The sequence below is a fragment of the Poecile atricapillus genome, chromosome 7 (assembly GCF_030490865.1).
Source record: "Poecile atricapillus isolate bPoeAtr1 chromosome 7, bPoeAtr1.hap1, whole genome shotgun sequence".
In the NCBI taxonomy this organism is placed as follows: Eukaryota; Metazoa; Chordata; class Aves; order Passeriformes; family Paridae; genus Poecile; species Poecile atricapillus.
The window spans coordinates 3359354-3502726 of NC_081255.1; the positions used below are offsets into that span (position 1 = coordinate 3359354).

The 143373-nt window shown below is 43.9% G+C and overlaps 3 protein-coding genes across 4 annotated transcripts; 2 read left to right on the forward strand and 1 right to left on the reverse strand.

Moving 5' to 3' along the window:
• Positions 1-461: 461 nt before the first annotated feature.
• RGL1 (ral guanine nucleotide dissociation stimulator like 1) lies at positions 462-55496 on the forward strand. Of its 2 annotated transcripts, XM_058843375.1 has the most exons (18): positions 462-739; positions 1722-1832; positions 20567-20775; positions 27621-27698; positions 37478-37662; positions 40798-40922; positions 41500-41715; positions 44275-44378; positions 45441-45525; positions 47358-47447; positions 48582-48668; positions 48900-48932; positions 49635-49756; positions 50075-50164; positions 51391-51574; positions 52237-52602; positions 53670-53784; positions 54276-55496. In XM_058843375.1, exons 1-18 carry the CDS (start codon positions 713-715, stop codon positions 54371-54373), a joined length of 2325 nt encoding a protein of 774 aa, XP_058699358.1. In that variant the 5' UTR covers positions 462-712; the 3' UTR covers positions 54374-55496. The 2 variants fall into 2 exon arrangements, with proteins under 2 accessions (XP_058699358.1, XP_058699359.1); XM_058843376.1 differs by lacking the exon at positions 41500-41715.
• An 8642-nt stretch (positions 55497-64138) lies between these two features.
• On the reverse strand, positions 64139-110182 carry COLGALT2 (collagen beta(1-O)galactosyltransferase 2). Its single transcript, XM_058843377.1, has 12 exons — positions 109884-110182; positions 81179-81289; positions 79639-79756; positions 78282-78416; positions 75473-75677; positions 71118-71237; positions 70577-70653; positions 69075-69181; positions 67773-67905; positions 66821-66948; positions 66124-66330; positions 64139-65738 (listed from the first exon to the last, which is right to left on the reverse strand). The coding sequence occupies exons 1-12, from the start codon at positions 110120-110122 to the stop codon at positions 65462-65464; spliced, it is 1857 nt and encodes a 618-aa protein (XP_058699360.1). The 5' UTR covers positions 110123-110182; the 3' UTR covers positions 64139-65461.
• Positions 110183-116063: 5881 nt separating this feature from the next.
• TSEN15 (tRNA splicing endonuclease subunit 15) lies at positions 116064-128235 on the forward strand. The gene is made up of 4 exons (XM_058843378.1): positions 116064-116270; positions 116925-117006; positions 118317-118452; positions 127775-128235. The coding sequence occupies exons 1-4, from the start codon at positions 116106-116108 to the stop codon at positions 127977-127979; spliced, it is 588 nt and encodes a 195-aa protein (XP_058699361.1). The 5' UTR covers positions 116064-116105; the 3' UTR covers positions 127980-128235.
• Positions 128236-143373: the final 15138 nt, after the last annotated feature.

The window sequence follows — 143373 nt, forward strand, 5'->3', positions numbered from 1 at the left end:
TCCTCAGCACTTTCGTTGCCTTGCACGGCAATTTGTGCACTTGAATCATCCCTATTTTCAGTCCCAAAAAGCAGCTAACTAAAAACAGCTCAGGAGGCAACAAAGTTAGTGGGGTTTTTAGGGTGTCTTGTGGTCGTCGTGTCAGCACGCAGGTGCCTATCGCTAAAGCATCCACAGGTGCGTGGCTCATGGGTGCTGCTTTGTGAGCGATACAGAGTAAAAGTGAGGACAGTGTCGGCGATTGCCGGGCTTCAATTTCCTTACTTTGCAACTGACAGAAGTAAGTTCTTTAAGTTAAGCATAGAGTAAAACTCACTGCAGCCCGAACGCCGGACCCTACTCCCCTCGGCCCTGCCCGGGCACCGATAGAGGAGAGAGGAGCAGGAGGGGAAGGAGGGGAAGAGAGAGATGAGGAGGAGGCGCTTCTGTGGGAGGCGGGCAGGAGGCGTCCGCTGCATGCGGAGCCGAGCGGGGGCTGCCGGGGCAGCACTTCCAGGCAGGGTGCTCTGAGCTGGGCTGCGGCCATAAACAGGAAATCCTGCGCGGGCCTGGCCGGGCCGAGGCGGCGCCAGGCACGGCCGCCTCCCCCGTCCATCCGTCCGTCCGTCCGTCCTGCCCCTACTCCTTCCCTCCCGCCCGAGCCAGGAGCCGCTCGGCCCGGCCCGGCCCGCGGCGCGGCGTGTCCGGCCAGGCGCCCGGCAAGACACCGAGGATGAAACTGCTGTGGAGAGCGAAAATGGTAACCGCCTGTCCCATCCCCTGCCCTGCCGCCGGTCCCTCTGCCAGCGATGCTCAGTGCCAGGGATGCTGTGCCCGGTGCCGGACGAGGCCGTGCCAAGCGATGCCATGCCGAGCGATGCCGTGCCCAGGCCCGGCGGTGCCGTATTCGGTGCCAGTGGTGCCGTGCCCGGTCCCGGCGGTGCTGTGCCCGGTCCCGGCGGTGCTGTCCCCAGTGCCAGGGGTGTTGTGTCCCACCGATGCCGTGATCAGAGGTGCCGTGCCTGCTGCCAGGATTTGCTGTGCCCAGCGATGCCGTACCCGGTTCCGAGCAGAGCCGCTACATCCCGCGTTTGCTGGAAGTTCGAAAGACATTTCACTCTGCTTCATTATCCTTGGCTTCTTATTTACGACTTTTAACCACTCTTCCCTTCCCCCCCCCCGCCCCGGTTCTAAAGCTGCTTCAGTTTTTTTCTTGTTCTTGAAATAATAGGTTTTTGGGAGAGCAAATCACGAGCGTTTCAGATCCCTTCTTCTCAAGAGAATTAAAATGTCGCTGTGTTTTAAGTGTTCTGTAGCTTCAAAGATTCAAGGCTGTCTGCCGAAGTAATTCAGCAGTTTTAAAAGTGCGAATCCTTCCCTAAATGAAAAGCCGAAGAGATTAATTGCTGTAGAAACGGGGGGAGGAAAGAGACGACTGTTAATCAAAACCAAACTATTTCCTTAGAAGACTTTATGCAACTTTTTAAAATATGTGCTAGTCTGGGAAAAACAGTTATATGGAAAGTCAGGGTACCTCGATACCACAGGAATCTTGCCAAGAATATCTCCAGTGCTCCCACAACCTAAGGGTATCCTGGATTGCTTTGAATGTTGTGTTTACTTTGTGCTGCCCCTCTCCTCTGCTCTGCTTGGAGCAGCAGAGCACCTGGGATAGATTGTGGTCAGCAGAAGGGGGAAAACGTTCTTTTTCATCTTATTTTTCTTTCTCTTTTTCCTGGCAGACCACATTTCAGGATGGGGGTGAAGAGGTAGAAGATGGAGCTGTCTACAATGTCACCCTTAAAAAAGTGCAGATTCAGCAGGCTGCCAACAAAGGAGCAAGGTGGCTGGGGGTAAGTGAAGCTAGCACAGGGGCATTGGGGGCAGGCTGCTCATGGACTTCGGAGCAGTCTCCAGGGAGCTGAATTCCACAGGAATTGTTACAATATTAACTTTTAGCACTGGCTGCTCTCATTATTTAAAAACAAAAAAGAACAAATGCTGAACTAGTCTGCCTGAGTCATCTGAAATTACACTCTCCTTCTGTTGACTTTTCTTGACCTGTAAAAACAATTTGACCAGCTGTGGCCATGTATCAGGTGATTCTTGGTGCAGAAATAAGGATCCTAGCTTATGGCCTGAGAAGCTGAACATTTAACAGTTATTTCAGACTGGACTATGGCTCGTGTCTGCTGTTAGGAACCTATCTCAGGTCTCCAAACAAATAGTTATGTTATTTTGACTGGTGAAGGTCCCTCAAACTCAGCAGAACTTCCTCTGAACTTAAAGGAATATTGGTTTGGGTCTTATTTCCATATTGCTTTCTTAGCGTTTCTGCAAGAATTACAGCTTTGTACTGTTTTTCAAAGCATGAAGGCTTTAATTGTAAGTAAAATGAGCTTAAATGCACACAGTTAATTTGACATGCTGCTGAGTGCCTTCACCTTTTTCAGGCCAAGTCCCCAGCTGATAAAAAATAACCTCACTTCATTGGAATCAGTGCAGCTATGGCAGTTGGGACCAGGTCTGCAGGAGATGTATATAACTTTCATAGTATTTTGTTATGTTTATTTTTTTTCTTTGGGATCAAAGGCAGTAATATAAGAAGTTGGCTTGATGTAGTATCCATGTTGGTATTTTAAAGACTTTTAAAACTGCATTGAGATTTATATCCATTTTCTTGTGAAGCTCCTGTGACATGAAGCAATACAGCAGAGCTGAAACCAGAGTCAAGAAAAATAAGCAAATTCTATCCTGTATACAGAACGTGCTTAGGGTCTCCCCTTCCCATGTTTCCAAGAAGTATACAGAGTACTAATCAGAACAGATAATTTCAAATCTGGTTCCCTGAGTGGCAGATTTCCCATTTCTCCTTCCTGTTTTTACCAGGAAAAATACTACCAAGTATATTTGAACTCCTGCAACTTTCCTGGTTCGTTTTGTGTAAGAAGTGAAGATCATTTTAAGTGTGTCTGTGTCCCATAAACACAGTTCAGAAAAGTAGAATTTTTTTTCCTGCTTGGGCTGTGTTGCTCCTTGTAACAGAAGGAGTTTGCCAGACCTTGGTCTTGTTCTCGAAGGAGGGGAGCACGTATGTTCCTGCAGTCATCCTCACAGCTGATGCTGCCCATCCCAGTAGGAGGACTAGGGACTGCAAAGTCAGGGCAGTGACTGTGGATGTTGTTGGTTTTTTCAGGTTAGAATGTTTGTGGGGAAGGAGACAATGTGTGAGAAATCCACACCTGTTCTGGGCATAAATCTGTGACTTCAGCTTCCAGTCTGGTCTCTTTCATGAGCAAAAACCCCAAATCTTATGTATATTATTTAAAAATATTTTGGAACCTGTGAGCTGTTTGTTTCCCCTGAGCTCTTCAGAACAAAGTATTTTAAGCTCTTCTTGATGTCTTGTTTTATTAATGGCTTTTTTTGTAGTCCTGAAATCAATAAATAGCCTCTAACCCAGAGGACTATTTATGTAGAGCCATCCCTGCCCCCAGCAGTTCGGCTTTAAAAAGCCAAATTGTCTTTTTTAGAACTATCATCAGGTGACTTTTTTTAATCTGGAGTTTATAAGGGCTTATGGTTTTTTTTTTCCTGTGCTTTGAAACTCATTAGCACTAAATTAACAAGGTGTTGGCTTTAGCAATATCGGTCTTAATTTTTTTGATGGTGCTCTAAGGCTTAGGTTGAAGACTCAAGGTCAACAACCTATTTGTACATCAGCAAGTATTGAGCCTACACAGTGACTCTCTTATCAATCATATGCATGCCTGCATTTACTTTTTAAAAAACTTTTTCTCAGTGTCAGTTTGTGGCCTGTGAAATTCAACTTAGCAATATGACCCCTTCTGAGGCACCAAGTTTCTCCTGGTTTGTTGTGGCAGGTCAAGTCTAATTAACCTTCCCTAAAATTCTCCATCCTAGGAACCCATCCAGGGTCACTGAATGGTTGGCCATGTAATGAGAGAATGGATTGTTTAAAGGCCAATCATAAGATTCCAGCTAAAGCACCTTAGACACTTGCCTACTGAAATACAAAAATGTCTTTCTTGTGTTTCAAACTTCTATAACTAGCAAAAATACAAGAGAAACAGACTGTGATTTAAGCAGGCATCAGCAGTTCTGAAACTTTCAGAAGTATGAGGCTTTTGGATAATCACTGAATTTCTTGGCTTTAAATTTAATATTAGACATCAAAGGATGATAATAATAGCCGCTGCTTTTGTCACTACATACTTAGTCACTAAATATTTAGTGAAGCTTAAGACTTTAAGCACTAGAGTATTAGGGAATATTAAAAGCTCTAGTGGGAGCTCAGTATTGTGAGAGATACTGCACAAAACCACTGTTTTGACTTAAAAGAACGTGCAGATGTGATATTTAAAGAGGATTGTCTGTACATATGTTTTAGCTGATGATTGGTATCAAAGCTTCAAAAGTAAAATGTACCTTCAAGAAATATTGTGAGAGAATCCCTCCCAAACATATCCTGGATTCAACCAGAGAAAGCATGAATTCATGTTTTTGAAAACAGAGTGGGTTTTGGTGTTTCCACAATAGGTTTTGAGAAGTTTCCAGGATCCTGGAGAGAGAGGAACAAGCTAGAAAAGCCGTGGAAGCTGAGATACATGGGCTGACGTCCTTCTGAGAGAAAAGAAGTAGAGATTTGTACATATGGATGGCACACACTCAGAAGAGGGGATGAGGAGGATTTGGGGTGGACAATCATCATCAGTTTGGCATTATGTCAGGCTAGAAAAAAAGGCAGGTTGGTAACTGGAAGGGAAGGTTTGGGAGCACAGTGAGGAATTTGAATGATGTGTTTAGAAAGAGAATGTTGTGTTTTAAAACTTTATTTTCAGAAAGAGCCTGAAAAATGAGATTCAGCTTCCCTCTGAGGATGTGAATGCAGCCCATAGAGAGGCTGGATGTCAAAGAGGATGGTGCTATTGTCTGTGAAGAAAAGGCACCAAATCATAAGAGATAAATTTGGGGAGGGCGTGTTTTGATCTTGGACTGACAGTCAGGTACCCGTGAAATGAAATCAGACGAGTTGAGTCATACTGTAGCCAGAAGTAGGTAAGAACAGCCAAAGAGGGGATGTAAAAGTAGATCAGCTGCTAAATACCTGAATTTCTGTGGCCAGGAGCAATATGCTGATAGTGTGAATGGTGTGGGGAGGTGAACTCCAGCCGGTGATCTATGGGAAATAGTAAACAGTTGAAGGGAAGAGAAAAAGCAGCAGGTAGAGAAGTATGTGGAGAGATGGGGGGAACTGGGGAAGGGGGAAGAGTGATGCAGGAAGAATAGATGCATGGTTGTGGTGTGGGCAGGTGGACAAGATTACTAAAATAGAAGCAAACTAGGTTTTGAAATGCTGTGGAATAACTATTGTTGAGCCCCCTGTTAAGCAGCTGGAGTGTTTTATCTCCCCATTACAGGAGTTAGGGACATAGGCCACTGCTGTCCAGGCCTGGGAGAGGAGGGAATGGTGAGGAATGAGCTGGTCAGACAGGAGGGGCTTCTGAATGCTTGCAAATGTCTTTCCTATCAGTCCTTTATCTAGGAAGGAGTGAGGAAGAGGGAAGAGACCTACAATGTGTGAGTATTTGGTGGGACAGGTCACAGGAAATGCAGCCAGGAGCTGGAGTTCCCCAAGCCTCAGTGCTGATTCTCCACACCTGAAATGATTGCTGAGCTTTTGGGGTACCATCAAGTTTCTTGCTTTACTGATGGATGACACGGACTCCTCTTCCTTTGAATCTTAAATATCCAGACAGCAGATAAATAGTCTGCTCACTTATGGCCAGGCTACCTGGTTTCATTAGGCATGGATTAAACATCTAGAGGAGATTTTAGAAACTTGGTTTTTACTTTTTGCTTTCTCTTTTTAGCTAGAGCTGAACTTTGGGCTCTGGGGTTTGTTCAGGCAGAGATGGATGCAAAATATAGCTTTTCTTAAAGTGTCTTTAATATTACAATGTTGGGTGTATAGTAGAACATCTTCTTCCAAAATTGTCAATGAACTGCTCTTAGAAGGGTGCTTTTCAGTACCTTAAAATGTTAAAAGAGGGAAAAACTGAAAAGCAGCCGATATATTACTTAATATTTGTGTGTTTTCTTAGCACTGTTATTACTTGGCAATTACCTTTTCTGGAAATTCGTGTTGTTTTAAAAATAAATTTTTAATTTTATACAATTTTATTTATTTTTATATTTTTATTTAGTGTGAGTGATTGCCTTGCACTGAAAACTGCAAGTTTGGCTTCTAAACACTTCCACAGTCACATGCATTGGCAGGAAGCTTGAGTTGGAGAGTTCAGACAGAAGAACATTGCAAAAACTTGTGGCTAACTAATCTGTATCCCAGTTGGGACCTGGGATGCAGCCATCTCTCTGACTCAATCAATATGTCAAAAAAGAAGCTTTAGACTGGATTTCTTTCTTTCTAGCACAGACCTCCTAACTATGGGTTAAGTGGTGCCTGGAATCATCAACATTTAGGAAGAAGCAATACCTCACATTTTCTCTGAGCCTGCTCCTGCCCTCCTACATGCCCTTCTGAGCCTTCTGTGATCTCTTTTTCATCTTACCCTTAGATCACAGATGTTCTGGTCTAGTGTAGTTTCCTGTGGAAGCAGCAGGCAGTGGCTTGGCTGACCACAGTACAATTGCGCAGCAAGCAGCTTGCTGTTCTGTCTCTTGATTTAGAGCATGTGTTGGTCACTTGGCTAAAGCAGATTCTTTAATCAGGTTCCCTCAGCCTGTCCTGACTGCCCAGATCAAGGCCAGGGTGTAGTTCTGGCTGTATATTTGGCAGAAGCAGAAAAACAGCTCCCAAGGAGCTGACAGGCTTCCTACAGAAACTGAGCTGTGCTACTGTCCGCTCCAAAGTCTCTGAGGAGCTATCTTGGAGAAGGAAGAAGGATGAGGTGTGCTCACTTTGGTTTTGCTTGGGGAAAGATGCCTGTTGCATGCTGGAGACCCACAAAGTAACGTATTCAGAGGGAACTGAATGATTTTATCTATAGACATGTACACAGTTATCCAAAAGAAAGCTTTGGCATCTCATTCAGCTTGTTTTTTGGGTTTGGAGTAGGCTCCTCCTGTCCTTCCTTCAGTTGTGAGTGTAATAGTACCATGGTACTATTTGTAGCCCTTATTAATGACTTCTTATGGAATATTTTTCTCCTTGCTTCCTGGTTTAGGCTCCAGGGATATCCTAAGTAGCAGTCTTGGATACAGTCATCAGCTGGTTAATAGAGGCTGTGTGTGCAACAGACACTCAAAAATGAAAACTAAGCCTATTACGAGTTTTAAAAAGGAAGCTTGAAAGATTACTATCCATTACTTTCCCAGTTCCAAATCCAAAACGCATAATTAGAAGGGTGACTGGCTTTGTAGCACAGTGTTATGCTCTCAGTTGAAAGTAAAACCTCCAATTCCAAGCTGCCAAAGCATGACAGGGTGGCAGTGCTTTAATCCTGTGGTGTTAGGAAGACTGAGTAAGGGCTGAAATACCGTGGCACAGCCTTGAGGAACTAGGGAGAGACAGGGGCAGCCTCCCTTCCTGGGGCTGTGCAGCGGCACCTCTTGCTAATGGTTCTTTTATCAAGTGGAATAACACATTAAGGGAGCCTCTTGAGTAAAGCTGCTGGAGACTGTTCAGTTGCTTCACTGGTTGTGTGTATCTGCATTTTGGACATCTCCCAGCCAGCCCGCTCATGGACAAAACTTGCCCTTGGCATTTTACCTGTGTCATGCAGGATTAGAATGACATCCTGTGCTGTAATTGCTTTCATCTGGGAGTTCCTCTGACAGCCAGGATGACTGTTTTTTTAAAACTGTGCTACTTGGATGCTACAGGTTCTCTCTGAGTTCCAGTGCCTTAACTGTCTTGCTGCTGACATCACTGATGTTATCTTGCTTGCTTTTTAAAGGAGCAGTAAGTGAAAGGAATAGCCCCCAGATTTTGCTTGCTCTGCAATGGAACTGGCACTTTCTTTCTGAATGCTAGATCTAGGTCACTTGTTGGGTTAAGGAAGAGTTGGCAAGGAATACAGCTATGCGTCATCGGAAAGCCTGTGAGATGCAGCACATGAGCCTCACTGAAATGTTGTGCAGAGAACAGCCCTGGAGAAACGATTAGTTTCACTGTTTGGGTTTTAAGGAACAGGCTGAAGCATTTCAAGTATGTTAGTCACACCTGGATTTAAATTTAACCTTTGTAAAGCTAATAAAAATTTGTGTGTAAATGCATGCTTTGAACTTGCACCTTTTACTACTGCTGTTTTTTAAATATATAATTTCCTTTAGCCAGCATGGTAAGGGTGCATCTGTGTGAAGAACCCAGCACAAAGTGGTCAGACAATGGCTTAGCCCATTGGAGAAAACTGGGTTATTTTGTGTAATAGGGGTAAATAAATGATAACTCGATCGGCTCTTGCTTGTCTTTGTGTAGTCACTGTGTAGTGTCTTGTAGAGCAGGGACAAAAGGTGTGTTAATACCACATTAAGATAGTATCAGGGGTTGTAAAAGATGATTCCTAAAGGGAATTGGAGCCTCACTCCTGAAGGGTTGAGCAACTCACCAGCAGTTGTCTCTGGAAATGTCACGGTTTGCTCCTGCAGTCTCCAAAAAGTACTTCTGCACTTGATTCACCCCAAAAAGTGCTATGTTAAGCATACAAGCTTAAGCCATGTTACAAGCTTAGCTATGTCAAGCCATACGAGCTCTTCAGAAGTGACTTACAATTCTTCCTGGGTGGTACAGTAGCATGTAGGGCTCAACTATAATGTCTGTGTTAAGTTTTTAGACCTTATGGAATAAGAATTTTATTGATGAATGAGGATGTGTGTTTAGTTTTAATTTTTTTAAATTATGCTTTAAAATTTAAATAAAGTTTTAAAGCCTTAGTGAGGAATTACATGTTTTGCACATGGAAATCCATTTACTGTTCCTGGAAATCCTTTTACTTTGGACCAAACTGATCTCATGCTAATGCCTGAACACTGTAGCTCAGTTTAGCACAATGCCACTAATAGGTGGCGATTTAGGGACTGCAGGGAAAGCAGAAACATATTCAAGTGAAGTGATAATGGTCTTGCATTCTTACAGCACCTTTCACCCAAATAACTTTCAAAACATGGCTGCAGATTTTCTCCAGACTGACTGTGTTGGATGTTGTAATGTAACACAGCACAAAAATAGGATTTGGGTAGGGATTAAAATTCAGCTTCAGTGGTGTGGCCTGGGTTTGGGAGATTCCCCTTTCACTGGGGAGGTGGGAAAGAGATGGGGAAAAAGTGTTTCTGGGACAGTGTGACTTCAAAAAGACGGGTTTTGAGGCTGCTGAAGGGTTTGAACCATTAGAAAAGTCGGGGGAGATGAATTAGGTGTCAGAGCTGCCTGGTAATATTTATTTTGTGGCTTCATAGTGTTATCACATGGATAGCTTCTTCACATGTGATACATGCAGCAGGGAGCAGCTGCTTAGCAAGGCACAGCAGCACATGGAAACAATTTAGGACCAGAAGTGAATTAATTAAAACCAGCTGGGGAGAAGACCTGGACTTCTGAGTCCAGAGTTCTGTGGAGGCATTTTCTCCCCGTGGAATAGCAGTTGTGAAAGGAAGCTCAAATACCAAGTTACAGCAGGGAAGGCGGGAGTGAAGTAACTCCTCGCTTATTCCCCTGTCTCAAAGTAGGAGAGCCAGAAAGGGGATCCACAGGTGGAAAGGGATTTGGAGATACCAAAAAGATGAGAACTGTTATATTTGTGTCTTGGTGCAACTGGGGTTGACATGCAAGTTTAACAAAAAATCCTCACAGGACTGAGGCTCCATTTTGGCAATGAACAGGATATTGGAAAAGCCTTCTAAACAGTGAGTGGAGAAGGGACATGTTGTCTCCAGGAGAGAACAAGGGGGGAAAGAAATTAGTGATTTTACATTGCATGTAATTAACCTGAAGGGACTTGCTGCTAGCAGAAGTAATTGAGTCCAATTAAATCCAGGCTTCAGAAAGGATTGAACATTTATATAAATAATAAGAACAAATGCATGAGATTCAAATCACAATACATTAATTTTTGTGATTTGGGGATAAAACAAATATGTCCTGCAGCTGAGAAGAGTCTTCTCATTTAGACTGGGTGTTACTTCTTCACCTTCCTCTATAGCACCTGGCCATTGTTAGAGGAGGGAAAACCTCTAGTTTAGTTTAAAATGGTAATTATTATGTGTGGCTGTTTGTAAAGTTCTGGTTTCAATTTGTTTGCAGCAGATGTTTAATGAGGGAGAGTAAGATAGAACACAGGTACTTATCAAAAGAATCATGAGAACTTTAATGCCCAGGAGGTGTCAGGGCCATATTGCCACATGGTACAGGAGTTTGGTGTGGGCTGGTTTTCCAGCAGCCCTGCAACCTCCTCCTGGTTAAGGAGTGCTCTGGGTGCTCAGAGCTTGCTTTTTTTAATGTGTGTAAAGCAAAAGTTTGCATCTGTGCAGTTTTAGACTCTGCAAAAGTAGGATTTGTGTGGATTGCCCTTTGCTTTACCCCATTCAGCTTTGCAGTAGCTGCTTTAAAAATGAGGCAACTTGAGCAGAACAGGGTACTCTGCATGTGGGCTCCTCAGACATTTTTTTGTCTGCTTTTTGTTGTCGCTTCCAAGCATTGCACTGAAATATGTAATGTTCTACGTACTGCAACCCTTCAGGTCTTTTCTCAGATTTGTGTGCCACTGTGGGATCTCTGAGGGTAGGACTTTGAGTAGACTTTTTTCTGACCTCTCCCATTAATCTCTGTTTAGTTGCATAGGCCATCTGTTGCACATCAGAGTGTAGCTCCCTTTCAGCAGCTTCGGCAATGAAAATGAGATTGGGCAGCTCCACCTCAGGTGTTTGTCCCACTTTGCATGGTGACATTCACTAACCTTTTGCTCTGTTGGGTTGCAGACTGATGGAGTTTTGACTTTTTCCTCTGTGCCACCTCCATGGCTATGACAGCAGTCACTGCCATGTGCTGCCTCTTGGACCAAAATGGCACTAAGGAGGTATAGGCATTTCAAGTGCTTTCGTGGAGTAATCCTGTTATTATAGTGTATTTAATCTATTTTTCTCTTATATTCTTCCCACCTTTTTTGGACTGAAGGCAGTTTAAAGGATTATTTTCTTTCCCCTTCCCACCCCCTCACCTGCTTTGTACTGCTTTTCTCCCTACTCAACCTTTCTTCCAGTCAGTAGCTGTTTCTTCCTTTTTGGGGAGTCCATGGGCTCTTTGTGCAAGTAAAACAACATGTTTTATTACCAAGTGGCATTTTCCTTTGAAAGATCTCAGAATGATTGAACAATATGGAATGATTGAATGCTTTGAGATAGCCCTTGGGCTTCAAACTGGAGACTTGTGGTAGATCTTATTAGACTGCCAGATCCCAGTGGCTCCTTGTTAGTATCTGTAAATCCTCAAGCAGAAACAGACCATCACATTAGAGCTAGCTGGGGTTTTCCTCCCTCCTAAATATGGTTTATGCCCTACAAAAGCTTGCATGTGTTGCGACGTGCCTCGGGGGAGGCAAAGAGTTGTATTGTCCCACCCCAAACTCCTTGTGAAGGGCGGCCCAGGGGTTCTGATTGGGTTTGAGTCCCTGGGGGTTTCTCCCTTGCTGTGTTTCTAGTGGTCCCTGACCCTGAACTCCACCCTAGTTCTGTCCCTCAAAAACCCCTGCTCGGCCTCTGTTTGGGGATCTCTGTTCTGGATCTGAGTTTGTTCCCATGCAGAATAAATGGTTTCATGAATGGGAGCCCGTCTCGTTGGTGTTCCATGCTGGTCCCCAGAACCCTGCGGCTTCTCTGGATGAGATCCTGGGGTTGCGGACTGCAACATGCATGTATTGAGTAAATTGAGTTTCTCTTTTGACTCGAATTGAGTGCAGAATGTCCTTCAGTTGTTTAGAAGATTCCTGTGGATAGAACTTGTCTAAGTTTCGTAACATTTCAGAGATGTGTTGATGTTGGGATGCTGTTATCTTCAGTGCAAAAGAGATTAATTAACTAAATGCTCCTGAGGTGCATTTGAAACCTGGGTTAAATATTCCATGCAAATACAGCAAGAAAACTATTATGAAGATATACCTCTGCTTTTGTTTGCTTGGTTTGTAGTAATCTCTGGCTGTACCTCTGACGTGTTTTGTTTCTTAGAGTAGAAGCCTTTAGGGCAGGACTGGTGTCTTTGGTTTGGAGATGGCAGCCATTGTGCTGCTGTTGGAAATGCCCCATGAGTAACAACAATGTGTTTCTCTTGGAAGGCAGATCTTAGGCCTTTGCATTCCTCCGATGGAGTGCTTCAGATTGATTCTGACTGTGCTCCAGAGTCCTGGCTCTCTGAAGGAGAGAGAATGTGAATGAACAGTCTTTACATTTCACATTCACTTCCACACTTAGTTAAAGCATGAGGTTTGCATTCTTCCTGCAAAAACAGGCATTTTGTTCAGGAAAACGTCAGGTGGTCAGGGAGAACAGGACAGAGAAGAGCAAGGGTATGCTGTTAAGTCCTGGTGGGTAATTAAACAACCCCCTCAAAAAAGAAAAATCAAACCAATGTGGACAACTTCTGGTTTGTCTGTCATTTTTTTCCTTTTTTCTCCCCTTACTTGTAAGCTATACTTACTTTCCATACTGTCTCAATATTTCCACTTAATTATGTGTTTTGATTTATGTCCATTGCTTAAGGATTTCAGTTCAAGTGCAACCAAAACCAAAACACAAAATAGCTGCAAAGGGTTCAGGGCCAGCTTGTACTGTTTGTGCTGGGACAGAAGAGGAGGTTTCATGACTGGTGCTATGGTTAGGAGAATGCAGTGATTTGTGTAGGTGTATGGTAGTTTAGTTGTCACACACTTCTGTTGGTCCGGTGAAATGCAGAATTTCTCATAAAGAAAATACCTGTACAACTGGGACAAGGATGTTGCCATTGCTTGCACATGTAGCCCAACACAGTCACAGCCAGAGGGCTCTATAGGGGGGTGTGTGTATACAGCAGAACATTAGGAGATACCATACTCCATCCCTTGTGATGTCTAGATAATAATAAATAGATAATAAATGCAGTTTGACCTGGACTAATGATTGAGTTAATATTTCTGGACTCTTTGAGCAGCATGTAAATAAATATTCAAGCTGGTAACACTTAATATTATGAAACGTTAGCTTTCTATTACTGCTTTTTCTACTCAGACCCCACCCTGCATAGGCTTCTCAGTTTCAAAACAAAGGGTACTAGAAAGCACAGCTATGGAAATGAAGTTTATAACGCAGTTTAGGTATGTTTTCATGCTGTGGTCATAAAAGTGTTTTTTGACTACTAGCCTATTTCTTTTTAAAAGCTTAGAAAAACGTGGCATTAGAGATTGCTCACAGTAATTATTATGAGGCATGTAACAGCAGTTCTTGGGTATTTGTTGTTGCACAAAAATATGTTGTTCTGAGTTCAGTTTACTTTAAAATATCAATCAGTCTTCTGCTAAGTATTTTCTCCTCTGTCAGAAGGTATTTCATCTCTCCTCACCAACATGTTTAATTTTCAGCTATTAATACTATTAGTAATTTATCATTCTTGCCTTGTTGTTTACACTGGATACAGTGGCAGTTTACACTGATTTCTTGACCCGGTATAGATTTAATTTCTCTGTATTGTTTGAGCAAGCTTTACAGTGTGAAAAGAGACCCAACAATACAAGTGGGATGAATAAAAGCATTTTGGGTTATGTAATATGCATTTGTAGTACTGTTATGCAACAGAATTATTACTTGTGGCATCCTTAAATCCATTTTGAACTTAGCCCTGTTGCCTGCTGCCTCATACAGGACCTTCATTGTTTCTACTGACTGCGCAGAAAATGATGATGAGCTCCACAATTAATTTAAATTACGTTTCTCGAAGGAGATAAAAAATAGTGTGACTTGTCACAGGACAAGTATTCTGTTGGTAGTCAAAAATCATACCATATGAAATCTGTCTGATTGTGTTAGTGATAATATCAATCATCCCCCTCTTTTTGCTATGCTTGGTATTTATTCAAAAATGACAGCGTATTTTAGCATTTTTCATGAAAGAAACATGGCAAAGGGCTTTGCTGACCACTGTTTCACAGACATTTTAATAATAGCTTTCCTCTGGCATTTCTTAGGGGGGCCATAGAGTTGATATTTTTAACATCAAAGCAGCTTTGAAATATCGAATATAAATACAGAATTTGCTGTGCTATGAGATTGAACCTCTCAGTACTTGTCAGATGGCAGTTGCGTGGTACCTATTCCTGTAATCTGGAAATTAATCAGAATCACAAAAATCTGTTTCAGACTGAAGTGAAATGTTTGAGCTGTCTGCTACCTTTTATGCTTGTTTTCTCTGCTCAGCACCTCTTCTCCCTCATGGTTCCCTGTAATGGTTCCAGGGTGCTTTGACATCTCCAGATTTCTAGGGCAGACTGGAAACTGAGAGAGTATGGGGAAGAAGGAGGAGGAGATAAGATAAAGGCTGTGAGCAGAAGCAGCAATTACTGTTTCTGGGGCACAGGGGAGCTGCCCCAGATGCCTTTACCTCCTTAGGGACCCTCTGTAATCCATACCTGGAAAAGCTATTAGTAATTTTCACAGTTAATCACTGCTTGCTTTATGCAAGTCCCCAGAGACTTTGTAGAGCTCTTCTCTCAGGGAGACAGTGTAACACTTCCTTTGGCTCCAGAAGTCAAAATACTTAGAAAGTGAGCTGATTGTACTGCCAAAACGGGCAGTAAAACCCATTTCCTTGCCTTCATCCTGGTGTTCTGCTTGCTTAGCTGTTTATTATTTTGAATATTTATTTACTGCTTGGTTTGAAGATTAGACATTTTGGTGTTTCTGGGCACTGAAGAGAGGAAGATACTGTTTTACAAATAATTTTCTTCTAATACAGAAGGGCTTTGGGAAGATGCTAAGTACAGAACACATTTGTTTACTGGATTATAGGAGTGTTTGTAGTAGATGTTGTTTGATGACAGATACTCCTCCAACAATGTAAGCTGCACATGACTTACTGGTTTCTTTTTCTTGCTTTTCAGTTTCAAATTAGGAACTTGCTACCTTCAGTGTCCAGTCAAAACCACCACAAGGAATATTTCATAATACAAGTTATGAAAATAAAACATCCTTGGCATGCCTAAGAGGGAACAGGGTTGTGGTGAACTGCAGATCTGTGGAACATGACAAACAAAAAAGAAAAATCAGTAATCTGGTGATTTAGGTTCAGTTAACTCAATGACGACACCAAATCAGCAAAGAGAAGAGGGTGAGAGGCCTTCTATTGGTTTTGTTAAAAGTCTTCCTAGCAAGAGCAGAGGTGAGAGGCAGGACAAGAGGGAACTTTTTGTAGGTAGAAAGCAACGAGAAGGTAAGTGCATAAATCATACAAGGTAGAGATGGAGATATGGAGCCGTTCAGGTGATTTTTTTTTTCTTTAAAAATCTTCTATGCTGCACAGTGAACCTCTTGGATGACTTGATTTTCAGTGAATAATATGGCTATGTTCCTTCGCTGCATAGATGCTTCTGAGTGGGTAAATTCATAGCAAGAATTTCTATGTTCCCATGGGTGGATAAGCTCCAACATTTGTAAGAGCTGCACAATGGCATTTTAACCTAGACCTCTTTGAAGATTCAGTTTAGCAATGTACTTGCTAGAATTCCTTTGGGTGCATGCAGGGAGAGGTGATTTGTGAATTAGACTTATTTGCTTTTACTTTGATTCATGTAGAGCTGGTCCTACAAAATTCACCAATATCCAGATGAGTCTAAATTTGCATCACTTCAGAAGGTGTGAGATTGCATACCTCAGCACCATGGAATGAAAAGGTCCTAACTGAGCAGCAGCATTTGTGTAAGAGGCTTTTTTCCTTTTTTCTTTTTCCCTCTAAATCTGCCCCACAGCTTTGGTGACTTTGCCAGCGCTTCAGACAGATACTAACCAGGCTGTGAGCTCTGAAGAGAAAACAAGAATGCCTTTTGTGTCATGGTCATGGAATTAATTGGTCCTGGAAACTCTGGGTCGCTGCCAAGAATGGGTATTTATGTGGCAAGAAAGGAAAGGAAAAGGGCGGAGCTTTGGGAATCCAGGAATACCTCTCCTTTTCGGAGTTCAGGAAAGAGTTCATAAACTTATTTTGGCTTCTGAGTTTAGTGTACTCAGTATGCAGAATTTTGTTTTTTGGTGGCTTTTTTTTTGGTTGGTTGGTTTGTGTTTGTTTGTGTTTTTGTTTGGTTTTGTTGTTTGTTTTTTTAAAAGTATCCAAAATGAGGAAGTGAGAGTTAGTGTTGAGAGTTTTGTGGAGAGCTCTGGCATAATTTCATTTGATTTCCAAGTGCACTGTAGGATAAAAGCATCTGCCTTTGTCTACAGGACATCCACCAGTGTCCACCCAAGCCGTGCACTGCCGGTCACGCTTTCCTAGGCTGGAAATTCTGTTCCAAATTCAGTTTTCCCCCATGCAGACTGTTTTCTGTGCTTGTAGCTGGGTACAGAGTGCAGCGGTGGGATTTGCAGGGCTCTAACTCTGGCGGGCCCACAGAACTGAGGGCAGGAGGAAGTGGGAATGGGAACAGCCTGGCCCAAAACGCTTGAAATACTTGTGACTGTTTGATAAGATTAGCCCAGGCACTGCTGTGTGGCATTGTTTGGGCAAAATCGCCACTTCTCAGAGGATTATTTTGCTCAGCGGTCATGTGGTGGAGTTGGGAGTCAGTGCAGATGAATGTCAGCTACTGTGGGTCTGGCTGTCCTGCACCCACAGCACAATCCTCTTTCTATCCACTCAGTTATAAACTCCATCAGGGTCTTTGTTGGAAGGAAACACTTAGTCAAAAAAGTTGTTAATGTCTTTGCAGAATACTTGCCTAAGACAACTAAACAACTTCTGTCTTGCTGTTTTCTTTAATGATGTGTATCTGCATGTTAAATGAGGGATATTTTAGGTTTTTCCTCTCTTAGACTGACATTATGGATGCTTATATTTCTGGAGCTTTTCAAGTTTAATCATTTAATGATTTGATTTTTTTTCCTTTTTTTTTCCCCCCAAGCATGAGTGTTGATATTAAAGATATGTGTTGGAGAACCTGTGTGTAAGGAAGCAGTGTGAAAAAAATAAGGTTAAAATCACAAAGAGCATCTAATTCGTACTTTCAGAAGGTTAAAGCAGACTCATATTTAGACAAACAGACAATCTTGATTAGAGTGCTTTATTTTGAGTTAATGTACAAGTTACTGCACTTCAGGCACATGTATTCCTGCATAGGGTGCCTGTCCAGTAAGTTAATAAAAACAGAGTGGAAAACTCTCCATCTTGAAGACAAGGAAGTAAGTCTCAAGGAAAGTGAAAAGCACTTAAAATTCTGTCAAAATTGGTAAAAATGCATTTAAAGTGTTAGTTAGATGCTCCTGAAAATAAATGTAGAATTTCTGAATAAAACAAATCTTTAGTGGAGTGGTAATGTTTCAAATGACTGACCCTGAAGAATATTTCCTATCTCCTTTTCTTATTGTTCATCCCAGTTGTTTTAGTATTTTTTCCAGTCTGCATAATAAAAACCAATTTGATTGATTCTTACTTCCAGAATCTCAACAGATAATGTTTGCATTAGGAAAAGCCTGCAGAGCAGTGGTTTTTTTTTTGGATGAAAACAGTTGTTTCCAGTGTTATTTCTAAGACAATGACTACAGTCTTGTATGTCTGATTGAGTACCAGCCCGGTTCTGAACTGATCTGAGTTTTTTTATCTTGAGACTCTAGTCCCTCTTGCTAGGCTGTAGCATTTATTTAGGTGATGGTGGTGTTTATAGTTAATTCACATTTCCACTGGAGCTTAACAGGTAGTGTTTGGAAGAAGCTTTTCAGCCGGGATGTGTTTTGGTCTGCATGGAGTTCTCCTGTTTCAGCAAGATAATATTTTGTGCTGTAGAGCTGTAAGAGGATCACCTTAAAGACAGTGGGCCCCTCTGAAGGTACAGCATTGCCCAGGGTTAGTAAACCTGTTAGAATTACACATCAGTACACACACAACCTCAGAAAATGAGGATTTGCAAAGATATACCTCCATTTAATCTTTCTACATTTGCTTTAGAAAGATGTTGTCTGTCTTGTAGGAAGCTACTTGCTCATTAGTTACACTTGCAGATTATCAAGGTTATAATCTGTTGCCTGAAAAATCAAAGTGAGATTTTAAAAGATAAAAATCAGACTATAAAATGCTATATCTTTATTTTAGAGGACCAGGAAAAAGTTATGGAAGCCCTGAAATGTTGAGGTCTCTAGACCACTGGACACAGTGCTGAAGGAGACAAGGAGGAGCTGGAGAGCTTTTTTCGTTCTTTGGATGCACAAAACAGTGCAAAACAGGTGTAATTTATTGATACCATTAACAGTGCATGGTCACCATGCCCCCATGTCAAAAATTGCAAAGAGCTTTAGGAGTGTGTTTTCATGGCAGTGAGTAGTGTTCCTCTGAGCAGAGAGCTCTAAAGGAGACATGAAAGCTCCTTAGCCTTTGGGTTGTGTCAGTGAAGAGATGCCCTCTTGATTAAATCCAGACTGAGCAGTTTCCTGTTAGCATGAAACTCAGCCCACAAGGTCTTATTCTCAAAGCCTGTTACTGAGCTTGTCTGCCAAGTCCCTTTTCCTTTTAAACTTACAGGCAGAATTGCTAAAATAATACAAATACAAGCAGTCCCAGAACTCTCACAATGATTTCTAACAGTTTGATATTTTGTTGACAAAGTTTTAGATTTTTCAGAAACTGTGTTTTGTTTTGCTTTGGTGGGATTTTTTTGTTTTGTTTTGTTTCTTTTTAACATTTTCCCAACGTGAGGTCTTGGGGAAGTTGTAGTGTTGCAATTAATGGAAAATTTTGTGCGTGTATCAGTCTGGGAAGCAGATTCTGCCCTTGTTTTGAATATACTCACAAGAGTGAATGAGAGGGTTTTATGGGCCCTGAGTAAATATGCCCATAAACCATTAAACTGTGAGTGGGGCAATCTGCTGGATCAAAAATTAAGAGTTAAATACAGTGGTGCAAATTTCTTCCCTGTCTGAAAGTGGTTTTATTGTGTAACTAATTATTTTCAAAAGTTATCATAATTGTAAGATAAAGAGTTAGCAAGAAAATAGGTTGGTTTTTTTTTAATGCAACCAAGTTTTGCTTAAGGAAAATTTGAATGTAAGAGAGTTACATAGTGGTGACAACATATCCTGTTGATAACGTTTCAGTAATGACAGTGTCAAACATAATTCTAGATACAGTTTTAGTACATTTTTATAATATGTTTCCAGATGCACCTTTAAGTCAGATATATTGCAAGTTACACACCTTTCTTTTAAAAAGCCATAAGATCCATGGAACAAAATGTAGCAAAATATTTCCATGTCTAGTCTGTTCTGTTGTTTTTTTTTTTTTAATACAAACAGTAATATTTTATTTTAATGTTGCAGCAAGGGTTTGTTGGATCTCTTTAATCTGTGAAATAAGATAGCAGAGCTTTGTAAATAATATTAGAGCTTTAGAATGATGTTAAAGTTATCTATATTGTTTAAAACTGAAAAGGATGTCTATTAGAAACAATTCTAAAGCAGTGGAGGGTAATGATGTAAATAGGAAGTGGGTGGGGTATTTCTTCTTAATTATCCTATTAATAGATTTTTTTTTTCCTTTGTGTTTCATCAGTGTCCTGAGCCAGGGTTGGTGGTGCTATCTTTGTGCCCTTAGTATCAAGGTGTTTGAGTAAATATTGGATGATTTTTATTTATAATCCCATTTTTCCCCACATACTTTACAAAACAGGATTTAAACCAGTCACAAAAATACTTTTCTGAACTGTCCTCTAAATAATGGCATAATTTAAGGAAGTGTTCTTTCAGACTTGAAGCAGGCTGTAAGCATTTAAAACAAATGCTGTTTAAAAAACATACCCACACACAATCCCAAACTGTAGATTTATGGACAGATATTGCGCCAAGTGGAAACTCTAAGAGAAAATTGGAGCGTTAGAAGGCCTTGTTTGTGAGATGAGTTTGACACCCTCCTTATAAAAGTATCTTGAAATACTTTTGCACCAAGTGTGTTCTGGCCTTGGGTGCTGTGTGACACCCCAAGCTTACTATTTTCAGCAAGGGAATCACAAGTGCCAGTGCTTAAATTATGGTCAGTTTTCATGTTTATTCAGAAGTTAAATGAAACACTGAATTACCACTTTTGTTCCCTTCAGTAATATTACTCTTTGAGGGATAATGGATTGCCTTTTAGGTAATAATATATGGTGGAATCATGACTTAACTTGATAGTGGTCACACTGTAAAATGTTTTTTTGAGCATGTCAGAGAAATGCTTTAAAATAAAGTTACTTGAAAACTCCGTTACTTGATACAGAATTTGGTGCTTGTAGAGCACCAAAAATTGACAAAATCATTTAGTAACTGGTGATGGCCATCTCCTGGCCAAAGATAGGACATTATCTGTGTCAGGGATCTGTCTCCTGCCTGATTTTTGTACTCTTCTTTCCTTTTGTAGGGTGAAGGAGACCAGTTACCCCCAGAGCACACTGTCAGACAGTATGAAACATCCAAGATCAGGGCTATAAAAGCTGGAACTTTGGAGAAACTGGTGGAGAACCTTCTTACAGCTTTTGGAGATGCGGATTTTTCCTACATCAGCATCTTCCTTGCAACATACAGGGCATTTGCATCTCCCAGGGCAGTGCTGGAACTTCTTCTGGACAGGTAAGAGCCACTGCTATGCAGTGGAAATGGACCCATCATTTACACAACAGGGGAGAGTTGTCAGGAATTTCTTCCCTTGCTTTTAGTGGGTGTAGATTTAATAAACTGTTGTTAAGATTATGCAAAATTTAGAATTTCAGCATAAACATCCAGTCTATAAATACAGTGATGCTCCAAACACTCCTCAAAGGATACGTAAGGAAAGTGTGCCATGTCTGGCTGCTAAAGAACCCAACTGGGCCAGCACAGCAAAATTAAGTTTCCTCAGAAAAACTCAACAGAATGCATGGGCTGCAAAGTCATACCTAGAATAGATTCTAAAATTTTGTTGGATACCAATATTTTCAGACCTAGCTCTTCTGTTTGGGGGCTGCTGATTCAGAACAGGGATTCTACAAACACAAGAAAGAATTTGCTCTCCTGTTCTATTACAGCACATGAATGTGCAGCTATAAATTTTTACAGACAGCCCAAGAACTGCTGAAAGTTCTAAGAATAGCTTTTAGGGTCAGACTGTTAAATCATGGCTGCTGTGTCTGCATAAATGCTTGGAACACACAGCATTAGTTTCTCACCCTAAATTCTAACTGACACACGGCTGGGTCAGGTGTGGTCTTATTTTGGGCGTGTCATATTTGCTGCACTTTCAAAATCTGTGATTCATAAAAATGGTTGCTCTGGCATTAGGTAATTAGGACAGAAAAGTGGCATAAGAACTCTTAGGGTTTCATTTTGGCTCTCCCACTAGGTAGATAAGGAACAAGGCATGGATAAATTATCTGTGCTTCTCTTTTCTATCTGAAAAGGATAATCCTGGCTGCTCTGCAGGAATGCTGTCTGGCTCATTTAGTAAAGATGATATTAATAGTAACAACCTGACAGTCAGGTAAGCAGTCAGCTGAGAAAAGAGCAGCCATCCTGGAGAGTAGAATTGGTTACAGTTACACTGACTGTTCTCTCATTCCATCCCAATTCTAGTTCAGAATGTGAGAAATTATAAAAATTGCCAGTGGATACATACAAGAACATAAAAACATTGAGGCTCTGAGGAAGTTGACCCTGCCTTCCTCCTCTCACACTGATTTAAAGAAGTGAAAATGTCTGGAGAGGACAGGAAATCCCAGGAGAACTGTCTCCGTAGAACAGAATTCTCTTTTCTAAGCCCAGTTTTTTTCTTGTTGGCTTGTGTATCTCTCTGAGCAAGCTACAATAACCCCTTCAGAGGAATGGGCTGCCTGATCTTGTCAGCATTGTCCCCAGCCTTTTATAATACATGACAGGATCCACAGAAAATCCTAGGAGGTTACCACTTCCTTCCTTTCTGCTGTGGTTTTAAAACATTAGCTACAAAATCACTAGAAAATGTACTCATTTCTTGCTGTGAGATATAGATTAGAAGAAGGGCAGAACAGGCTTAAAACTTAGAAGGAATAAAGAAAATTTATTAACAAAACTACAAGAATAAGAAACCAGAGTAAAACCTCTAGAAACCCTTTTTCCTCACCACACAACCATTCTCTTGTTTAATTGACAACATAGAGACAAAAAAACCTGGTGGTTGAAACAGTCCCAAGTTTGCTATAGTCTTTTCATCAGTAGTCTTTGTAGAGAAAAATAAGTCCTCGTTTGTAAATCTATGGAGTTTTTCACAAGAAAACCATTTTCTCATGGTTTTCTATTTCTCTGATGCCAGCCACCTGGAAAACTCTGCCATCAGTTCTTTCTTCTCATTTCACACCACTCTGAGGTGTGTGTGTTCATGGGCCATTAGGTCAAGGGGTGTCATTTTAAGGATGAGTTATTCAAAGGCAAAAGTTCTCTTCATCTGTCTCAGTGAGCCTCTCTGGAAACAGAAGTTTTCTCTTTGTCTCTTAAGGGCCACAAATCTTCAACAACTCTCACTTCTCTGTTTCTGTTCCAGGATCTCATGAGATCACAACTACTTCACCATTCACTCAGCTTTATCAATGAATTACCTTTGCTCAGATCCACACTTTGAAATACTCCATTCTCCCCAAAATACTCTTTCATTAATTAAAGGAGTTTTTTTTCAGAACATTATTGTCCATCTCCATAGCTTTAACAAAAGAATATTTCAGCTTATTAAGGCACCTCCTTATTTCTCTGAAATATATTATACTGTCTGTTCTCAGAAATGGCCAGTTATTGGCCAGGAGAAAAACTCCCATCAGCCTCCAGCAGCTTTAACTTCCTTAGGTGTTTCTCTTTGTTTCTTAAATGCCAATCCATCATGCCTTCTCTTCTCACAAATCATAGGAGTGTAGTGCTTAAGAATCCATGGATGTTTCTCATGGCTTTTTGTACATAATGGATAATCTTGAATTTTATGGCTTGGGAAAAAATACAGATTAAATTCAAGTTATAAAAGTTAGATTGATTTACATGTAGCTGAGGAATATGGATTTGTGAAGAAAAGCAGATGTTATAAGGAAAAAAAATAGAAAAAATAAAAAAGATCAATAGTAATTGATTTTACTAGCTTGGGTTTCATCTCTAGATTAGTTGAGAAGAAGTGCCCCAGAGCCTGCATTTTTGCAACTTTGTTTTAGTGATACTTGTTAATAATCAGAGTATAGAGACTAAAGTGGGTATCAGTGCATAATTTGTATTTTGTTTTGTGTGCCAGTGAAGTAATAATGAAAAATAACTTTCCATCTCTTAGAAAAAAATCTCTTTAAAAAAAACCTCTTAAAAAAGGAAAAGTGGCACAGTTTTGCATTTGTTGTCACTTTCAGTTTCATCTGAAGAGCTTGAGCCCTGTCTTATTCTTGGGGATAGAGCAGGGTTGTCGAGTAAGGGAACAATTAGAAGTTCTGAGCTCTTGTTGTTTGGTCCAAGGGAGAACAGTGATATGACCAGATCAAAAAAGGCCCTTCCAGCTTTTTATAGGTGAGCAGCTCCTTGGGAGAGAGGAGGAGGAGGAAACAGCATCCACATCATTTGCAGGATATTTTGTTTTGTAGGTATATACTCACTGTAAATCTTCCTCCACAATTTATTTCTGGAAGCTGGATCACCCTCAAGCCCGGTGCATTCAATTTGTGCTGGATTTGCTGTGGATACAGTGCTGCAGAATTGTCTGATGAATGTGTTGGACTTAGACAAACCCAACTTACACAAAAAGTCCTGGGACTCTTGGGAAAATGTGCATATCCTGTACCCTAAATGTGTGGGGAAACCTCTTGGTCCTTTGATGCAGTCTGCAGAGTATCCTGTCTAAGCAGTGCAGTGCTGACTGAGTTTGGGGCAGAAAGCATTTATGGTGTCCAAAAGAGGCGCTCTTCCCTGAGTCAGGGGAGCAAATAAAAAAGCTGATGCTGTGCTTATCTGGTTGTTTCATTTTTTTATTTTCTTTCCTTCAGGACTTCACATTACCCTTTTGCTTTTGATAAAATTTGAGACGGAAGCCTTATGATTTTTTTCAGCCAGATTCAGCCTATAAAGGTTTTCTTCTAAGATAGTTTAGAAGTCACTAGACAAAATCTTGAGCATGGGCTGGTATGTTGAGAAGGGAGTAGGACTACTTGTGTTTCCACATTTATTTATTTAGGAGTAATTGAACATCCACATCCCTTTAGCATTTATCGGAGTTTGGCATCTAAGTGCAGCAGACAGTTTTGGTAATTTGCCAAGCTTTTAACACTGTACCTTCTGATATTTTCTAGCTGTTTAGTACAAGTGGGCAGGGAGAGTTAAAAGAAAAAGATCCTGCTGGCATTTTTGATGTGGAAGCCTTCCATGGAAGTTCCTGGAGGGAAGAAGAGCGGCTTCTCCTGGCCCTGGATATGCGGATACAGTGTGGTGTCTTTGGTATTCGCAGGGGGGTATTCCAAAGAGTGATGGAAGCCAGAGTTAGTTAGCTATCCAGATGAGGTTAGAAGGAGGCCAAATTCCTCTATTCCATGATGTATTTTGCCCTGATAACCATGTTCCTCAGAAGTAGAGCTGTGCTGTGCTTGGCACAGGCAGAGAAAGTAGCAACCAGTACCTGTCTGAAGCAGTTTACAGAGGAGGGAATTGAAATTGTTTGGTGGGAGAGTTGGAGCTGGGTAATGACAGCAAAGAACAAGTTAAATTTATTTTTATTTTCCCAGTCATTCCTTTTGCAGGAGGATGGTTTCCTGGAGGGCATGTGGAGAGGACAGGGGAGGCAGAGGGGGAGGCTCAAAGGAATGGGTCCTGCAGTAGCAGAGCCACTTGAGACAGCAGCTTTGTAGTATTTGACTCACTTCTGTTCCTGTAGCATCTATTATTTTGTCTTTTTTTCCTTTATATCAGGTGGCGTGTCTATTCAGCTAAAGAAGTGATTTCAATTCCATGACTCCATGTGTGTAGGATTCAAACCATCTTATTTTTCCTGAGGATCTGGCCTTCCAAATTGCTTGTTTCAATGCTTACAAGCTTATTTAGGACTTTGGGGCTGTTGCAGAGACCACCTTTCCTTATTGTTTCTGAGTTATTCAGAGTATTTTCCTCCCTCTCTCTTAACAGAGAGGCAGGGATGCATTTTCCACTCTATTTTCCAGTATTTAAACATTCATTATTACCCACTACATTCTAGTCTCACTTGCTTAGTCTGTTTGAGTGTAGTCTGTAACTTCCCGAATGCAAGGCTGAAAAGTTCTGCAGGCTACAGGATCCTTTTGTTTCTCTTGTCTCTTTTTGTATGCAAAGCATTCCTACAAGGCTGGGCAGTGAAAGGCTCTTTGTCTGGGAGCTGGTGAGAGGAGAGTGCTGGAAGGCTGCAGAAAGGCTGTTCTTTAAATCAGTTGTGTTGTTAACTCCTCCTAACCCGAATTTAATGATCTGTTGTTCATGGAAAGATGAAAGATAGGCAGAGATTTATATCTGGCAACATAAGGAAGCATTGTATCCTTCTCCAGTTTTGCACAGAAAACTGCCTGCTCTTTATTGCTGTCTTACAGATTTCTCCTGTGAAACCCAGCTTGTGTCTCTAGTGGGATTAAAACACAAGTGCCTAATGTTCTGCAAAGACATATTTAATATTCCATGCAATAGTAGGACAATGATATTGGGACATATCTCAATAAGTTTTCCTCAAAAAATTAACTGCAAGTTTTGAAAACTGAATATAAAAATTTAATTTTTCTTTAAAAAAAATCTCTAGCAGGGGGAAAGTGCATTTTGTCTACTGGCTAAGATGTGTTTTAGGCATCTTACAGAGTAGGTGGCAGTGGAGAGTGAAATCCTATCCCCTTAACAACAGATCTGTGATTCTTATATACGAAGATGATATGGGGATAGAAAAACTCTACAACTCACAGAGTAGTTATAAGAGTAGGTATGATATATATATAGGTATGATATATATATATATATAGGTATGATAGGTATAGCGCTGAGGTGCATGGGGGATATCTCCTCTGAAAAGCATGCACACTTTTGAGATTTGGCTTTCTCTTTTTATCCTTTACAAACTAGGGTTGCACAATATGCCTAATACATATTCATTTCCTAACTCAGCCTGTCCTCACTTCATATTGCAATTAGCTCCACGCCCCTTTGCGCAGTGATCGTCAGGGGGGAGGTCTTTGGGATGAGGTCAGCGATTTCCTCCTTAGCTGAACTTTTCACCTTGTCTTCTTGTGCATGCTCTTTTTAGTCCTTTGACCACCTTTTGGACTTTGATACCATTCCTTCCGGCTTAGGGGTCCAAAGAATCCCCTTATCCTGTGGTGCCTTTGTCTTTGCATCCTGTTTGTGTATTCTAGCTCTTTATCTTATCTTGCTGTCTCAGTCTTTTCTTGCTCTTGTGGGAGCAGTATAGGTTTTTGTCAGCTCCCCCCCTTCTTCTGCTCTTTTCTTTATGCTTAATTCCTAATTCTTAATTTCTCTGTTTCAAAGCCTTAGACCAGTACTTAAAAGGAGCATAAAACTACCACCACTTCCATCCATTGAAATATTTTTGGATCAGTTTGTGACAGTTCTGACATGAACATTTGGAACAAAAACTGTTCTCTCTGTCTGATGTTACCAGGTTGTTGTAGCACAAGCACTTAAGGATGCACTTGTTTTAACTCTTCAGATTAATTGAGATGTATAAACCTAAATGGATGGAATCAGCTTGTATTCTTATTCTTAAACCTGCCTGTAGGGAGCCATGGAATTCTTCATGGATAATTACGGAGCTGTACATCTAAAACAATGGGCACTCCTGCTGGAAATGAAGTGAATGATCTTGCCTGCAAAGCACAGGGTTGTGCCTTGTAGGTAAGAGATTTCTGTTTGGCACTGTTGGAGTTGTGCCCAGGGTTCCCTGTTTCCCAGTGGTGTTTTCACAGCATTGTGGGCTTTTCTCATGTCAGGAGTTTGGGCACAAAGTTAGCACTTGTCACCTAGGAAACCTTGAAATAACACTTGGAGCTGTTAGGAATGGCAGGTGCTAGAGACACAGAAACTGTATTGGGAAGGTGGTTTTGTTACAGTCCTCTTGCACACTGGAATATTGCCCTAGGAAAAGATGGAGTGAAAATAGGCAGAAGGGTCTTGGAGCTGTGTGCAAAGACGTTTTGGTTGATTCCTCCTGTGTGCAGGCTGATTCATATAAATTAACAAATTAGGTTGGGAGATACTGGCTGTTTCTTTAGGATATTTTCCCTCCTAAATGAAATAATCTTCAAGGTCCTTTATTCTGCCCACCTGTTAAGATTCCTTGTAGTTTGAGCTGGAAGCACTTTGTAGTTGTTTATGGTACTTGTATACAAATTATGCTGTCTTGGTTTAGGGCAAATTTGGGAGAGAACTATTTGGGAATTTGCTTTTATTCACTAGAGTTTTTTTCTAAAATCCACCTCCTTTTTCAGGTTTGGAAACCTGGAGACCTCAAGCCATGGAGAAGTGGCAAACCTGAATTCCTTGGACTCTGAGATGGTACTCAGGGCGTAAGTTTGGATTTCACTGTGGAGCAAGCCCAGGCAGGATTTGGTCTTGGAGGAGGATGTGAGCAGCAGAGCTGTTGTTTCCCTTGAAAATTCACAGCACTGTTTGCATGCTTAAACAAGCATGTGGAAAGGCCAAATGTCCATTATCTTGTAGCATACCCAATAATACAATCTAGTCATCTTTTGCAGGGAAATTATTTTGGAATTAAACATGAAATGAACACATCTGGGCCAGCATTTTGCTAATTAAACAAACAAGGAGTGTTTGTTTCCTCTGCCTTACCTGTGGCAGTAAGTGGTTATTGCTTATGAGTGATTTTATTGTCATTACAGCAATGCCTGCAGAGGAAAGCTGAGGGCGACTCAGGCAACATGTGTGCATGGATCTTTTCCATTATTGCCCTGTGATTTACAGTGCTTTTACAGTGAAATTTAAATTCTGAGGTCATCTTCATTTGCAAAAGAAATATCAAAGCTGTTCTGAACTGCAGTTTAAATGAGAAAAAAGGTGGTTTGGCTATCCTCTTGGGGTTTTATCTTTAGACATTGGGTGTAAAATGTGCCTTAGGTCATCAGCATTCATACTTTGACATCTGTGGTTTACATGCACTGTGGCATGTGTAGTTATATTTGATTGCAGAATGAAGATGCTTGATTCTTGTCAACATTATTGGTTTTCTGTTCCTCTTGCCCCATGGGACTTGATGTAGTAGCTCAACCCTCAGTCTTTCCTGGCTGGTAAAATATTTTTGTCCCATTTTGCTATGAGAACTCCTCAAAGAACAGCTGGTAATTAAAACTTGGTTACAGGCACCAGGGAGGTAACATTATGTCATGGGTAGAAGCAATAACAGACAGACAGTCGTTCCCACACTTCCATCCAGATTGAGCTCTAGGGTCTCTTCCAACTTTGGGCAAACCATTTGATGTCCCCTGATTTCAGTCATAAAATATGAGCTAAAGTTGTATCCTTCATGCAAAATAGCTGAAAGATTTGTACCGGGTATGAGGAATTAGTTTCACCAGTATAAACCATGGTGGGGTTAATCCCCCAGCTGACTTTTTGTGGTCCCAGAGGACTTTGATGATGAGATGGAGAGAAAAACGGTGAAAGTAATCGAGATGTTACCCATGTCACTTGGGCTTTGGGCAAAATGCATCAATTTTTTGTTACACCTGCAGGTGAGTGCAAGCAAATAACATTTAGTAGGAGAGTGTTTGTTTTGGTTTGTTTCTTTCTTTGTTTGTTTTTAGTGGAATTATTTTCCTCCTGACATACATATAGTTTACCAGCCTTGTCAGTTGCTTCCTGCTGCATCAATGTTTTTTTCCCTCTTGGCACATAACACCTTTGCACAGCTAGGGACAGACACATGGATGGAGCCTGTGGTCCTATTCCTGTGGTAGCTCAACTTCTGATGAATTTTCTGACAGAGTTTTCATTAATGTAGTTCAGAACAGCTGATTTTGATCCTTTGGCTTTCGTAAGATATCTTTTATGTGTGAATTTGATATCTTTACTCAAATCTGTGTCTATAAGAAGTTCAACAATGAAGTTGTCAACAAAGTTGTTTGTCAGGTATGTTTAAACAGATCCCATATAAATATGAATTCATGTTCCTTCTCTGAAAATTTCCATTGCTTTCAGTTGCTCTGGCTGCTTGTCTCTTAGATACGATTAATGGTATCGGGAAAGTGTTTGGCTTTGTAGTCGTGTTGTGAAACATGTACTTCTGGTAGTTCAGGTTTTCTCTTGTTTGGGATAATTCCAGTATGATTGCATTTGCCCTCTTTTCTCATAGAACAGAAACATGAGATAATTGTGCTCTTGGTTTTATATGACTTGGAGAAATAGGAGGAAGCAGCAGTAGAGTCTTGTTATTTCTTGCCATTCTTCCTCTGTATTTCTCAGAGGAAAAACATCTCATGGGGAAGCCTGTGGTCTGTGGCCAGAGATCTTTTGCATTTATCAGACTCCTGTTGTGACAGCTTAGAGGATTTAAAAAGCCAGTTGGGCCATTAGAATTGGGACGCAATTTAAAGCATTTCCACTGGTTTGACACAAAAATGCTGCAGAAGTTAAGAACAACTGCAGGAGAGTTTGACTTGTTAAGTACCTCATGGAGCCTGAAAGAAGGAGGAGTAAAAATTGAGGGTATGTGTGGAAGGAACATTTTCCTGTGTGGTGCTCTGTAAGCCCACAGGTTATTACTGCATTCTACATTGAAATTCTCTGTTCTTTTTGCACTTGTAGTACAGAGTTATGATGTATTTTGAGGAGAATGCCTGATGTTAATGATCTGTTCTTTTTTAAATTATGTGAATATCCCACACAGTGTTTATGTACCTGCTTCAGTGTTCAGAACCTGCAAATCCTAACCTAGGGCTTGAGTACATTTGTGGCACAGCCTTGTTAGAGGGGCTTGTGGGAGCTTTAAGCCTGCCCTTCTGTTCCCAGATCCCGCAGTGATTCCAGACCGCTGCTCTGATGTGTAGTTGTTACTGACCCAAGATCACTTCAGCTGTGTTCAGAAACGTGCCCTCCTATGACCCCTTCTGTCAAGGGGATTTTCTCTTCACTTGAACATCATTCCTATCATTTTTTGGGCTGCTGGAGTGGTCAAAAAATTGTATTTTTCAGCAGGGATCTGACTTAATTACATATAATATGTGGTTTAAACAAAGTTACCATGCTTTTCAAAATACTTTGGATCTTAGAGTGGTGAGTAAACTCATCAAAACCATCAAACATTTTGTAAGCTTCTAACAACCTGCCTTTTTTGTTCCCTATCAGGACCCACCTTAGCTTTTCATGGTCAGTAACTTGCTTTTCACACTTCTCACTACTTTCAGTCAGTCAGACATTTCATGATCACAAGTAACAGAAGAATAAAGTCCAGAAACAGTCATATATTCCAGCTAAACATCTGAGTTAGGTGGACTTCAGCTTGTGTTTCCAGGAATGTGATACTGTGTTTCTTAATTGTCTGATAAGAGAGTTGAAAGGAATAGCTTATTTGACCCTCTATCTCTTAAAAGTAATTTTTTTGTTCTTCCTGTTAACATATCAACAAGATTGCCTTATGCTGTGTCTCATGCTGCATGTTTTTGTGTCAAGGGGTGGCAGACTTCCCTTCTCATTGTAGGTTGTTGTTGTCTTTGGAGTCTTCTGTCTTCTCTGCATGGTTTTTAGTTTAGGACTGACTTCTGTTCACATTCAAAAAAATGTGAAACACACCAAGGTGTGTGACAATTCAGAATAAAACCATATATATATATTAAATACAAACAAATTATCAGCATGATTAATTGTGTTAAGATTTAAAGAGGCTCATAAAATTTCTGCTATAATTCAGTTATGTTCTTGCCTTTTAAATGAGGTTGTATAGTTCAAATGTGTTGTTTGGTACATGTCACCTGACGAAAAGCAAATGAGGAAAGAAAGCAAAAAGCCGTTCTTTATCTTACCCACGTCTAATGTGAATGCATGTTGTACCTTATCAGGCAGAATCGTGGAAAACCTGAATGGGATAGTAACCTCCTTGAGATCCTCAGCAGCTTTACGTATTCTGGAAAGGGGCTCAGCAAGCCAAGCACTTGATGCAGTGTGGGGCCTTCAGTCCTCCCCAAATGGCAAAATGTACTGCCCAGGAGATAGAAATAATGCTTTTGGTGATAGGACCTATCACCTGATTTCTCTTTGGAGCAGACCAGTTCCTCAGTTAACTCTGTTAGGAGGTTGGGTTTTCTATGCAGGATGATCTGTGGAGCAACTCGTGCTGTTTTCCTTCTCTAGTGAAGGACAGTGTTAATTTTGATTTCTGGGATTTTGATTAGTGGGCAATCAGTCCATTTCTGGCAGATAGCTGCTCCCAAAGCACAGGCTCCATGAATTTGAAGAGGTGATGTGTTAAAAGAGCAGACACTGCTTTCCCCAAAGGTTGACGTTGAAGACCAGGCAAAAGACTGGAACTGAGAAAGGAACATAAAGCTTTCACAATACAAAATACTGTAGCGGCTTATACCTTCTGGGATTCAGTGGCTACACAGGATCCTGAGATGTCTGTGGGTATTGTGAGTGTCCCAAGCCAGGCCATGGCACTTGAATCCCTTGCTAAGCCTGTGACACCTGGGGAACTGAGTTAGTACATCAGCGAGAGGTACTGAGCTGGCTGCCACCAGTTTTAAAGATTTGTGTTAGTGCAGTACCCAGAAGTGATTCATTCCCGTCCAGACACACAAAAAGCTGTCCAGGCTGGCAGTCCAAGCTTTGCCTGTGATGTTTGCATTTGGTTTAAAAAGTTTAATGTTAACTGAATCTAGTTCCTTGGAGACCTTACTCAAAAATACAGGAATACAAACCTGGGGTTACATGCAGGAAAGGTTTTTCAAAAGGCACACAATATTGCCATGTTGGTCTGTGGACTTGAACCATAATTGTTTGTTTGTTTGCTTTCCATAGGTCTATCATTAGTACTGCCATGGCTTCTGAATCCTCGAGTAACAGCAAAAAGTCCTTTCAAGCCTCCTCTTGGATTACAAGGCTGTGGTTTCCTTCTGTTGCTGGCTTTGGTTTGCTGGTTTGGCGTCCATTGGTGGTGCTTTCCCTTAGATGGATGACAGGCCACAGAAATGAATTAAAATACTTGGGGATTTTTCGCTAGTCTTGAATGTCAGCTCATAGATGCATCGGCTTTATTATCAAAATGTGGAATTTATTTGTTATTAAAACTTGGAATGTAGCAGAATTGAAAAATGCAGACAAAGCAACTTTAAGCTAATCTGAAACCTTGTTTCATTCCCCAGCATTTGGGGGAAATAGTTCAAATAGAGAAAATTAAGGAATTACTCAGTGACCACGTGGCATGTCTTGCATGTCTTGCACCTCCCCTCTTCTGTATTAAAACAGCAAATACCAAAACCTTCAATGTAGTACCACAGCATTTGGAGTTTTTTCATAGTGACAAGCAAACATTCTCCCATGGCTTTTTATGCGTTCAGATCTTCCTGACCAAAACCTTGTCTTTTGGTTCCTTCTGAACCAAACAATCCCACTGGAAAGCAATGTGCACAGTTACAGCACTGCAGAAGTAAAACTGGGCCTGAAAGATTGTACTCAAGGACAATAGACACCAAAGGAATGTAAGACAAATGGAAGTAAATTGTCTGGCAGCTTCTGATGCCTGGGAAATCCATGGTGGGGAGCAGTTAAGATGTATTTGGGAGAGCAACAAGCATTCATTCCAGTAAAGAAAGTTAAGCTCAAATAACATCAGAAACTAGTGTGGTTACATGAGAGGCGAACACAGGGCAGTGGAAAAGTGAGAGAGTTATGAAAACAACCAGAAGCAAGCAGAAAATCAAATAATTAAAAAATAATTATTGACATCTCAATTAAAACAAGGTAGCAGAGCTCTTCCCTTAGTGGCTTTATGTGTGTCCCAGCAAAAGTCTCCCATATGTTATTTAACAAGTTTTTTCCAAATCAGAAAGAGCTGATCATTTGCTGGAAGTCATCATTAGGATGGTATTTATAAACAAACTGGGTATGAGAAGCCACCCTTGGAGCAGTCTCTTCTTGTGGTTTACTTACATTTTACCTCTGATTTAACAAGCAAACCTAAGAAAATACAGGTGGCTTAATTTAGTCTGTGCAAGCAAGCCTGAGAGTTACTGCCTGGACATTGGAGGAAAGGGAATAAGCCATCTATAATGAGTATTTTCTTGATGGACTTAAGAATGCATTTGGCAAATTATAAGTAGTTTTGTGCACATTCTTACAGAATTTTAAAGAAATTAATCGTTTAACCTCTTTTTGAAGTTGAGGTTACCCTTAATTATCCCTAAGTGTTGAGATTCCCTTCTCATTCTTTAGAAATAATTGTTTTGGGATGAAAACACTGCTTTTGCCTTTTTGGTTGGAAATTGTGGTTTAACAAGTGTAAGTGCCGAGTCCTGCATTTTGGTTACAATAACTCCCTGCAATGCTACAGGCTGGGGATGGTGTGGCTGGACAGTGCCCAGGAGGAAAGGGATCTGGGAGTTCTGGTCAACAGCAGCTGAACATGAGCCAGCAGTGTGCCCTCGTGGCCAAGAGAGCCAAAGGCATCCTGGCCTGTATCAGGAATAGTGTGGCCAGCAGGAGCAGGGAGGTCATTCTTCCCCTGTACTCAGCACTGGTGAGGCCACACCTGGAGTTCTGTGTCCAGTTCTGGGCCCTCAGTTTGGGAAGGACCTTGAGACGCTTGAGAGCCTCCAGAGGAGGCAACGAGGCTGGTGAGGGGCTGGGGACACAAACCCTGTGAGGAATGACTGAGGGAGCTGGGGTTGTTTAGCCTGGGGAAAAAAAAAAAAAGGACACCCTTTGTCAAGGGAGACCTTACAACTTCCTGAGAGGTGGTTGTAGTCAGGAGGGGGTCAGTCTCTTCTCCCAGGCAATCACTGACAGAACAAAAGGACACTGACTTAAGCTATGCCAGGGGATGTTCAGGTTAGATATTAGGAAAAAATTCCTTACTGAAGGAGTGATTTGGCATTGGAATTGTCTGCCCAGAGAGGTAGTGGAGTCACTGTCCCTGGTGGTGTTTAAAAAAAGACTGGACATGGCACTCAGTGCCATGGTTTAGTTGCTGAGGGGGTGTTAGGTCATAGGTTGGACTTAATGATTTCAAAGGTTGTTTCCAACCTAGTTAATTCGGTGATTCTGTGAAATTCTGTCATTAATTGCTATTGGATCCTGTCAGGACTGTTAGAGTTATCTTCCCCGTAGAGACAAGGCCAGGCAGAATTCCAGTGTGGTGGGAGGGTCTCATTTGCCACCTTCACTGTGCCCTGCTGAGCTGGCAGAGCTGTAGGACTTGGAGCTGCCACAGCCCTGTCACCTTCTGTGCAGCTTATGGGCAGAGGAGGGTGGGTGAGTTCTTGGTCCCACTTTGTGAACAACAGGCTCAGATACACTTCTCCACCTACCTGGATAGGTTTTGGAGACTGAAACCTTCGGAGATGGGATCTAAGCAGAGCTGGTGTAGAAATCAGAAGGCTTTCTGATAGGTGTGAAACTAGAAAGCATTGCTTAGCAGAGCCTGGATTCTGTGGCCAGCAGCACAGGAGTTAAGCATTGAGGGTTTTTTGTATAGGCAGGAAAGGAAGAATTTATACCTCATAATCAGCCCATGAAAAATGTAGTGTTTCTTGCCTGTCTGAGCTCTGGGAAGGCCCTTGTTCCTGTCTGAGTCTGTTGAGTACAGAGTTTCTTTGCAAGGGCAGCAAATATAAAGCTACTGCAAGATATGGGCAAGTGTCCAGCCCATTTCTGGAAAGCTGCATTATTCCTTGCTCCAGTAGAAAGGCTGGGCAGCAGGAGATCACAGTGTACCTCTTCTCTCTTTCCTATTTGCCCTCTTGACTGAAATGATTTTGCTGGCAAATTCAGTGTCTGTAACTGTGAACTCTTCACCCTGCTCTGGGAGACTGTATCTGTCTTAAGCTCTGTTTATTGTTCAGCTTAAGAAAGTGGCCACCAACCAAGCCTCTGGAAACTGAGTTTAGTGTAGAGAGTGTGTGAATAATATTAGTACAAGAACTTGCCCCATGGAGAGGCTCTTCCTTCCAAATAATGGCTGAATTGGTAAATAGTTGTAGGAATAGAACACCTAGCCTGGTTTTTGGTGTTGGGACCAGGGGGGATGATGGTTTGCAACGTGGGTGGGGAGAAGGAACAAGGAGCAGGAGGAAATACACTGTTTGGGCATGGAGTGAGGCACAGTGTTCCCTGCCTGTGGTGGGAGTGAGAGGAAAACACTGGGCATACCACAGTGGTGTTTGTGACTGTTGGTGCTGATGTGACAGAATTCTGGGCGTGTGTGTGGGGCTAGAGAGGGCAAATGAAACTGGGAGGGTGGTAGGAGAGTCTGGGAGCATCTACCTGTTGTGGTCTTTCCTGACCTTGGCATATGGAGCTAGTCTGGCACTGTTGGTTGTGCTAAAGCTTGCAATGAAACCTGAAAGACAGAACATATTTGCATGTTAATTTTTGATATAATAAATGATATTTTTTATAAATATATTTTATATTTTTATATAAATGTATTTTGATATAAAATACATTTAGTTCCTCTGAAATTGCAATTCCAGCATTTCTCCTGTCAGCAAGCCTAACCAAAGAATATTACCAACAGATTTCCAAATACTTAAACTGAAAATTCAAAGTTGCCACATTATCAGAACAAGAAGGAAAAATAAAAACAGACTTAAATGGATGCAACTTGTATGAAATCTGTCTGGTATTAAAAATTAATTGAGTTTTGTGGAAAACCTACACAATTCAGATGAGACACAGAGAGTGGGAGAAACTCTCTTTACCATTTCTTAACTATTAGATTATTTTGGATGCTGCTGAGCAGCTGAGTTAACTAGAGACTGATGTGGTTTCCCAGCTTGCAGCAGGAATGTGCCAGTACACAGCTCCAATACAGTTTCCTATGCTAGAAGAGACTTGAGGTACAGGAATGGTTTTGGAGACATGAAAAGTTCAGGGCCTTTTTCTCAGGAAGTTTAGGTGTTTATTGTGGCTTTTATTCTAAAATAAGGAGGTTAATGTTTTAAGAAAAGTGGTTATTTTTTAGTAGTTTTCTATTTTTGCTACACTGAGTTGAAAATTGTCAACAATAGTGCAGATTATTTCTGGAAAACCATAGCTTAAATTGTCGTATTTTTTTTTACAAAATCAAGTTGAAATGATGATAAATCCCTGCAAATATAGCATCTAAGGGCATTCCCACAAGCATATATTGTGCAGTGTCTAAGTACCAATCTAACAGATGGGTGTGGATGAGAACCTGCATAAATCAGGAAGAGCAAGGAAACCGATCACCCCGCTTCAGACAGGGTGGAAACCATGCTGAATCATCAGCTCTGCTTTTGCCTCATCCCCCTCAGTATGTAGAAGGATTGTTGATGGGTTGGTGTTCTTTTAGCTGCATGTATCTAAGAAAGTCTAGGATAACTTCCCTGAGCAAGATCCTACAAGCAAGTGGTCCTACAACTCCTTAAGTATCTTTTTCCTGCTCTTCCAGCATGAGCAGGACACCCTTTTTGCGTGCTGTAATTTGACAGCCCCTCCTTGGTTTGTGCTGAAGATGAAATCAAGACTCTGCTGATACAGTTTTAATCACTAAGATTAGCAGGATCACTGTGTCTCCTAGGCTCAGCTCTCTTGGCACTCCCAGACTGACTCTGGCACAGGCAGCCTTGTGCTGCAGCGAGGGTTTTATCCTCCCAGATGAGGCAATCCCACTCACTGTGGGTGCCTCTGGGGGTTAGGTTGGGATTGTCTCCTTTTTCTTCCATGAAAGCCACAGTTTCATGAGCAGGCAGGCTTTGTAGATTGTAGATAAGGGGGAAACATGGCATGGAGGGATATGCAGCTCCAGTATGGTCCCTAGACTCTGCAGCTGATGAAAGGCTATAGAAGAAGCATTTGATTTAGCATTTCCACTGGGAAGGAGCCATGAATACCTTGTTTCCTCCCTGCTTTTTTCCCACATCCGAGGGAGTGGTTATGGAGCAAACATTGAGCTTTTCCCAGTGGCCCAAGAAATTATCTTGTGTTTTTGATAGTGTGTGTGTGATGTCTGATGGTTGTTAAGCATGGCTGTGGTACAGCTCAGCACAGATACTTCAGGTGGACTGTGGATGTCTCATGTTTGTTGTTCTATTGGATACAGATACACTTAGTTCCATCTGGATGCAAACACTGTGTTCTCTCTGTTTACTTGTAGTGAAATAGCATCAGTTTTACGGGCCTGGCTTGATCAGTGCTCGGATGATTTCAGGGAGCCCCCTGACTACCTGTGTTTGCTGAAGTTGCTGGATTATCTGAAGAACAATATGCCAAATTCTGACATGGAGAGTAGGGTGCAGAACCTCTTGAAGCAGTTTCAGAACCAAGAAGTAGAAGCTGTTGGTGAGTTACCATTCCCTTCTCTCTTTCTGTCCTCCCAGACTGTAAGATGCCCCAGGAATTTATGTGGAGTACATTTCACCACCTCTCATGCGTACCAATAATATTGTGAGGCTCACCAGCCTTTTTGTCGTTTTTTTTTGGTCTTGTTTGGGTTTTTTTTTTATTTTTAAAAGGAAACGCAATCTATGTGTGAGGCTGTAGGCTCTCTGAGGGATGAAATAGTGTTACAGTGTGAGGTGCCTATGTCTGTTGATCCTGGGGTGGCTTGGGAAATCCAACACTTCTCTAATATTTAGCCAAAGCTTTGAGATTCCAGCAGCAGCCCACTAGTTAATTGTCAGCACACTTCCCATGCCACTGAGTTAAAACACACAGCTGCTCTCCAGCTGGGCTTCTCACTTAACCTCCCCCCACCCCTTCCCAAAAACCCCAAGCAAACAAGAAATGGAACACAGAGTTGTGACAAAATACAGCTTGAGTCACAAGCTTTGTCCTGCAGCTTTTCTTCCTAGTTACTGTCTTGTCAAAGGAAGTGCCTGTGGATGTTTTTTCCTATTGGAGTGGCTGGCTGCTGGTATCCAAGGACAGAGGAAAGTCTTACGTTATAGGGAGTCACAGTCTGCTAGAACAATAGTGAACTGTAGTCACACAAACCTCACACATCCCCATATCCTGGTCAGAAAGCTTCCTGTGGCAGAGCTGGGAAAAGTGGGAAGAGCTCACGTAGGGTGTGAATGAGAACTGGAATCAACTTCTAGCTCTCGTAGAGGGGTGAGAGTTAATAATTCATGCCATATACGATAAAGGAAATGCCAGAAAAAAAACTGCTTTCATTCCATAAAAATCACGTCTGCCGAGTGTTCCAGAAATACCATGTCAATGCACAATACTGAGAAATGCCAAAATAACTCAGGAACAGAAAAAGAAGTAATGCCCAGGCCTTTATTGAGCACAGGTAAGGGAACAGGGTGGCTGAGATACTGATAGTGCTGACGTTTGCTGGGTTGGGTTGCCCCAACTCAAACAAGGACAACTCATGAGAAGTATATTTGGGTTCATCTGTTCTTCAGAGTGAACAGAAGTTCCCATCAGCCCAGCTTCTGTATTTGTTTACTCAAGTGATAGCTGAAAGCATTCTTTTTTAAGTCAGAGGTGGGCCAGTAGGAATGTTAACATTTTCTTAGTTGTGGCAGAATAGAGGCTGGTTATTAGAGTAAAATAAGAGGAGGGCAATGAAATTAAGCTGTGGGGTCTGCAGAGAAGAGTTTTAGGGTTGTCTTACTTTTATCAGAGCTCCATCTTTGTACATTTTCTTTTAAAATTCCTGATACATTTTCTGCAATCATTGATAATTATTGTCCAAAGCATTCCTGCTACGTTCTGAATTTTGAAATTTGGGCTCTAATCCTACAGCTTGATTTGGGTAATCAGACCTCTGTTCTGTGCTTCCATCAGCCATGCCAGTAGATTAGATTGCAGTGCTAGATAGGAAGATAAAAGCTGCTTCTAGCCTCAATTCTTGCAGGTTGAGCAAGCGAAACAAGGAGAGACAGAGGTTGCAGGGTCAGAAGGAGCACGTGCTTACTCTCGGTGCAGTTAAGAGGCAGTCAGACTTTGAGAGGGCTGAGTGGATCAGAGGGGTCCTAAGATGATTAGATGCTTGAGTACGAGGGGATTCCAGCTTGTTGGAGAGTAGGGCTGGTTACATATCTGTGAAGGAGAAAAGGGGGAATGAAAAAAAAGAAAAGGAAAAGTTACACTGTGCTTCAGGACCTCGTTTTAAGCATGCTGTGAGATTTATGCTAGGGCTGTAGCTCAGTGGTGGGGATTTTCAGCTGAATTTCAAGAGCCAAAAGGAAAAGGAGGTTTTACAAAGGCAGAAGGAGTGAGATTCTTGTAGCAGTCCAGTGCATGTCCATTTAATTATGCTAATTGTTACAAAACAGGAAGAGTAGCACTAGAACAGAGGTCTCCATTTACCCCAGTGAGTTCTGCCAATAAATTGTGCAATTCAAATGTACAGATGGAAATCAGCCTGTAGACATAACTTGTTACATCAAAACTGTAGCAATTTACATTGGTGATTATGTTCTGTTAATTACTAGAGGAAGGAACAATGAAGTATTTTGAAAAACAATGATTCTCTATCACATTATCTGCTGTTGCTTTAATGCTCTGGTTTAACTAGGTATGAAGTCTTGCATAACATGCTTTGTTTTTGTACATGAAATCTCACCAGTAGTAAACTCAGTGCTTTGGTTATTAGTCTTCTGACAAGTCCCTATTTTTTTTCTCCGTCCTTATGGAGTTACTGTTGCCTTACAGTAAAAGGGATTTGGGTTCATTTTCAGAGAGTTTCTGTTTGACTTCCTCATCTGCCATGGGAAACAAAGGCATATTTTCTTGGTGCTTGAATTTTTTTCTTCCCAACTTCTGGGAGCCAAAAGGTGACATGGCAGCAGCTGTGGAACCCTTTCCTTTCTGTACTGGGTCAGGTCCCTCAGTGAGGACAGTTCTGCTTTCTTACCTCCTCTCTGCTGCCTAGTGCAGGTTTAGAAGAACCATTCAACAGAATATTGTAGGTGCTTACTGTATTCTATTTCCTGGGAAAAATTCCCTGAGAGAAAAGGTGAAAGCTGCTGAAATAATCTCTCTTAAATATAGCCCATGTAGCCACAAAGAGTGCCAGGAAATCTGGTATCTTTGTTTATTTCTGGATAGAAGAGCATTCCTAATGCAGTATTTTGGGGGTATAACTACAGCCTCATGCCTTTGTAGTTTGAAAGTTTGGCTTTTTTTCAGATTATAAATACTGAAAAGTAGATTAACAAAACTGTGCAGTGTCAGTAAGGAATTTTTGTTGGGGTGGTGGTTTTTTCTTTCAGAAGAATAATTAGCAAATGGGTCAAGCCACTTCTCTGCTAAGATTTGTTCTATTTCTTCTTATTCTACTTTTTCCTTGCCAGTTTAATCTTCTGGTCATTTTTCTCACTCAAATGGCACAGTGGGGCCATTACATCAGGCAGGACCCTTGGGGTGTTCTGCTGTAATACAGTGATGTTGCAAAATAAATACCTTCTTTGACTCATTGTTTGCTGTATAAATTTACCCAGTGTTGTTTTCCATTCTGGCCAGATGGGTTTTGTAGCACTTCCTCTAGTGACCTGGTTGATGGAGAGGAACTGGAGATCAGCAATCCAGAAGAATTCTCCTCTTTTCAAGACCACATTGTGGCAGAACAGTTGACATACATGGATGTGGTATGTAGAGTATTGCATAACTTCATAGAATAATAATTTTTTTAAGTTATATTGCTTTAAATATAGAGTTCCAGAACAGGATTACTGCTGGCACACAGAACACAGCTCTCTGGTTGTTCCAGCTATTTCAGTCATTGGGGTTTTTCCTTCTGTAATTTTTTTTAATGTGTAGTTTTTCTGCAAAAGTTATTGGCACTGAGAAATAGCACGTTTTAACTATATCACTACTTGGCTTAAAGATGTCTAGGTACTCTGGAGTGTAGTGCTCAGATTTTGCTTTGTCTGTATCAATTTCCTTTTAAATATCATTATATATAAAAAAAATTATCTTGATTATGCAGCTGATATAAAGGTGTCCCTTATTTTCCCAGTATTGCTTAGCTGACAGTTCTTTTGGGGCATCAAACTTGTAAAAGAGTATGCAAAGTATATTTTAAACTAAGAGAGAACTAATACTTACGTTTAAGTATCATATTAGATTTAGATCAAATTTGTTCTCTAAACCTGTATTTCTTCTTGTAGATAAAAGAGATTTAGGAGAAACCTGCTGGCTTACCACACCTCTGTTTCACTCTAGATGCTCTTCAGAAGAGTTGTGCCCTACCACTGTTTGGGATCCATCTGGTCTCAAAGGGATAAGAAGGAAAACAAGAACCTGGCTCCAACTGTCAGGGCCACCATCACTCAGTTCAATGCAGTCACTAAATGTGTCATCAGCACTATCCTGGGGACCAGGGAGCTCAAAATCCAGCAGAGAGCCAAGATCATTGAGAAGTGGATTAAAATTGCACATGTAAAGCATTTATTCTGTTTAATGTTTTTTGGGTGTCTTGAAGGAGCTGGGAGAGGAGAAATGGATTGTATACATTGGTCCCAGGCCATCTTAGCTTTTTCAATTTTTAACTGATTTTTTTGTGATACCAAATGAATATTGCCCTTCCTCTCCTCACTTCTTCCCCACCATGGAAATGGGGTTGATACTTGGCCATGCCAAATCTTAGAGAAGTCCAGATAGCTGATATCAGTAGTTCTTCCCTTGTCCACTGATGGAATCACTCCCTCGTGGGAGGCCACTGGCCTGGACAGGCAGGACTTCAACAGCAGAGGTGGAATCACCTCCCTGTCCTCCATGTGCATCAGCAGAGCTTCCAAAAGGATCTTGTAGCAGATTCTATGTTTTTATCATGTTTTTACTAATCTTTGCAAGAAGGGCTTTTTCCCATGGCTGCTTTCCATAACTCTAGTTTGCTAATTTCCTAGGTTTTAATATTTTACTGTAACCTTCCTAATTCCCCTCAGGCACTGGGCAGCTGGCAATAAACAAGACCTCTCTGGAAGAGATGATTTCAAGTACTTCCATGTGGATGTGTGTTGACTTCTGAAAATCATGTGGATTCTTTTTGAGCTATGCAGAACAGTCAGAAAAAGTGTGTTACGTGCTTCCAGAGGCAGCATTCAGTCCTGGCACCTGAGCTCTAGCAACTGCATGGTTCAGGAAGCTAGCATGGTGAAGGTTTTGGACCTCTCCTGTGGCACTTACATCTGCTTGTTTTTATCATCATCTGATGGATGATTTATTGCCTGTGTGAAGGGATTAGGAAATTTGATTTCCAATATCTACATGCAGATCTAAGTTGCAGAGGGCACCAGCTAAAAGGGTCTTCTTCCTGGGGCAGGCTGGACAGAACTTCATCATCATCCCAAGGCAGAATGGAGGCCTGGGAAGTGAGGAAAGACACTGCCCTCATTCCTCTCTCTGTGGATGGAGAACTTTGTTCTACACCCCTGTTGATTCTGTGCATCTCCCTTTACTTAATTTATACCTTCCGTGCTTCTCCCTTTACTTAATTAATTAAATGCTCCAGTCCTAGCATGAAACACATGAAAAATGTATGTGCACACTGCAGAATAATGGCACAGGTACAGCAGCTGGGTGCACATATATTTAGCTGCCCACTTCTGAAGAAAGATATATGCTTTGTGCATGCAAATGAGTGTTTTGAAAAGTTAGGTGCCTGAATTAGAAAATAATCCACGCGTCAAAGTGGAGTTATTCACTGACAACTAAACTTAGCAGCATGGAGTCCACATTTGTTCTCTCTTCGTGACTTTCGGATCCATTTTCTCGGTTCAAAAGATAAACTGAATATTTTCTCTACTGCCACCCCTTTCCACCTAGATCTAAGGTTCCTGAACAGCCAATTGCATTCAAACAGTATTTTCTTTAAAAATGAGAGGTAAAAATGAAATAATTTATGTCCTGTTATGCTTAATTTTTTTAAAATCAAAGCTGTTTCTGCACAGGATTCTTTCTGGTTTTCCTTTTGTGAAGGACACAACATGAAACGAACGTGTTAAAACCAGTCTTAAAAATTATTCTTACATGCAAATGGAAACTTGCTCAAGTTTAGTCTGCAGTCAGTTGAATCACTGAGAACACTAAATCCAGTATTAAATAAAATTCCTACAGTGCTCTAAATTATACAGCATCCAGTTAAGTCAGGATGGTTCCAAATTAGATCTTCCAGTTCAAACTCCTGTTGTACTGTGAAGAAGGAAGAAAAGCTGATAATTTGTGCCTCTAAATTCATGTTTTCCCCAACCTAAATTTCAGGCTGAACAAAAAAGAAAAGTCTCATTCTTTAACATGTCAGTCTCTGTAGAAGAGCTGTTATGTGACTTTTTTTTGGCCCCAGACTTTCCCTCATTCTTCCCTCTACTTTATGAGGAATCTGTGCTACTTTTTTGAGGTTTTCACTATCCTTTTCCACGCAAGCTTTTGCCACAGAGTAGCTGCATAAGAAACGTCCGTGAACCAGTATCTCTGTTCAGATTTGATCCCAACTCTGTAAGAGCTGGGAAGGTTTTTCTCTTTTAACAGTGTGCACATACTTGAATAACAGGTTATTCCTTTACATGTCTTTATTTTTAATTGACACTGAGATGATTGAGGGTTTACATTTTAAATACCACATATAAAGAGGCAAAGCCTGGTTTTCTCCCAAAGGGGTAAAAGGGATTAGTACTTATGAAGAGCTTTTTAAGAAGTGTAACCTTTGTGCCTTTCACCATGGCTTCATGGACTCAGTTCCACTTTTATTTTCACTTGGCAACTGGAAGCTGTGGCACCACAAATACATGAAAGTGAGGAAAACAAGACCTAGATGCCAAAGCCTGTGATGTGTTTAGTGGCTAGAGTGAGGAATGATATTTTTGACGCTCAGTATTTGCACAGCTGCTGCTCAGCAGTCAGAATGTGTAGCAGGCATGGCAGGGCTCAGAAGGAGGAAAACTAAGGTCTGGATAGTGCTGACATTTGATGCTTCTGTGTTTCCAACTGCTCTTTTCACAGGAATGTAGGATCCTGAAGAATTTTTCCTCCTTGAGGGCCATCATTTCAGCTCTGCAGTCCAACTCCATCTATCGGCTGAAGACCACCTGGATGTGTGTTTCAAAGTAAGTCTCTCCCTCAATTCCCAAGGGCCACAGGGCTCAGTGCTCTTTCTTTTCATCTTCTCACTCTTCCTGTTCTGTTCCTTCACTGATATGGGTCCTGTCAGAAGAACCTCCAATTCCAGGGAGGCTCAGACCCCTCCTGTGAGCTCTTCTTTCCTGTTGAGGGGACAGTTGGCCCTTGGGGGTACTGGATTCTGTCCTTTTTAGCATATTGGGTCTTTCACAACCTCTCTAGATAACCTATGGCACTGGCTTCTCACCCAGCTTATGCTCACTGCTCCTAGGTCACCATGATCTTTGCTTGTTATCTTCTCTCCCATAAAGTTGGAGGAGATCTAGCTTGCTACAAATTCTCCCAGCTCTTCTCCTCGTGCTGATATTTGCATAAAATATATTCTCAGATTACAAAATCTGGTATTGAAGATAGTATTTCTTCCAGGGAAATACTCTATTTTGTTAATAATATTTACTGCCTGCCCCACAGATGCCAGAAGCTGCTGTCTAGAAAAGATGATGCTTTGCTCATTTAGTTTGGGGAAACAAGATTTCCTGCTTTTAATAAATTAAAATATCACTCTGCTAGGCAGTATCCTTCTGTTTTTCCTCTCCACAGAGGTGTGATTTTCCTTCTGCTGCCCTGTGTTTCTGATAAAAATATTGCCTACCTTGTGTTTATAGTGTTGGGCAAAAAACTACTCATACACTTAAATGCTTCCAGCTTTCCAGAACGCACAGAATAGGGCAAAAATGAAGAACTTGGGTTCCCTCTCAGCTGTTTCTCTGTTTCTTTGTATCCCCTGATCCATTCTCACACTGCACAGACAGTTGAAAGCCCTGCCAAGGGACTGCTGATGGTGTTTCTTTGCTGTCAGATAAGGCTCAACCGCACCAGAATATCCCACCAGGGCTCCCCAGAGATGTGCAGCATCTCACTGGATGCATTTTGGTGTTGTTATCTTTTATAAGTTGAATTGTTAATGACTAATGAGGGAGAAACAGAAACTTGATTGGATTTTAGAGTGCTTGCTAATGATGCAAATGATTTAATCTTCTCCTGTGCAGGGACATCCTGCTGATGTATGAAGAGCTGTCTGAGATCTTCTCAGATCATGACAATTATCTGACAAGTAGGGAGCTGCTGATGAAGGTGAGAACCAGTGTGAATTCAAAGCTTGTGATCTCAACAAAATCTGAGGTTTAACCCTTTCTGAATCCAGCTGCCAAAGCTCATTTCTTCCTTAAGGACCTTATGTGGTGCTTTCGGGAAGAGCAGTCTGTAAAACCTGAACCTTCTGCTGGGCTGAAAGTTTATTTCCTTGTTCCTGGGTGAATCAGTAGCTTTAGACTGGATAGCCACAAGCGGCAGGTTTTGGCAGCATGATCTGGGTGAGCAGTACATCTTGCAGCCCCTCAGCCCATGAGGGCACTGGAACAATGCCACAGCTTCAACTGAGGAATCAATCCAAGATATTTATCCCACTATCCTCTTCCTTTCTTAGAAGAAGGAAGCAGGGCTGGGAATTCCGAAGGAATAGGCTTCCTACTCTGTGTGTGGCCAGATGGACAGCAAAGCGGGCTCTGTGTGGAACATTTTGACTTAGCACTCTCCTGGGTGAACCTCAATAAGCTCAGGAGCCTGAAAGGGGTGAGGAGAAATGGCAGGGAAAGGTTATATTCTGCAAAAACTAAGGAATATTTGTGGCAGGTTTTTTCCATTTACATAAAACAGTTCCTATAAACTCGCTAACCAGTTATTCTTTGGCAGTTCTGTCCAGCCAGTTTGGCATCTATCCCTCAGCCCCTTGCCTTAGGATCCGAAACACTGTTTTTTGCTCAGGAATGGTGGGTAAACACATTCACATCTGTCAGTCTGTTTGGTTTATAATCCATTTATCAACATCTGTAGGTAAATTTAAAAGGAGGTGAGACCATAATAAGCATAGAGGGAAAATGTGTGTTCAGAACAGCCTATTTAACTAAGTATTAAAAGACAAAACAACTCAGACTGAGCCCAGACCTCTGGCTCCCAGTAAATAACCCTCCAGATGCCCTAAGTAGATTTGAAAAACATTTTGGAAGCAGTGAGAGGAGAAAGGTCCTACAAAATAGCTAGAACCTCTCCCTACTTTTAATCTTGGACCATTTGGAGGATTAATATTCTACTGAATCCTCAAAGACTTAGTTTCCCTTTGCTATAAATAGCCCCTGTAAGGGACGTAATGTTTGACCTTGCCTGTCCCTCCTGCAGATCCAAGTGTGGAGCAAACAAAATGTCACTGGAAACAGATTGGGTGGCATGGAGAGCAGGCAGTCTTCTCTCCTCCTGAACAGACATTGATAATGATTTGTGACACATCTATGCAGCCACTGGAAGAAACATGTAACTCCAACATCCCCTATGCATCCAGGGAAATAAAGGTTTAAAGAACTATGGTGAAATATCTCATCCATTCATAGGAAAGCTGGAGTTGTGGTGATGGAAACCTATTCCTTTAATTTCCTGCATGGTTTTGGATTAGTCAGTAAGCCACAGTTGCTGGATCTCAGTGTTGCAGCTTAAGAAAAACAACAAAGCATTACATAAGACGGAGATATTTACTTGTAGCAGGCCTGATTAGGGAATTAGCCAGAAATCCTGACTTCAGGAGAGTTGGATAGATCATCAGGACCCCTGAAGTATGTGTGAGCTTCTCTGATTTAAACTCCCAAGAGATTTTTCAGCAGCACTTGGATTTGGCCACAGTCATTCTGCAGAAAAATTCCCTCACATTCATCTTGTGTAATTTTTGTCTGAAATTCTCAATCGGCATCCAAGTCCCAGGAAATCAACATGTATATAGACACGTGTGTCTGCACAGCAAGTATTTTTTGCTGGCTAGTCTGGTTAAATGTGCTTAATATTTTGCATGCATGTAGTTGGCAGTTTATCTACCACTTGGATCCTCCATTAATTGCCTTTAATTCTCTTCCACCTCACAGGAAGCAACATCCAAATTTGCGAATCTGGACAGCAGTGAGAAAGAAAATCAGAAAAAGTCACAGAAGCGACTTCAACTTCAAAAAAACAAGGTGTGTTTGGGGGGTTTTCCTCCCGTTTTTGAACTGGTAACATGATTAATCCTAATTGGTCAATTCTGTAAGAATCAAAATCTAGAAAGGTCTTCACCAGAGTGAGTGGGCAGGAGGGGATTGATGGATATAAACATGCGGTCATCACTTCCAGCTCTCTTGTTTCGGTCCTACAAGAAAGAGTTCCATTATCTACTCTTGTTACACTTTAGAGAGAAACACAATTTCCATGTAATAAAATACGTGCTGCTGTAAATATTGAAGTTCTTGTAAATAAAGAAAACTAGTTCTGCCAGAGCAGAAGTCTCATTTACTTTCAAACATGCTGATGAAGCTTCTGACATACCAGCTTGAAAATTGCACATGCTTCTACAGAGATTGCTTTGTAAAACGTGTCTGGGTTCAAGTCTGCTGGTGAAAATGGTTTTTGTCTCAAAGCTGGCAAAGATTTAAAAGGACAGGGGGAGAGAAATCTGGAATAGGGAGGCAAAAGTGCTGAATATGATTTTTGTCTTTTTGTATTTGTTTGACTGGAAAAAATACAGATCCTTCTGGATGGTAGAAACAAGCGTTTGCTTCACCAGTGTAGAGCCAGCCTGAACTCTTTAAGTGCTGTCAGTCTAGAAGTTTAAAGTGTGAATACTTAGCATTAAAATGCAGTGGATGGCTGGGGACGATGGTCACTTCTTGGAGAGAAAAAAATTGTGGCTTGATTTGACTTCACTCTCACAAGGTATAATCACACATCATTAAGTAAAAATCCATGGGGATGAAACAGAAACTGCTCACACAGGCTAGCCAGGATCATTCCCCAGCTCCTTCTCTTGCAGCAGGTGGCAGAGGGACCCTGTCCCTCGTCCTCAATGTTTCTCCCAAAGGCAGGGTTTCCTGGGGACCCACTGTTGTGAATCAAAGGTGGCAATACTATAACACAAAACCAATGGCTGATACCTGTGAGAGCATTGTGGTTTCACTGGATTATCTAATGAAAATGATGTAATGGAAGAAAACATAAGACTGATGCTTTGTTAAGCAGATTACTTTAATTTCATTTTCTTACACAGGAGTGTTAGGGAATTCTAATTATTCTCATTTTTCAGTTAATTAATCCAGAACTGCTCTGCTCACTTGCAGGGGGTGATGCAAGGCACAGTCCCTTACCTCGGCACCTTCCTGACTGATCTCATCATGCTTGACACAGCCCTTCAGGACTATGTTGAGGTAACTTGGGGCAATTTTTTGGAATGCTAAATACCTTCTCAGCCTTCCCAACTCAGATGACTTGTTTCTGTATCTTCTTCTGCAGCACTTAAAATATCTGTTTACAAAAAGAAAAGGGAAACAATATGCAGTATTATTAACTAGAACTTGTCTGCTTTTGTGAATTGTTGTGCATTTATCTCAAGGTACAAGTCTGGCTCTTCTCTGATCCCTTCTCTTTCCTTTCAACAGGGTGGCCTGATCAATTTTGAGAAGAGACGAAGGGTAAGTTGAATGTTCTGTGATTTTTGGTTTATTGATAGCCTCTGAGCATTTGTCTTTAGGAGCTGAACCAAACCTGGTGGCAGAAGACCTTTGCTTTCCAGAACACACAGTTAAGTAAATATCTTCCTTCTCCTGCAGGAAACTCTTTGTAGGTAAAAGGCTGCAGATAGCAAACCAGGTACAGAGGACTGAGAAACAAATGCTGTCAGTTCTTCTCCTTTCCGGCCTGATCTTTGTTGGTCAGAGATAAGTAATGTCCTGTAGGAGTAAAGGTGTTTGGGTTACTTTGGGCTGAACAAAGTGAGGCCAAATCTCCATCCTGGGGCTTGAAAGCAGACTTGGACTTCGCTGAGATGGAGCCATTTCCTCCCCTTAACTGCTCAATAACCTGCCCTGCACAATCCAGGGTTATTCTGGTAAAGTGTGTGTACAAGTTCAGTTACAGAAGAGCAGCTCACTCTGGTCATGTGCCTTAAGGGTAGCATTTTACGTTCCTACGGAGGATGTGAGTGCACATTATGGATCCTAGGGAAAAATCCTGACCTTTATTGTTAGAAAACTGGTTCTTGAAATACTCAACTGAAACTGAACTTCACATCAAGCTAAGTTTGTCCTGGATCGCTTGTTGTATGTTTTCAGAGTATGAATTAATATAATCTTGTTTTCCAATTTGACTTTCTGTTTGATTATTTATTTTCTTAGGAATTTGAAGTCATTGCCCAAATCAAGCTCCTGCAATCCTCATGCAACAGTTATTGCCTGATACCAGACGAAAAATTCATTCACTGGTTCAGGAGGCAGCGACACTTAACAGAGGAGGAGAGGTAGGTCCTCAGTGCAGCTGACAAACCTCTGTTCTCACCCCACACACACACACCTGGGCAGGTCATGGCAGGAAAATACAAATACTGGAGAGCACTAGTTTTAAAACCCATTATAAGGTGAAATATCCTCTTGGCCCTGGTAAAATGCAGGCAGAGCAGTGTTCCTCTTTCTGGTGCTGCAGCCTTCTGTGAGGCAGGAAAAACTGAAAGATTCTCGGATTTCTTGAACATTGCTGCTGTGAGATGTACAACTACATGACACTGTACAACTAAATAACATGATCTGCAAATATTCACCTGCTGGCCTCTGCCCTGCAGTTACAAACTCTCACGTGAGGCTGAAGCAGCTGCTGATACCAACATCCTGTCTCCAAAATCCCAGAAAAGCATGGTGAAGAGGATCAGCACGTGAGTATGATGGGGCAGAGAGGTCTTGGGTGGGAGTATGGACCTGGACAACTCAAACAAGCAGTGCCCATTTAATCAGCTGCAGAACCTGGCTGGGGATCCACAATGCTGTACTGCTTTAAGGAGAAATGCAGCCTTGTGGCTGAAGCTGCCCCTTTGTGTTGCTAGAAGCAGTCATGAGGATTATTAAAGATAGAAGAGACTAGAATAAAGAATCCTTCCTATGGTGTCAAAAAAGGAACCATTTTAGTGCTGATCATAATTCAGTACTTATTGTGTAATAACTTTTCTGATTGCAGCAGGAAAACAGAATAAATGAGGATAAAGTCTGGTCTATTATTAGTCAAAATTGCTATACACATGTAAAAATTCATTGCAGGATTTTAATATGAAAATTAAGGTTAGCAAAAAGGCATTTGATAGCGGAAACAATCTGCCTTCCAGCTGGAGAAGGGAAAAAAAAATCTTGGGGTATGGTCCAATTTGGTGTAATACCACGAAGATTCAAACAAGAGGTGGGTAGAGGATAGGGCCATGGAGCTGGACATGGGAAACCGAGGCTAGCAGGAATGCAAGGGAAAGCTGCATGGAATAAAGCAGAGCTCAAAGACTGAAGTAAAAATACCTTCACTCTGAATGTGTTTTGCAACTGAATACTGTAGAAAAGCAGTGAGTGACACCTCTCTAAGCTGTATGGAATCATTAACTGCACACTGATGCTCCCTGCTCCTCCTCTTGGTGGGTTAGACCAGCTTGCTTCCTTTGACACTTCTTTCAAGTCACTTGACCTGCATTTAGAAATGAGTCTCAGAGGGAGTGCCTTTAATTTACACTTTAGAATCTCCCTATTGTGTGCATCTCCAGCCTTCTAGAGAGAACCTGGTACATGTGGTACCATGATTGAGGGCAGGAATTGGCAGTGGGGTGAATTTGCCCTCTGAAGCCCTTTTTTCTATTAAATGAGCCTGAAAATATGAAGAGACTGAAGGGTAGTGTTGTTCTAGTGAGGCATGAGCTGGTTGTGGCCTTGCAGCTGTGGGCTCTCTGGGTCAGGAAGGTGTGTTAGCCTGTAACAAAGCCTCTGTATAAACACCACAGAGGAAGTGAACACAACAGGCCACTCCAGAGAGGAAAAAACTCCAGAATAGTAATAGTTCTGAACCAAGGGACAGCTTTGTTCAGCCCAGCTCTCACTTACTGGCTTTTATGCTTTCTTTCTATATTAGACTTTTTCTGGGCACCGATGTGTTCACTCCACCCAAAGAACAACTCCCAAAGAGCTCTCCTGTAGGAGGGAGCTCTGGGGAAAGCACGGATTCAGCCAGTGTTTCATCGTGTGAGTTTAATCACTCTGAAACTGAGGATGTGTTTGTGACTCCCGTCTCTAGTCCTGAGGACCCTCTGAAAAAGGTACAGCTGAGGCCACTGCACACTGCAGGCAGGCCCAAGACACTTGTCCAAGGCTCTCGGTCTTGACTAGAGCATTGTTTTTTTAGTGAAATGGAGAGAGAAATGTGTAAAAATGGAAGTAATCCAGTCAGGGCTCTCGCACAATGTTCTGTGTTGTCCCTTACAGTGGGTTTGTTCCTGTTAGGAAGCTTCTGAGCAAGGCAGAGGGAGACAAAGGCAAAGGCTGAGCCCGGGAAGGAAGGGGCAGTTTCAAGGAGAATGGCAGAGAGGGAGGGGTGTGTGTCTTTCCACTTGTGTAAAGGCTCTCACCTGGACCAGGAGTGCTTGTGACATCCCCTTGCTCATTCCCAGCCGGTCCCAGTTCCTGGCTGGCTGCCTACAGCCTCACGCTGTTCCTTGGATCTGCTGCCACCTCCTGGGCTGCTCTTACTGCGAGGCCAGACCAACCCCCAGCAGGACAGAAATTATCATTAAAATGCTGTAATCAATCAAGTAAAGTTCAGTTTTCTTGGAGGCAAGGAATCTCCCTGCCAGCAGGCTGGGCAGAGTGTGGGTGAGCTTTTGTCTGTGCCTTCTGCTTTCTCTTGGTCCTCTGGCACAATGACAAACCCAGACATACCAAATGTCCCCTTTGTGACAGCACTTTCCTTTCTGTTGTGCAGATCTCTGGCTACCCCTTACCCTGCTGTTCTCCTGACTCGTCCATGAGCACACCTTCCTCAGCAGTGTCATCTTTACCCTCATTGCTGCTGGCCTCCAATGACGACAAGAGCTCTGTGGGCTCTGACAAGGGCTATGACTCTGACAAGGGCTCCGTCAGCTCCGACAAGGGCTCCGGCTCCAGCAAAGTCTCCATCTTTGACCCTGGCTCGGGCTTGGACAGTGGCTCAATTCCCACCAGGGACTCGGGCTCAGTGCCAAGCAGTGCCACCAAAGCGCTGCCTGTGTACAACCGGCAAAGTGAGGGCTCATGCATCATCCGGGTCAGCATGGATGGGCTCCATGCTAGCGTCTACAAGAGCATCCTGGTGAGTGGCACAGCTCTGGGCTTGGCAGATGTGTCCATGGGGGGATGACTGAACCTATCACTGTGTTTTGAGAACACCCCTTTACTGAGCTGGTTCATCAAACATGGCTGGAAACAGAAAATGGCGCCATGCAGAATGTGTGGAGCCTGGTAGGAATGAGATATTTGGCAACAGCTTTAGGGAAGTTTCTAGTCTGGAAATGGACGTTTGTGTTCTATCAAAAAGCTCCAGATGAAGCACTGTGAGCACACTGAGGTTTTGACATAAGATAGTACGTTTTCCCTGGAGCAGCTTTCCCCAGGAGCTGGTTTCTGGAAACGGGGAGCTGCAGGGGAGGGAGTTGACAAAGCCTTTAATTCTGCAGCTTCTCCCTGTGAAGGGAGAATCACCCTTCTCTCACCAGACCAGCAACCCCAGAATTCAGGCATTTCTCTCTCTGCTTATTCCACAGATATATCCCAGCAGTGCCACTGGTACTGGACCATGGGTGATGTGGCTTAGCTCAGCTGGGGACTCTCAGAGCCTGCTGGGGGAAAACTGTGGGGTAGTTCTCAGCACCTCCAGTTCTTGATTTTAATGGTCTCACTTCCCCAAATCCAGCAAGTTGTTCCCTAAGGGCCTAATGGATTTGGCTCCTGGTGAGAATGCAGAAGGCTCTGGAGGAGCCCTGTATCTGCTCCAGATGCATTTCCACAGCACACAAACAAGGCCAGAGAGCTCTGCAGGATGTCTAAGGAAGCGCTTAGCACAGGAGCCTGTAAACAGCAGCTGGGACAGCTTTTCATGGGGACTTTTGTGGCTGGTGAGAATGAGGTCTCAAAGGGAGGAGACACTGGGATTTACTGCTGCCTCTATTAGTACTGTATCTTTCAGCTTGATCTAAAAAGCCACCACCTTCAAATGTCATAAATAGTAAGTTTAGTATCTGTCAGCACCTGCCCCTTTGTTACTGACCCACTTTTTCGGTTTTCTGACATCTCTTCCAAGAACAAGCAGTCAGGTTTTTGCTAACTACTAAATCACGAGAGTGAATGAGAAAAATCTGTCATTGCACCTTATTTTTCCAGATAACCAACCAAGACAGAATCCCTGATGTCACCCAGCGAGCCTTACTGAAGCACAACCTCGAGCCTGATGCAGTTGAAGATTATGAGCTTGTGCAGGTCATCTCTGAGGACAAAGGTAGGGAAGCAGAACTCTGCTGCTGCCTGGAAAGTTCTGTTGGATTTCAAAGGAAAGACTAAATTGGGAAGCATTGGAAATGCTGTGGACAGGTCACATTCAGTGACAATCCTCTGGCTGCTCAGGGTGGTTTCTGTCAGCACAGGCAGAGCCAGCTCCTGGGGTGCCAGGCTGACTTTGTGTGTGCCTTGCAGCCATAGAATGATCACAGGATCATGGGTGGGGGTGATGTTCTGCCTCCCCTGGGACAAGGCCTTTGGATCCCACCCATCATCAACCTTCTCTGACAGAGTCTGCCAGGGCCTCTGCCAGGCTGAGCCTGGCCTAAGCCTGCCCCCCCGCCCCTGCTCTCTTTCCTGCAGGAAGCTGCTCCCGATGCTGCTCTGGCAGAATGGGGAGACAGCCCTGCCCACACCATCCTGCTCCCTCTGCTCCCTCAGCTTTCCTGCCACTGTGCAGCCCACTAATGCTGCTCTGGCTCTGTTCTGCAGAGCTGGTGTTCCCCCGTGATGCCAACGTGTTCTATGGCATGAACAGCCACGTGAACTTCGACTTCATCCTGCGGAAGAAGGCAGAGCTGGTTGGCTGAGGCTGCCCCTGCGCTGCCCTCCCGAGTTACAGGGAATCTGTCAGAATTCCCTGTTGAAAATGTGCAATTGGAGTAATGGGCAGCCCTGGAGCAAAGGCTCCAGCCTGCTACATTTGTTTTGAAGACACTCCGTGAGCCAGCTCTGTTAGTGAGAAGAGAGTCTCCTTCATGCCAGTATTATATAGAAGATCATCTGAACTTACGAATGAACTGCACTTGCCTTTGCATGAACATCATGAATGGGACAGACACTACTTTGTGTTGGATGGAGGTCTTAATGTCATGACAGGATGGTTTCCCTTGGACTCGGTTAAGCCATGGACCAGAAATCAATGCCTTTTGTGTGCATCCCATGTGATGGATAGACATCCTCCCAGTGTGCAGTTCCTCTGTTGGAACTGAACTTTTAAAAGCCATAATTAAGACATTGGATTGTAAGCAGCCCTGATTTGAGATACATGAAATACATACAGTATTTCTGGTTCTGGTGGTAGCACTGTGCATCCCTGTGCAGATCTAGGAGTTATTATCCACACAGATAGCTTAGTATTGTTAAGGATCATTAGTTAAAATAGATTGTTATCCACGCCTGGGCCTTTTTCCCCCAGTTTTGTGGCACTAATTTGCAAAACTGGGGTTTTGCAAAAAAACCTGGTTTTTTTGCAAAACAAAAGTTTTACACTACATTTGGATTTATCACTTCTGTTTACAGGCAGGTAAAACAGACTGTACAGTAGGTCTACTGTACATCCAAGAGTCCTGTGGTAGGTCCCACAAGCCTGGTGTAGGTCACACGCTGAACAATTTATGAATTCAAGTTATTTGTTTAGAGGGTGACAGAGGGGGGGTTGTTACTGAGCCTTAATCTTTGCCCAGAGTTAGGGCAAAAGTAGAAGTTCAGTTTTCTCTGCTTTTGGTGCCTGTACAATGCAGTTGCTTGTGTACATAGTATTGCTCCTACTGTATATAGTACTGCTCACTGAGAGGGTGTATGGCAGTATTAAGCTGAAACATGAATGTTCTGGATTTTAAAATTACACTTTCCAAATGTTTATATATGTTATGTTTTTAACTGCTTACCTGTAATCTTTATATGATAAGTATATAAATTGTTTTTCATTAATATTTGCCTGGAATCAGTCAATTTCCTTTTATTAGTGCATGTCAGATGTGTAAAAACACCTCATACCACATCCTTTGCTATCACTTTCTTCAACTTCTCCACTTTTACTGTTTAACTTCTCAACGGCAAAGCCAAAACCCACCCAGTGCATCAGCCACGCACACAGCCTGTGAAAGATAGGGATATTGTGTGCTATTTCTTGAGGTTTCAGCTCAAAGATTTCTGTAACTGGGTAATACAGATTGCACACTAATTTTGTCTTCTGCATAAAATCATACTCTCTCAAGTTACTGAATGACTTCTGAGGCTAGATACTACAAAAGAAGGGTATCCATTTCTCCCCATTGTCTGAATCATGGTGTTTTTCCTCCTGCTATCCCAATCATTGCCTTGTGTTTTTCCCTCTCTGCATATAATGCCAACAGTCAGATGAACAATTTACACACAACAGCCCCCTCTGCCATTTCACAAATCATTTGAACATGAGGGGAGGCTAAAGCTGCCCAGAAGTGTCACACTCAGTCCCTGAACTATAGCTGCTCTGGCCACTTAAAGGCACCTCCCATGTTACACTGAGGAAGACAAAACAAAGAGTACCTAAATCTGATTTTTAAACTACCTCAGGCCACAAAACCCAACACCAGAACCTCACTCCATTTCCTTCAGGATCAATACAACCCATTGGTGAACTTGGAATTTCACATGCCATATTGAGAGCCATAACAGCACTTTTCCATCCTTAACCCAAAGCCAAGATCAAGCTGGTGCGTTCCAAGCATTCTTACTACAATTAATAATTTTTAGGGCCTGCCACCATAGCCTGCCTTAAGAAGCTGCCAGAATGCTGGTTCAAAGCTGATGTTCGTGCTCAGTCTTGAAATCCATTAGATGAATCAAAAAAAATTCCAGGTTGTATCAGGGACCCAAGTTGTGTCTAAGGCACTGCTGTATTTGGCCCATGGTTGTACATGTCAACAGAATAATGAAGAACACTTTGATGGTGGGAACCTGAGCCTTGAAAGAGAAACAATGTATTAGTCAGTTGATAGGAACTTAACCTGTGAAAGAGGAACAATGCACAATGGAGCTGTTGTTAGCATGGAGGTGGTGTCAGAAACCATTGTGGCCTCATCTCACCCACTGGCCATGTGTGAGATGACGTAACTGGAAAAATTCCACTCCAGAGGAGGAGATACAAGGCTTGGTTCTGGGGTGGAGGAGGTGAGGAGAACAAGATGCACACCACTTCAATCCAGGGGATGCCCTCTGAAGATGCACAGCCTATTTGCCCCTCCTGCCTGAGGAGCATGCTCCATCTCCTTCATGCTCAGCAGCTTTTCACTAATTCAGGAGTTGGTATGTGTTATTTCCTACCACAACTAATAAAATAAATTTGCTGTGCAATCACAGTTGCATCTCAAGTTTTTTGTGTACAGGCATCCTCCTGAACCCGTAACAAAAATAAGTACATGGAAGTGGAAAAGTACCAGAAAAATCCAGAGGTGTTTTAAGTGGCTCCTACTTTTCCAAAAAACATTTAATTCTCAGAGAGCAAAGCTTGAGCAGCACCAGCCAAGGAACTGAAAATACAGGCAGGGAACAGCACTTGTCACATGGGTAGAACCATTGGCAGCACCCAGGTCTTGCCTGCATCAATAAATGGAGAACTGTGGATGTATAAACACACACACAGACATGGTAAAGGACCAATCAGCAAGTCTGAGGCCTTGTCTGCTCTGAAATGGACACAGGCATTTAATTCTTATATCTTTCATTTGTTGCCCTCCCCTGAAACCATCATCAAGTCCCCAGTGCCACTCACTTCTCGAGTCAGCTAAAAGGAAAAACATTCACAAAACCCCCAAGCTAAAAACCCCAGCCCTGCTGTAAAAGTTGTTTTTCATAAACTACTACTCTGCTTAAGGAAATCAGAGTTAAAGCAAACTCGGGTTCCCTGAGCTCCCTAACCAGCTCCACTTTTCAGCAGTTCTGTCCCAGGCTGACACATCCCCACATGCATGTGTCCCTGCCCTGCCTTTGCTGCAGGGGCTGGCGGTGAGGCCAAGGAGCCCAGATGCTCCAGTTCAAGGCTGTGCAAGTGATGCACTGTTGATATATTTTATATCTTAGTAAAGGCCTGTCTGCACAAACCAGTCTTTGAAATTAAGTTGTGATATTAAAGGCTAAAGTCCTTGAAACCTTCCTACAGAAGAGAGAGTAAAGCAAAACAATATCCTCGTGTACAGGAGAAAGAATGTACGTGTGTGTATTAGCCAATGGTAACTTGCTTAGCCCGCAGACCCTGTAGAACCCTATAAAAGGTGTGCTAAAGACAGCAATAAACGGCGTTCACTTTTACTTCTGTGAAGGTTGGTGAATAGCTGGCGGTCTCTCAATATTTGGTGCTCGAACGGGACACCCTGCGGGCAGGGGGGCTTCAGTGGGTCCACGCTGGGTGGGACGGAGCCTTGGACCGAGGTTGGTGGAGCGGATCTGAGCGCAGGTAGATGCTGCCTTGGATCGGTACCGGACAGGCGGCTCACGAATCAACGGGGGCGAGTCACTGGGGGAATCCAAGGGGCGGGGGTGTTGTAGAGGGGTCGCGACCTTCCCCCCCATCGTTTGCCACTAGCATGGAAGTGGAATTTGCAGCGGTGAAGAAACTGCTTTTTGTATTCTCGTTAAACGAGATGAAGCAGCCCAGGAAAAAGACCTGGATATGCTCATTATATGGGCTAATTGTCACGGGCATTTGGCAGTGCCCCCACTGCTCTTTGCAGTGAAGGAACAGACGGATTTAACGGCTCTGATATGGGAAACGGCAATTATGAAAAAGAGCAAGGACACTGTCTCTCAGTCAAACCTGGCAGATTGTAATTAATACCTTAAAAAACAGAAAAGCGAGATATGCTGAGGCTGTGAGCCCTGTAATTCTACCTGCATCACAGCGGCAGATGCCTTTACCTCCCACTGCTGGGCAAGCGCTCCTATCTATGCTGCCCTTAGAGAGAGGGAGGGAGAGTTAGGGAGAAGAAAATAATGAGAAAAAAAAGTTCCACAGCGAACACTGAAACACCGAACAGAATCTGTTCAGTTACAGCAGGATGTGATACATCCAGAACTATCTGCTTCACTTTTGGAGTCACTTTTCACACTACAATCTTACTTAAGTTCCAGCTTTACTACCCTGGAAGAAAAGAAGCCAAATTTAGATTGGTTTCTACCCGAACCAGGGGGACATGGCGGAGCACTGAGGTGTGCGCAGAGAACAAAGGCATGCTGGGGGCAGAGGCAGTGCAAGAAAAGTTCCAAGGCCACTCTGAACAATTACAGAAACAGCTGAGCAGAAACAGGTGTCTCAGACAGCTTCAAAGAGAGACAAAATAGCCAAAAAATCACAAACTATATGGTATATAGTTCGAAATTCATCACTGTAATTAAAAGTTTGTAAGTTGCAATGGTCACCGTTGTTAGCACCTGGCCGTGAGAGACTTTGCGTGTAACATTGCCTGCTTTTGTAAAATCGTGCCATTTTCCCTCTATCTGCAAACAACGAGAGAGAAATTGAGAGAAAAAACTGTATGTGTTAAAGTTAACTTTATGAGGTTTTTTTTTCTCTCTTTCTCTCTGTTTTCCCTCTCTGCGAGAGTATGTGGAGAATGGTGAAGAAAGATAACAGCAGAGCTGCAGCAGCAGCAGAATGGGCAGTTCACTCCCCCCGCTCCCTCTCTAAGAAAAAGCACTGGGATAGTACCCAGTTTGTTAAAAAGTCATGATTTATTGGGTTTTCAAATACTTTTATATACCCTTTTAGAGTTAATTTTGTGTTTTAGGTAATTGTGAGTTTATGCAGTTGCAGTTTTTAGAGTTTTACTAGAGAAATTATTGTGATTCTTTGAAAGTTAAAAAAAAAAAAAAAAGTGTTTAAGGTGAATATTAACAGAAGTTACCTTGCAAGAATTAGTTTTAAAACCTAAGGTTAAAAAATATGGTATGATTTACAGCTACTAGGAAAACCTTCCAATTAATGTTATCTACAGAAGAGATTTGTGGTTTAAAAAATAATTAGTTAAGAGAACTTTACTGTACAAGACAAAGTTAAGTTAGAGCATGTATTATCTATATGCTTGTTTTTTCCACAATTTTACTAAGGTAATTTCAATGTGAGTCCTTTTGTTATATAAAACACATATAACTGCATATATACCAATTTGGATTTTGGATTTTAGTTTAAAAATTGGACTTGATGTTCCTGAAAAGTGCTACAAAAGCTGAATGGCAACTTGCCAAATCCTGTGTTGTTGTGGTGGTTTTTCTCTAGAAAAACTGCACTTTAAAATCCTAACCAACTTAAGCATATACTAGGCAAATTCCTATTATGAATAAGTATTTTTAGTAACATTTGCAGTAATTGTGAGTTATTCTCAAAGCTAAATGACATAGAATTGTGATGTATTTGTTACATTTCTATAATCTTTACAGTGAATCCATGTTATTGTTATATTGTGTTTAAAAGGTATATATCAAACTTATAGTTGCCTTTTTGTAGTAACAGAATAAGATTAAGTTACGTTTTTATTTAATATAGATTAAGTGTTACTAGAATTAAGAATAGTCAAGTTTTATTATGTTTAGGCTTGAATGTTTTTAAGTTAAGTTTTATAACTTAGATATTCCTTTAAGGTTAAGTTTTGTTATTTCCTTTTGTCATAAATAATTATTGTTAGGTTTAAATATTGTTTAATTTAAATTGTTTTATGTTTTATTGGAGACACTTGTTTAAAGTGCAAAGTATAGTTATTTTCCTAGAGAAATGAAGATAGCCACAACTGAAACAGCTGTGATAGAACGCTGATGAACAACTGCTTGTGGATAGAAGTGAATGCAGTCTGTGACACCCTTGACTTCATCGGGAGTTCTATTTGTTGCAATCTCTGCAGTTTTTGTTTGTTATAGCTTTCTTATTTTTCAGTGCTTCCAGAATTTTAGGAAGATGTACCATTGCTGAGGATCAGCTGCCATAGGAGAGGCTTCAGATTAAACCATCTGCTGAATGTTCTAACTGGTCTGGTACCTAAAGCTTTTGATCATTTGCTTTGTACAAATGCATTTCAACAGTTTGCTGTACTGTACTGTAAGTACTGTGTACTGCTGTACTGTAAGCATCTCATAGCTGCTACTATTGAGAACCTTGTTTTAGAAATGAGTTAAGAGGCATCTTTCCAGTTGAAAGCCTAGGCCCTGGCCAAGCCTTGACTTTACCTGGACAGAATATTTGCCAACAGATCCAGATATTTTTTGTCCCAAATCAGTATTTGAGTCACTTTTGACTTGGCAATTTGACCCTATTAATATGACAGCTGGATCAATTTTGAAGTGGGCTTGGGGAATCATTTCCGGAGGTGGTTATCCAATCTTTCACTGATTTTTTTTGTTTCTGTTTGTTTGCTAACTATGGGATGCTGGTGCAGTGTTTTAGTAATTAATAGTAGTTTTATATTACATATGTTATTAATAATGTTTATAATTTAATTGATTTTTAACTGTTATAGGTTCTTATTCATTGTGTATATGGTTATGTGTTGATGTTGATGCGTATGACAGAAGTACACCTTATTTTTATTTAAAAAAAAACAAAAAACGGGGGAAATTAATGCCCTAAAAGCATTTGATTAGTGTAATTCATTAACTTCAAAGGGAGAAGTGTCTGTGTTTTGTTGGCAGGTTCAAAAAGGTCACCTGTCCATCTGACCAGACTGTGTGCCTCTGAACACATGAGATCCAGTGAACAGAGAAGTCACCACACAGCCTTGGTACTCCAGACATGGATCAGAAGTGGACCTGTCAGGACACAGTTGTGTCTGGACACTATACAGACAGTTGCCAACAGAGATTTTATGTTGTTATTATGATGTTGTGTCTCTACCAATTTTTCAGTTATCTTCTGTTTTAAGATTTAGACGGATCTGAAGAACAACTTGAACATCAAAGCCCTCAGTCACCGATCAGCTGCCAGCTGACATCACGGGAGCAGTGAACGTTCCAGGACTGAATCGTGTTAAATCACAGTCTGTTTGTGAGAGAAATTCTGTAGAAGATCTAAGAGAAGTGTTGAGACTCCATCTAATTGTATATAAAGCAAATTGTAGTTGTATGTTTCAGCAAATTGCTTTCACGCTTAGACTACATATATACCAGAGCACGTGTGTTAAAAGTAGTTAGATAATAGTTTAAGATAAAGAGTTTAACCTGTTCAGTAATTGTTATATTAGTATAAACATTCCCCCCTTCAAAAGCTAGTGTAAACATCTTTGAAAGTTCATTTAACGTTAATGCCTTAATTATGAGTTTGCAAATATGATGTCATTTGCATGGAACAAACTGCTTATGGTAATTGTGCTGTGTATAGTCCTGAGCAGCTGTCTGCTAACAAACATCCAAAAGTGACAGAACATATGGGTCACTCTGGCACATTGAACTGGCCAAAGGTCAATGTGCTTGAGCCTAGCCACACCTGGAGATCCTTTCGCACCTGTCTCGTAGGAGTCCCTGAATGGGATCCTCCAGCATTTAAAGGTTTAATTAGTAATGAGACTCGGCTGAATCAATTGGCAATGTTACAAGAGTGCAGTCGCACTGTTGCCTTCACATTAAGACAACTTGAAGCCTGTTGGCAAGCCAAAATTATTGAAGTTTTCAGTGTTACTATAGAACCCCCAGAAGAATTAGACTTAAGTTCCACCAATAGCTCAGGTGGATGGATAATGTTTGAACCCCCAACAAAAGCCATTCTAACAAAGTAATGCAGCACTGGGCTGCAGTCAACCCTATGGTTGATCTCGTTACTACCATTGAAAGTAAAGCCTTTATTCATGGTGCAATCTCACAGGACAATTACCAAAGCGATTACCTAGTTCCATATTCCTAATCTGTGGAGATAGAGCATGGAATGAGATTCCTGCTAATCCACATAGAGGACCCTCTTATCTTGGGAAACTTACTTTGTTTCCATCCAAGCTTACACCAGTTGCTGAATGTAGCTGATAAAATGAAAAACATCAAACAGTCAAAGTGAAGCCTGAATGAATTAAGGCTTAGCAACTCTAAAAAGGCTCGCTTGTTAGACTAACAAAGAATTGAACTTAACATCCACAATGTTAAGTGAACTTTCAGCTAATGTGAGTAGTATACATCATGCAGTATTACAAAATCGAGCTGCAATTGACTTTTTGCTCTTAGCATAAGGACATGGTTGTGAGGAATTTGAAGGCATGTGCTGTCTGAATCTTACTGATCATTCAGCTTCTATCCATAAGCAACTACAACAGCTACAGGATGGGTTACATGCCCTAAAAGAAGATAGTGACCCCATTGGAAGTTGGTTCGCCAGCTGGGGCATCACTGGATGGTTGAGGTCTCTTGTGCTAGAAGGGGGGCGGACTTTACTTATAATGTTAATCGGGATGACAGTCTAAGTTGTATGTTATCTTGTCTTCGTAAGAGTATAGAATGAGTCACATCCAAAGCCTGGTTTGTGCAAAAAGAGAAAGGGGGAATTGTTGATATATTTTATATATTAGTAAAGGCCTGTCTGCACAAACCAGTCTTTGAAATTAAGTCGTGATATTAAAGGCTAAAGTCCTTGAAACCTTCCTACAGAAGAGAGAGTAAAGCAAAACAATATCCTCGTGTACAGGAGAAAGAATGTACGTGTGTGTATTAGCCAGTGGTAACTTGCTTAGCCCGCGGACCCTGTAGAACCCTATAAAAGGTGTGCTAAAGACAGCAATAAACGGCGTTCACTTTTACTTCTGTGAAGGGTGGTGAATAGCTGGCGGTCTCTCTCAATAATGCACAGACCTTTTCTATCTTTCATTATTTGAATGAAGTTAAAAAAACAAAACAGGGATAAATACAGGGATAAAGCAACTCAGATACCTTGCGTTTTTTAAAATCTATGTTCTGTTTGCTGGTGAGGAGCACCCCATACTGACAGAGGAAAATGATGTCAGCACACAGCAAGGGGGAAGGAATGAAGGAAGGAGAGGCTGCTCGTAGGTGCTGAGGTGGGCCATGGAACAAAAAGCATGAGGGTGGAAGAGACATGGCTGTCATATCCACAGTGACTTGACAGTGCTGGATGCTTACCTGGTCACAGAGCCCTGCTCCTGCAGGAGCTTCTCACCAACACCTCTGGGACTTCCAATGTCCTTCACACAGGCCATGTGGGCTCATGAAGTGAGAGACCTGTGGAAGAAGCAAGAGGGATTGTGAGGAAGGAATCACCCAGGCTGTGTTTGGGCCCATGGTGCAATCTCTAGATTCACCAGGTCATGTGGGCATCTGCTCCCACAAGGACACCAGCAGAAATTTGGCTTCCAGGTGGGAACTGCAGAATGGGTACTTTCATACAGCCAGTGACTCCATGGGGGAGGGACACAGCCAAGAATCCCTTGAGCTGGACTTCTGTTAACCTCCAGTTAACATTCAGGGTCAGGCTGGAGGGGGCTTGAAGCAACCTTGTCTAGTGAAAGGTGCCCCTGCCCATGTCAGGGGGTTGGACTGGGTGACCTTTAGAGGTGCCTTCCACAACCCAAACCATTCCAGGACACTCCCATGCAATGAAAAACACAAACAGCTGCTCATCTTGCACCAGGTTCTATGTATTATCAGACCGGCTGACAGGTAATAGCATGTCTTCTGCAGCAGAAAGCACAACATTGATCAGTAATTATTCAAAACAAACAAAAATTAAAACCAAAACCCCAGCCACACATACTCAATGCACAGATCTGCCAACAGGTGAGTCCCCAGATGGCAATTCCAGGAGGGAATCCTCCCACTGTCCAGAAGTTCAGGGTCTGTGCCAGTATAGTCTGTTGTCACCTGGCCTCTGAGAAAGGTTTTTTTTAAAAAAATAAACACCATATCCTGCTGGCATGTGAGCCAACATCAAAAACATAAGAACTCATCCAAAACACAGAAAAGTTTGCTCCTCACATGAAAAATTATCCAGGCAAGTCGCCTTTCCGTCCTGTAACACACAATTCTATTGGGCTGTTGAGGGACTAACATTGCTGTAGGTTCTTTTGGTTTTATAAGGAGAGTTTGTAACCCAACTTTTTACATTTTAAGTTCTCAAAACTCCTACACTTGCTTTTATGGCCTAAATAAACAGGCCTGCCACTAGGTCATGGGGGTTTTGTTTTCCTGAAGGACTAAGCTGAGGCAGGGGTGAAGCAGGATGCGACATGGACCAACTCTGCCTGCGTTCCCTTCAGGCAGTGCAGAGACAAATAAATCCAGCCACCTCCGCTTGCATGGTTTCCATGACTTCAGAAATTCCAAGACCTCCATTCTGGATCCAGAGGCCTGTTTAGATGGGATGCAGCAAGATTAAAAATGAGCTGATGGGAAGCCAGCACTGGTTTTGTACAGGAATGTGATTGGGAGAAGACACAACAGGAGCACTGCTCTCTGCATTGAACATTTTGGGGAAACATCCTGTTTCTGATAGGGATCCCTTTAGAATACAAACCCAAATTCCCCAGATGCTCAGCAAACAGGGTGGTAAAAGCCTACAGACCTACAAGGAGGAACAGTGAGGGAGCAGCCCAGGTACAGCCATCCGAAAAGGCATTGACATTTGTACACCTCTATATATTAATCTTTATAAATACAGTGTTCTTCTACACAAGGAATTGTGGAACGACGTAATTCTAGGCTGGTTTCTTCTAACAAAAGCTTGCCAGGGCTTTTGTTTGGAACTGGAATGCTTGTTCTTCCTCCTTGGTGTCCCACCCTGTCCTTGGAGGCCTGGGCAGGTGTCTGGTCCAATCCCGTGCACTGCCCTTGGAAGTGGTGGGAAGGAGACCACATGAAGAGCTGCTCTACAACTTTCAAGGGTGAAAAGCTAAAGTGTGAGGCAGGTTCAGCTGTCAATGGAGTCCCAGGGAGGTGGGCAGTCATAGCTCATCCCTGGATGACGGCGTGTCAAGGGACGACTGGGAGGGCAGGGCGTCTTTGTTCTGGGCGTCACTGTGGATCTTGCCCTGTTGCCGGGACTTCCAGGAATGTGTTCTGTCCCAGTCTGTTGACACGGTCTCATTGTCCCAGATGGTGGAGGTCTCTGTGTCACTGAGGTAGCCCGGCTGCCCAGTGTAGTGTGTGGGGTAAACAAGAAGGGGTTCTGCCGAAAAGGCCTTCAAGTCTCTGGACTCGTAGTACTCCATGTACTTTGTGCTACGGAGGAGAGAAACACCATCAGCAACAGAGAAATGTTCACTGGTGTCAAGCTCGTCCCTGGGAGACATGGCCAATCCAGGGAGCAGAGTGGTCTGGGAGTGGGGGTAGGTGCTGGGGTACAGCCAGTACCACGTCCTTACAATCACACACACCTGTACAATCAAAGCCTGTTCCCAGAGACAGACAAGTGCCTCAGACAAATAGTCCACAAGCCCTGCTCCAAGCAGGCTCAATTCCCCTCTGTCACCTCCTCTGACCTGTGCCAGGAGGACAAAACCCAAGCACACAAGGAGTCCCCACCAACCAGGCTACCAACAAGATCTGGTTTAAGATCAGACAGCAAGACCTAGCCTGTGTCCCCCCAAGCCGCAGAGGGACTCACACAGGGTGCTTGTTGTACATGATGGGCAGGAATTCATCCACGGGCAGCATCTTGCTGAAGGGCTCAGCCCCGATGAGCTTCTGAGCCCCGTGGAAGGAGATGGCGTAGCCCAGGGTCCAGTAGGAGTAATCAGCTTCCACCAGGTTTCGGACATTGGGAATGGCTCTCTCAGGCTCCTGCACCTGCATCCTTTTCCGGCCAATGTAGCTTCAGGGATGAAAAGATCAAGGAGATTGGAACCAAAGTGAATCCATAGCAATTAGGACAAGACTATTTGTGTCAGCCAGGCCAGGGCAAAGGGTCAGTCCCAGAAGCAATCCCTGACTCAACTCACAGGTTTCTTATCCTACACTACTACCAGACATCCAAGTCTTAACCCAGTGGCTGGGACAGCTGTGAAAGGCTTCCTAAGGGAGTTAAGATGACACAGTCTGAGGCTCAGGACTGAGCTGTGCTGGTTCCTCTGTCAGAATCTCCAACACAGTAAAACATTGTCCACCATGCACAGGGTTGGTGCCCACGGGGACTTTTGGCAACAGCTGCCCCAGAGGGCAGATTTGTCATGATGGGAACAGCCACCAAGATGACTGTGCCACCATTGCCTGCACTGCAGCATCAACCTGCACCTCTGCCATGACCCAGCAGTGCTGGAAACCTCCCCATGTGCCCACAACCTCCCAGAGGAGCAGAAACTTACATCAGCTCCCAGTCTAACTGGGCTTGCTTGATGTCATCCATCAGCTTCATGAGCTTCCTCTTGAACTGGTGCTCAAAGCGCACATCGTCCTCAATAACAAGTGTCTTCTCCAGGCCCCTGCTCACCACCTGAAACACAAGTACTCCAACATGAGCACAGTGGCCCCCATAGGTACCCTGCTGTCATTGGGGACACCCTGACCTGGCACTGCCTCCCACACCATGCAGGCTGGAGAACCAGTCTTTGACATACACGTTATGCCAAGCCACTGGAACTTGCTCCTGCTCAGATGTAGAATAAGGGGAAAAAAACCAGGAGTGTTTCTTTAACCCCATTTGCTTTTCAAAACCTTCTTGCCTTTCTTCTAAGCAAGCTTGCCCCAAGCAGGATATTGGATGGACTGCAAAAACAGTCATGAAAATGTCCTGATAAAAATCACTGTGAGCTGAGGGCAAATGAATCAGAATCCCCAAACTGTTTGGGTTGGAAGGGACATTAAAGCCCATCCAGTCCCACCCCCTGCCATGGGCAGGAACACCTTCCACTATCCCAGGTTGCTCCAAGCTCCATCCAGCCTGGCCTTGGAAACTTCCAGGGATCCAGGGGCAGTCACAGCTTCTCTGGGCACCCTGTACCAGGGCCTCAGCACCCTCATGACCTGAATGGCAGTGGGAAGCCATTCTCCCTTGTCCTGTACCTCCATCCCCTGTCCCCAAGTACCTCTCCACCTCTCTTGAATCCCCTTTAGGTACTGGAATGGGAAAGGGGAGATGTGAAAGGTGAACACTGCATCCAAAAAAACCCCAGCAATCCAAGGTAATCAGTTCTGTCCTACACTTCCAGAAACCTGGGCTCCAATGCTCTGCACCAGGAACTAGGTCACAGCGAACTGGCTGTGAACTAGGACACAGCACCTTCCTGCAGGAACCCCGAGGCATCCCAAAATCCTCACCTCCTTCCAGATGTAGTAATGGCTCAGGAAGCAGCCGATCTCTCCTCTGGTTAGGGGCCTGGAGGAATATGGGTCCCGATATCCTGGCAGCATTTCAATGCTGAGAGCTTTGAGCTGACTCGTGTTCAGTGTTCTGGGAAACAAAAAGTATTTATAACCATTGCAGAAAAATAAGTCAATTCAAGCCAGACACAGGCACAGCATGGGGAATGCTGCTGATGTTCAGGGAAAAGCCAGACCTTGAGAAATTCCTACATTTGTTTTGCTCAAAAACACAGGGGAAAATTAACTTCTTGATTTACAGCTCTAAATCAAACTGATAAACTGTATCCTTAACTCTGCTGAAGACTTCTCACAGGACCTTCAATTATCTTTAACTCTGCCACAAACTTCCTGTGGGACCATCCACTTGCCAGGTGCTTGGCTTTGATTAATTTTCTGAGGCCTTGACAGGATCCCAAGTCTCCAAGACCATCAAATGGTACATGGGCTCCTGACTCCTTGAGGCCTTTTTGCAACTCACAGACTCAAAATTTCTGCCTTGATTTCTCCTTATAAAAAGGTCTGCATACCTTAGAATCATTGAATCATTAAGATTGGAAAAGTGCTCTAATATCCTCAAATCCAAGCATTAACCCAGCAATTCTCCCAGGGATGGGGCCTGCACCACTGCCCTGGGCAGCCTGTGCCAATGCCTGACCACCTTTGGCATGAAGAAATTTTTCCCAGTCCAGAAAAGTTTCCCAGTCCAGCCTGCCACAGCTTGAGGCTTTTTCCTCTCCTCCTCTTCCTTGTTCCCTGGGAGCAGAGCCTGACCCCTCCCCGGATGCACCCTCCTGTCAGGGAGTTGTGCAGAGCCAGAAGGTCCCCCCTGCACCTCCTTTTCTCCAGGCTGAGCTCCCCCAGCTGCTCCTCAACAGACATGCTCCAAGCCTTAGAGCAAGTTTGGAAAAGGCTGTGTCAAGGTTAACGCTGTAGCACCACAGCTCTGTAGCGCTAGGATAGACAATATTCCCAGGAGTTAACTGCTCCATGCACAGAAAGCTGTGATTTTAACCTGATTTTGACCCTAGCCTGAACCTCAGTGCCCTGGTTCTCTCACAGAGATTGACTAATTGCAAAGGAGGAAAGAAACAGAGCAGAATTGCCCCAAGCAGATGATCAGGGAGATCCAACTGGTGTTCAGCTCCTCCACAGCCAACCCTGCCCTGCTCGAAGTAGGTCAGGGCATCCAAGGAGATGCTGTGAAGCAATAAAGCACATCCCACTCTGAAAACATCCTCAAGCCCAACCAAAACTCACTTTCCATCCACAGCCTCCACTACCTTCACTGCAATCTCCTGCTCATAGAGAGTCCGCAGCATCCGATCCCGCCGGTCCTTGCGACGCTTCAGGTTGATCATGAAAATCTGTGTAGAAGAGAAAGACATCAAGACATCAGACTCCCAGCTGGGAGGGAGGGAGAAGGGAAGTCTTGATCCACCCCTCTCCAGTAGCCCCACTGGAAAAGCAGGTCTTGTGAAAATACCACATATATGTTTGCTCCAAGTTGCCTAGAATTTGTCAAAAAGCTGAAGCTGGTTTTGAGTTGAAAGTGTAGAGGCTTTTTCTCTAACAACTACTTTTTATGGATGTTCATGGAGGAAACTTGCTCTTCGAGGATGAAGAAAAGTGAGTTAGAGCCAAGTCTATAATTTCCAAAGATACAGGATACTTAGGTTTATATCAAACAGAGTAACATGACCATCTGGAGCATCAATCTTAGAGGAACACTGACCTACAACACTGCCACTGCCTGGGTTTAGGATTATCAGTGGAGCACCATCCAAGTACAAGGCCATAGTAAAGAAATTTTTGTGATTACTTCAGACACTGAAAATCCACTGTGATTCCTGCCATAGCAGAGAGCCAAGGCTGAGGACAGAGATGTCTGGGCAGGGCTCTGTCCAAAGCCTCAAGGAGACTGGTGGAGGGCTGAGGACTTTGCAGTTAACACTCAGGGGCTCAGGGATATCTTTCAGTCCTAAGCAGGCTGGTACAAGCACAGCCTTGTAGCCCATGAAGCAAATCCTCATCTCAGTAAGAAGCAGAACGAATTTCAGCTCAGTACAAATGAAAGAATAATAAACTGGGTAAATAGAGCACAGCCACAAAGGACAACATGGAAAAAAACAGGACCAGCTGTGCCTTAAACACAGATGCTCAAAGACACACAGCTGGATCGAGTTCAGCTTCAGGAGCCCCACAAACAGATGGAGCAGAGCACACCAAGATGAAAAAGGCTCCCCTGATCCCCACAACTCCCTCGGTCCCAGAGTCACCCTGGCAGATGCACACACAGGGGCTGCTGGCTCTGACACAGACACCAGGCAATCAAAGCCTGGCACATCCCTCTCCAGCCTTCTCCCCAGGCATGGTTGGCATCCCTGGGGGGACCCAAGGTGGGCCAGAACTCAGCTGTAAGCCTGGATCCCCTACCTGCTCCCAGCTCTCCAGTGTCTCTCTTAAGTGAGAGAAATCCTTCCCTCCTGCCACTGGCAAGTTGGAGAGCAAAGACCCAATTTCTGTCACAGATGGAACGGAGGCCAAGCTGCTCTGCAGAGTCAGATGCAGAGCAAACAGCACAAGATTGGGGTAGTTAACCTGCTTTTCAGCCTCACTTTCCTTCTCTGCCTCTCCTCTTCCTCACTGCCTTCTCTTTCTGGCTGAATTAAAACAGAATCATGGCATGGTTTAAGTTGGAAGAGATGTTAAGGATCAGGTGATGAGTGAGAAGACAATAAACAGGAGAACAGGTTCCTTACTTCATCAAACCCCATCTTGTCAGGGTGCTTCGGAGGGACAGAGATGTACTGAGAGGGCTCCACGGGAGGGCGATCGACTGAAAGAGAGGAGAGACCCCGAACGTCACCCTCATTCACACCCTGCAGTGGACATCATGTGTCAGGGGGTGTCTCCCTCACGGGCTCCCCTGGAGCCGGGATGAGGAGCCACGGCAGGATGGGAACAGCAGGAAGCATCACATGGCAAAGCCAAAGCCAGCAGCCACGTGCCAGACAGACATCAGGAAGAAAACATGGACATGCAGCACCCTTTCCACATGAAAGATGCATTTGATCTGGGGAAGTTGAGGGATTTTGTGGATAGGGTTGACCTGACCATGAAGCAATTACATCCCTAAGTAGAAAAGTGGTGGAAAATTTTAGAACACTGTGTATCAAAACAATATTAGCGCAGACAGGTCAGGATGCAGACTTCCAAGAGAATGAGAGCTGAGATGCTGGCAGGAGAGCTCTGTAGGCATTAACTTGGAGGGTCCATCATGGCAAGGGCATAGCAACTCACTCATGGCCTCAATCAGGGTGTGCACAAAATTCTCAGCTTCCTCCTGCAGCGATTGCTGTGGCTTCAGGGGCATGGGAAGGAACCCATAGTGTTCACGGTTGCAGATGAACATCTGTACTCCTGGGGATCACAGAAAAGCAGAAATTATAATCAGGCCTGCTACCAGGGCATTTCTCTGCTCCGTGACTACATAGCCACAAACACACTTTTGCCAGGACCTCAGTCCCAAAACGTTCTGCTTCATAAACAATCAATTCAAAATCATTCCAGTTCCACTTTCTGTTTTGCCTGGCTGGCAGCAAGTGGCCTCTCTCATAAAACCAATCCTTACTGTCTGCCCAGCTAATCCTTCAGGGCCTGGGCTGACAGGTCAAGGAAGAGTGGCTTCCCACTGAAATAGAATGGGTTTAGATTGGATATTGGGAAGAAATTGTTCTCTGTGAGGGTTGTGAGGTCCTGGCACAGGTTGCCCAGGGAAGCTGTGGCTGCCCCATCCCTGGAAGTGTCCAAGGCCAGGTTGAAGCGGGCTTGGAGTATCCTGGGATAGTGGAATGTGTCCCTGAAATGAGATGATCTTTAAGGTCCCTTCTAACCCAACCCATTCTATTCTTTATCACTGCTTCCTTTTGCCTTGGCTAGGAAGTAAAGGTGATACATAAAGGTGATACAGCACCTGTGCTGGCAAAGGACTTTGAGGAATACATATGACAATGACCTTCAAAATGTCAAGTCACTGCCAAATACAGTCCTTTTCTCTCTCCAGAACTAATTTTTACCATGCCCTGAAGATTGAAAGAAAATTCCAGAGCAAGACACCAGTGAGGAGAACAGATGTGATAATGTTTAATGTCCTTCTACTCAAAAGCTTTTGCAACTGCTTGTTGAAGGTGGGAAACAGAGAGGAGGTGCAAAGCCTGTCCTTGGAACAGATGCATTTGCAGGGCACAGACTCACCCAGTGGAAACATCCCAGCATCAGCAGAACACTTTTCCTTTTGGGATGACAGGGATTTTCTAACCACTGTAACTTTGTCTTTCACATCAGGCAACACACTCAAAAGCCACATCCAGAGAAACCAAGGGAAGCATTTCTGTTGCTTTACACTGAGTTCTGGTAAGGTCCTTTATTAACTAACCCAAATCAAAGTTGCTAGAACAAAGCAATTGGCAAAAAAATGCCTTTGTCTTTTTTAATTTTTTTTTTAATGAAACAAATTTAACCAGCACCCTCCCTTGAGGAAATAAATGAAAAGCAGACACTACCTGGTGTGCTGATGCTTTCATCTATTAGTGCCCCTTATCCATGGTATTTTTAGCAGAGTGGAACTGTTGGCAGTAATGACTGGTGTTTCTCTCGTTTTAAGTTCTGCAAGTAAATTGCTTGCTATGCTATGTGCCAGAACACATTCAGCTGTCAGCTGCAATTTAGGTAAATGGCAGAATAAAAAACCTACTACCTGCTGACATTAATGGATTTGGCACTGATCTAATCAACTAATCTTTTCTGGCTCACTGATCGCTGTTCTTATCTTCTGCTGCCTTGAACATACTTAATCTGCACAGATTCACACCAGTGTTCCTGTCCTGTTTGGGATAAAAGTTACTTGAAAAAATAGTAAAGCTCCTGTAAAGTGGGGAGGGGGACTCACTCTCCAGCTCTGTTTTTATAATAGTTAAATGATTACTACAAGGGATAGAAAAACTACAGGTATTTGTATTATTATTCTTAATGGGCTTTAAAGGCACTGTCCAGGATTTACAGTCATGTCTTAAAATCACAGCTACAGTTAAGGAACCAAAATTACACCCACATCCCTGTGACCAGACCTTCCTGCTGGCTGGCTCAAGAGACCCAGGCTGAAAGGCAGCTCAGGAGATCATGGAATCGTGGAATGGTTTGGATTGGAAAGGACGTTAAAGCTCATCTCCTTCCACCCCTGCCATGGGCAGGGTCACCTTCCACTATCCCAGGTTGCTCTGAGTCCTGTCCAGTCTGGCCTTGGACACTTCCAGGAATGGGGCAGACACAACTTCTCTGGGCAACCTGTACCGGAGCCTCTCCACCCTCACAGGTAACAACTCCTTCCCAACATTCCATCTAACACTGCCCTCTTGCAGTGAGAGGCCATACCCCGACATCCTGCCCATCCCTTGTCCCAAGTCCCTCTCCAGCTCTCTTGGAGGCCCCTTCAGGCACTGGAAGAGACTCTAAGGTCTCACCTGAGTCTCCTTTTCTCCAGGCTGACCTGGCAGGCTAAAAGCTCTCCTGTGAGTGCAAGGGGCTCTGCAGAGTCCAGTGCTGGCAATAACACACCCACTCTAAGTTTTGTTCAGATTCAGGACTCCCACACAGGCCACATCCTCTCTCAGAGGTGAGACCATCTCTTTGGAGCATCACAGATTGGCTGCTTCCAGCAGCAGATTCCCTGTTGGAAATTGATGGTTTGATCTGAGGTGTTAAGCACAGCACTTGGCCTGGACAAAAGCCAATATAATTTCTGACTTCAGGGAAAAATAAGTGAAATTGCTCCATAAAGAAGTTTATCTCAAAGCTCACACATTTTTCACATTTCTGAATTTGGATGTCATCGCTTTATCCTGGGTGGCAAAACTCAGGCTAGGATACAGGTCAATAGTCTGAGCATATCAACAGGCCAGACAGCTGGAGAAAAGCCTTTCATGTCATGGGTCAGTCTTGGAAAAAGCTAGTGTTCTAGGACAGAAAAAATGATGGGTTTGAATCCCTGAAATATTTCTGGAGCAGCTGGAGCTAATGAAGTGCAGTTACCACATGGGTTGGAAGCTGCACTTCTAGGAGAGCTGTCAGAGGGAAGAAGTGGAGGAGTAGATTTTAAGCAGCCTGCTTCGCTCTCCGAACTTAAACCTCAACTCTCCTCAATGCAGCTCTGGAGCCAAGACATGGCACTTGGAGACATGGTTCAGCGATGGATTTGGCAGTGCTGGGGAAAAGCTGGACTGAACAGCCTTGGATGGTCTCAACTCTGTGATTCGGCACCGATGCTCTGACTCTGAAAGTCAGGACCCTGAAGCTGCTCTGCAATTCACTTCGGCCTCCCAAGCATTCCAATTTCAGCTCTTGCTGCCTCTCCTCTATCATTCATCTCATCTGACACTCCTCATCCTCTTGCAGCTGATTTTGAGAACTCCCTGCTCAGTCTGCCAAGACAACAACATCATTTTTGGTGCTGTCAAGACCTGCCAACCAGACCCACCACTAAAATAGAAGCTACAGACAGCTGGTGGCTGCTATGCTTGTCTAGGAACAGTGGGAAGGGAGGCTCACCCTGCAGAACAACAACAACCCCTCTTCCCTTGGCTTTCTCTCTGCCTGCCTGTTCCCAAGAGCAGCCCTTTCTACCCTCCTTAACTTTGCATCTTCTGCAGAGGACAGGAAGCACCAACTGCACATCATTCAGAGGATCCATGAACAACCTTTCCTTGATAATTCACCTCAGCAAGTCACAAAACTACTCACGTTCTCTGAACAATACGCACTTACGGGTGCTGCTGAGGTTTCACCAATCCCTTTTTCCTTATAATGCCCCAAACATTTCCTTTTCAACATAGCAGGCAAAGAACAACACAGATGGCCATTGCAGTCCTGGGAGCCCCCTTCAGCTCTGACACAGGTCTGCCAGCCTGGACACTGCTGGAGACAGAACATTCACAAGAGCCACTCTCCAGAAATAAACAGGACTAAACATCCTCACTGCAAGTACGAACAGCAGCATAAGGCACTTAAGAGACAGTGATGTCTCAGCAACACCTGGAGCTCCCTTAAAACATCAACAGCCAGAGATTTCCTCTCCCTGGAAGTACCCAAGACCAGGCTGGACAGTGCTTGGAGCAAACTAGTCTAGTGGAAGTTATCTGTGCCCATGGCAGGGAGTGGAATGAGATGAGCTTTAAGGTCCCTCCTAACCTGAACTGTTCTAGGATTCTATGGTTTAAAAGTCTCTTGTCCTCACCCCTTTGCTCAAGGATCTTTTAGAAGTGGTAACTTTAGATATCTCACTCCCAGACCACCTTACAATCTCCCAGAACCCACCTGTGTTCACCTGCTGTGACACAAACCAAGGGTGGAGTCACACATTTTGTCTCTGAAATATTGCCCCATCCCAAGAACAGCCTCCACATCCTTTGAAATTAGCAGCAATCCAAAACAGCCTTTCCAGTCACTTGCTGCTGGTTACCCCTGACCAGATCCCAGAGCAGAAAGGGAACAGGGTCTGAATCCACATGGAACTCCATCCAGGACTTTTAGGCTGTGAACCTGCAGTGGAGGTCTGTGTGTCTCTAGGAGTGAACCCTCCCCAGCAGAGGCCCTGGACACACCTGCTTGGCGACTGGAGAAGGCAAAGACCATGATATCATCAAAACTCCAGGTGTAGTCCGGGTGTGGGGGGTAGAATGCCAGCTTGGAGGAGGCCACCTTCCTTAGGTCAATGAGGAACGTGGAATGGACCATGGGGACAGCAAAACAGCCCATCCTCTTCCATTCCCGAATCAGGGGATACTCCAAGGTCCTCTTATAATAACCCTGAAACCACAAAGAGGGGACTGTTGTTAACAAGAAATTCCTATTTCAAAGCTGCTCCTTAGCAAAAGCTCACACCCTGAACTCTCCAGCAGAGGTTCACCAGGGCTCGACTCTCAGCTTTTTCCATGTCTTCCATTTGGAAATAGCTCAGTCAAGTATTTAGAAACAGTCTTCATCCCAAAAGTAAAGACTGACCTTCTCCCTACTTTTTAGGAGCTCTTGGATAGCCCAACCTTTCCACTGCAAAATTCCCCTGCAATGGAGCTTCAAACCTCAGACTATTTTTTCCTGGTTCTTCAAAACCCTTTTTGCACATAAGACCCTCCAGACTGATCCTGGAAGCTGCTGAGCATCCATGACATCCTCCACATTCAACAGGCACAAAGTCCATTTAGTATCTCAGAGAGCAGGATCTGCAAATTCATTATATTAATGACTTAAAAAAAAAATCATTTATTGCCACTGCAGTGAAGGTAACATCTCAGTCTCCATCAGCTGTGTAAGAATCCCTGCTGGGATAAGCTGTGTAAGAATCCATCCTGGGGCAAGCAGGTTTGACACTCACTCCTGTCTCTGCGTAGAGAGGCACTTCAGTCAGCTCCTGGGTTAATTCCCTGTACCCTGGAGCTCTGCTAGCCTTCAAGCACTCTGGGTACAACACCCACAGTGTGTGGCTCATGTGGAAATAAATACACTGAATTCCTCCAGGAAGAAAACCCTGGAGCATCAAATTGACATCTGGAGGGTTGAATCCAGAGCGGATTCTGGGCTTTACAGAAACAATGAGTCACTAAAAGAAGTTAAAGCTCCATTTACGTTCTATTTTCCATGAGCATTCAGGCTCTGGCTGAGCAAAAGCTTGCAGAACTGCTCTGCCCTGGGTTATGTGGAACCACAAGGTGGTGCACATACCTGGTTATGGATCTGCCATCTCCCTCTGCCTTTCAGATACAGTGACCACACTGTGAAGATGAGATATCTCAAACACAGCCACCCCAACTGCCACAGGAAGGAGCGGGTGGGAGGAAATGTGATTGGCATTCCCACCAAAGGAAGGGTTAACACACCTACTCTTAAACAGAGACCTGAGAATGCCCACAAGTGAAGATACTGGACACTCATCTTTCCTCCTCCAGTGGCTCACTCCTGGATTCTGGGGCTGTCCCCTGCATATAAATCACATGTAAGCAAAGAGGACTCTAACTCCCCTGTGTTGCTGCTGCACTGCTTCTCCCAGGGTTTGCTCCATGACAGATAAATGTCAGCCTGTCTGGAGCTGGGCTTGGCTCACCATGGCTCAATTCTGGGGGGAGGCCATGTTTCAGGATGTGCTCCAGCTGTTATTTACTCCCCAGGTCTCCTGGGAGAGCAAGGCTGAGAACATGAAGCCCTGGTACCGCATGCAGAAATAAGAGAAAAGGAAAAATAAAGAGAGAACTTTCCTGTTCACTCCAGCAGGATTTTCTTTTTTTAAACCAAATTTTACATGATGCCTTTGCTGGTTCTCCTTTTCTCAGACAGTGCTGGTAACAGTGGAAACTTCCTGCTGAAGAAGTAGGGCTGGGGCTTGTGCACATGGGCAGAGATCCACTTCAGCTTGTGAAGCAGGGCTGATGTACCCCAGTGGAAGACCTGCCTGACTCAGGACTTAGCCTCAAAAACTTAAAGCACAATCAATACCTTTGCTATGAAGTCTATATCTCCATTTTCAAACAAAGTAAACAAATCTAAGTGTAACAAGTAAACACACCTCATCACACACCTTTCTTATCTCTATATTTATTTCCCAAGAATTTGGAAAGTTCAGGACCTATTCCTGCTATTTTTTAATCCAATTATTTAGTCTAAACTGTGGAACTCCTTACCAGAAGATGGTGTGGATGTCAAAAAGCAAGTTCAGACAGGGATTTCTCTAGAATAAAAAAATTACTTACAGCTTTGAAGACAAATATATTCCTCAAAAACCCAAAGGGGATTGCCCAAGGAAAGAAAAGTATTCTGGGGAAGTAGCACTCACTTTTTTGCCCTATCCTTATACTATTCCCTAGACATCTGCAGATGAATCTGTGCTCTGACCCAATGCAGTTGTTAGGTGGATCAGAAGCAACATGAAAAGGTAACATGAAACTAATTTTTAGGCTCAGCACCAGTACCTGTTACACGCATACTTCAGCACACACACTCCCTATGAGACAAAGGATGTTGCCCCACTTCAAAAATCTTGTTCATAGATGAGAAAGATAATTTAGACACAGTGAAGATCTGTGGAAAGAAAAGCAAATTCCTCTTGGATTAGCATCACTGTACAAAAAAAAAATTTGCCTGAAATTATGCACCAAGGGTTTTAAGGCCATTACAGACACATAGAACCACCTTAAAAAAACTTCTGACCTGTTTATCAGTATTTTTTATGTGTTAGTGGGATCATACCACATGTTAACACCACCTCAGAGCTACAGCAGCTTCTGTTCAGGAGAAGGCTACAGCAGCAGATGGGAAAGCCCACAGAACAGGAAGGATGCCTGCTGCTCCAGAGACAGGGGCAGGAGCCCCTTGAGGACACCACTCACACAGCCTCCCAGCACCCTTCACGAGGTCACCTGCCTGGGGAGTGATGCCACACCAGAAGTTGGAGTAGAGGGAGCGGGACTCGAGCATCGGTGCCACCAGTGTCTTGTTTTCTGCTATCAGCAGGTTCAGGGTCTGGGGGTTGGTTAGTAAGTTATCTGCATCAATAAACTAGAGAAGGAAGAGGGGGAAAAAAAAAAATTGTTAATAAATGAAACAGTATGATTCTCATGATGCTTTCTTGGGAATGAGGCAGCCAGAGGCACATGACCAGCCCTGGTGTGGCCACAGGCCCATTGCAATGCCTGTCCCCTGTGCTGCCATTGCTAGGGTACTTCTGGCCCCACACAATGAGAAAAGACCCTCTCCCCCAGAGGGACTGGAGCATGTCCAAGGAAGGGAATGGAGCTAGGGAAGGGTCTAGAGCACAGGAACAGCTTTGAGGGAGCTGGTGGGGCTCAGCCTGGAGAAAAGGAGGTTCGGGGGGACCTTCTGGCTCTGGACCTTCTGGGACAGGAGGGGGCGGCCAGGGGAGGTTGGGCTCTGCCCCATGGGAAGTTTAGATTGGATATTAGGAAAAATTCCTTCTAAAAGAATGGCCAGGCATTGAAATAGGCTGCCCAGGGCAGAGGTGGAGTTGCCATCCCCAGAAGTGTTTGAAAAATGTGTGCATTTGGCCCTTGAGAATGTGGCTTAAACATGATGAACATGGCAGGTCAACAACTGGACTCAGGCCTTTTCCAACCTTAACAATTTTATGATTCCATGAGGTCAGCAAAAAAACACCCTAAAAGCAGTGAGCTGGTGAGTTTGACTCCATTGGGCACAAGGCTGTCACAGGGAAACCTGGGGGTGGCTGCTCGTGGGCACAGCAACGAGATGGGCAGAGAGCCCCCCGGACTCCACACAACCTCATGCCAGCACAGGGACCAGGGAGCTGCCAGGGAAAATAACATCACTGAAAATTCAGGACGAGTTCATCCTGTGAAGAGCATCAAGAACAACTCCTCAGCTGCCTTCATACTTCACCTTGCTTGGAGGCTTTGGGAACACCCCTCTCACTGTGACCAAAGGCAACATCTTCCCACAGCTGCTCTGCACAACTATTCCCTTTTATTTCACCAGGTGGGGGTTCAATCTGGGGGACCCTTTCAGGTACCTTCTACCTCCAGGATTGTGTTCAATCCTGATGCCTGTGGAGAAAGCTCCAAGCTTAGCCAAGGACTCACCTCCCTCAATGCAAAGTCTCTGGCTCACCAGAACAAGAAATGATCCATGACATCTCAATTTGTCTTTAGATGGAGAAAAAACTTTTTGACAGCCTCCAGTATCCAAGTGAGCACCTGGAAAGCTTTTGCCTGAGGCCAGGCAATAAATCAAACTTCGTACTTACCAGTATATAGTCCGACCACTTCTCCCGGGCAGCGCGCAGGGCAGCCTGTCGCAGCTTCATCACATGAGTGAATCGGGAGCTTGGCCAATGTTTTGGTCCAATTTCTTCTGGGTAAGACCTAGAAAAGAAAAAAAAAAGTGACTGTAATCCATGTCTGGGCTTTATTGCACCAGAAAAAGAAGGAAGAAGGAAAGGAAGGAGGAAGGAGACAGACAGGAGGAAGGAGACAGGAGGAAGGAGACGAAAAAGTTCCATTGTTGCCTTCATTATGAAAGCAAAACAGCATAGAGTCACCTCAGGTAATCCAGGAGAGGTTTTGAGAGAGAATAATTCAAAGTTCTGTGCTGGCATGAGCACAGAAGGCATCAGAAAACAAGCAGTGCCCCAGTTTTCTGACAACCCAACAAAGCAGCACCATCCAATGCAGAAGCTGCTGTGGCAGCAGAAAAGGGACCTCTCCAAACTGACCTGCAGCTCACTGACCCTGCCTGAGCTCAGGTGCAAACTCATCTGCCCTCTGCTAGGCTGCAAATCCAGCTCCCCTCAGCCTAGCAGAACCAGCAGAGATGGGATGTGAAGATGAAGGCAGCCTGCCTGGGCTCTGGGCATTATTAGGAGCTGTTAACACATCCTGAGAGCAGCTCCTAAATCTCCCAAAACCCAGCCCCACGAACCCCAGCATGGCAGCAGAGTCACATGCATGGCTCTGCCTTCAGGATCAGCTCCAAAAGCAATGGATTTTTAACAAAGATGGAAGGGAATTCAGGGGGAGATCCCAATAAGAAATAAAAATCCAGGACTTTGAAACAGCGCCGGTGAAAGTCAGAGAAGGAGCTAAGAATTACAAAAGCTTTTTGCAGAACTTAAGCAAAGCTTGGCAGGATGAAGAAAACTCAAGTCAAATGAAAGGATTAAAATTGTCTATAAAACGAGCACTCCTCATCACTGCAGTGAGGAACCTGAATATAAAAGCAAGCCTAAAGGAAGGGGAAACTGATGTAATTTTCCTCGATGAAAGAAACTGAAAACAGAATAAACACAGGAACAGCTGATCTTAAAAATGAAAAATTAAAGTAATAAAAACCCAACACGCCGTATTTCAAAGCAACGGTCTTGCAAGTCATGCAAAGGCATAATACATAGAATTAGATCTAGTTCTCTGGCTCAGCACTTAGTGAATATTTGGTGTCTCAGAGCTTTCATAGATACTATGGAATGGGCTATAATTTCTCTGCTTCCCAGCAAATAAAGAATGATAATTTTAATTCCCTGTAGCTCTTGATGTACTTTGTTTACCATGCAAAAAGAGCAGCTACAGATGCTTAATAAATTTCCTCCACAAAATTCTGCATGAAATAAGAGACCTTTCTACAGAGACTTTATCTCACCTTTTTCCTTAAGAACACAATTTTAATGGGACAGATTCCAGAAAGCAAATAATGCACATTTTTGCACTTGGACATTTAGTACACCTCTTGGTTTGGAAACAGCAAACTCTGGCAGTTTGGGCTGTGCAGCCAAGGTACTCCCAGGTACTCACGGGGGTTCCTCCATGGGCCTCCACTCAACATCGTGGTACAGGTGCTGCACATTCTTCAGCCACTCCCTGAGGATTGCTGTGGTGTTGTCAATGTTGTGGTCAGTGGCTGCCCTGGCAAATCAAGAGCAAAGGAAGCATGTTAGCACTACATTTGTGACTTTGCCTAAATCCCTGCTTTACCAGGGAGTGCTCTGTCCAGTCCAGCCACCAAGAAAGACAAGACATGCAGACAAGGTTTAACTCCAGCTGGTAACTGAGTACCACCACTGTGGAAAGGGGAAAGGAACAAAGTCTGTGGGTTGAGATAAGAACCATTAATGAACTGAAACAAATTACTAAAATGTGGCATTAGTGGAGGGAAGGGACACAGTGCTTGCTGAAGAATGATGTTTTTTCCCTCAGGGTTGAGCTGAACAGACTGTAAGAGGAGGCACAGATTCACATCCCTGACAACAATCCCATGGAAATGCTCCCACAGGGGCCACACACTGCTCTCTGTCTGGGATGCTCAAGCCTTCAGGTCACAGGACGAGTGAGCCAAGTCCCATCCCAGCTGCTCCTCCCAGCTGCCTTCCCTGGGACCAGGGCTTTGCACACCCAGCATAGGGCTGTGTCAGATCTCACCGCAAACTCCTGTCAGTGAAAGGGCTGCTCATTTTTCCTAGCTGGAATGGGCAGGAAAGCACAGTCCCACGGCAGAGCTCAGCAAGCTCCACTGGGAATTTATAATCCCTTCATATTCCTCTGAGAGTATAAATAGTCCCACAAGGTTTGGTGCAGACAGTAAAGAGTGTGAAACATCACTGAGGGGAGGTTGCTGGAAGCTCTCCATAACTGCTATACATTTCTTGTTTCATCCTCCAGCTCCAGAGACCCAAAGGCACTTACCAGAATATCCTCCACCTTACTCAAAGCCAGAGCTCCCTGTAGCCAGGGGACGACCTGTGGAAAGGAGCCACATCCCAGACCCTACAGCTACTCCAAAGCTATTTCAGGAAAATACCTCCACTCCAAATCACCCTATGTCCCTAGAGATGATAACCACAACATGAATCCTTTTCAGTTTGTACAACAGGAACATACCATTCCCATGGGGTTTAGCCTGCTTTAAAGTAAAAAAGAACCAAGAACTTGGATTTTCAGTTTATTTATAATCAGAACACCATGATCATTTAAGCCAGGAGGCTTATTTTTTGAATATTTATTCATGTCTGCTGAAACAATAAATAGTGAAAGTTCAGCAAGCGTTAGAGGCTGATTCCTGTGTCATTAACTGTTCTTCTGTGACAGAGCAAGGCTGGGCTTAGTCATGGCTTCAGGGCTTGCCTTTGACCAAGACCTTGGCTCATGCTGCACTGTAGATCTAGCCTGCAATGATGTTTGAACTGGACTAAAACAGTCACAATGCTGACTTGGTGTCAAGTCCAACTTGCTCCATGTGTTTTATGGATGAAGCTCATCCCCTGGAGCCCATTTTCACACACTTCTTTGGGCTCCCACAGCCACCAATGCATTTCACAGGTCTCATTGTTTTCCTTCCATGTTCCACCTGCACAGTCAGCGAACAGCTCCAGAATTCCCAAAATACCAGAGAACTGGGGAAATGGCTTCTTGTTCATGGTCATCGCTGGAGCTGCAGTAGCACCAAGAATGTGGCACTGGGGCACACTGAAATTTGGCATCACACAAACATGGCTGAGAAGACAGTGGCCACCCTGGGGAATGTCACAGCTCATCCCAAAATATCCTCTTTTCCAGGTCCAGACCAGCCTTAAGGACCATGAAGACCCTGTAAAGTAAGCACATAGCTCTCACAGAAGTCCATGTGCCTCTTTCCCTCAGCAAGCCTCATCCCATTCTTTCTAACCTCATTCCAGTCCTTCTAACCTCACATAGTATCAGTAGGGACATATGAAGGGATTTGCTGCAGTCTGGGCAGGGGAAGGGGAAGCTTCAGCTGCAAGCATGTCAAACTAATCTCAGTTTTATGTTGGCTACTCCCATCTCAACCAGGAGATCCTTCTCCATTCAACTTTGTGCAAACAAAAGCCCAAAATGTTTTAGATGGGGAGTTGTTTGCAGGGCAGTGCAACAGAAACCCAGAGCTCTCAAACAAAACACAAATTTCTGTGACAACACGAAAATGTACTCATTCAACCTCAGAGAAAAGGATTACCATGATGGAGAGCTGTTTCCTCAGTTGCTCAGAATTGCTTCATGAAGCCCAAATCTCTGACTAGAAGAAAACTTGAAGGTGAATGGCAGCAACTGGCAGAGTTAGAGGAAGATCTTTGCTTCCCTAAGCACAATTAGGGGGCTGAAGGATGCTCTTCCCATCACATCTGGAGTAGTCCATCCTGCTCCTGGGTAGGACAGCAGGCCCTACCACCCTGGATGGTACCATCAGCCAACATCCTCCAGCCAGAAGCAAGCTGTGTGAATGGGAGCTGAAGGGACCTCTAGATCTACCCACAAGGAATCTGCTGGAAGAAACCAGCATTTTCCAACCCAGACCATTCCATGATTCTATGACTTTACTGCCCAGGCTGTCATGGTGATACACAGAAGGTAAATTCACATCCCAGTAGACCTCTTGAAGACATGGATTAACCAATGCTCTGGCATAAAGGAGGGACAGCTCTTTCCAGGACTATTCACCCAGCAGCATTTTGAAGCCCTAAAGTCCTCAAAGGCAATAAAGTCTGTTCCACCCTGGACAAAACATGCCTTATGACTAGCAGTTTAGCAAACCTTTGTTCTTCCAGCTTTGAGTTAAAAAAACCCAACAAAAAAGACCCAAACCAAACCAACCCCCCAAAAAACCCAAACAACCCAAGTCATTACAAGAGCAGTTATCACTATTAGCTACAGAAAAATTAATTTAAGATTAAACAGGATCAGCACTGACTCCTTTTGTAGTATCTGAGTCCAGTCCACCTTTCCTCCCAGAAAAAAACAGCAGCTCTGGTGCAATAGCACTGTGGAAAAACAGGCACATACTCTGTTTTTCCCTTTTTTTTCCTCTCTCTCTTTTTTATTTTTTTTTTTCCTGAAATGACAACCCCTGCACAAGAAAAACAAGGTAATTAAAATGTGAGCAGGATTTCTCACTGGGAGCAAGAGCTCCTCAAGCCCTGAGAGGCACATCAGGACACTCCATGTTATAAACACTTCCTCTGTAGTGCTCTGTAGCATTTCAAGAAGCCAAGTACACAGCTAAGGCTTCAGTTTGGTTGTGACAACATCTCACACTACAGATACTATCACCTCTTCCCACTTTACTGTCCTGTAAAAGTGTTTTTACTCCATCCTCTTATCCTTACTGGTCAATGATCTGCACTTGACAGGACGAAGAGAGAGGATCACTGTAACCCAGCTCCACTCAGCTCACCAGGAGCATGGCTTGTCCACATGGCCCTTAGACTAAGGCAGTGCCTGGATTTTTGGGTGTATTTTCTGAAAGACAGTTGGTGAGCACAGCGCCATTTTCTGTGTGGGAATCTATCAGCAATATTGTTCACCTGGCATCAGGTTCAAATCCTGTTTTTTGAGCGGATCAGCAACTCCTCTTCCAAGAGCTGATTAAAAACATACAGGATTAATTAAAGAAAGAAGGTCCCCTACAAGATTTACAACCTAAAGCCTGTGCAACACAACGAGGAATAAATGGAGGGAAAAAATTCTAATTCTTCCCACTCTTTTCAGAAAAAGTTTAATAAACAGACCAGAGCATACCTTCAGATGGACACCTCTATTCCAGTAACATGACAGCTTTTTCCACTCAGTTTTAAACCCATTTCCAATAAACAGAAGTTAATTTTTTGAAAAGTTTGAGTGAGAATGTTCATATAGGGGCTTATGTCGACAGAACTACAACCACTTCAATATTTACTCTGGCTTTAACCAGGAGTCATACCATGGACACAAGCCCTCATTGTTCATGCTCAGCAAAATACCCCCTCCCAAAAAAGCCCATGGATCGTGCACAGTGGAAAATCAAAGCATGATGTTAAGCACCTCCTGTTTTAATTAAGTAATGTGAGTAGCAGCATATGCAGAAAACAATTCCATTCACAAACTGCTCATATTTTCAGCTTGATAATGTCTCCTCAAATTATGTTTGCAAGGGGGAGTTAATTTAGGTTTTGATGGTTGTTCTCTTTTCCTCCCCAAAAAGGGAATTAAAAATAACAATCTCCCTTTTTTACCACTTCACACTCTGGCCTGTTCTCCCAAGCTATTTAGTTCATTTACCTCAGGCACTGGGTCAGAGGAGAAAATTTTCACCTTCACCATCTGTATAGGAAAAATACTAGACAGCATAATGCATCCTGTGTGCTGCTGGCTTGTCAGAGTATGGGGTCATGCTGTGACACAAGCTGAGGCAAACTCCACACCCAGGGCTCTGCAGTAATTTTCCTACTGAATTTAACATTTACCACCTTCTCCCTTTGGCAAGCAGGGTGGGAGGGACAGCTTTGAACAGGGGTCAGTGCTTTACTTTCAAGCAGTGCAGATCTGAGTCAGGACTGGAGGCAGCCAGCTTTCAAAAACGAAAGCTGTAAGAGGCTCCTTTCCCTTTCTGTCAGTGTTTTGAAGACTCCTGGGCTTGAGGAGGGTATTTGGTTCAATCTTCACGGCTGTGAGAGCCAAATCTGGACATCCAGATTTGAGTGGGCCCTGCTCATCTCTCCACTGAGAACATGCAAAGGATAACAGTGGTCAGGAGACTGCTGATGCTGGAGTTGCACTGAAAATGGTTCACAGGAAGAGGATACACTTAGGTGTCCAGGGCTCCTGCTGCATTCTCCACACACTGCAGAACTAAGTAGTGAATGCAACCAAATTCCAGGAAGCCCCATTTCAACTGTCTCCCTTGGTTCCTCTTTGCCTGCAGCCAGGGACTCAATTCACCCATGAGGCTTGCTATGCTATGTGGTCCAATATTGAGCTGCGCTGAAGCAAGAGTCATAGGTTTACCATGTGCCCTAAACCCACAGGGTCTCCTCCAAAGCGAAGCCCAAAGTCAATGTTAGTAGTCAAAGCCTGTTAGTAGATCACTCCTAACAACTGTAACACAGAAACTGGGAACAAAAGCACCAGTACCTCTCCTTGGCCTTTTTCCTGAGAGCTGAGCAGCAATAAAACATTCAGAGAGAGGTTACAGCTCATACACAGTGATGGAGGAAGCACATTTCTGTGTGCTATGTTAAAGAACTTGTGCTAACAGAGGTGCTCAAATGTTCTATGAAAAAGCTCAGCCCTCGGAGCAGGATTCAGCATCTTCCTGAGCACCTTCTGAGCTGAGCCAGCAGCAACAGGCGCTGCATGGGGAACCCAGTGCTCTGGGGAGACTCCTGGGATTTCAGACCCCAGAGCACTGGAAAAATCTGCACCACTTCAACCAGCCCCAGCCACTATTAATAATTTACTCCAGCAATCTCATGTTTTCTACCACAACACTAATGACACAGGATGGGAGTTTTAACCTCCGAATTGTTTAGATCCTGCATAAAAGCCTTTGGCTTTCAGTCTCTTGAGGCAGCCCCAAGAGCTCCCGGTGCAAGTGGAGCTGACTGAGCTCCTGTCACCCAGGCTGCCCTGCTCATGCTGGGTGTGAGATCAGCCCAGCCAAAAATAACTGAGAAAGCAGAGTCCAGCCACAGAGCCCTAATATGAGTCAAACATAAATTTGGATTTAGATTTCCCAAAACAAGTGGTAAATAAAGTAACAGATGAATAATTTCTCCTTACTCTTTTTGTCTGAAAGCTGCCAGGCTTAGGAAACCAAGTCAAAATATAAACCTCCCTGAAGCAGCAGTTTCCACTGTGAGCCAGGGATGAATTACTTTGACTAGAAAACAGCTAGAAGAGACTGGAAGAGAAGGGATGGATCCTAAAGAGTAAGGAAAAAACCTCAAAACAACACAAAAGCAAAACACTTCTGAAGCACAGTAAGAGGGCTTTAACTTCAGCTGTGAAAATGCCTGTTTTTACCACAGATCAAGTCCCTGGAAGTATCCAAGGCGAGGCTGGATGGGGCTTGGAGCAGCCTGGTCTAGTGGAAGGTGTCTCTGCCCATGGCAGGGGGTGAAACAAGACAAGCTTTAAGGTCCCTTCCAACCCAAACCATCTGATTAGTCTATTGTAATGATTTTAAATGGAATTACTGTCAACTACTATGTGTTCTCCTGCCCACGATCTTCTCAAAAAAAGTGATAAATCAAGCAGGGCTCCCTGTATCCTTCCAAACACTCCCCCACCAACAGGCAGATATGGCTCTTGCTCATCCAGCAGAGATTCAAGTAATAGACGATTTTCAGGTCTACCAGCCCTACCTCACACCTGTGAATTTGAGACTTGGTATCTCTAATCTCCCAGGTACCAATAGGATCAGGGATAACACACCATGAGACAGCTCCCAACAATGTAGTCCAGAGACTCTGAATAGATCCAAACCATCTAAATCACTTATTTCAGCACAACTGTGCTCACGCACTTCATTAACAGGGCCTGATCAAGTCCAAAGAACTGTTTAAGCATTTAAATAAGTTGCCAAAATTCAAATGTATGTATAATATTTTTTTCAAATGTATGTATAATATATTTTTGGCTTCATAGGGACTTGGCATTTGTTCTAGGGTTTCTTTAATTAAGGACAGACTTTTGGAAGTACCTTCTTTTGTTTTTTTTATTTTAACTTGGTCCCTGAGCCACCTGGGCCCAGATGGGTGGCAAGAAGCTGCGTGGGAGCGTGGAACCAGCAACATGAGCAGCGCTGTTCCCCAGGCTGGGCAGCTGTACAAGAACAGGACCTCACAGCACAGGAATGCAGCACGCAGGGCTCCCCTCTAACTCTTTCCCCGTGCTCTTCAGCAGCTGTGAATAATGGATTTTGCTGGCAACAGCACTGATTTTAAATCTTCAGTGGTCTTCCAAGTCCAAGTGAATGACTCACAGATGTATGCATGTGCATACTTCTGTACACACCAGGATCTCTGCTCTTTCCATCCTACCTCAAGAAATCACTCATTTTCTTGCCCCTCACTCCCCATGACTGAATCATGGAATCCCAGAATGATTTGAGTTGGAAGGGACCTTCAAACCCATCCCATTCCACCTCCTGCCATGGGCAGGGACACCTTCCATGATCCCAAGTTGCTCAAAGACCTGTCCAGCCTTGGACACTGCCAGGGATGGGGCAGCCACAGTTTCTCTGGGAAATCTGTACCAAGGCCCTACCACCCACATTGTAAAAAACTTCTTTTTTATATCTAATCTAAATCAATCCTTATGGCTCTCTTATGCCAAAAGTAAAAAAATCCCTGTGTAACAGCTTCCCTGGCATCCATGCAATGGGAATTCTCTCACAATGCAAAGGAGGTTCCTGCTGCTTTCCCAATCCCAAGTCCTCTCTCTCTCTCTGTCTTGTTCTAGTTCTCCTCATGCTCACCCTGCTGCTAAGCTTTAAAGAAACAAAAAACCAGCTGCATCTTGTGAGTATTTCCAAGCAGACTTGGCTTCAAGGGAACATGTCCCCTAAGAGAAGCCCAGGAAATCCCATACATGCAGAATCAGGGTGGTGGCTGGCCTCTGAAATCAATTGTTCAAAGGAAGAATTAATTGCAACAGCTGTGTAATTTCAGAAAGGATAGCTTAATCCCAGCAACTAACTCAGACACCAGCTGATGCAGCTGTTTGAGATTAATGCAAGTGTGTAAACCCCTGGGAAGGAACACTGGGATTTAGAACTATTCTTGTCTCTGGTAACAAAAAAATGGATGGGTTTCATATTTAGGTGCTCAGCATCACTGATTTTTCCATGGTAAAATGAATAACATTTTATTGTAACATTGAATATGGACCTGTTCCACATTGCCAAGGGTCCCCCAAAACAGAAACACATGAAAAGCTCTGGTCTCTGCACCAAGCCTGCAGACAGAGCAGTGCAAAGGTCCCAGAGCCAGCCCCACCCCTGGTGAGAACACTCACACCATGGACCACCAGACACCCAGCAGGGAAGGAAGAATAGACCCAAATCCTTTAGTAGCTTGCCTTTTTAACTTATGAGCTTCCCCTCCCCGGAAAGAGTCAGTACAAGTAGCCCTACAAGTACAGTGCCCTACAAGTAGCAGTAAGCACCCAGTGCTTGCCTCCCTGTCCCACACCACCCAACAAGAGCTTTCACAGTTCTACACAGAATCACAGAACCACAGAACTATTGAAGTGTTTGAGTTGGAAGGGACCTTGAACTCATCCCACCCCCTTCCATGAGCAAGGACACCTTCCTCTAGCCCAGATTGCTCCAAGCTCCGTCCAGAGACAAACAGGATTAGTTGAACATAACCAAATTATGTGGGTAAGGCTGGTATATTCCATTCTTCCAAACTGTTTAAGAATGTATCCTTACAGGCAAGGTATTTTTAAGAACTCTTGACTTAAAATATGACTTCATTACAAATCAGTTTTCATTCTAAACATCCTACAAGACTAAAAGTAATTTCAACACACAGAAACACATTCTTGCTGGAATACTGTATAATTAAATTACTAAAAACAAGTGATTTTTCATCTCTTGACCAGTGCTGGCTGAAAGAAACAATATAAGCAATTAGGGAACAAAAAAAGAATATATTAATCCACATCATTAATTAGGAGTTCAAGCAGCAATAAGAAACACGCCAAGCTAATTCTGGAGCAAAGGACAATTTCTTTTACCAACTGAGAATATGCTCTGTGATCTGGAAGCTAGCAGGATGTTCTGTGTGACACTGGAGACCTTTACACAGTAACTGACCCTTTCATGTGAAAATTTTGCTGATAGGCAACAATAAAGCCATTCTTCACAAAACTCGTCAGACAGCTTTTTTTTGAGGCCATCACAAACCTAAAATAACAGAATAAGAGAACAAGAAGAGCAAAATGAGTGCCAGCAACAGTGCTGTCTAAGATGAACCCCAAATTTAGCATTTGGGGAAGAGATCCAAAAGGATTTGGAGTAGAGAAATTTAAGAATAGGCCACAAACTGCTCTTCCAACAAACAAAGTGGCAAAGGATACCTGGCTATCCAAAAGGATTTTGCCGCTGGAGAGAGAAAAACAGCTATGTTTAGAAGGGTAGGAGATGCTCAGTGTTAAACAGTTAATGAAGATCAACACTACTCCATATTTTCACATCAGACTCCCTAGAACTTTCAGTCTTTATCCACAGCTTGATGCAAAGGTCATTGAAACAGATCTCTTTCCCCTGTAGCTCTCTTCAGAACACAGCTCACCAGCCTCCAGCTCGCTAGAAGGGCTGAAGGAAGCCCTTCACTGAGTAATTCACAATTTTTGTTAGAAGGCTTTCAACAACACACCTGTGCAGACCCTGCAACAGGACTGCCACCCCAACAGGTCTGTTTGAGGTCAGCTCTGAAGTCAGGGTGGATCTGCATCCACACTCTGTGCTTCTCCAGTGGACCAGGAATAACTTTGTTGTTGCTGCAGGCTGAATAGGACTGTCAACAGGACAAGAGCAAGCCCTCCAGAGCTTTCTCCAGCAGGCTGCTACCTGCCTACATACTCAGGTGCACAGAGATCCTTAAGAAAACCTCGACAGTAAAGCATTTGGTATATGCATGATGACTGCTGAAAAAATGTGGCACAAATGCTGGCAGACACCTTCCAGCTCAGCAGGGCTGGATGTGTACATCCAGGGATATGCTCACTAAATAAGAGCTTGAAAAATGCCACCCTTGTAGGCTTTGCAGTCATTTTGCAGGGTCCACACTAGATCTGCAGAGCTGACCTGCATGCTTTTCTATGCCCACTTCTGAGAAGGCTCCTTTGATCAACAAAGAATATGCTGAGCTTGAAGGGACCCTCAGGATCATCCAGTCCAACCCTGTCCCTACACAGACATCCCTATAATCCTACCCTGTGCATCCCTGAGAATGTTGTCCAAATGCTCCTGGAGCTCTGGCAGTCTTAGGGCTGTGCCCACCCATTCCCTATGGAGCCTGTCCAGTGCCCCAGCACTCTTTGGGGAAGAACTTTTCCCTGAGCTCCAGCCACTTCCTCAACTCCTGTTACTGGTCACAGAGAGTGAAGAGCTCCGTACTTGCTCCTCTCCTTCCCCTTGTGAGCTGTATAGTCAGAGAAAGCTGAGGTCCACATGTGCCCCACCAGTACATGCCCATTCCACCACAATAACAATCTGCCCTTGCTCACAAAGGCCTGGAAAGGGGAATTAGAGGCAGGAAGAAAGTCTGGACTCAGACAAGGTCTCAAGCTCAGGACTGCCCTAGTGCAGCAGCCTCACCACAGAGTCACCCAGTGCAATCCCAGCAATGCATCTCAGGAGCATCCCAGCAACTCCCAGCAGGTTGGGACAGCTCCTTAGCACTCCTAATGAGCCCAGCCTGAAGCATTATATTCCTGATGCACCACCCTATGGGAAAGTAGAATTGCAAAGACAGCAACACACATTAGAGGATATTTGGCTGAAGGACTCTTGGCCCTGCGTGTAAGCTGTGCCCCAAGAGAGTGAGGGGGCCAGCCCTGGGCTCCCCCATCTGCTGGCAGCACACACACACAGGGGTGTCTGCCCATGCCTTCCCTGCTCCGGTGCTGGAGCTGCTCATAGAAATGAGCTTGGCCAAGCCCACACTACTAACAATCCCCTGGCTAATTTGCACTCAGAAATATGACTCTGCACTTCTCCATGAAAGGGCTCACTGTCTGAGCACAGAGAGGGCTGCAGCAGGAGCATGTACCAGATGAATGGATTGTTACAGATGCATGGAGAAATCCCAGTGCCGCCATCAACACACACAGGGTTGCTGTCAATCCAACAGCTCTTTCTGCCATGCTCTCACATAGGGAGATATGCCAAGTTTAAAGGTTTGGACCTTGAGAGAGAGCTCCAGACTTGCCCTGCACAGGCAAAAGCAATTAGAACAATTTAAGTTTTTTCTCACTGCTTATTCAGGGTAACTCTTTCCACCCCAAGGATCTGCAATGCTCCCACCAGGAATGGATGATACAGAACACAGACCAACCCAGTAAGAAGGGTAATTCCATCCCTGCACCCAGAGCTGATTACCCTCAGGGTGTGTTGTACCAGCTATCTCACCTACCAATGTTGCCCAGAGCTGTGGCTGCCCCATCCCTCAAAGTGTCCAAGGCCAGGCTGGACAGGGCTTGGAGCAACCTGGTGTAGTGGAAGGCGTCCCTGCGCATGGCAGGGGTTGGGACCATATGGGCTTAAAGGTCTGTTTCAACCCAAAGCCTTGTGATTACAGAAGCAGACAAAGTCACCAAGACTTTTTCCAAAGGAATTTAACCTCAGGGTAGCTTAAGAACTATAGTTTTCAAACTGTGATCAGCAGATGTCTGAAAACTAGTTCTACTTTGCTTGTGAAAGGTAATAAAAAAATCTGTCATACCCAAGTCAAAGTTTGCTATGCTGCACAGGAAAAACATGTTGGGTTTACACTCAGCCAGTGGAATACCATTCCCTTTTCAGTGCTGCTGGAAGGTTCAGAGCCAAAATCTCCCCAGGATCAAGACCGCCTGCTAAAACCTCACTGTGTGATCCCCAGCACTGTCTCAGCAGGCAGCACAATGAGCTGTCTGTGCACCCAGAAACTCACGGAGCTTTAGACATTAAGAGTAACTTCAGCTTATTCTTACAGAGCAAGATAACAGGGCCAAGGCTGGCACAGACACATCATAAACACTCCTGTTCTCCTCAGCAGGCTGTGAATTACTGGCTGCTTGCAGGAAAACTGGGCAGCTTTAAGGACGATAAAATCCCAGGTGTTTATAACATGCAGTAAGTACAGACACAGAGGAATAGAGACAGAAGTAAATTTCTAGACTGCTTCTTCTACAGCTTCTGTATAAGCAAGTCAGTTACCTTTGGGATGAAAAACGTTAGCACAGAATCTGCTTTCAAATTGCAGTCAAGAGGTACAGCAAGAAAAGTCAACCATGGGTCTGTAACAAATTCTTCACAAGGAGAAGAGCTGCCATGTTTTACATTTTGTATCTCACAAGGGACCCAGGCACTGCCCTAGACCACAGCAGGCCTGCAGGCAGGCTGACCTTCCTTCTGCTGCTGGAGCACCTCCTCTTCTAAGCCCTGGGGCTGTCCCAAGGAGCAGGCAACCCCACTGCTGTACAGGGGTTTCTAACATGAACCCCTGGACTGGTAATTCAGCACCACAAGACAAGAATCACAGAAAGAACCTTTGGAGGTCATCACGCCCCCCTTCATCTAGCAGGGCCACCAAGACCAGGTTGCCCAAAATCACGTCTGGACGGTTTTTGAATGTTTCCAAAGATGGAGATGCCTTTCTCTAGTGACCAGTGATAGGACATGAGAAAACAGAGTGAAGCTGCACTAGGGGAAGGTCAGGTTGGACTATTAGAAAGGTTCACTGAGAGGGGTGTCACTGGAACTGGCTCCCCAAGGGAAGCCATGTCACCAACCTTGTCTTGAGTTCCAGGAGGTTCTCAGTGAAGGTCTTTGTCACACAGTTTTAGATAACACTGTTAGGAGCAGGGAGTGGGACTTCATGACCCTTATGGGTCTTTTCCAACTCAAGGTATTCTGTAATTCTATTCTGTAATTCTGTTTCTGCAGGGATCAGTCAAGTCTGCAGGCAAGGGAAAGGTTATCCTCACTCTTACAGCCATACCACTGTGTCCATTAAGTCTTTTCCCATCTTAATGATTCTATGATTCAAGGCTTTGTCTAGAGCAGAGCATGAGGTGAGGCAACGATTGATCTGTCCATGGCCAGCCTGCCCCCTCACCATGCAGCCCAGCTGTCCTGGGCATCCCAGCTAGCCTCTGAGCCAAGAACAAAGAAACAAGAACACACTGGTAGAAATCAGGAGAAATGCTGGTCCAAGAACTCTAGGTGAATGCTGGGGAGAGCACAGCTCCACAGCTCAGACATGGATCCAAACCTATGGGCTCCAGGTGGCATCTCACACACAAGTCACATCACAACCAATAAGAAATTTGCATTATGGATCCCACTAAACACTGTCACCTGCTGAGGCTTGTTCTTAAGTCACTCAGGTGCATGGCTGATGGGAAGCCAGAGAATCCTAAATAGCTTGGGTTGGAAGGCGCCTTTAAAGCCCATCCAGTGCTACCTCCTGCCATGGGAAGAGACACAAGGGCTTGGAGCAACAGGACACAGGGAATGGCTTCCCACTGCCAGTGGGCAGGGTTACATGGGATATTGGGAAGGAATTGTTTCCTGAGAGGGTGGTGAGGCTGCCCCATCCCTGGAAGTGTCCAAAGCCAGGTTGGACACACCATGGAGAAACCTGGGATAGTAGAAAGTGTCCTCATCCATGGCAGGGAATGGGACTGGATGAGCTTTAAGATCACTTTCTGTGATCTTCCATAACATTGCACTCACCACCCAGGTTTTAGGGACTTACTCATGCCCCCTTTGTGGACCTAATTAATTCAGGCCCCGTTTGTAAGCACTTCAATGGCTCCAGGAAGCTCAGGCTCTTCACCACACTATCTTTACTGCACTGTTAAACTGAGATTGACGTTTGAGGCCTGACCTTCCTTCTGTGTCCATCTTCTAAGCAATTTGCAGACCCTACTCTTCACCACCTGCACAAAACATGGTCCCCCCCACCACCCAAGCATGCAGCGGTTGTGTGAGACACCAGCCAGGGTGATGCCCAGAGTGCAGCTTGCTCCACTCACACTCCACAATGTAGCACAGACAGAGGATAAAGCACCTGAGTTAGTCACAGACTCAGGAATGTCAGATTTTTGCCTTTTCAAGGATCATCAGAGCTTCAGAAAACACCCATGAAAAGTAACCCAGACAGAAACACAAAACTCATTTATTTAATCTCCCATATCCTGGGATCAAGGAATCAGCAACAAAAAATCAGAACTAAAGTGTCAACACTGGAGATCCAACCAGCTTTTTCCTCTCAAAAATCAGCAATTTAATAACCGGACCAAAACATAATCCCTGCAAAACCTACAAGACACACCTACAACACAGAGTATTTAACAACATCAGACCAGACACTCCTGCTCCAGACATTCCCCTGCTCCACTGCAAATTCAAAGCACACAAACACAGCAGGTTTCATTACCCTCTTCCTGGCACAGGTTTCCCTTGGCATACAGGAATTTATGCCAAACTTTGCTTTCACCAACACAAAACTAACACACTCATCAGTGAGTTATTTTAGAGTTAGACTTTGCTGAAGCCAGCACAGAACTTGAGACTTCATAATTTCAGCCTAATTTTCCTCAAGTAGCCAGCTACCCTGGAAAACAGAGGTTCTCTGAATTGCATGGAATGGTACACTGTTTGAAAATAAATGGATTACATCATATTTGCTGGCAAATGGCTGAAAATGTTTTATACATAATTAAGAGAGTAGAAAAACAACCACTGCAGCCAAGCAGGTAAAAATATACTCAATGTTTACAGATGAAGTAGAGAGTTTTCCTGGCCATAATTTTGTCCATCCCATTTCAGATGAAGAAACAGCTGAAAAGATGACAACCTCCTGTGTTGACAGGAATCTGAGTAAGAGGGGACAGAAAACAACAAACACCACTCTGCTAGGATGAAATAATGAATTTATCAACTAAAATCTTCTGAAGTTTTTCCAGATAGATTTTATAGTGTTCTTGCTTTGAACAGCTAAGTGTACTCATCCGCAATGTACCTCTGGGAATGAGGCAATGTGAATCACAGAGGCCATGCCCAGAGGCCCTCAAAACCCACACCAAGGGTCTCAACCTTGCACTGAGACAGCACTATAGCTTCATTTTACAGAGAGAGAAACAAAACCAAAAAGATTAATGGATTTTCACAAGTCACAAAAAAAGGAGTGGGTGTCAGGTTAGGAATGATAAAATAACCTAACTTTCCTTCCAAAATATACACTGAAATAAACTACAGATATTCAGCTTTTGTAGAGCAGTTTACTTAGCACATTCACAGAGTACTTGTCAGACTAGTGGTATATTTCTGTCCATGGCAATATCAAGAACAACTTTTCCTCTAAGTTGCTTTTTAAGAAATTCTCACAAACTCACAGACAAAATCCCTCCTCCCATACAGGTATTTTGTCTCCAACACTGGAAAAAAAAAATAACACTCTGAGTTTTTGGATATGGGGGTTCCTGATTTTTAGGGTTTAGAGTTTTAAAGCAGTGAAGCACTAGTACTGGAGAGAAGAAAAAATTAAAAGCTAAGCATTTCTACTTTAAATTCCAAATACTTTGGGGTAGCTAAAATTTCTGGATCTAAATTTCTTCAATTTGTGAGAGGGATACAGAAATGCACACAGTGTCTCCTATGGACACACATGTGCTGGACACGTGGCTGCTGTGGGGTCAACACACAGAAGATACTACAGATGTTAGGGTCAGAACACATTCTCTCTCAGGCAAGACTGGCTGGAATCAAACTGATGGAAAACTGGTGCTGTGTTGATGGCTGACTTATTGCTAAAGGGAAGACAAAGAAAAACAGTGAGGTCTTAACTCTAATCTTGTAAGCTAAAGGCTCTGCAGCCCTCTGTAAGTAATGCTGTACATTTCCCACCCCCAGCTAAGGAAATGGGATCATGAAAACAGAGGGACACTTGGAGGATGGGATTGCTTCCTCTGCAGTACACAACATCACAATTCTCCCTTCTGCTGGTCCGTTCTCTTTGTGTGGATTTCAGGGAGCAATCACTGGACAGGGACAAATCTCAGGGAGAGCCAAGCACTGAAGGCTGCATCAGCAAGTGTGGTGTGGAGAAGAACGCAAATGCACAATTTATCTTTTTAAGGTTTAATCCTGACCACAAATGCACAGTTTGAGGATAGGTAGTATTTTCCCCCATCACTGCCTGGATGCAAATAAAGAGAGGAAATGGGCACTCAGGTCTTTCGGCAGCCAGTTCCTAGGAAATTGGGTAACTGGAAGCCCCGAAAAATGCACATATGCCTTTATTCTGCAGAGCATGGTTCCTAATCATGCTGTTTTCCAATGGGAAAGATTCCCATCTTAGCTATCTCCATTCCAAAGGATGAAGTGCATGAGATAAAGCTAGTTCCAACCCCAGCACGCAGGTGCAGGTGTTGGACTTGACTGTTCCCTCAGGGGACAGGGACATGTCAGGGACATGCTCTAGTCCAGGAGCCCTTGCATGCATCAGAACACTTACCCAGCAGCATGCCCAGCCTGGACATTTCAGCTCCCTGGGGCTCTGACGGAATTTCAAAGACTGGAAAACTGAATTTTTGGAATACCTCAGCACAAGGCATTGCTGTGGTAGGAATGAAAGAGTAGAGAATGTTCAGCTTCAAGGAACCCACAGTCCCTCTGCTGAGCATGTAGGAATCCAGTCCCAGGCTCTCTCTTTGCCAGGGGTAAACACCATCCTAACCCCAATGCCAGCACTGCACAGTGAATAGCAGATAATATGCCACAGCTTCTTATATACTACAGAATATGCACCCCCATACAAAATAACATAGATTGTGTTTGAAGACTTTGGGGTTTACGGAGTTGCAATATATCAGCAGATAAATTGAAATCTAATGGCTTACTTTATTTGCTGAAGCTATTAAGTGTCTTAGGAGTTATGTTCAAAGGTGTTCAACAGATCATTTAATATGATCTACTGCACAGTGCAAGCAAAGCATCAGCTAATGGCCCCATATGGAATTCAAAGATTTAGCAGCACCTGCCTAACCCAAAAAAAAAAACCCAACAAAACAAAAAACTCACCAAAAAAAACCCCAAAAAACAACCCAAACCAAAAACCCAGTGAAAAAAAGCCCACTAAACCTCAACCCAAACAAAATAAAAATACCCCAAAAAACCAAAACCCCAGCACCTTTTAAAAAAAAATTATTTTCATCTGAAACCATCTCAGATCCTTCTTCTGAAGCCTTTCAAATAATCCCTCAACAGCTCCATCTCAAATCCACACAATAGCAGCAACAGATGTGCAACATCAGCTTGCAAGGGAACAGTTGATATATCATAGAAGTATCAGGCCACTAGAGGGATTTCTTAAATACATTAAATAAAGATAGTTCATAGAAAAACAGAGGCTGGTTCTGTCTCCTTTGAGAAATCATTCTGCTCTTAAACTTCTGCCAGTTTATCAGTGGCTGCAGTTGGGTGGAACTCTTAAAAAAGAGTTTCATTAACCTCTTCAGATCATGTAACCCAATACAAGATCTAATGAGCTGAAATCTAGGGTTTTGGGCTCTTTATTTTGGTTTCTTCCAAGTATATTCTTAACTTCTATGCCAGCACAGAACTGGAAGAAATATACCTTTGTTGGGTCAGCAGACCTGGAAGAAATACTTCCTCCTTAGTAGGAAAGGCTGGATGTTTGGTCCAGTTATGTGTACAAACTATTAGATGTTTTCCTTAGCCTCTGGGTTATCCCAGAGGTGTCTTTGTAGTACCCAAGAAGCCACACATCTGCAGGAGCTACAGGAACCTAATCACTGACCGATTACTGCTGGGAGATGTAACACACTATCATTTCTCCTTGGAGATCTCACTCCATTGGAGAGGTAAAAGACCTGAGACACATTTCTCCTCAGCAGATCTCTGTGGGACACTGACTTTATTCTTGCTGTCATCTGTGATTCTGATCCACAAGCTCCACAAGCAACAAGAAGTTCTCCACCTTGCAATAGCGCAACAGAGCAAACCTGAAGGTGAGTAAAGCTCTCCACAGGTAGACTCAACCAACATCACTGCACAATGAATTGGTGAGTGTAGAAAAAACTCCTGCTTAAGCCCAGCCTAGCCCTGAACACATATTCCTGCCTCTCTTAAATCTGCACCACATATACAAAGACAGGCTCATCCAAAAAGCCAGATGGGAAGTTTTTAGGCAAGGCTGCTGGAAAGCACCACTGACAGCAGCTCAATTTTTGCTCTGTGAAACAGAGCTTCCTTCAAGGCTCAGGTATTAGGCAAAAAATCCTGGCAGCAGCCTTCATTTGTATGAAGTCAGAGCAAAATTCTGCCAGTAGGCCATGAGCTCACTAGTCTGAAATAACATCTCATTGACAAGAGTTTTTATGGAAGCAATAATTTGTGTGAAAAATAAAGGGAGAAAGAGGAGTGAGTGTACATTAGGAGTGATAAAACATGTACCACAAACACTTAACTCAGTAACTTAATTTCTGTTTAAAATTACGTATGATAATTTCCATTTAAATCCTGCTTCAAGTAACAAAAAATTGAATTAAAAAGAAATCATAAATCAAGAAACAGTATTCAGCACCAGTGACATTTTCACATTCTAGTCACACACACTGAACTTATTTCAGACTGGTGTTTTGAAAAACTAGTGCAACCATAATCTCTGACAGCCAGAGCCAGAGGCAGAAAATATTTGAGGAGGCAAAAGACCCAAAAGCAATTACTATTCTCTACCAACCAATTTAGAAGAGTCTGGGTAGGCTCCTCCAAAACCCTGGAGCCCATCTCAAAGACAAATAAATGGAAACCCCATCCAGGGCTCTGTACTGAAGGAGCACATGTTATCTGGAGCAAACAGGGGCAGCATCCAGAGACTGATTTATGTGAGTGAGACAAGTAATGCTAAGGGAGTAAGACTGGGAAAAAGGAGCACAGCACTGGGCTACAGCTCTGTTGTTCCAAGAACTGGTTGTGCTAAACCAGATACAAACAACACAGAGCAGTTTGTCCAGCACATGGAGTGCTTGGTCCCTACCAGTAGCTGGCTCTTCTGAACCTCCAGGGCCTGAATAACCTGCTTGTATCTCAGTCTACAACATCTCAGAACTCCCAACCCCAACCCTCACCTAAAATGTCCTGTGTGGCAAAAAGGAACAGAAAGGATTCACCTCTACCAACCCCCATCTGAAAGTGCTGAAGGAGTTGCAGCCATGCCAAACTAGAAGCTATCGAGTTCCAGTCACTAAAAGTACAGAACTCTAGCTAAAGTACTTAGAGAAACCCTCTGCACATGCTAAAAGAGAAAAAATGCTATCCAGCCAAGTCAACACCAGTCTGCTTCCCAAGTCTGCCAGCCTGCAGATTCCACCAGAAAATTCACATATCCAAGTCTTACTCCTCACCACAACCCTCTAAGGAATCCCAGTTCAATCCAGGGACATCACAAGGTCCTATCAGACACTCCACTCTCATCAGCCCTTTTCTTCATCAGTAGCATCTGCAGAAGAAACTGGAGTTCTCAAACTCTTCCTGCTCCCAAGACCTAACCTCATTTTAACCCCTTGGGCAGCAAGGGATCATGTCCATAAGACAGGAGATTATCTGACCTTGCTCCCTACTGACACCACTACTCCTCCTGACTTTTTAAGACTGTACAGTCCATCACTAAAACAGATCCTTGAATATTTAGATTTCCAAATCTGAAAGCTATTCCAGCGATATTTCCCACTGGTAATTCTAGCCAATTGTACCCAAGAATCCAGGAGAAATAAAATGCAGGCCAGTAGTTCCTGAAGACACTAAAACTCCTTTTAATCCTTCAGCTTACAGAAAAGAGAAATAGCTTGCCCTCTACTGATTTTGCAAAATGAAAACATAAATCTTTACCCTAATCATGCAGTTCTTACGATGACTTTTTTAATTAGGATTTTTGTTAGTCTAGTGTAGTGACTTTTGCATGTAACTGCTGTGCTTTTCACTGAATTGAAAATATTTTTGTCATTGTCTTTATGAGTTATGGTGTTAATTACAAGTTCTGGTTAAACTACAGGAATGTACATGTTGTCTTCATTTAAGAAGAATTTGCAGGAGTAAAAACACACCCTCAATGAACCATAAGGGGGGCTCCCAGCATTAGGGCGCAGTGACCAAGAACACACTCCAGAACAACCCAAGGAAAATGCAAAACATCTCCCTGGAGCAGTTCAGCCAAGGACAGAGCTCAGCACCTGCTCTGCTCCCACAGCACACACCAAACCACATTTCAATCTCACTTACATACTTGGTTTTTCTGGTTCTCTTTTAGATGCAAAGAGGATGTAACATTCCTGCTTCCTCATGTGAACTGAGGAGCGCTGATGATTGATAGAGAGAAGAGTCTTGCTGCAAAGCTTTACAGGTCATGTAAAGCTCTTTGCCTCCTAGACATAAATTGTAGAAACAGAACACATCTCTCACAGCTTTTCCTATCCAAAATCACACTTCCTAGCTAACATCTTTTTACAACTTGCCTGAAGCAGGCTTTTGGTTACCTAATGTCCAGCTACAGGAACTTCCTTAAATTCACTTGGCTGAAGTGTGGTAGGGAATAATTCACATATCTGAGCTAAAAAACAGAGGAAAAAAATCAACCAACCAACCGAAAAAACAAAACAACAAAGGGTTTGCATTTGTCAGAGTTTTAACGTTTACCTTCCTTGTCACAATTAGCAGGAATGCTGGAAAACAGCCTTTTCCTCCAATCCTGAAATGGTCTGGGTGAGAAGGACACTTTAAATGTCACCCAGTCCAACCTCCTGCAAAGAAGAGATACATCTTCAACCAGACCTCCAGGGTGCCCAGAGCCCCATCCAACCTGACCTTAAATTTTCTCAAGTACCTTGTAAGGACAAGAATGATTGAGGAAATAACTCAAACAACCTTAAATTCTCATTCTACCCTCAAAGGTACAACGTAGCACCCATTTTAAGAACAGCTGCTGAGCCAGCAGCAAAACCAAGGTTCTGACCTGCTAACTGAAAAGGTAAACACCTGCAATCAGCTTCAGGATATAAACTAACCCTCCACAGGTAATACAATCTCACTGTTGCTACTGGGCAAAATTCAAACCAGGCTGCAACCACACATAACCTTCCCTCTGCAGAGACATCAAAGCAGCAAAACTAAGTAAACGATCCTTTCAGAATCAAGGGAAGCCTGTACTCTGTGTGAGGAACAGAGAAAAAAACATAATTATAAATCATGTTCTTCCTCACAGGAAAAAAATCTTTAAAAAACCGAAACAAAACACCAAACCAACACACAATTCCCTTTTGGAGCTGAAGCCTTACAAAACTGATGTGAAAAAGCTTAAATGAGCCCTACCATGGCACTGTAGTTTACATAGACTCCCACTATCTTCTGCTTCAGCATGGATTTAGATCCTCATGAGCCTCGAAATCCTGATCAAGATCTGCTTAATTTAGAACAAGTATGTAATTCATATCAGTCCATCCAGACAGAATTAATTGTAAATAGCTGGAAATCTATTAATTCCATGTATTACAACCACTCAGGCACCATGGATGATACAAAGATCTCATCAACATCTATGTTTTAATAAATCTCTGGAAAAAGAGCAAAGGCAGACTTTGGTGAAGGCATATTTCCATCCCAAAACCACATTATCAGCTTTTATGCTGTTTTACCTGATTCTATACAGTTAGTTACATGTTAGTAAGGGGGAAAAACATACTGACAACTTAAATGGTCAGAATGAATGCAGCCTTCACTCCTGAGGAAGATTTCACTTCCCAAAATGTCTAACAGCAACCTTAAATAAGCAACCACTTCTGCCAAAGAAATATAAGAAATTCTGCTTTACAGACCATTAACATAATTTCAGTCCTCTGCAGTGAATTCAGTCTAGTACAAAATTTAGCCTTTTTTCAGCAGTGCCACATCATGTCAAGACAAGGAACAATGTACTATGTTGCAAACCTTTATCACAACCTAAGTGGTTTGCGTAAAATTTTAATGACTGAACTCCATTCAAAAGTATATACCAGATCCATAGTCAGATGGAAAAAGTTTAAAATCAACATGTTGTTATTAGGCCCCCTGTCAACTTTTCCAGAAAGAAAATTTGAGTCATTTTACAGTAACAAAAGTTCTCTGGTCCAAGGACAAAAGATAGAGATATATAGACAAATGCATGTGCCTGCACACACAACCAAAACTAGTAATTTCATGCCTAAAAATTGGATTCAGGCACTGTATGAGGCAAATTGTACACAAAAAAAGGAAATTGTGGGTTTTTTTAACTGATGAGCTTATTAGCAGTACCACATGCCAGTATGAAAGAGCTGGGCATTTTACAGAAGAGGGCGAAAAATCCACTTCATAGAGACCATCATATTTTTTTTTATTCCTATCTTTCTTTTCCTTGAAATTTTGGTGCATATGGGTCCCATTTAGCTGTAATCCTGGCCATAAGCACCATCAACATGCATGATGCTTGACCAGAATAAAGGAAATGAGATGCACAGAAATAGACTGCAATAATATGAAGTCTGAGACATCATCCCACAGGAAGGAAATTCCAGGTTCTGACAGACAGCACCCCACATCACCTTGGTCCTCTCTTGACCCTGTAGCCCAGATGAGCCTTCTGGGATGAGAGATGGCAGCAGTGCTTGGTGATGTTCTGCACACCATGTGCATCACAGATCTGTTTTTAGAAAATTTTGACCTAGTGCATGAAGACGTTTAGTCCCAGGGGACTCAGATAAATAATTGCAGGTATGTGATAATTTATGTAAGAGATCAAAAAAAGCCCTTCAATCTCTGGCTCAGGACAAATCCCTGTTGGTCTCCTCAGGAAGGGCCCCGCCAAACCTCCCAGAGAATGACCCCTCTCTAGCTGCAATCAGACACCTGCGGTCTCTTCCTCAGGAATCTGATGGGCAGTGACCAGGCAGCTTTCTGAAGAGATTACATGCATCATTTAACAGAAAATGTGAAAGAAAAAGGAGAAAAAGTGGTTGGAACAACAGCCTTTATCCCACAGGTCTGCCACCCTCAGCCCATGTGAATTCCCAAGACAGTCCTTGACAGTGACAGACTGCCCAGGGATTGTAGAGTCTCCATCCCTGGAGACATTAAAAACCTCAACTAAAACAGTACTAGGCAGCCTTCACCAGAGCTGGCTTTGAGCAGGGACCAGCCAGCCTTTGGAGGTGCATTCCAGCACCAACCATCCGAGGAGATCCATGCATTAGTTCACCTGGAAAAGCACTGGGGAAGGGGAGACGGCTCTCTCCCTGTAATATGAAGATGATAGCAAGAATTGGACAGGCTTCCCCCTGGATCAGACCTAACTGATCCCTACTCCCAGATTTGCCAGAAATAAGGAGCTGAAATAGCTGGTGTGCCAAGTACAAGTGAAATAGACCATTCTTTTAGGGGCAATTTAACAGAAGCACTTAACAGCCAATTTTGGTTGCAGCTGGTCCTTAGATCCACAGTCTCCCACCTTCCCCACAGCTGAAGGTGGTTCAAAAGACAGGCCAGTGCACAACCTGGGCAGCGTGGACTGGGTGAGGAATCGCAACCCTGCAGGAAAGACAAGTACGGGATGAAGTGGGATCCTGCCCTGGACAGGAATTAACCAGATGACTCCTCGAGGTCTTTTCATCCCTACTTTGTACGTATGAAAAAAGACAAAAATATCTTGAAAACTAGACCTTCCTAATCATTTAAAATATCCAAAGGCCTATCATAAACAACAGCCTCTGCCACTGAACTCTGTCCTGCTGTTTCTTTTGGACAACAGATCATTTTATTGGATTCCAGTCTCTAAACCCACAAGCTGCACTACAAGGCACCAGGCAGCCTATGACACAAGGGACAGATATGCAGATAACAGGGTAGACCACTGTCTCAAAAGGTGGGTGCTGAAAGACTGCAGCCACAATAAATGGTTGCATTTTCAGGGATACAGACCATGCAGGATTCAGATATAAAAAATAATTAAACACACACAGTGCTCACTATGCTCACTATACAGAACTACACATTTCAAGACATCAGTTTTATGGTATTATCCCTGTACCTCTGGAGGGCTATTTATTCATTTTATGGTTATAAATTATATTTTCTTTTTGCTTATAATTGCCAAATTATATTTGCTTTTTTCTTTTATCCCAATAGTCACACTGGTGTCTAGTAGACCCTAACATAAAGTGTGGGACAAGATGCTCTTTAATGTCATCACAAAAGCATCAGAATCTGGCAATTTGTGACAACAACAGGGAAAAATAAAGAAACTCCTGCTACCCTGCACACTGCCATCAAGCTCATGCCTCTTTTATGGCTTCTCTACAGAACTGCAGTTTTTAGCTGAAGAGTGGCTTGTGTCTTGCCATGCAGACCTCAGCAAGGCACAGCAGTAATTTTTTACTTCCCTTCAAATGTTTCTACTGAATAATTTCATTATGTCATTTGCTTCAGTTTGCCAAGACTGAGATGAGGGAGAGAAACACAAAGAACAAAAAGAAAAATAAGTGATTATGGATATTGGGATGGAAACAGTCCTTTAGCCTTCCCTGGTTTTCCATTTTTATGTAATTTTACTGCACCTTGGTGCAAAAATTACCTTAGCAAGAAAGTATTCATAACTGACATTTCTTGATTCTTTTATTCCCAGTCTTGAAAAATTCAAGAATCTAGTGTAGGCTACTTTACCCTTCTACCCCAATCTCCCCAGATATAAATTGGAAGTATTTACTCCTTTCTTTTGATGCAGTCATCTAAATGCAAGTTCTCTGGCAGAAAGATTCTCTACAACATCTTGCACAACAGGAATGTGACCTTAATTGCAGTTCCAAAGCTGTGCAAATCCCATCTCACTCTTGACCCCTCTTAGTCTATGACTATTATTAAAACTACATAATAAATAAAGTATCTACAAATACAAACAGGAAACTAAATCCCACTAAAATTTAAAGGATGAGCCAAGTGAAAAGTCAGTAAATTTCTAAAACCTATGTTTATTATTGCCACATGGAAGTCACAGCACAGGTGAGCACATCTGAAATGGATGCAAAGCACCAGTGGACAGAAGCAGGAGACGCAGAGCCAGCAGACTGGAATGTCAGCATTCCTAAGTGATTAATAGTGACCATGAAGATTAAAGTGACCTCATTGCTCAAATGGAGACAAGCACAAAAAACACAGGGTGTTTGAAAGCCAACACTTCCCTGTGAGTATTAATAACCATTAAAGTTTTAAATGATGCATGCATCTCACTGGAGTTTGCTCTCCATGTGGCATTTTTTTACATTTGAAAAGTAAACCGTTAAAGAATATGAAAATGCTCAGATATCATCAACTAGTTCCAGTCTAATAATATAAAATTATTAAATATAATTATACTGATCTCATCAGCTTATATTTTGAGCTTCAACCAGTTCTTTTAAGTTGAAATTATTCCCTCATTGCAGCTGCTACAATACATCCCCTCATCTCTCAGCTGGGATTTATTCCAGCTTTCCACCTGTCTCAGTATTGTTGACATTATCATTTCTGGAATATAAGCATACTCTGATCCCAAAAGCAGGCACGGATTTTCAAGCACAAAAGGAGCTAATTACTGCTCCCAAGTACCAACTCATTTATGCAGGCATTCCATCCCCAGGTTACTAAGAGAGGGGAGAACAGATGACCCACTAGGATGAAGCAAGAGATGAAATTACAGGCAACTTTTTTTGCTATACCATCACTTAATCTGAGACTAAGGAAAGTGTAAGGCAACATGATCAGCTACTGAATACCTACACTTTTAGACTGTCTACTGCAGCCAAGATGAACCTGCCTGACAAGCAAACACTCCATACCTGTAGCTGACCAATCTCAAATAAACAATCAGCACTGATAAAGCTCAAAATAAAACCCCACAACCTCAGCCCACTAAAAAAAAGGGTTGGGGCACGTTGACTAACTTCTGGGTCAATTTAGTCCAAGATAAAGATCTCTTTCCCTCCCTTCACAGTTCTCCAAGCCCAGCACAAACAATGCTGTACACTTTCCCAGCAAGTTTCCCAGATGGGCTGGGAGCACCGGGAGCCCTGGAAGAAGCTCAGCCACACAAGCAGCACATCAGAAGAACCCTCTGTGGCTATGAAAAAGCAGGACTTGGGTCCAACAGCCAGGTTTTTTCTTTAGACTCTCTCCTGTTACAGGCCCCAGCCCATTACCCACAGCACTGGGTATCTGAGTGCTCGGAGGGGATGGCTGTGACCCTTCCTCCTCCACAAGGAGGGACAGCTGTTCCCTTCAGCATTGCACCTCTATGGTGACATGAGACCCACTTCAGGTTCTGTGGCTAAAGCAGACTGCCATTCCCACTGGGACGGCTGGGTCCAAAGGCTCCCAGACTGCCTGTGGCCAAGTCTGCCCCTGGAGGCTCAGCAGGACCAGAACAGAAACCTGAGCTGACCCAAAGAAACTCCCACTGTGAAGTCATCAACACAATCCCAGGAATCCAGAATGGCCTGGCCTGCTGGATTCAGGCAAGGACAGCTGGGGTTAACACAGGCCAGGGCCCGGCCCAGGAGGCAGCTCAGATGAAACTTCCTGCTTCTTGGGAAGGGAAGCAAGAAGGGAAGGAAGGGTTTAACTGCAAGGCCAGGCTTCCTCCGTGCCAGCTGGCCCCACACCAAATGGCCTGCTCAGCTCATTAGTAGCCAGCAAGTCCTTCCAAAGCTGCTCACAACCACTTTCAGAATTAAGTCATAATTAAGATCAAAGGTAAGAAGGGAACACAAGGCTGCCCAGCACACATCTTTTGCTCAGTATCAGGATAACAAAGCTTGAGATTAATTGATACAGACTACACAAAGGAAATTCAGTGCCTGCTTCAAACTCATTATCTCTTAACCCATCTTTACTGTCACTCATAAAGCTTCCGTAGTATAAATTGGTCAGAGGAATCCACTGTTCAATTTCAGCCCTCTAGCTATGCAGAGAGAGCATATGGGAACCTCAGACATGATATGTTTTCAGTTTTCATTCTCAAGATCTAAGTTGGGCATTTTAAAATGCTGACTTACTCAAGAAAATACTTAAGTAGAATATAAGTGGCAATGGAAGAATGCAAGCCCATGACAAACACCACTCACCCGCCCTCCTCCCCAAGCTATCCCAGTAACACAGGAACACAGGTAAATCTTGGAATTCATCTGTTGAAAGGACTCTGTCTGAAATACAAGATGCTTCCAGAAACTGACTGAATGGTTTCATTTGTTCTCAAGAGACTTTATAGATATCGTAAGTGAGCTTGCTCTGAGTGGGTACTTTGTGTCCCAAACATTTCCAGCTCTGGAAAAGCTCGAGTCTTATTAAGGAACCTCTCCAAGGAATTACTACCACCCCACAGGTACCTCTCACTCTCTGTGGCAACTCAGTGCATCCTCAGAACTTCTTTTTCAGTACCTGTGACTATTTTAGTCATTCTCATTTAATAAATCTTGACATTTTCATCAGCAGATTTTCCAGCTTAGCCATGCCTTGTGTCTGTGTACAATCCTCTTAAACAGGGAGTGATTTCTTACAAGAACCTTTGCATACTTTAAATTATGTTAAACTGAGTGCCCAAAAATACTTCCACACAATATTGCAGAGACCTTAAGTCTGCTGAGGATAGTGCAAGTAATGTACAGTTGTACAACAGGAAAAGTTGTAGAGCAAACCAATCACCTGCAGGACTTAAAAAAAAACTAAACAAACCCAAAACTTTGCACTTGTACAGCAAGAGGCAATTCAGGATGCGCTCTGCTTTGGTGATCAGGACTGTATTTACAACTCCCACAAGTCTTTAAAAACACCGAGCTCAGCTGAATCACAGGCCATATGGGGTCTGATAATAGCTGTTTTTATCCACATCTGCTATGAGGAAATCTCAACTGGCAAAATTCCTACTGATACAAATGAATGAGGAGTCACAGATCTACATAGAGAGGATGTGAAATTACCTACTGCTACACACTAGCTTATGATCCCACACTTGTGTGCCACCCTGAATTTGGCCTGAGAGCACAACTTGCTTTGTACACCTGCAACATGAAAAGAAGGGGAAAAAAAAAATCAACCAAAAAAAAAAGATGATCCATGCACTGATGTTCTGCAGAGCCCTGTACCTGGAGACAAATTACAGCCATGTTACCGAAGCACACACAGAAACATCTGTTCAATGACACTTCAATGATGTGACTGGGGGGAAGGTCCCCTCATCCCTTCAAAGTAAAACAAAACTTATATTAACTTTTTAAGTTAAAAGGAGTCTCACCACGGACTTTAGCAAACTTTCGATCAGACTCTACAGAGAAAAAAGAAAATCTTTTTGGAGTTCTTCCAAGCAATCATGTTCCTTCCAACACTTATGTCAGGTTGAAAGACTTTTTTTTTTTACTTTGTCCCATTGCAAAGGCAGATTGACCAGTCCCCAAACTGTTTTAATTCCTCCATCCCGACCCCTGTTTGACCCCTGCAGCTGCCCCCATGCTGAGATTTCTGAATACATCTTTTAATCCATCTTCCAGCCTGGCAACAATGCTCCTTTCAATGCCCACCAGCACCTACCCAGCCCGCCCGCTCCCCAGCCCTGGAACATCCCGACCAGCTCCCACAAAACCCGGGATTTACCAGCTGGGAGCCGGCCCCAGGCTCCCAGCCGGAGTTCTCCGTGCCTGTGGATTTGGACACATGCTCCGGCGGTGAATGTTCCCAGGCTCCAGGCCAGCTTTGCTGGGATAACTCATCACCCTGCCATCCCAGCAGACCCCGGAACGGACGGCGAGCTTTCCCCGGCCCCCACAGCACAGCCCCGGCTCCTCGGGAGGGCGCAGCCCCTGCCCCTCCGCGCTACGTGGGCGGAGTGCCCCAGCCCCGGCTGCCTGCAGAGCCCCGGCTGCCTGCAGAGCCCCCTCTCCCCGCACCGCCCCCGGCCCCTACCAGAGCGCGATGCGGTTCTTGGGGTAGCTGAGCCTCTCGATGCAGCCCAGGACGTACGGCAGCGTGTGCGCGGCGTTGCGGGCGAGGATAGCGAGCAGCACGGTGGGCTGCAGCAGCCTGGACTCGGGCAGCGCGGGCGGCTCGGGCTCGGGCCCCGGCGGCTCGGGCGGCTCCGGGGCGGCTCCGCAGCCGCGCAGCAGCAGCGGCAGCAGCAGCAGCAGCGACGCGCCCGCAGCCATGATGGGCGAGGGGCAGCCGCGGAGCCGCCGGCAGTCTGGGCTGCCGCCCGTGGAACGCGGGAGGAGGAGGGGCGGGGAGGGAGGAGGAGGGAGGAGGGGAAGGAGGAGCTGAGCAGCGCCACTGCCCTCCCTCCGAGCGCCGCTCAGCAGCCCTGGGACCGCCCCGACCCCGCATCGCCGTCCCGAGTTCAGGTGCGGAGGTTGGTGCGGTTCCCGCCGTCCCCGGGAGGCCGCGGTCAGCGTGGCTGCTCGGCACCCGCGGTAAAAGCTGCAAAGCCCACATTTCTCCCCTCGAGTTTTGGGCTTTAGAGAGGCTTTCAGAGTATTGATGATAACTCTGAGACGTTCGTTTGCTCAATGCTTAGGCGAAGATCGGAATTAAAGTAACTTTGAGCTTTTGTATCAGAAAGTTTTTGACAAACATCGGCGGAATATCTGTAGGAAGCAGCTGCACACCCCACACGCGTCCCACGTTGCAGGAGGGATGCACTGTTCCAGCTGGAACGCAGCTGAAAGATTAATAGTGTTAGAGTCGTAGAAAGGCTTGGGTTGGAAGGGCCCTTAAGGATAATCTCATTCCAACCCCCTGCCATGGCAGGGATACCTTCCACCATCTCAGGTTGCTCCAAGCCCCATCTAAGTGTGAGAAACAACGCTCACTTTTTAAGGGTTTATTAAACCGTAACAATATACAACAAAAGACTGAATAAAGAGAAAAAGCAGTGCTACAAGTCTCCGTGACCAACAGCCACGTGCTCATTTACAAAATGGATGCTCTGCCTTTTATACCCCTAGCCCCTCACAGAGTCAACTCCTTCTTTGCCGTCCCTTGGTGGAGATTATTTTCTTGATTGGAGGTCAGGGGACATTATGCTGCACCTCCTAGGAACAAGCTGGCCCTCCCCAAATGTCCTGACTACCAAGGCCATACCCTGACAACAGTACAAGGGGGAGGGGGAAGAGGGCTATGGGACAACATATTACAGTAACAAATCTATACATCTATAATACTTCTCTTAACATACACATTATATTCATCCCTTAATTGTGAGAGCCGATTATCGCATTATTCATCTATAACACAATCTGGCCTTGGACACTCTCAGGGATGGGGCAGCCATAGCCTCTCTGGACAACCTGTGCCAGGGCCTCACCACCTACACAGGGAAGAAATTTTTCCTAATATCTAATATAAATGTACTCTCTGACAGTTTAAGGATGTTCCCCTTGTCCTATCACTATCTGCCCATTTAAAAAGTCACTCTCCCTCTTTATTATAAGCCCCTCTTACGTACTAGAAGGGGCTCAAATGTCTCCTTGGAGTGTTGTCTCCTGGCAGAACAACCCCAGCTTTCTCAGCACTTCTTCTTTGAAGACAGGAAATACAGGGAAGATTTTCCCTGTACTTCATTGACTTACCCACCACAGAAATGTTCCTGTGAATAGAGCAATGGCAATTTAACATAAAAATACATAAGACATATTCCAGCAATTAAAATTATTGATTGAATAATTATTATCTTAAAGGGGGCACAGCAATTATAGTTATCTTAGAAGTTATTAGGATTCGGGCATGCTAGACCCTTTTCAAGATGAAATCTCTAAATAACTCTAAGGGCCCCATCACAGCATATTTGGGTTTTACTGTGGGTGGGAAGTTTCTCCAATGTGGACAGACACCCTTTGAGTAAGTGCTACCATTGGCTGTGTGCTTGCAACACTTAAAAAGGAAGAAACCTGTAGCAAGCAAACGATTGTTTAATTATCCATAATCTCATGGTAAATTGCTTGCATCCAGGAAATATAAATATAAATATAAATATAAATATAAATATAAATATAAATATAAATATAAATATAAATATAAATATAAATATAAATATAAATATACACACACATATATAGAGTTAATGTTTGCTCTTCTTTGCTTATATATTTATCACGCACACCAAATTATATTGTCTCAGTTTCCTGATCAGATGATGATGCCTTGAGAAGGCTGACCTAGAACAGAGGCTAGACAGAGTTAAGAATAAAGTAGGTATTTATTGAAAGGTCTTAAAGGATATATCTTGGGCAGTACAAAACCCTGGCCAGGGCTACACCCAAGATGAACCTAAAAATGTTCACAAAATGAATGACTGGTCACGAGGTCTCACATTTTTATAAGTTTTGGTCCATCTGTGTATCAGTGTTAATTGTCCAATCACTGCTTCAGGTTATGAAGTCCCATCCTTCTTGTTGTCTCTCTTCAGTCCACCGTTGTTTATGCTTTTGGGCCTGAAAATTGTAAAGATTGTTCTTGGTATCAGGCTAGAAAAGGTATTGTTTTGTCTGCCCACTCTGTGGAGAGAGCTCACTAACACTTAATATGAAGCTCAAAACTACACACCTAGGCAGCACAGAATATGAAAAATATGAAAGCTAGAACTTAAGGCATCAACGACTTCCCAAAAAGGATCATCCTAAGAAACTTCAATAAAGACTCTCCAGGGGTCATAGAATCATCTGCACTAAAATTTGAGAAACTCTCTCAATTTGTACGCATCTTCCTGAACAATTAGTCCAAATGTGTTCCTCCTGTTTGCCCTTCACAACGCCTTTATAATTGTCCTTCTAGAATGATACATTAATGAGGCTTTTCTTTCATGGTTAGTTTGCTACATGTAGCTTTTATGCTTGGATTCATTAACCAAATAGAAGGAGCAGTTTTGCAGCCTGTGTGAGGTGATTAGAGTTTCACAGGAGCCAGCCCAATCTATATGCACAGAATTCCACTGCTGCCCACAGGACCGCTCACATTTGGAGGGTGGGGACTAATGCCGCCAAAATATATTTGATGTGGAGGTCTGGAAACTGGCAATTTCCATCTGTTGGACACTCAAGCTGGGTCACAGTCCTGATTTTAGGATATCTCAGCAGAAATAAGCCCTCCTTTGTCTGCCTTTGCCAGAACTCTGAGTGTGCTTTTACCCTGTGCAGCCCTTGATGTCCTCAGTGAAATCTATACTACCTTCAGCTCTTTTCAGACTCCTCTCTTCTTTTTATTCTGTGAGCAGCATCAGAGCCATAATGATTTGCTGGGGGCAGATGAAAAGACTCCAGCAGCATCCCAAAGCCAGTAATTTGCTCTCCAAAGGGATGTTCCCTCACTCACACAACTCCTTGTGCTGGCTGTGTGCTGTGGAACACAAAAGAGGGAGAGCAGCAGAAGCCTGAAACATGAGATGTTCTTCCTTACAGAAAAGGAAGGAGTCAGCTTCATCTCTCACTCCCAGTCAAACACAGTGTGGGACAAAGTTTGGAGAGCTCAAGTAAACAGTTACCCGACAATTAATATCATTCCAACACCTGTAAACGTGCGTGACTTTATGTCCACATGCAAAGAAATCTGTACTCATTCTGACTTCATTATTGGTGGCCAAAATTATATCCTGTGGGGTTTTTTAAAACCCAGACTCCATCCTGCTGTGACAAGACAATGAGCCACTCTGTGGTGAAATACTTTAGCTTTGAGGAAGAAACGGCTTTTTGCAAATATAAGTCCCACAGAAATCAATTTAAGCCATTTGTTTTGAGAGGAATGATGGATTTCTCTTTACAAACAAGCTGTGGGTCTCCTGATAGATGAAACTAGCACTGAGAGATAAAAGAAACAATAGCAAGGATTCCACTGATTGATGAATGGAAAAAAGATATTTGCCTTTACAAACAAACTGTAGGTTTGCTGATAAATGAAACTGGATATTGAAAGATGAAAGAGATAATGGGGAAACACCATGATTCCATAAGAATTAAAAATTAAGAGGGAGGGTTATGAATTAGAGGAGAATCTTAGGTATCAGGCATTCTGGGAAGTCTGTGCCTCGCAAGTTCCTCAGCCAGTGGGGAAAGAGAGAGGGACACGTGTCCAGGAAATTAGGATAAAAAGGAGGCTGCATCCTCCAAAATTTGAGAGACCCCTGGGATATGCCCCATGGCCTCTCCTTTTATTCAAATAAAGTAAAAGGACTCCTCTGTCTCCTTTTTGGACATAAACCTCTGGTGTTTGTGGATTAATTTTTCCAGCAGTTTCAGCCTTCTCTACACCAAACAAAGAGATTCCAGTTATGAAAACTGTCTCTGACAGCGGCATAATCCCTCGTTTTGGCAGGTGACAAATTCTCTCTGAGGCAGATTTCTTTTAAATTAGATTGTTTCCCACACTGAGGAAAAGAGAGGCTCCATCCTGCTGATGTAAATTGACTCATCTATAGGTTGATGTGGATCCATCTCCTTAAACTTTCTTTTTCACCTCTAAGAACTCAAATCCATCAAATCATTTTCCCAGCAGCTGAGTGAACCACTGTTGTCAACTCTTCCATGAAAGTCTTGGAGATTGGATTTTTTTATCCCATCTATCTATTCTGTGTCCAGGGAATTTGGAGTGCTGGCTAACACAATCCTTTTTTAAGCAGCCAGAATGGCTGCTCATTTTACCACAGAATTCCTTGAATTAGATGAATTGATTAGATGACTTCCTGCGGCTACAAACCACATACAAATTTATGCGTTACATACATATAGACCAATTTTCATTGATGCTTTATTATAGAATAGTCAGTGTTCAGAATTTATTGGAAGAGTCACTGAGACAGATGGAGCTGATAAGCTAGACCTGGGACACTTGGCATTAGGCAAAGCATATTCCCATTGGAAGTCAGAGGTATTTCTAGTAAAGCAGTCCTTTTAATGGCAATACCTTAAAGGCACGTCCCTTACACAGTCCCCTTATGCAGTCTATAAAAGCTCTGGACACTGCAGATTGATAATGCATTCCTTGCCTTGGAGCATTTAGAAGAAGACACTGTGAAAGGAATATGTGTGGGTATATACATATATATATGTGTGTGTGTGTGGTGTGTATCTGTGTGTGTGTGTGTGTCTGTGTGTGTGTGTGTGTGTGTGTGTCTGTGCATGTCTCAGTCTCTGTGTGTGTCTCTGTGTGTGCTGTGTATCTGTGTGTGTGTGTGGTGTGTGTCTGTGTGTCTGTGTGTCTGTGTGTCTGTGTGTCTGTGTGTCTCTGTGTGTGTCTCTGCGTGTCTCTGTGTGTATGGTGTGTGTGTTTGTGTGTGTGTGTGTGTGTGTGTGTGTCTGTGTGTCTGTGTCTCTGTGCATGTCTCAGTCTCTGTGTGTCTCTGTGTATCTGTGTGTGTGTGTGTCTGTGTCTTTGTCTGTGTCTCTGTGTGTCTGTGTCTGTGTGTTCTCTGTGCATGTCTGTGTGTGTGTGTGTGTCTGTGTGTGTGTCTGTCTGTCTGTGTCTCTGTGTGTCTGTGTGTCTCTGTGCATGTCTCTGGCTCTGTGTATGTGTGTGTGTGTGTCTTTGTGTCTCTGTGTGTGTCTGTGTGTGTGTCTGTCTCTGTGTGTCTTTGTGTCTGTGTGTGTGTGTGTGTGTCTTTGTCTGTCTGTGTCTCTGTGTGTCTGTGTCTCTGTGTGTTCTCTGTGCATGTCTGTGTGTGTGTGTGTCTGTGTGTGTCTCTGTGTGTGTCTGTGTGTGTGTCTGTGTCTGTGTGTGTGTCTTTGTCTCTGTGTGTGTGTGTGTGTGTCTTTGTGTGTCTCTGTGTGTCTCTGTGTGTCTGTGTGTGTCTGTGTGTGTGTCTCTGTGCATGTCTCTGTCTCCGTGTCTGTCTGTCTGTGTCTCTGTGTGTGTGTGTGTGTCTTTGTCTGTCTGTCTGTGTCTCTGTGTGTGTCTGTGTGTGTGTGTGTCTCTGTGCATGTCTCTGTGTGTCTGTCTGTGTCTGTCTGTGTCTCTGTCTGTGTATGCACGCCTGCGTGTGTCTCATTTAAAGGGTTTTTAAAGAGGCGCCTTTGGCGGTGGAGGGGGATCAGGGGGTAGGAACACAGCGTGGGCGGAACGTTCGGGGCGGTGCGGCAGTTTCCGGGGGAGCGATAGGGTGCGCGGCGCCGCCCGGAGTGAAGCCGCGCTGCACACAGGCGGGAGAGGATGGAGCCGGTGGCTGGCCCGGGCTGGAGTGGCATTTGCCCGGCGACGGGGGGCGAGGGGAGCACCGATTCGGGTCAGGACTGCTCCGCGGCCGGGAGAGCCGTGCGGGCGCAGGGCAGCTGGTCGGGGGCGGCTGGCTGCAACTGGATCACGATTCACCCCGCGGTAGGCCGGGACGGGGGTCCCTTGCTCTGTCGGGGTCTCGCTTTCCCACCCCGACCCCTCAGGATTCCGCCCTAGCGGCTCTCGACGTGCACGGGGGGTCCCCCCAGAAGGGTTCTGCCCTTGGGGAGATGCCAATATATTATATTGGGTGTATCGAGGGGGACTTCGGCCTGTAGGGTGGGTAGTTGGGGGATGCCACTGCCAGCAGGGGTGGAGGTTCTAAATCGTGGAATCCCAGCTGGGAATCGTAAATGCCTTAAACTTCGACTTCATCTTAATTTTTACCACACCGAAAATATGGAGGTGTTTTATTTGGCCATCGTCTTGTGTTGATGTGTTGTAGCAAAAATAGATAAAATTATCTACCCCCAAAATAGGTAAAATTCCACAAAGTTAATGCTGTTCCAGAAATAGTTGTGATTCCTCTTGTGTTTGTTTATTTTGCTTGCTTTTCTTATGTGCAAAAATATGGGGAATGCGGAAAAAAGGAGCTTTTGAGATACTTAGGAACTTTACTTTTAGGAAACAAGTCTGCTTTTTGATTGCCTTAAAACTGGTTTGAAACTCCAGTGGCACCGCTGGCTATAGAGGTGATGTGTGCATTCTTAGTATAACTTGTGCCTTCCTTTGTCAATGTTCCTCTTTGTGTCTCAGTTCACAGAAATGATGGCACTTGATGTATCTGATAGCACTCAAGTCTACGCTGCATTTTTGGTGTACCTGGACCTCTTAGAAGGTAAATCGGGGAAGAGACTGTATCCTAAGAAATGTCTCTGCCCTTAGGAGCTGTTAAATTAAATTAATTGTTTGCACTGGGACAGGACCTTTCCTTACAAAGTTCTTGGTGCCCATTTTGAGACTTTTTGTACTGAAAGTTTCTATTCTCTGCCTTCCTGGAGCCTGTGCAAAGATGAGGGCCCATGTCATCCAGAAGTTGCAGGGAAAAGGCAGTCAGCATGAAAAAAAAAGTGAAAGAGGATTAGGGGAACGAAAAGGAGTGTAGGAAAATGAAGTGACAAGTTCAGTGGTTGAGCTTGTAATAGTTCTCACTTGTAGATTAATGTGAAGTTACTCAATCATAGTGTTTCACAAAAGTCACCATTTAGCAAATGGCTACTGTGTGCTGGCCTGTTTTCTGGAAAGGCCAATGATTCCTGTAGCAAAGAAGATCATTTGTAAGTGTGGTAGCAGTAATTTATAACCATTGTAGTAATGTTATGTAACAATATAGTAATTTATAATAAATTGTAGGTGTTGTGCTTAGGGCCATGGCTTGGTGGAGGGGCTGGCAGTGTCAAATCAGTGGTGGGACTCCATGATCTTGGAGGGCTTTTCTCACCCAAATGGTCCTGTGAAATCCAGTGTAGTCTTCTGGTGTCTACTCAGAATGGAGCAGAGTTATGTGATACATAAAACTTCTGCCTGGCTTCTTCCAAGTTGGCTTTGTTGAAAAGGGACTGTGAATAGGCAGCCAGCCAGCCTAAGAAAAATTTTTCAGTTTTGCTTGGAGCCTGGCGCTTCTCAAGGTCAGGGAAGGCAGGGATTTTACAGTCCAGAAATTGCTGCATCTGTTGCTGTTACACCTCTGAAGGAAATGCCTTAATAGTCTTTAAAAGATTTCTGTAGTTCTGTTATCCCTTCAAGCAGGAGATTAGAACTGTGTGTGATTGCTAACCATGCTTTTAGCACCCTGCTGCTTCATAGTTCAGGGTGTCGATGAAGTCCAAATTTGAGTTACAGTGCTTCAGATGACAAAAGCTGCATGGTTTTACCTTATTTTTGCCTTTTGTAGAATAGTTTTGTCCGCCAGATTGCTGTTCGCCATCCATCAGTGCAACTCGAGCCAGCAGGCTGGTCCTGCTCCATGGATTTCTTTAGCAGGATTGCTTCTCAGGAGGGGAATTTGGCAGATGAGTGGAGTTTTCCTGTGAAGAGAGGGAGGGAAACAAAACTTTAGATATTAACTTAGATACTGCATTTATTATTTGAGTGATTAAAACTTGAGTTTTGTGTTCTGCCCTTCTCATCTCCAATGAACATTTCTAGGGAGGAACTGGCATGAGGTGCAGCCTGTGGGAGTGGAAGAGCTGCAGCTGGTGTGTTTGCATGCCCGTGCCAAGGAGCAGGAGGCGCTCCAGGTGATGGTGCCGGTGCCTGCACACATCCTGATCAGCCATGAGAGGTGAGAGCATGCTCAGTGCTTGTCTTGGGTTACCACTGACAGAAAATGGAGCACAGATACATTTTACAGGCTGGTGATGGCTTGGTTAAGTGGGGAAGGAGGAGGAAATAGAGGAATATCAGAGGAAAACAACCTCTCAGCCTATAAGCAGCGTTATTTTGGGTTCTGCAGACACACAGGCAGCTTGGAACGTTAAGGAAACCTCAGCTTTGCATCAGTCTCTGCCTCTCCCTGTCTGGAAGTCGTTACTGGCGGTCAAGCAGAACCTGATGCCCCCTGATAGACACTTCCTGTTGTCTGGAGTTGCATACACAGCTTATGTTTTGAACATTCTTGTGCTGATTTTGTACTCTGGGAAATACACAATGCTTCCTGAGTTGCTGGACTTGAAAGGACCTAAGTGGAAAGAAATCCTCTTGGAGCTGCCCAAGAAGCAGCTTTTTTTTATTGTCAAATTTGTGGATAAGCCTTGTATGGTTTACTTTGCTTTTGTTTTCAAATTATAATTTGGCTACTTTGAATAGGAAACTCCTCTTACTTTATATCTAGAGTCTCATGTGCCTGTGATTTTTGGCTTAATTTCCTCACACATGCAAGAGCAATTCTTCAAGCAGAAGACAGCACAGCCATTGATTTGTTACATTAAAGATACAGCCTAGAAAATTTCCACTTCAGTAGTTTTACAGTCTATTTTTACTGGCCCCTAGAGCAGCCTCAGACACAATTTACTCTGATAAAGGCTGCCTTCTCTGACTGGTGTTTGCTGTATGACTCTGAAGACCTGAACTATTTCAGCAGAATCATATGATTGTACATTTTTCAGTTTCTTCTGTTTCCACTCCTGCTAGGAGCTGGCTCAGGGCTGGCTTTGCAAATCTTACTGTTTTTTGCTGCTTCCTCTTGCTCTGTGGGCAGCAGCCTGACACAGTGGTAGGTAGCTAATTAATTGCACTTACTAGATGTGTGTGTGCACTCTAGGATGTTTTTGCTTTTTATTTTGGGTTTTAGAAGTGACAGATCAATGTCTTGCTAACAGACTTTTATCATAATTTTGCTGTTTGTTGGGTGAGGGGGAAGAAAATTATTTACTAGATATTGATGGGGTTTAGTACTGTTTTTGTGCTGAAAAAATATTGTATTTGCTATTGGTCAATCATTCCTGGGGGCTTGGTGTTGCAGAGAAATATGGCGTGATCTCCATAGCAGAGGAAAGCTGCTGAGAGGCAGCACCTTGCAAGGTGAAATGCTGAGTGTCATCCAGCCTGTCTATAAGTAGAAGGTGTGTGTGTGTGTGAATGAAAGGGACATGCTGCAACTCTCAGCTCAGACAAGATTTTAGGTGGAAATAGAAGGCAGCCAGTGAGGATGTGGGATCTTTGAGGAATTCCACCTACGTGCTGAGCTGTTGTGCTTGGTTAATATAGTGTGTTTCCACCTGGGCTGAAAACTTGGATTCCTGGCATTGGGTAAAGGCTAGGAGTATGTTCTGATTGACTTGTAATGACAGATATTCCACTGCATGCATGTCCTATCTTTTACTGTGTCATTGGATCTTTTCACAAGGAGCCTCTGCACTTGTTTGTTCTGTGGTGATGCTGTTTGCTCTGCCTCTGGCACCGGAGTGTCTGGAATCTGGTACTGGAAGGATGTGTGGTGGAGAGGCAAAGAGTGAATGCATCACATTGATTAAAAGTACAGTTTGTGACTAGGGTTTGCTGCAGAGCAACAACATAGGGTGTATTGTCACTAAAATTAGCTGAATCCCAGGCTGCAGTGCCAGGTATGTCCGTAAAGGCCTGTATGTGTTCAATATCCATGGATGTTGTCAGGCAGGGAGGTTGTATTTGTGTACAGCACTTATATTTGTGGTGTTGAACGTGCATATGCATTTTAGTCAAAGCAGTGCTTTGGGTTTTGTGTTACTTACTAAAAGCAGGGGAGGAGGTATGAGTACAAGTGAATGCAGCTCGCTTAGAGTTGAAAATAAACCCTTGGAAGGATTTGGGATGGTGAAAATGTTCTGTCTCTATTCTGGGCCTGGAATTCTGCTAACTGCAAAAGAAGCCAGTAACAGCAGCATTTATGGGCAGCACTTCCTTGTTTAACTAGTAAGATCTTGGTAGGGTTTGGAAGTGGCACCTTAAAATCAGACTTCCATCTTCATTCTGCTCTGTGTTTTTCTTATTGGTAGAAGAAAGAAAGTGATTCACTAGAAAATAGTGGATTTTAATACTATGTATGTGCTAAAAAAGATCTCACATTTTGCAAATATAAGTCACTGTTGTGGGCTTGGTCTTCCAGAGAAATATAGCAGTGGTTCTCTACTACAAATCCACGTCAGCCAAGCTCTTCCTTCTCAGGTGTCTCATGAAGTTCTCTACTTAGTTGCTACTCAGAAGTGTGTCCTTAAAAGGCCATAGGAAAGTTGCTGTGGAAATTACCAGCAGGACATCTAGGCAAATGACAAATATGAGTGCCTCAATGTTTTTTAGCCTATTACAAAATTTCATCATGTCCAGTTTGAGCATGACAGTTAACTGCTGACGGCAAAAGCTGTTCTCCTTCATAAGCTCACTGTCCGCTTCTGCAGAGCTGGGTGGAAGCTACTTACCCAGCTGTGGCAGGGCAGGGCTGCAGAGGAACCCACCAAATTACAGAATTATGGGCTCTGGAGCAAAGAGTAAATGATCTTACACAGTCTTGAGAAGTGGCTTTGTGCTGTGTATGTTCTTCAGATGAAGACTACTGAATCTTCTGTGAGCAAAGCCCTGGGGAATACAATGCAATTTCTGTCTTGGCTTGCTCTGACCCACACACAGCTGGCTGAGGCTTGGGGAGCCTCTGAATTCAGCAGGCTGAATTCAAGACTCATGCTTGTGGGAGGAGCTTGTAGATGCGTAGGCTGAGGTGTAGTTGCTGCTCACTGTAACACCTTAGTGCATGCCAAGTACCTCGTTTTCAGTACATTCCAGAACTGTGGCTCTCCAGAGTGGAGGAAACAGTCAAATCCTGGGAGTACTGCTTCAGAGCTGGCAGAAATTACTTGCATAAACTAAGCTCAGCAAGCTGGGAGAGCTCACAGTGTTGACAGTTGAATTTTTAGATAGCCTAGAAAGCCTTGATCCTTTAAGGACCAGGGCATTAGGTCCAAGATCTAATAGAAGTGGGCACTGTCTCAGACAAATAACTCTGTCTAAGCAAAACACTGCAGATAAACTGTCAGATTAAATGACATGTCACTGCTCCATTTGTATTTCGTGTACAAGTGTTGTAAATGAAGGATGAAGTTGCCTGAGGTCATGGAGACCTTACAAGTTTGGGAAGGCTTATTCTGTTAAAATGCTAACTTACTTTAGAAAAAAGCGATACATAAATATTTTGTTTTAAAGCTGATAAGCATCCTGGGAAGGAAGTCTGAGGACTGGAATTTACTGTCTTCAAAGTCTGTAGACTGTGAAATAAATCTCACTATAAACTGAAAAATCCTGTTATTTTAAAGCACTGGAAGTCTGACATGCATCTTGCATCCTTGTCACAGTTTTGTTAGTAATCCTTGCTATAAGCATAATTTATTCATGCAGTAAATCACACACTGAAAATGTAATTAGTGGCTCCTAAATGCAAGCTCTTTATTAGTATTTTTAATTTTTTTTTTAATTTAATATTTTAAATGAGATTGCAGTTCCCACAGCAGAGTAGATTATGCAGTACTGTGGTTGAACATCCAGTAGTAAGTGTGTCCTGTAGAACTTTGCAGAACTTTGATATCTCCCTTTTGCGTGGTTTGTCTTGTTTTCTTCTTGAACTTCCATGGAAAAAGATCTTTATATTCCTCAGGGTTTCAATTCCTTCTCTTGGCCAGTGTGGCATGTGATGTTTTATTTGCATTTATTTTTTTCTTTCCATTACAAAAAGTGAGTTTCTTCTAGTGTTCTCTGTTCATGTGTTTTGGGAAAAAATCCCGAGGAAAAGTGGTATGCATTTACACCTTCTCCCAGCCCCATGTGCTCCTTCCCACACACTTCAAGGCATTGGGTTAATGCTGCTGCCTGCCCTGGAGCAGGGTCTGGAGCAGCATTCCTGATGGCAAGCTGTGCTAAAGTTTGCAGTGCTGGCTAAATCCAAGGAATTGTGCTCTCTGGGAGGTTCCTGTGCCTTGGTCCTGACCTAGCCTGGGACAATGGCATGCTCCAATGCCTGGGGTAATGATCTCTGCAGTGGCACAGAGACCAACTTGTGTGCACTCTGCAGCCCTGCCTGGCGAGCAGGGGAGGGAGCTGTTCAGGCTGGCCAAGCCTGCAAGGAATTATTCATCCAAGTATAAAGGGCAGATTGAAAGCCTTTGGCTTTTATGGGATAGAAGGCAGTAGTTCCATTTCAGCTGAGTGGAGCTCTATGAACCTCCATAAAACTGCTCTGAGCTTGCAGAGTGATGCTGCTTCTCAGAGGCATTGCATGGGATGTGTCTCTGAAATGCTCTTTTGTTCATCACAGAACTTGCTGCTTGAATTCTTTATGATTCTGCCCTTGGTTGGTTTTTGCAGAGTCAGTTGAAACCTCAGTGTCACTAGCAGTACATCTGGTTCTTCCTCCCGGACAAAAGGGCAATGTTATTTTGTTAGGAGCAGATATTGGGAAACACAGCACAGATTTCTGATGGGTATTGAGGGCACATAGTGCAAAATTAAGATGGGGGAAGGATGCCACATTCCTCTCTACACTCTGGATGAATTTGTGTAGATTTTCTTGTTTTGCTTTTGGATTTGTTCTATTTTAAAGCTATTAATTGCCACAGTAATAGAAGACCAGGTCAGTTCACTGCCATCATTAAGTTTGATTGCAGCAGTAATGACAGATGCAGGATGACATTGCTAGTGCTATTCCCTTAGCTGCAGTGCTCCTTGCAAATGTTAAGTAAGTTAAACCTGCTTCTATGATTAATTCTTTGGTAGAAAAAGCAATCCCTGCTGACTGGAGATATCTAGGAAGCTTTTTCTAAGCCCTTTTTCTAATGCACAGTGTTTTAGAAATGCCAGCTCTTTGGGCAACAGTGTTTGAGGTGAAGTCCTTTGCATCTTTTGGAGAATGAGGTGAATGTGAGTTTGCTTCCAGGGTGGATAATGAGGGCTTTGTCCTGTTTGCATTTGGCCTGGTGGGAGCAGATCTGTATTTGAGTGAACATGCAGGCACCATGAGGTTTAAGAACTGGGCATTCAAATTACACTGGAAACATTGCACTGCATGATCTCCAACAGATAAGAATTCTTATAAAAAATACTTAGTCTTATTCTACTTATGTGGTTTTTATAAAACTTTAGAGTGTTTCTTGTGGTATCTGTATTCCTCTAAGTTCAGTTGTTTTTCTTTCACAATGCTTTTGTTCAAGAGGTACTTTTTTTGTGTGGGACACCTAAAGCTTCTGTGCTGCCTGTTTTAACATTCCCTGGCTTTTCAACCTGCAGAGGGAGAGGAGGCAAAGGAGTAGTGCAGTGTATTTTAGCTTAGATTTATCACTGTGCATGAAGCAGCACGTTGGATTGTTCTGTGCACCCTTTTGGGGCTCTAGATGTTTGGGGTTTTTTTTACCAGGCAGTCATTGGCATAAATCACAAGGAGGTGGCATGGGTAGCAGTGTCTATCCCTGATATCTGTTAGCAGGCTGAGCCTGTGGGTGAACATGTGCTCAGGTGATGGAGTATCTTGTCTGCTGTCCTTGAGGAGGTGATGAAGTGACACAGTGCATTCTTCCAGCACAGGCTGTACTTGAAACTGTAGTGAAAATGTGCTGAGCTTTTACTGAAACCCTGCAGAACAGCAGGAACTGCTTCTCAGCTGCACCTTTTCTTGTGTCAGGTCTCTCCAATCTGCTGAAAACTGGCTGTGCAGACAGTGGAGTGTGCATGCTGTTATTCCTGTGGAAAAGGAGGACCCAGGGAGAGCCAGGCCATGCCAAAGGTTTGACCCCACAGCTTCTGTGGGGCTCACACTGTTGTAACACAGCTGAGGAACCAAGCCCAAAGTGGTCGTGAGCCCCTTGGTGTCAGTGTTCCATCAGTTATCAGTAGTTCCAGAGTGTGTCCTGACACAGCTGTGACCCAGAGGGAAAGGCTGCTTAGGGTGCTGGGGATTGTAGGTGGTCAAGGCTGTTGGCATTTGCCAGCCTATTGGATGCACTGAATTCCTCTCTTCCACTAATTTTTGACATTTTCAGAAAAGTTAAATCTACTTTTATTTAAGCAAATTCATATTTTATAGTTGTCATCACCTGTATGGTGTAGCAGATTGTACTGGTCACTAAGGAGCTTATTGGTAGCCATTGACTGGGTAATCTAAATCAGCTGGCTCTGTTGGGGGGTGTTACCACATGGGCTTCTTGCCTAGGACTTTATTTCCATCATTGTCTGCCGCTGTTTTGTGAGAAGGGCAGCCTTAATAGCTGTTTTCCTTGAAATCAAAGCTTCTTGCCTTGTTTAGGATGTCAGATGTGCATTCTTTGTATTTCAGAAGGCCACAAACAGTTTATGCTTGCATAATTATTTTTCTATAGACAACATTAGATAAATTAAAAGGATTAAAAAAGCTATACCTTTCCTGCAGTATTTCATCTTCCTGCTCGTGGCAGGCAGCAAGCACCATAAAATCAGAGGTTTCGTGGCTCCTTTGCAATGTCTGCTGATACAGAGGAATGTTGTGAGCAGGCTTGATACAGGGGCTGCTGGGGATGCCTTCAGGGAAGGAGGTCAAGGGATGATGTCTGACACAGATTTCCTGAATTCCAAAGCTTATCCCACTAAAAGATAGCCTCTTTCCACTTTGCGGATGTGCTGCAGTGCACTGTGGCTATTGTGGTATGCATGAATGAGTGTCCTTGTCTTGGGGCTGCCTGTGTGGAGGGACAGGGGAAGAGGAAAAAGAAAACATTTGCAGTTGTCATTCTTCATCTGTGGACAGCAGAGTTAGCAGATCCTCCTGATGCAGTGGCATGTCTTTGTGCTCCTTACATAAACCCTGGAACTCTTGTCTCCTGAAAAGGAAGAATAAATGCAAAGAAATGTCACTAATGTGTTGTCAGGACTGGCTGCTTTTGGGATCATGGGGCATCTTCGAAGTCCTAGTTGCTAAATAGGGGGAAATAGTCTCAGGTGTTTGTACTTGGCACTATAAGAAGAAATGAGTATTAGGAATGTAGATCTAAGGCCTCACTGTTCCATCCCTCCTCCTAATAGACTATGAGGAAAACCTGTGACAGGTATTAAAGAAAATAGGAGGGAGCTTCTGCCCTGGCTGGCAGGTGAATCCAGGCCTCTGCCCGAGTCTACTCTCAGGTACAACGCTGCCCACACTCAACAGAAGTTCTGTTTCTTTGGCTCCCAAGATATCTCTCCTGGGTAGCCGTGCCCTTTAATTTGGCATTTTATCATTAATTCTGTATTGCATTCCCAGGAGAGGGATTAATTTCTGCTGCTTCATGTACAGTTCTTTCCTCATGGGATCTGTGCCACCAGTCTGGCCTTGCCAACTTAGAGCTTTCTCCTGACACTTGGCTGCTGAGGGTGTTGAGGCCCTGGCACAGGTCACCTAGTGAAGCTGTGGCAGCCCCATCCCTGGAAGTGTCCAAGGCCTGGTTGGACAGGGCTTGGAGGAAACTGGGATAATGTCCCTGCCCATGGATGTAACTGGCTGAGCTTTAAGGTCCCCTCCAACCCAAATAATTTCATGATTCTGCATGAGACAATTGGATTCTTGCTCCCTGCTTGTGTCAGGAAGGACATCTGTAATTTTTTCACAGGCTCTTGTCCCCTGCCAGGGTTTTGGCAGGACACTGTGGTGCTGGGGGTACCTTTGCACAGGGGCTGGAAGTGACAGGAGCTGGAGGTGCTAAGCACAGAGTAAGTTAACCACCAAGTAAATGTGCAGACAGAGGCACTGCTGAGGTGGCAGTGAGCACGGGAGTAGATGTCCCATTACCTGAAGGAGTCTCTTACAGTGTCTGTCTCTCCTCTGCCAGTGGCCAGCACAGTCTCTCTCATCTTATTTGCTGTGTTAGGAGATGTGCTTATGTGGGAGGGCTAGGATGGGGCTTTTCTCAGCTGTGGTATCTCTGTTGCATGAAGTAACTAACTGTTGCTTTGCTTTGCTATGTGTCTAGGCCAGTGGTGCAGGCAGGAGGAAGGGCTCTCCTGAATTTACCAGGCTAGATTATGCACAGCTCAGAACACAGATGCATCCTTAAGAAGGTCATGAGCTTAACAGCAAGGCTTTCCAGGCTGCTGCTCATTCTCTGCTGGGTTCCATTTGGCTTTTATTAGAGGACCAAAGAGGGAAGATGGTGATTGAAGCCTGAAAGCTGGTGCCTTTAGAGAGAGCCTTGTTTTCAGCTGCAATGCCCGGCCTCAAAGCTGCCTGTACTCTGCTGGATGAGCTCTCCAGGGTGCATGAAGCCAGGACTGGTTTTTCCTGGTGCACAGTTGAACTCCCCCTGGAATGTAACCTGTCCCAGCAATCTCAGAGGAGCCCTCTTGCACCTGACATGTGGGGGAAGGAGGAAGCTCCCTGTTGGAATGTTCTGTGGGAAGTGTTACTGTTCTGTCTCCCATCACCAGACTCCTTCAGAACTTGCTCCTCAGTCAGACCAGGAATCCAGGGATTCCAGGGATCAGTGTTGTCCTGAGCTCTGAACCGAAAAGTAACTGGCATGTTACTCCTAAAATAAGCTAAATAGGAAAAATTGCATAACTTTGTCTTGAGCTTTTAAGGAAGACATTATTTGGGCTGACTGTTCTGAAGAAGAACATTAGTCTTGTGGCTTCTAGTCTAGACAGGGAGGTAGAGAAACCTGGCTTGGGCTCCTGGGCCTTCCACAGTCTGGCAGAGACCTGTGGCACAGGGACTGGAAGACTTACCTCTGCAAATGGAACAAGTCTTAATTATTCAGTTCTCCAACTGAACACCAGGTGTTATTTAATTATATTTCTTATATAAGTCTTATATAATTATATAAGTCTACTGAAAACAGGGCCAGTAGAGATTGCCATGCTAGGATTGTGGTGGATGAGGCACATGCACACAAGTGCACATAAACAAAGCTTAGAAGCATGTGTTGAGCCATTTCCAGCAGAGATGTGTGTAATTGATCCTGTTATTTTCTTTTGTTGCTTGATTACACAGCTTTAGATTTTTATTAGAGCAGATACTGTGCTCACTTTAGTGAAGACAAGTTTGCAGAGTGAAAATAGGCTGAATAAAAATGACGCTGTTCTACCTTTGTGCCATCATAGGTGGTTGTGCACTCCTTTCTAAGTGATTTTTTTTCCTCTCCTAGGTTAAGGGAAATACTGAAGAAAGCCTCTCTCCCTGCAGAGGATCCCGGCACCCTGGTGTCAGTTACCTTGGCTATAGTTGAGACAGACTCCACAATAGTCTACTATAAAATGACTGATGGCTTTGTAATGCCAGATCCTCCTGATGATACCGAAGATGTGGATAATAAACAGTGGAGGAAGAAAAGAAAGAAACTTTTCAAATGATGGGGACAGAGAAAACAAAACGTTTCTTTAACTTCTGTGCTCAAGCCCAAACAAATGTAGGAATTGATCTGAATAAGTGGTATGCTAAAGTCTGCCTTGGCATATCAAGGATGCATTCAGGGAGAACAGAGGCTTGTGCAACTGCACTGTGATGAAATGCCATTTGAGGTATGTAGTAGGTCATGCTTTGACATAGATCAGTCCTGGCTAATAAATACACTTGGGAAGTGTTTACAAAGCCTGTGTTCCCTCTCTGTCTGGTCAGGTATATAACAGAATAAACACATCCTTACCCATACTGTAAATACTGGTTGCAGGTAAGTTTGAAGGGCTTGTGGTAGGACTGAAGGTTTTTATAGTTTACAGAGTGTCTTTGTCTTAGCCCTGTCAGAAGCAGTTATGCTGCCCCCCAGGTTACATTTCTTAACGTTGCTTTCTTCCTTCTGCTTTTGGAGAAAAGGCTCTTCCACAGAAATACCTTATTTTAATTTTTTTCCCTGCAGAAGGAAACTGATTATAGCAGCACCAGAGGCAACTAAAACACCAAAGTATGTCACCATCTATGCTGTAAGAGCAGACTAGTTACCTGTTTCAGGTACCAACCAGGTTTCAAAGTCATGGTTACAAAGCCATTGTCATTCCTAGGATTTATTTTATTATATCTTTGGACATACCTTTTGCATATTGAAAGTGATTGCCCAGGAGGTGCTTCAGCTTGGAGTTAAGAGGAAAACACCTGATTTTTAGTTTCTTCTGCAGGAATTTTCTGCATCTTTTGCATGAAGATCTCCAGAGTTCCCTGGGAATCAAATAACAACCGAGAACAGTTTCTTGAACACAGGATTGTCTGTGTGACAGCTGTGTGGCCAAGGATCACACATTCAGAAGGTGAAACACAAGAGGTTTTTTTTCTTGCATGGGTAGAAGAATGGGAGAGAATCCGAAAAAACAAGCTGGGAAATGAAAGACCATTTAAGCTTTCCTATCCCTGGGACTAGAATGGGTATTTCTATGGCTGTGGAGCTTGATGCTAGTTTGGCCAAATGTGCTGGGAGGCAGAATGATCCCACAGGGAGTCCTGCACATCCTTGGAGGAGGTGTGTCACTGTCACAGAGCTCTACAGGACACCCTTATCCCAGTACAGCCAGAGGAGACTCGGGGTCTGTGGGTTTCAGTCATGGAAAAAAGAGTTTTTCTTTGCCTTTCTCAGCATTGCTCCCCTTGTGGAGGAAACCCTTATTTTACTTTGGTCTGATGCTGTCCTGCCTTGAAGGAGTCCCTGTATGCTGACTCCTGCCATGCTGTGTGTGAACTTGACGTTGATATTTCCTGGGATCCATGGCTTATTCCATAATGTCAGTGTTACACCTGACTAGGCTACCTGCCACCAGGTAAATTGTCCTTTTTACAAGCTGGGAAGTACTTAATCCCCGCAGGAAAAGAGCTGGTTTGTGTGAAAAAGGCTGTAACAGATGTGGCATGTGGCAGATTTGGTATTTAAGGGACACATGCTTAACCCTCAAAGCAAATTCCTTTGCATTTGCTTCAGTTTCTGGGAAATACTGCCAGTTTGCAGTTTGCTGCATGACTGGTGCTTGGATTTACCCTTCATTTTATCGTTTCTGTGCACAGAAAGAGGAACATAACTTGAGCCTCCTTTTCTGTACACTGAAAACTGCTGACCCAGACTTCATAGGTCAAGCTGGAGAAACTTTCTGAAAGCTTTGATTTCTGTTTCATGTCTCACTGAGAAATTATTATATGGGCCTTTTTCCAGCCTCCTTAGATTGTGGTGATTCTTTATTCCTGAGGAAAAAACCACACAGAACAACAAATAACATCACAGCACTGTTTGTCCCATAGGTATTACAGTGTAAACACAGGGATGTTAAATAAATTTTGAGCCAGCTGTGCTGCTCCTTTACATTCCACTGAAGTATTTCTCTCTGTCAAGTCAACAACACACAGACTGAAGCTTCTGGTCTTCCAGGCACTGAATTAAAGATGGGAAGAGACTTCCTGTAGAAGTGTATCAGTTCACAGCAGTAGCACATTAACATTCCTGAATCCATAGCATCCTGGTGGTGTGCCCAAAGTGTTCAAGCATAACTCTGTTTTAAGTGTTTGTGAGACATCCATGGAAGTGTGAGCCATGGCACTGCTGCCAATCCTGCACTTATTTCAACCCAGAAAGATTTTGCAGGTTCCATACAGCTATCTTTTAGAGTTTTTTTAGGTCTTACTGGCAAAGTGCAATTTGATACGTTTTACTGAATGCCCTGACCAACAGAAGGTGTTTTAAAATCTAGAGAGTACCATTTTGCAGTAGATTATTGTTCCAAGCCTTTCCTCTCTGCAGAGGGATGTTTGCATTGATGCTTCCCCACTGAGTCAAGAATGACAGAAAAGCAAAGGGCTGTTTTGGCCTGGCTTTGACAGCAAGACTCTTGCATAAGGGAGCCTTTGATTATGCAGACCATGTCTCCTTGAGGCTGCTGGCACCATCACGCACCTCTCCTGGAGGCAGCCTCACTGTTTGCAGCACACACAGAACATTTTATGCAAAGAAATGCTGGTGAAGAGGCAGGAGAGTCTTGTCAAGTCCATGAGAAGGAGCTGTGGTTGCCAGCAGTGACCAAGAGAGCTCCCTGAGCCCACACTGAGGACCGGGAGGGGGCTCCTGTTGTTTGGGCAGCAGCTCCTCCCATGGGAGTCTTGCAGGCCTCCATGGCTGTGTGTGCTCCAGAGCTGCACAAGCATCTCTGGCTCACAGCATGCTTCTCTGCTTCCCAGGCATGCCAGCAGGGCAGAGGCAAAGTAAAGGGACGCTGCTTCCACATCTTAAGCACAATCCCACCCTCTACAAAGTGGCCCTGAGGATCTGTACAAAACACTTCAGTTTCTCAGAAATCACTGGAAGGAAGATGAGGGCTCTTGATGATATCAATAATACTGCTAAAGCTAAGCCATCTTCCTCTTTCCTGTCAGAAAAAAGCTTTTTTCTTTAAAATGTTTTTTTTTTCCTAATAAAGAATCCATATTAATTTATTAATTGGCCTACTAGTGTTGCAGATCTATAGGAATTAGATCTTTAATAGCTTGTCCAAGTAGTTTTCAGCAGATTTCAGTAGAATCGAAATGCTATCAACTAGCCTGCAAGCCCTGTTCTATGTACATGGACTACATGTTAACCTTCTCTAGGCCTCCAGAGACAGGACCTGAGGGAAAGCTGGAGATCAGGAAGAGTTTCTACCCCCAGAGGGTGCTGGGCAGGCACTGCTCAGGCTCCCCAGGGAATGGGCAGGGCCCCAAGGCTGCCAGAGCTCCAGGAGTGTTTCAACAGTGCTCTCAGGGATGCACAAGGTGAGACTGTTGTGGTGTCCTGAGCCAGGAGTTGGACTGGATGATTGATCCCTATGAGTCCCTTCCCACTCAGGATATTTCATGCTTCTAAAAATAGCTGCAGCTGCACCTCATATTTCAGAGTATCCAGGGAGCTGATACGGCTTTTCCATTTCATTCCCTTATTTCTTAGATGCTCACAATGAGACCCCAGATCCCTGCCTGCAGCAGACCTGACTGAATTAATGGTGCTCTGACTCCTCCTCAGCTCCATGCTGGGTGTTGTGTTTCCAGCACCTGACAGACAGAATTCATTGCCTGATGCCTTGTTAGTCATTCTTTGCATGTCCACCTGGCTACTAGTTTCTCCTCATGTATATTGTCCAGCCATCAAGCTCTCAATGCCAAACTAGAATGACTGCTCATCTTTTTAATTGCTTTTCTCCTCGCCCTCTTTCTCACTGCTTTAGTCATCTCAGCATATTTCTTACTATTGTTCACTGCCCTCTTGACCCACATTTCACACCCTTAGTTACGCTCAGATTTATCTTTCCATGCTATCTGGGGACGCCTCTTTTTTTCTTCGCTTCCTGTCTTCTGCTGGAGTGCCTGAATGGTCTATGAAGAGCCATCTATGCCTTTCTGTGCTCCAATCCAGGTACCAGTTCATCCTCTCTATTTTACCAGACTAATCCCATTTGCCACTAAAAATTCAGGTAAATTCTGAAGCAAAGTCTTATGAGCCCTGTGCTAATGTCCAGCCGACACAGATTCACAAAATATCCTGAGCTGGAAGGGATCCACAGGGATCATCCAGTTCAGTCCCTGTCTCTGCACAGACACCCCAACAATCCCACCCTGTGCATTCCTGAGAGCATTGTCCAAATGCTTCTGGAGCTCTGGCAGCCTTGGGGCCGTGTCCATTCCCTGGGGAGCCTGGGCAGTGCCCACCACCCTCTGGGTGAAGAACCTTTCCCTGACACTCATCCCAACCCCCCTGACACAGCTCCAGCCATTCCCTGGGTCCTGTCCCTGGTGTCAGGAAGAAGGGATAAAAGGCCCTCTCTTCTGGAGAGCGCTGCCTTCACAGGGCAGGGTGGCTATCACTCCCCTTTCAATCCCAATCCCAAACACCTCCATTCACATCTGGCATGGATGTTCGCTGGATAAATCTGCCAGTAGAGCTGGCTGGAGCTGCTTGTTGCATCTGTGGCAGAGGGCACTTGGAGACTGCCAAGCCAGTCTTCCTCCTCTGGGAATGCTGGAGCTTTGCAGAACTCCCCTTACATGCATCTCCTGCTTCTCCTAAACAAAGGGAGGGGGGAAAACACTGTCAGCAGAAACACCTGTGATGGAAATTCTTCCTACCTAAAGGAAATGGTATTACTTAAACCTTCCTGGATATGGACTTTGGACAAGGGAATGTTGTGACAGGACAAGGGGAATGGCTTAAAGCTGTCAGAGGGCAGGATTAGATGGGATATTGGGAAGGAATGGTTCCCTGTGAGGGTGCTGAGGCCCTGGCACAGGTTGCCCAGAAAAGCTGTGGCTTCCCTATCAGTGTCCAAGGCCAGGTTGGATGGGGCTTGGAGAAACCTGGGATAGTGGAAGGTGTCCCTGCCTATGGCAGGGGGTGGCGCTGTGTAACGTGCCAGCCATGGATGGGGAGAGAAAACTCACAACTCGTGCTCCGGGTGCTCATGAGACGAAACAGCCTCGTTTATTATTCAGAACTCACTTAAATACTCAATTCAAATTTCCCGGGCTAGACAGCCATTGGCTGAGATCTCTCTCCCTGCCCAGCATCCTGGCCAGTGGTGTGCTTTCTTCTCAGCTTGGATGGGCTGGCCCTGTAACTTATCCAGGGACATGTTCAGCCATGAATTAGGCTAGCTAAATTAGATTTGTGTTATGGTCAGATTTACTTTGTCCAGACCAGCTGTACTGTTACAATAACGTGACAATTCACCCTTTTTGGTGAAATTTAAAAAAAAATACAAAATGCTCTCTCTTATCCTATCTGAAAGGGCCCTTTGCAGACATGATAACAGGGACAGCATGGGTTTAATTTGAATGAAGTTTTCCAATTAATTTGACAAAATTTAGTTCTCCTTGGCTAGCAACATGCTTTGTGTACTAAATTGAGTTTGCAACACTCACTTCCCGGAGCTGGCAGGTAAGATCACAATCCTTCAAGCTAACATGCCACAGGTTAACTACTTATAGTTACAAGTTACAACTTAACATTAAAAAAGAACCTGTTCAGAACTGAGATTATACCTGAACTCTATAACATTCAACATTTAGAACCATGAGAAAACCCAATTTAGCAGAAAAACAATTTGTAAACAAAGTTTTTAAGTGAACTGTCTTTTCAAGAATCTCTGATTTTCATGAGGTAGGTGAATAAGTTGTTCTGGTTGCTCTTCAATCTACTCCATCACATCTGTTGAGGTTCTGTCAGGAGGGTGTTGTTTGTGGTCCTGGGCAGGACATAGAGCAGGACGGACACATCTGGCAGGTACCCATTGTGTTCCACTGTCCGTGGAAACAAAGGCATATCCCCTTCCCCAGGTAATGAAACTCCATGTGCCTCCCCACTTATAAGTGAGAAGGTCTTTCACCATTACCTTGGGTTTAGGCAACTGTTCATCTCCAGATGACTGTAATGCTAGAAAGTGATTTAAAATGACTGGGTTCTGGGACTTTTCTGATACTGTTAAGTGATGTAGTATTAAATAGCCTTAGCTACCTTACTCTGTGGTGTCTCACCAGACATTTCTCCCTTTTGTTTTTCAAGTATATATTTTAAAGTGCCATGTGCTCTTTCCACAATGGCTTGTCCCGTTGCTATTCGAGGAATACCAGTGTGGTGTGCTGCACCCCAGAGCTGTAGGAAATGTCTTGTTTTCTGTGAAGTGTATGCAGGGTCATTGTCTGTTTGGATGGTGTGAGGGATGCCCGAAACAGCAAAGGCTGACCGCCAGTGTGCAATAGCATCCTGACCCTTTTCTCCCATGTGCACTGTAGCCCATATTGCTGATGAAAAGGTATCAATAGATAAGTGTACATATTTTAAACATCCAAATTCAGTTATGTGTGTGACATCAGTTTCCCAGATTTGTAAGGTACGCAGTCCACGAGGGTTTACCCCCATCTGTAGTGGTGCAGTGTGGCTCTGGCAGTCAGCACAGGTGCTAGCAATATTACGAGTTTCTGTGTTTGTCAGGTGGAATAGCTGTTGTAGAGCCTGAAAACCTTGATGGAAGAAATTGTGTGATGCTTTTGTTTGTGCCAGCATGTCTGGCTGTGGTGCTGTCTTTTTTGGCTGATGAGGTTAAAATATCCACTCTAGGATGTGTATATGGTCAGGCCAGTGAGTGTTCCACTGCCCTGTAACAGCAGTGGGGTGCACATTTACAATGAGAACAAATACAGTGCAACACACTTATGGGCATATCTGGTGGACTTGTTGGTTTGAGATAGTTTGGACCTATCTCAAAAAAGCTGTTTCAAGAGCAGCTTTTGCTTCTGAGGTTAATTTTCTAGGGGAAGTTAATCCTGGATCACTTTTTAGGTAGTCAAAGGTATTAATTGTGAGTTGGTATCCAGTTTCTCATTTTGGAGGGACCACTGTGATACCCTCTGACTAATAATTCTTGTAGAATGCAAATTAACAATGATAATAAACACTGTAATACAGATAGATCTCTCGGGCATATATATAAAACAGGTTTTGTTTCAAGTTCGAATAGCTGAGAGTTAAACTAGGCAAGTTTGCATTTTTCATCAGGGTTTGTAGTCTGAAGCTCACATGCGTTGGGATAGTGTCTGACAGGAGTGGTGTTGGAGCTGGAGCTGACGTCAAGTGAAGACTCTGGTTCTCTCTGTGGAGGTCTTGTGGGTTTTGTTTGTGGCTGTGAGTGCTCTGGCTGTAGCTGTGGTGAAGCTGGAGCTGCGCTGGGTGCTGTCCCTGGGCCGGGCTCCATCGCCGGTAGCCTTCTCTTACTGCTGGGCCACTTCCGGGTTTGGATCCGGGCATTTCACGTGACGTCACCTCTGCCCCCCACCCGTAGTAGCGGCAGGCGGGCGTGGCCAGCGGAGGCGGGGCGGTGGGCGTGGCTCCTGGGCTGAGCCAATCAGCTGTGGGCAGGGGCGGCGCGGGCGTTTCCATGGTGCTGAGGGGCGTGGCCGGCCCCAGTGGCTGAGGGGCGGCCCTGGGGGCAGCGTGGTGCTGAGGCATGGCCGCGGGCTCTGGGGCCGAAGGAGCGGCATTTTCCGACTGACGACGGCGGCTCCGCGGCTCGGGCCGGCCACTGGGTATTCTGGAATCGCGCTGCAGCATCTCCTAGGCTCCGCCGCCTGCTGTGTTCCGTTCGGCTGCGGCAGGGCCGGCACAACCCGGGACTCCGCCGTTCCACCCTGCTTCGCCGCTCAGCGGGGTCCAGACACTTGGCAGGATTGCGAAGGGTATCGCATGTTATGGTTTCTCTGCCTGCTGCCCAGGCTCTCTGGCTCGGTGGAGGTGCAGGAAACAGCTCGCTAAGCAGTTCTGCTGAGAGGGGAGCGTTTAAAGCGGCTCGGCCGTGCGGGGCAGCTCTTTGGTGGTGCCGCTCTCCCCATGGGCTTGGAAAGGTGTTCCAAGCTCTCTCTGTCCTCTCCAGCTCTCTGTACCCGCTCTTCAGGTCAGCATTTATCTGTTTCATTACGTTAAAAATAGATCTCCAAGGTTTTAAAACTTTTATGGCATCTTCGTCCCCCTTTGAGACTGCTTTAAGAATAAAATGTCTAGTTCGTTCCCATATATTTGTATCAAAAGCAGCCTCTCCGGCTGTGTCTAAACGTGGTTCTTTGCCCACATTAAAGCTAATAATGTTTTTTGTCATATTCTAATCCTAATTCTTGTAAAAAAAGCGACCAGACCTTCCAAACTGGAGGTGGTTGAGTGGATATCAAGCCTCCCATAGCCCTGATGAGTATTTCCTTCAATTTGTATGGATAAGTCCAGAAACTATTCCGGATTTTTAGCGATTTTTCGCTGCAGACAGCTCTCCTCGCTGAATTTTTTTTGGACGGATTTTCCACCTCTCAATTCAGCTTTTCGCTGTAGTTTTGGGCTCTTCTCGCCTCTGTCTTTCCCAGCTTTTTGCTGTTCCTCAGGCTATTTCGCCTGTCTTTCCCAGCTTTTCACTGTATTTCCCTGCTTTTCGCTGTTTTGGACAGGCTTTTTAAGAAGCTCTGTCCCTATCTTCCCTCCCACTCTACTCACAGTAAAGGCTGTGTCCTCACACGAGCGTCACCACTTATAATGTGCCGGCCGTGGATGGGGAGACGAAACTCACAACTCGTGCTCCGGGTGCTCATGAGACGAAACAGCCTCGTTTACTATTCAGAACTCACTTAAATGCTTAATTCAAATTTCCCGGGCCATTGGCTGAGATCTCTCTCCCTGCCCAGCATCCTGGCTAGTGGTGTGCTTTCTTCTCAGCTTGAATGGGGCTGGCCCTGTAACTTACCCAGGGACATGTTCAGACATGAATTAGGCTAGCTAAATTAGATTTGTGTTATGGTCAGATTTACTTTGTCCAGACCAGCTGTACTGTGACAGCACTGAATGAACCTTAGTGTCCCTTCCAGCCCAAACCATTGCAGGATTCTGTGAGGATGATTCTATGAAGCAGCAGCTTGCGTGGAAGTCAAATGGTTTAGGGTATAGATAGCTTTAGCCACTCTGCTCTGTGGGGTCTCACCAGACATTCCCCTTTTCTGTTTATCAAGAATACACTTTAAAGTGCCATGGGCACATTCCACAATAGCCTGTCCTGTTGGTGAGTGAGGAATACCAGAGTGGTGTAACACACCTAGAGCTGTAGGAATTGTCTTGTATTTTGTGGGATGTATGCAGGGCCATTGTCTGTTTTAATGTTATGGGGAATACCTAAAGCAGCAAAGGCTGATCACCAATGTGCAATGGTATCCTGACTCCTTTCCCCTGTGTGTACTGAAGCCCATACAGCCGATGAAAAAGTATTGGTTGATATATGCACATACTTTTAATGGCCAAATTTAGGGATATGTGTGACATTAGTTTGCCAGATTTGTAAAACTCGCAGACCACAAGGATTAACCCCCATCTGCATTGGTACAATGTGGCCTTGGCAGTCGGGACTGGCGTTAAATATATTATGAGCCTCTGTGTTTGTCAGGCAGGAATTGTCACTGTAGGGCTCAAACATCTTGATGGGAAAATGTGTGTGATGCCTTTGTTTGTGCAAGCATGTCTGGCTGTGGTGCTGTCCAAGCAGGGCTGGCTAGCTAATCTGCTTGAGCATTGCCCTCTGCAATGAAACCTGGTAAATTTGTATGACTTCTGATGTGTAAGATGCAATAAGGGCAAGTTCTAGCGTGGATGGTGTGCCACAAAGATTTTAGTAAGTCAAATAGTGGTGCATTGTCAATTTCTCTTAATAGTGCTTGGTGAAATCTCTGTGTAATATCAACAATGTAGGCAGAGTCAGTCACAATATTAAAAGGAATATGGGGAATACTGGAAAGCCATAGCTACAGCACATAGCTCCACCAGCTGAGGTGATCCACTCTCACAACTTTCCAATGTTTGCTGTCCACTTTCCTCTTTCCTTGTTACAATGGCTTTTCCCATTTTTCCAGAATTATCGGTAAATACTGTAACACCTTTTAGGGGTGTGCACCTATTTAGTGGCTTTAGAGATAGTGCAGTGGTCCCACTCAACTGCAGTAATCTATGGCTTGGTAGATGGTAAGCAATTGGTCCTGAGAAATTTTGCAAGGCACTTTGTAAAACTGTGCTGTTGGAAAAGCACCATTCAAAGTGTTCTTTTGGCACAGGTATAGTAAATTTGGAAGGATCTCTTCCATTAATTGTAAACATCTCTGATGGCATTTGATGATTAATTGTGCAATTAACTTGAAGATGATAGGTGCTATCTTTTTAGGTTGGTGAGGTAGGAGAATCTGTTGCCCTGAAAAATAAGCCTTCTGATTTTGTTTTTCATAGTTTTAGACACTTTCCCGGGAAAGTAACTATAAACATAGATGTTTATACATTCCTTCTAAGAAACGTCTTTTGATGGATGTTTCGCGTGACCAGTGTGATTGGGAAGGTGGTAACTAAATTATCCAATCCCGGTCATTGTAAAAAATCTATAAATACTGGAGTCAGGAAAATAAAGCTCTCTTTTTTCTATCACACCACTGAGATGTGTTTGTGTGAATCATTCCATGTCCTCTAGCGACAGAGAATTGACTCAAAAATGTGCAATGGGTTGGGCTACTGAGTATCCCAGTGTCCAGTAATGCTGGTAGGGTGAAAATCAACAATGAAAATGAATACAGTAATGCACACCTCTGGCCATATCCGGTGGACTTGTCTGTTTGTAATGGCCTACTCTACTGTTTTGTGAGCAGCTTTTGCCTCTGGGTTTAATTTTCCAGGAGAAGTTAGCTCAGGATCACCTTTAACGATATTGAATAAGGATGCCAATTGTTGGGTTGTCAGTCCTACATAGGGTCTAACCCAGTTTCTGATACTGAAAATTTTTTGGGTTGCATCATTTAAAGTTCAAATTTTGGCTGAGAGTTGAATTGTTTGTGGCTGGATGGTCTGATCCATTACTTTGAGTATTTCCAAGGTGCTGCTGCACCTTTTCCAGAGCTACCTGCAGCCCAAATGTTTTTAATGCTTGTATCAGGCTAGACTGAATCTGTGAAAGGTGTTTTTTGGTTGGGGTTGCTATCAAGATGTTGTCTATGTAGTGATAGCAGTACACCTCTGGAAATTGTTCTCTTACTGATGGGAGTGCTTGTACAACGTACCACTGATAAATTATGGGCCTTTTTTTTCATGCTCTGTGGCAGAACTTCCCACTGATAGTGCTTGACTGGTGCAGTGTTATTAATGGATGGCACTGTAAAAGCAAACTTTGGGGTATCTTCAGGGTGTAATGAGATAGTAAAAAAAACCATATTCCAAGTCCACAATCAGAAACATATCATAGTAGGAGATGGCATACCAGGCTGCAAAGCACCCAGGCTTTCCATAACGACACTGATTTTCCTTAAGTCATGTAGCAAGACATGTACCAGATGTTTTTTTTATGACCAATACTGGAGTGTTCCATGGGCTTGTTGATGGTTCTATGTGCCCTTGAAATAGTTGCTCTTGTACCAGGGATTTAAAGGTGTGCAGCTTCTCTTTCTCAAGTTGCATCCCCGAGTCTTTTGCTTATGCCACCATCAATGGATGTAATCATGCTTGGAGTTATGGGTCTCCCACTGATGGCAATCCTAGGAGCTGAGGAATCCCTGCCCCAAAACATGGATCTTGCTGCAAAACTCTTAGGTTTTCTAGTTCCTGCTTGTGGTGGGTTTAGCGCTGGCTAAAATCACCAGTGCACTTACTCAATTCTTGCTGTGAGATATGGATTAGGAGAAAGGCTTAATACTTAAAAGATATGAAAAAAACTTTATTAACAGAACTAAAAGAATAATAAAACTCAGAATAAAACCTTCAGAACCCTTTTCCTCCCCCTGCCTTCTTTTCTTTCCCAGCTGACAATGTAGAGACAAAACCTGGCATTTTAAATCAGTTACCAACTATACAATAGTCTTTCATCAGTTCCTCTAGGGAGAGGAGCTTTCTCTTGCCATGCCATGGAGACTTCTCCACAAGAAACAGTTCTCTTGTGGCTTTTCATTTCCACAAATAGCAGCTGCCCGGGAAAAGATCTGCAATTGTGAAACTCCTCCCATTTTCACAGCACTCCTACAGCTGTGTGTATGGGCCATGTCAACTTATAGGGCAGTATTTTCAGGATGAGCTGTTCAAAAGCAAAGGTTCTCTTCATCTATCTCTGCAATCATCTTCATCTCTGGGAACAGAGGTCTTCTTCTTTCCCTGGAGGCAAAGGGTCTTTATCATTCTTTCTGTTCAAGCTTCTCATGGGATCACAGCTACTTCAACATCTATTTCGCTTCATCATGGATACCTCTGCTCACATCTACAGTTTCAAAACTTCATCCCCCCATACTTACTCATGAATTAAAAGGGATATTGTAGTGTATCATAGTTCATCTCCATGGCCTTACCAAAGGAACTTTCAGCCTCAATACTAAGGCATCTCCTCCTTCACCTTCCATCTGGGGCTTGACTGTTTCTTTACTGACCAGCACGTCTTCATGTTCTTTCTATGTGTCATCACTTTGTCCTTTTTTTCCCTGGAGAGAGGGACATGGTCTGCAGGTCCCATCTGTGTAGTGAAAGGGTTAAATATTCCCGGGCCTGTGGATGCTCACGCGGTCTCTGCCAGGGCCTGTTTACGATGGAGGATTTTCGGTGGCTGCACTGGGGAAGGACAGCCAGGATCTCAGCAAGCAGCCTAACACTCAAAGGCAGCACGGTCGATCGCTTCCCCTCCCCCTGCCCGGCAGTTCCCGGTGAAACTCAGCCGCAGCAGAATTTCAGCTGAGCCAGGGACCGGCCTGGCCCGGCGGTGCCACTGCCAAGGGCTCGGGGAGCTCCCCGGGATGGGCTCGCCCCCATGGGAAGGGGCCCTGGCAGAACAGCACCAGAACAGGACCCGGCAGACTTCCCGGGAGGGGCCAGCACCGCAGCAGAGCCCCAGCCCAGCCCTGCCTGCCCCCAGGCCGAGCAGGGACCGGCCCCCGTTACCTGTTCAAGGCCGGAAGCCAAGAGAGCTTTCCCAGCCTTGTCTGTTTTTAAAATGTGGATCTCACAGAGGTGGATCCAACTTCTAAATGGTTCAATCAATTGTCAACTCTCAGAACTAACCAGCTATTGGTTTTTTTCCAAGCACAGAGGAAGCTCCCAGCAGCTTCTCTCGGAAAAATAATTTCAGTGGGTGGTTTCTTCCTTCTTACTAAATATTAATTAAGGTGAAACCAGCACACTGCTCCTCTGCACTGTGTCACCAGGTGGACTCGAATACCATATATTTGACTGGTGTATATATCAATTTAGGGAGCTACTTAATATCAAAAGGAATTACTTCTGCAGTTAGAAATCGCAGCATGATTTCTCCTACTGCAGGAGATCCTAGTCTGTACTTTGCGGCGAGCTGGTGCAGTTCAGAGTGGACCGGCTACTGAAATGGAGTGTACTTACCTGGCACAGTTCCACTGCCTCTCAGCACCAGATATGCTTCAACTGCCCCATCCCCAAGTTCCCAATTACCTGATACAGGCATGTCAATCTTATCTGCACCCACAAAATCCCCACTTACAATCACTGCTTGCTTTACCTGTCTCCAGACACTGACTGGATCAGGTGTAGCTACCGGCAACGCAGTGGCTGCATCCTCTTGGGTTTCAGCAGAAAGGCGTGGTTCCCTCCACAGGTATCTCTCAAGTACCTTGCTGATTTGTGTCCCTGTGGCTGTGGTGGCAGCGGCGTGCATGGTACCATGGCTTTGGGATCCTGTGTCCCGCCAGTCCGGGTACCTGTGCTGTCACACCTCGCAGTGACTCATCCACCCATGAGCGAGTGGATGTGCCAAGCAGAGGCTGGACCTTAGGCGTGATTGCAGAGCCAAGCCAATCAGCCTTGGGCAGAGACGGTCTGAGCGTGACCATGGCGACAAAGGGCTTAGCACAGGGCATATGCAGCTCTAGCACAAGCTAGAGACGAGCTATCACATGGGGGCTGCCTCATCCATCCTCTCCTCCTGCACACCCGGTATGGTGTCCATGGCCCTGCTGCCTCACCCGGTGCCCCATTCTCACTGCATGTCTCAGTGGGTGGCGCCTGCAGCATCCCCACTGCCATCCTTGCATCCCACTTGGCTTTTAACTGTCTCAGCAAGTCTAAAACAAGCCTTCAGGGCTTTATAATGTTTATGGTGACTTCATCGCCTATGGAGACTGTCTTGATTATAAATCTCCCAGTCTGCTCCCAAGTTTTTATATCAAGGGCAGCTTCTTCGGTTGTGTCCAACCTGTGGTTCTTAGACCACATCAGCAAGGCTAACAAAGCTCGCTCTTCATATTTTATCCCGCATTCTCATAAAAGGAGGGTCCATACTGTAATGACTGTGTTTTCCACCACCAAAACCTGTCCTCCCATGTCTTCTGGCAGCATTCTTCTATTTACCAGGGTCTGGACCTAGGTGGCTTTTCACGCAGCTCTTCTTAGGTAGCTCTCAATGCTGTTTTTCTTAGGTAGCTCTCCACACTGCTCTCCCCTGCCAGAACTCTGTCTCCCCTCTCTACCCATGGCAGCTGCTGTCTATCACGTTGGTGTCACCCCTTGTCACAGTTTTGGAGACAGACACATGACTAAACATGCCAAGTTCATAAAACAGCCAAAGTTTATTGATGGACACCCTCTTTTATAGGGGCTTCAAAATTCCTGTGCTTGAACATTTGATAGGTTGTATTCTTAACACCACCCAGCTCACTGACCAATTAGGTGTCTGCCTTCAGTCTTGACTGGGACTAGCTGGGGTCCCCTGTTTGAGTTCTAATCCAACCTATCATTATTTTACCCAGGGATTCCTTTTCTTCTACTCTTTAAAGAACTAGACTACTGGAGATGGAATCTGTTAGGGCCAATTTTGTCTGTGCAGCTTACAGCCCAGCCATGTCACATTTATTGAAAAAAATCAAAATTGAAATAAAGGAAAACCACTCAGGCTATTCACTGAGTCTTCATAGAAGTATAGCAAACATCATTTATTTCTATCTTTAGCACACTTTTCTAGGGCCCTACAGGGTTGGTGGGGCTTAGCAAGCTACTATTGGTTAATACATATTGTTTTACATTCTTTTCCAGGTACACAATGCCATTGTTTTTCTTTATTCTTGCTGTTCCAGGAGAGTTTCAGGGACACTGCCTTTAATATTGTTGCCTGGATTGAAAGCTAGGTTGCGCAGAGAGGCTTTTACTAAAATATCATTATTTTGCTCTGTTAAAATGTTTTCCTACAATTCCCCTTTTTTGTTTTTGCACAGCACAGGTTTTGGACTTGATTAGTTTCAGACTTTTACAGATACAGG

Bases quoted from the DNA above. Each gene is read 5' to 3' on its own strand.
- COLGALT2 (XM_058843377.1), bottom strand. From the start codon at position 110,122: ATGGCTGCGGGCGCGTCGCTGCTGCTGCTGCTGCCGCTGCTGCTGCGC. The intron at 79,757-81,178 runs GTGAGTACCTGG...TTTCTTTTCTAG, and splicing joins AGGCCCATGGAGGAACCCCC to GTCTTACCCAGAAGAAATTG. The intron at 69,182-70,576 runs GTAAGGAACCTG...TCTTCTACACAG, and splicing joins ACAAGATGGGGTTTGATGAA to ATTTTCATGATCAACCTGAA.
- RGL1 (XM_058843375.1), top strand. From the start codon at position 713: ATGAAACTGCTGTGGAGAGCGAAAATG. The intron at 27,699-37,477 runs GTAAGTTTGGAT...GTTTACTTGTAG, and splicing joins TCTGAGATGGTACTCAGGGC to TGAAATAGCATCAGTTTTAC. The intron at 53,785-54,275 runs GTAGGGAAGCAG...TCTGTTCTGCAG, and splicing joins GGTCATCTCTGAGGACAAAG to AGCTGGTGTTCCCCCGTGAT.
- TSEN15 (XM_058843378.1), top strand. From the start codon at position 116,106: ATGGAGCCGGTGGCTGGCCCGGGCTGGAGTGGCATTTGCCCGGCGACG. The intron at 116,271-116,924 runs GTAGGCCGGGAC...TTTGTGTCTCAG, and splicing joins GGATCACGATTCACCCCGCG to TTCACAGAAATGATGGCACT. The intron at 118,453-127,774 runs GTGAGAGCATGC...TTCCTCTCCTAG, and splicing joins ATCCTGATCAGCCATGAGAG to GTTAAGGGAAATACTGAAGA.